Raw genomic sequence first — 144,179 nt, 5'->3', positions numbered from 1 at the left:
TTCCAACTACATAAAGCCGATTAATGATCATTTGAGTGTGATACGAGTTTCATCAACACTTCACTATCCAGTCATGAACCTTATTAGAAAGGAATAAGGTCGAAGAACGGTTAGTTGAGTGGGTTCATTCTGGACGTCACCCGTCCGCCGCGCGATTATAAATGAACCGGGGATTCCGATGCGAGACTCGGGGGCCCGGAGAGGAATAGACGTTATTTTAGTACTTGGTGATGGACGGATTGATTCAGAAGAGCTGGCGCTTGATATCTATAAAGTATATATAGATTAGGATTAGGACGTAGTTTGTATTAAAATTGATAAAATATGTGTTTATTAGACCAAATACGCTATCTATTTAATATTTTTGAGACACGATTAATTTGTTTTCTAACTAAACTTCAGTGGCCATTGCAGTCCTTAGATGGGAAAAGGTGATTTAATTTTTTGATATTTTTAATGGGTGATGTAAAATAAGCCTGGGTCTTTCAATTATGGCAGCTGAAAGATAGCATCATAACGAATCATTGTCAAATACAATTGCAACAAGTGTTCAAATAAATAAATACCTATTAATAACCTACATATGTAACTACCTATATAAATCGACCAAGTACCACACCCACAGTATGCTTAATAAGGCTTAAGTATGTTTCGTGTGCTACAAAATGAATGTCATCGTCATCTCTTAAAACTGACCTTACGCGTTTTCCCAATCCAAATATGAATTAATAAGTCCCTGATAACAATACTAAGTGACGTGACAATGAATTGTCATTGTCGCATTGATGAATATGTGGCCTCACTCGACAAGTCGTGGCCTCACTTTACTAATTACTAACTATATAAGAATTGTGAATCAAGATTAAAAGTACCTACACTAAATCAAAATTTGGACACGAATGATGTCATTATAAAGGACCGTGAGGTTGATTACGCTTTAACAAATACTTTTCATTTTATTTTAATACGACCTTGAGGTTTGCGCGCGGGAATATTTACACGTGCGGGAATTATACTAGCCAAAAAATAAGTATAAAACTGTAAAAAACCGAAACAATTCGAACATTTCCGAGAAAATACGATGGAAAACTATTATGCACTACATCTGTACCAGTCAAGGTCGTATCAGAATAAGATGAAAACCGTATCAAATTATTAAAACAGAATCAAGTTCTGACACGCCTGATTCCATTAAAGGACAGTAAATCAATAAATCGTGACGCGGACACGTCATTCTCATCTGTCGACAACCACAAACGATTGCGACATGAAATGAATCATTTGGAAATTTTCAATGAGAAATGTACAAAAATACTCTTAATATGCTTTTAAACAAGGCAGTCCAACAATGGTGTTTGATAGCGTACCATCATCATCATCATCATCTGAGGCATTACAGCCGCGGTTAGGCCTAAGCATAGTCACGAAAATCCAGTCTAATCTATTCGTGGCTCTCCTTCTCCAACTTGTCACCTAGGTGTCGACGTCGTCTAACCAAGTGAGCTTGGGCCTGCCTCTACCTCTGCGGCCCTGCGGTCGGCCTTCAAGGCGTGTGGGTACTCCGGCCTCCGGCCTCGTTCATTCGCAACACGTGCCCTGCCCATCGCGGCCCGTTCCACCACCTACCACGAATAATTATCCACATTTACATACTATTAGCTAAAAGCTTTCATTTAATGGATTCATTGAAATACCAATGAGTCACAATTTGCAGTAAACTTTCCTGTTGTGAATTTAAGGTTCTATTTAATTTATGTAGATTTAAAACTTTAAAGGTGGTTCTTATGACAAACGAAATGAACTACCAGTTTTACGTATTGGTGTTGACGCATTTTTTACGCAATATAATACATTTATGATGACAAAAACACGAGTAACACGACACATTATTATCTAAAGTTCCATTATGGTCATTATTCCTTTATTTTATTTCCGAAAATCATTCAAGCATTTAAATAAAAGGATTTTCAATATACATTGAACTTTTTCGATTTTCAGAACTAATTGTTGTCATCATCTGTAATTATCCAATTCAATTTATCACCACATCTATATTATGATAATTGAAAAATATATCCACAAAATAATTATCTGAAACCAAACACGCATTGCAGATGACATAAATGAAATCAAATTACCACAAACATGAAAGATTTTAATATTTCGACACGATTGCTACACATTTATATTTATACATAGTTAACATTTTGTCATAAATAACTGACATTAGGATCTGTCAACTACCGTTGAATGGAAAGGTACAAAAATGAGTAAAATCTCCAATTATAACTAAACGATTGACACAGATTCTACATAATGTGGAGAATTGATGAATGATTCATATTGTTTCGCCATATTTTCTTCCGTAGGCGATACAGGAATGGTAATGACATTTGATCGTGAACTATACGGAGCGACATTCAACTTTAAAAATAATAGTTCTGATATCGATTTGACATTACTCGTAATGCACGCTTCGCTCAATGGCGCGAGAAGTACTGCAAGTAATGTCAAATCTATATCGAATCAAGTACATGTATTTTTCAGATTAGGAAAGTCACTAAAATATATCTAAATAGACAAACTTTTTATTAGAAAATATCGCAAATTTATGTCACAAATGTCACAAAATAGATCTAAATATTTTGAGAAAAATGCAAAGTATAAAACTATATCCAATATTCTTCTGCATTCCTGGGGCCCGTTTCTCAAAAGCTTGTAACTTGTAATACAAGTGGAAGTCCCTTTCTAACAAAAGCTGTCAAAAGTGACATCCGCTTGTATTACAAGTTACAAGCTTTTGAGAAACGGGCCCCTGATCTAAGCATTAATAAACTCTGAAGCAATATTTCAAACAAAGCCCTATCTTAAGATCAAAAGCATGTCCATACCGTTCGATAACTCCACCGTCTCATTACCAGCTCAAGGTAATAAAGTCGTGACTTTGTAGGCACCCTTATATAAAAAAAATAACCATGGCACTGGCTGTCACATTCTGCCGACTACTTCTAGGCTCCGATGCTGCCCGAAACGACCTTACACTCGACTTTAAAACGACTTAAACACCAATAACCTCCAAGCAAATTTAAACTTAATCTGCGGAGTTTAAAGTTGAGAATTGTTTGAGGTTATATAGGTAGTTAGAATGTTAAATAGGGTAATGCGGCCGCCATCGCGACATTAAATTGTAATCGAACACTTTACACTGACGGTCTCTGGGAAATATCGCGTACGGATAGTATAAATATGCAGTTATCTTTCTTTTTAGTTAACGTACGTTTGCATTATGCGGCAGGCACGTGTGAATAAAATTTTAGTGCCGGCCTGTTTTGGCGAGAGTTAGCAGCGGTTCGGATTGGATTTTTCCGGTTTGCGGCTGTTTTGGTTTTAGTTCGTGTTGTGTTTTAGGGTGTTTAGAATGTTTAGGATTTTGTTGAACTGGTATTTAGTATTTGACATGATTTATGAGTTTTATTGACTGAGCGAAAGCGATGCTCTCCGTTTAAGGTAGGGTTAACATTTCGTCTTATGTCCGTATGTTCTCTTCATTCTAATTAATTCTTGTGTGTTTTTTCAATTAGTATTTATAAATTGCAAATGGGTTCACAGAGCCGCTATTACCTAGTTAACGTTGTTTTGAAATATTTTCTCCGATGTATGTTTAGCTAAAATGTACTTAATGCAGTTGCAGTTGACATCCGAACGAACGTCACCTCAACTGTTGAACTGTAACAGCTTGTCATATGATGATAAATATGTATCGAAGCTTGTAATTTGCATTTAGCAGATAAGTCTATCAACCTATGTATATTAGGCAGTAAGCTCCCGAATAAAAATAAAAAAAAATATACAAAAATGAACATAATATGTAAGCAGTGGGATCATTTAAATATCCTATTTGACATTAGTTTGTTAACGAATCGCTAAATATAAAACTGTTATCTGCTCCATCACACATCCGTCCGAATTCTTAATGACATAACCTAAATAAATAAAGTAATAAAATAGCCATATCACGCGTAAATTTCGGACCTCCATGGCAGTAGCGGTCACATTGGGGCTCTATTTCACTCATCAATATTAAAATTGAAATATTTTGTAAATTTATTTCGCTTTTTTTGCTCTAAAATGTCACTCTCGGCGAATTAAGGTCATATCTTGTTTTATTTACGTTCTTATTCGAATATTGTATTAACATAAACAGAGAGAGAGTAATTAATTCTACCATAATTTTAGTGATTATGAATTGATGTAAGTATGGATATTAACATTTTGTTTTAATATGCTATTTTAGAAATTCTACTTAGTTTTCCGTGGGAATGGTAGCAATATTTTTACTTAGATCGTGTTATAAGTATGATGCATTTCACTGATTTTGTTTGAGAATTAGTAAATTATATAGGTAACGTAAATTGTATCTTTTTCTGGTTATATATTTACATACACATACCGGTTTCTAACCAAACTTTTGTTGTTTTACAGGTAAGGCGCCGAAGGCTAACCTCTTCCAAATAAGTCAATGAAGTCCTCGACGTCTGTACTGATCAAATTAACGCTCGTCAATAAATAATGACAGTATGATTGACAGCTTTTACGATTAATTGACGTGCGGATTATTTTTGATTGCGGGTGACCATGTAAGTTTCTAGTATTGAGTTTTGTTTCTATATTGTATATAAAAAGATTTAATATACATATGTAGAACAATTGATGTTTACAAAAACAACATAACTGACTACACTGGTTGACACCTGAAACGATTAACAATGTTCTTAAAAAAGTGTCAAACGCTCTAAGCAATGTCCTTAAAAAAGTGTCAACCGCTCTAAGCAGTTATGTTGTTTTTGTAAACATCCCTTCAATTAGACTGTGACAAATACTTTAGGTGGCGAACTGTAGATGTATGTACATATCAATTAGATAATTTGTAGATTCTTTGAGAGCGTTATTTCGTCCGCTCATATTGATGCTGACTATACAACCCCGAAAACAATCCTTCCCTGACCTCATGACCTAAAGGTTCGCGCGATCTGTTCCAACGTGCCCCCGATTTGCCAGTGATTGAGTCTAACCACCCCTAAACCAAATGTGTCACTTTGCGAGAAAATTGGGACATCTAGTATGCACTGAACGTGTATTGTCGGGTGAAGGACCAAATATTTACGACTAGGTTCTGCATGCGGCTTCGTCTGGGAATGATGATGATCGATAAAAAATTCTGTTTTTCCCCGGGCCTCAAATTATCTCCATACCAAATTTCGTTGAAATCGGTTCAGAAGAGGACTTCACGCTTAAACCAAAAACTGTCTCGCTTTTCTGTTACCTGGTAACGCGTACATATTTGCACGCACCCTTATAATAATAATAATTCAGCCTTTATACGTCCCACTGCTGGGCACAGGCCTCCTCTCATGCGCGAGAGGGCTCGGGCTATAGTCCCCACGCTAGCCCAATGCGGATTGGGGACTTCACATACACCCTTGAAATTCTTCGCAGATATATGCAGGTTTCCTCACGATGTTTTCCTTCACCGAAAAGCTAGCACGCTCCCTTATACAAAGTATTAATAATTGTATTTGTGTAGGTATTAACATTTTTACCTAGTGCTAAAATATTAAGGGGTCTGATTACCAATCCGCCGAACGATATCGGCCTGTCAGTTGATCGGAGCTGCCACCTTTTGCGTTTAAAGGGGCCTACTGACTACCAGTCCGCCGGCCGACACCGGCCTGTCAGTTGTTCGGAACTGTCAACTTTTTGTTTTAACTGACAGGCTGATATCGTCAGGCGGACTGATAATCAGTGGGCCCCTTAAACTAAAAACAATTACTATCACAAAACACACAGTCACATTCAGTCAGTCAGTTTTAAGTCACATTTATAGACACTTACTGCCGTATTCGAACTTCAAGATAATTATTCACAAGAGACGAGACGTACGAGATCCATTCTAGATACGTTATAGTTTAGATTTCAACTAGTTCCCTTTTGCAGCGCAATTCGGGCAACCAATGTCACTTTTACTATAGATCGTGTTAGATATCTATTAGATGTGAATTAGATCTCTAAGTAATATCTTGTGGAAATCGTTCAAGAGTATCTCCAGAATCGCGGAAATGTCAAATTTGACAGGTTAGATCTTAAACATATCGTTATCGTATCTTGGCGATGTCTAAAAGATATCTAATAGATGTCTATTACAAAATCCGAATCGGGCCCTTAGACAGGTCAGTCGCGATCAATTTGGCGATAGACCCGTATATTATAAACGTGAGTTAATATAAATATGTTCAAAACGCAAAATTTTTAAACATTAAATTACTGTTATTCTGGAACATCAAAACACGCTCAAGACGGCGCTACAAAAAAATATTAAAATTCAAACAATCTAAAGACCGACATAATCCTTCAAAAGAATGCCCAATAACAGGTCCAGGTCATCCCTAATCCTCCACAAACAAAACCCCCCATCCGTCAGCCGTCAGCTGTAAAGTAAATACGCGACAGGTCAAGGGGGGAGGGGGGAGGGGGGTTCGGACTTGATTGATTTCACATTGACGTCTACACGTATTTGCGAGATGGACGGATGAAGATGTCTTGATACTCTTGATCGTTGTTTTTTGAAAAAATTTAACAGTTTTTAAGTATAAACTGAAAAATATGTGATAATATGAAAGAAAAAGTGACAAAGACCCCAGTGCATAGGAATAGTAGAGATATTCATACAAAATCATTTAATTATTAAATAGCAACTGCTAAGAAGAAATAAATTCTTATCAACTATTTTTTAAGATAACATACTCGTCATCTTCCACCTATATTGCGTTTCATGTAATTTTTAAACGATAAAATTACATTTAGATATTTCATTTATGTGTCAAGACAAAGTCACAGCTTACGCAAGTTAATATTGATTTTTTTTCACTTACCTACTTTATTTATTAAAAGTTATACAACACATGTCAATAATATTATACACGCCTTGTATATTATAGAAAATACTTGTATTGGATAGGTATCTATTTTAACACATAGTTATAAGTAGTTGTAGTTAATTATGATTTGTATATTTCTAGATAGATATTTCAACCAAATCTTAACCTTAGAGATAATCAGTGATATTAACAATTTAAATTCTAGATAACATTGCAATTCTCATTACGTATTGTGAAAAAAATATCTACATTATATTTAAAAACGTCCCAAATAACATCTAAAACCAACTGCCAAGACCGCCCAAGCAGCGTACACCTCCTTGAAATATTATTCTCATCATATCCCCGGTGATTGACGGGTGTCTACAGAGAATATATCCGTCACGGGCCCGGTAAACACCCCCACCGCCCCCCACCTACACTTGCCCCCCCTGTCTGCCCCCCGAGTGAAATATCTCAATCTTTAGCGCGACTTATTGATTGATAGATTGATGTTGAATGTGGATTGGTTGGATTATTGTTAATTTCTGCTGGATTTTTATGATTGATTGGTTGAATGATTGATTCTTGTTTAAGCTGGAGAATTAAGTCAAGTGGTGGACTGTCTTGTTTTTTATACTTTTAGCAAGTGGTCACATTTTACGGGGTTAAAAATTGTGAAGATGGCAATACAAATTGTAATAAGTAAGTAGTAAAATTTTCTTGACAAATACAACTGTAACTGCTATATTTGTAAAAAAAAACTAATATAACTTAGTTAAATAAAAAATAAAAGACATGTTTGAAATTGATAGATGTTTCAGATTAAATTCCTGGGTAAATCTACTAAGAATTTTTTCTTATTGGACTATTACAAGTAAGTAGGTACCTTAGAATTGAAACTGCCGTGAGTCAAATTTTACGGTTTAGTGCCAGTGATTAAATTTGAAAACTTATTCTTTAAAGATCTTGTTCAAAACCAATCAGTTACCAGTTAGGCTGATCAGTAAAAAGACAACCATACATCACCAAACTTAACCGGTCTAATTCGAAACTCCAAATCTCTTCCACGAATCGTCAACGAGGCGCGAACGTGAAAAAAGACCTCCCACCATAGAGGCGACATCTGTTCGCTATTTGTCAAACTTCGTTTACTATTTTGGTACGGAACTCACTTTGTCCACCGGGTTGGGTTCGGACATGGAGGATGAAAGAGCGGACGAAGAACTATGTTGTATTTCTCTAGGTATAAAGGAACGGGCCGAGTGTCAAGAAATCGGAGTGATTTTGGTCCAAACGGACATCAAAAACGATTGCTGCAGTAGACAATTTTGATATCTTCTGAGATTCTCACTCTACAAAACATGCAAATTATGTCATTTTTTAGGGTTCCATACCTCAAAAGGAAAAACCGGAACCCTTATAGGATCGCTCGTGCGTCTGTATGTCTGTCTGTCCGATCATTCCCCCGCCCCTTTATCTCCGAAACTACTGGGTCTAAAGTTTTGAAAAAAATACACAAAATAGTTCTTTACCTACAGATGACAGGAAAACCTGTGCAGTCAAGCGTGAGTCGCACTTTATGTACAGAATCCTTGGAGCAATGATCATCATCAAATTCATGAATGTAAATTCAGATTCATATTAAAATTAAATGTTAATTGACAGTTGATCCGTATTACAGCTGACAACACGTTGGGTGGTAAATTCGAATTCTTTTCAATATTCTCCAAAGCTATCTGAAGGGCTAAAATATCCAATTACATCTTAAACACCTTCATCCCTAATCTGCCGTCACCTTATCCGCGGCCTTATGAAATTTTTCTTCGCCTTCCATCGACGCTCCGTCTCCGCGACAAGGACGCCTTCAGTTTGGCAGCCCTCAGTGACATGTGACGTTTAAACTTGACATCTTCAACAACTTTCTACGACTCGTTCCATATCCCCTTCGGTATTAAGATCATTATTGCCTGTCACAGCAGCAAATGTACTTTGTCAGCAGAGCGAATTATCTGTGAAAATTTCTCATGTGAATTCTTAATTTCTTACTGCTTTAAGAATAGCGTTAAATTTGCTTTGGCTGGGACGTAGTTTGTAAGTATGTTGTGGACTTCAAGATTGTTTTGATGGAGTAGCTCGTCAATTAAATAGGAGAGGGTTCAGTACGTCTTGTGTGTGATTGAGTGCAGTGATGCAGATTTACTTTGAAGATATGGTTTGCGTTCGTTTTTCTTTTCAGTTGATGAATTGTTATTTCTTTGGACGTCTAGTTTCTGGGAAAATCTATGTTTGTTGTTTTGTTCTGAATGCATCCGTCTTCGTGTCTGATGGGAAGAAAAAGTTTATAGTGAAAGGAATTGTGAATTGCCAGAAATAAAAAAATATTATGAGCTTCAAAAGGAAATAAACTTAAGCGCGTTGTCAAAGTCACACCCATTGAAATAGGTAAAAGACAAGTTCATCAGAATTTTCTGTTTAAATTTGTAATGACAACAAAGCAACCAAATATAAGAGCCGGCAGGCATTGACTACAGCACTTACATACTTATTAGAACGTGACAGGCAAAATAAAAATCCGATCATCTTAGCCCTACAGTACTAGACAGACCGCAATGTCTATTATTTTATATTATTATCCTTGGTAATATCGCAAATTGTGTCACCGACCATTTTTTCAATCTAAACTAAATGTATTTATCTACATTAAGTCCAGTCCGTCTGCTATTCTAAACAACGATTCAGTTTGCGTCGGAAAAATCAATGACCGACGACCGACCCACATCGACTTTGGGCTGTCAAGTTTGATTGAGTCAGACACAGAGCTAAGCGGGGATAGACATTTGGAGGACATTTTGGATTATAAAGATAATGCAAATCTTGTATTGAATATGATTGATAATGATAGGTTTGTAAAGATCTAGTCAACAAATTAAAGAAAGTTAAACACATTAAACAAAAATTGAGAAGAACATAATAGTTTTTGAAAAAGAAATAATGAAATAGCAATTAAGAACAAAACGTTGTTTGAATAACAATTATTTAATAGGGAACTTTAGATTAACGGTAAAGCGAATATTACATATTGCGATCTTTAATACAAATGTGCTTAAAAATCAGAAAAATCTTGATCCTTGAAAATGATAGTAGTGGACATGATATTAATTTAATAAATCACAGCATAAAACTTGTCATTTAAACACGATCTATACGTACTAAACATAACGTTAGCATCGCAACAGAACACTTCAAAAACAAAAAGGCCAAAACAAAACCGCGTAACCACAAAGAATTGAAAACGCCGCTTCTAGCGTCGCCTTGCAAACCAAATAAAGCGACGGTCGACAAAGACGTCTGGCCGCGACATCTGAGCGACACGCGTCGCCCCGCCCGTCCGATAATGATGTTAACTCACCGTTTGAGCGTGCTTCGCGTTTTTGAGTATTCGTATGCTTTTGTGAATTTGATATATGCAATTTTTGTGCACTTTCCCTTTTTGCCCTTCCGATATTGAATAATTTTGAACGTGCTTTGTTATTTTAGTTTTGTTTCTTCGTTTAGTTTTGGAGAAGCTTTTGGGCATTTGATATGTTACTATACTTGCTTGTTTTTAGATAATTTAGATACTAGCTCGTGTAGTTTTTACTGTCTTTGACAGGTTTTTGTCTGAATTTTTCGCTTTATGGGGTGCTTACCACTTGAAAATATTTCGTCTGGGAATTTAAGACATCTGTTGGGAATAGTACCTCCAAAATCATAAGCTTTTATATTCTAAACATGTAGGACTTTGTTTTCTGCTCCACTTCGCAACTTGTCACAGTGACAATCAATATGTAAACCGCTAGGGATCTCATATTTTTATCACTGAAAAAATTTTTCTTTAACAAATCTCGTGGCTTAAATTCAACAATACATGTCATTATTTGAAATTCTTCTTATACCTGCAAGCATGTACTCTAAAAGGGTGAAAAAACCCCCCACATCCACCCACCTCCATAAAACGCGGCATACTGCAACTTCCATCAAATAAATTTCAACGGGAATCCCAGTCGAGTCGACTTGTTCAGTAAATTGTCTTCAAGAGCTGACCAGTCCCTCGCCCCCACAGGGGGATGGGGGGAGGAGGCTTCCTCGTCCCCCCGTTCGTCTTGCTTATGACTGACGTCTGGACAGACTGAGTGATTGAGAGTGACTCGAGACTTAATGCGCCCGGGCGATATGACTTGTACAAAACAGACAGTCATATCTACTGTTTTGATGGTTCTTCAAAACTATATCTTGTACAATTGAAGATATAGTTGATTTTACTTTGGGGTGGTGCAATGCAAGTGTGTTATGAATTAAAATACGTTTTTGCAGTTGCAATTAGCGATCTTGGAGGTTGATGGATTTGTGTCGTGTTATAAACGTTAATTATAAATTCTGTCTGAAGTTTCCTTTGTAAAGAAATGTGGCTAAATCCGACTTGAAAGGTGCAATAATAAGAAGTAAACTGTGTTGTTTCATCGTATAGCCACCACTCTGGAAGGTGTTAAGATTTGCTATACATAGAAGCAACCGCGAAATTTATTAGTACATACATATAAAATATCGACATCTGATTTTGCAGTTGTTCAATATGACCTACATATTCCGCTCGATAAACATTGACAAAACGTCTTATATTCCTCGATGACAAGTGATATTGACAGATCCTTGAATCGATAATGTACTAGTTGTCAACTGTCACTTGTCAATAAAATAACCATGTCGTGGAAATTCGTAGAATCGATGAAAATGTCGCCAGTTTGCCACGGGGGGACATCTTGTGTCGGGAGTCGTATTGGAATTGTCAGTCTATCTAATCTTGCCTTGGTCTCCGCGGACTTACATGTAGCGTTTCATTTTGAGTCAAATGCGTGACAATTTGACTGAGATTTCCTTAAAGTCCACAGACTTGTCATTTTCGCGCTCGAAAGTCCGTAAATTTAAAAAAATGTTTAGTTCATCACTGGTGGTTAATCATTTCCGTTCTAATATTGATGTTCACACTTCACATCCTCGATAGCATAAAATAACTGAGGATTTTTCTGTAGTAAAAATAAATATCATACCTACTTACATGTATACCTATAGGTATTAAATGTAGACTTATGGACTTATTCCTATCTTATTAGTCTTTCTTTCAATATTTTTTTAAGTTCTACCTAAATTACCGTGAAACTATATTTTTTGTATTCCATTAATGTACAAACATTTTCCAATAAATCAAATTCTAAGATTGACGAATGATGTATGAATAATCATCATCATCATACTCAACAAAGTCTACCTACTGTTACGCCATAGAATGTCAACACTTCAAATCAACGCGACTTAGACACTTCTTTTCAAATACAAACAAGTATTGTCTCCACAGTCCACTATCCATTTTATAATCTACGGTTTCCCTTACATTTCCATAAATAATTCGCATTTCGCTTGATATTACGCTAACATAGGACAACAAAAGATATCCCGACACGGACGGACAGACGGATGGACAGGCAATCAACGCTCGTCATACGAAAGCGGTAATTTTTGCCGGAGATTATGGTCTTTATAAGCAGGATTGTTTATAAATCTACCTTAGATTATTTCAAAAAATATAGGTTATTTACCAAGACATACAATAGATTTGGAAGAATCTGGGAAGCCTTGATAAAAAGAGCTTTAACTTTATTAAAAAAGCGGCCAAGTGCGAGTCGGACTCGCCCATGAAGGGTTCCGTATTTAGGCGATTTATGACGTATTAAAAAAAAACTACTTACTAGATCTCGTTCAAACCAATTTTCGGTGGAAGTTTACATGGTAATGTACATCATATATTTTTTTTAGTTTTATTATTCTGTTATTTTAGAAGTTACAGGGGGGGGACACACGTTTTACCACTTTGGAAGTGTCTCTCGCGCAAACTATTCAGTTTAGAAAAAAATGATATTAGAAACCTCAATATCATTTTTAAAGACCTATCCATAGATACCCCACACGTATGGGTCTGATGAAAAAAAAATTTTTGAGTTTCAGTTCTAAGTATGGGGAACCCCAAAAATTTATTGTTTTTTTTTTCTATTTTTGTGTGAAAATCTTAATGCGGTTCACAGAATACATCTACTTACCAAGTTTCAACAGTATAGTTCTTATAGTTTCGGAGAAAAGTGACTGTGACATACGGCGGACAGACGGACAGACAGACAGACAGACAGACAGACATGACGAATCTATAAGGGTTCCGTTTTTTGCCATTTGGCTACGGAACCCTAAAAACGAAAAATGGTGACTGTCATCTCAAATTATATCCGACAATGATGTTTGGAACGGTTTTTCTTATTTATTTATTTTCTCCTTTTTAGGGTTCCGTAGCCAAATGGCAAAAAACGGAACCCTTATATATTATAGATTCGTCATGTCTGTCTGTCTGTCTGTATGTCTGTCTGTCCGTCTGTCCGTCTGTCTGTCCGTCCGTATGTCACAGCCACTTTTCTCCGAAACTGTAAGAACTATACTGTTGAAACTTGGTAAGTAGATGTATTATGTGAACCGCATTAAGATTTTCACACAAAAATAGAAAAAAAAACAATAATTTTTTGGGGTTCCCCATACTTTGAACTGAAACTCAAACATTTTTTTTCATCAAACCCATACGTGTGGGGTATCTATGGATAGGTCTTCAAAAATGATATTGAGATTTCTAATATCATTTTTTTATAAACTGAATAGTTTGCGCGAGAGACACTTCCAAAGGTGTAAAATGTGTGTCCCTCCCCTGTAACTTCTAAAATAAGAGAATGATAAAACTAAAAAAAATATACGATGTACATTACCATGTAAACTTCCACCGAAAATTGGTTTGAACGAGATCTAGTAAGTCGTTTTTTTTAATACGTCATAAATCGCCTAACGGAACCCTTCATGGGCGAGTCCGACTCGCACTTGGCCGCTTTTTTTCTTTTTCTTTAGGTATATATTTTTCTTGTTTTAGTATTATTAAATTTAGTTTGTTTCTGCAGTAATAGGTATACGTATGCGAGTATATGATGTACCCGAAATTACTGGTACTAACCGAGAAAATAACCCATATCTTCTGCTAACTGTACAGTACAATACCCTTTACAATACAATATCCTTTGTCACCTTCTTGAAGTTACTGCAACAGTCGGCCATGTTCGTCACTCAACCCCCCAACTCCAAAACGTCACAAACGCCCTACTTTACCAACCAACTTACACCATTTCACCTAACGATCCCTCGCAACCACCCAATTCCAAAACAACATAAGTGCCTCCGTTTTCATACTATCTTACGCCGTTTCTAAGGTTGGGTTGCTAAGGGAACTGCAATTACCCCGAGTCAACGCAAATCTCTTTGGTACAAAGACGTGTCTTGGGATGACCGATTATGTACAAAGTAAGCTGTCAACGTCTGCTAGGGTTAAACTACTGTACTTTAGTAATTTAATAAGGGGAGCATTGAAGTTAGTTAAGTATTCGTATTTTATAAATAGATTTAGACCAAGACAAGTCTACAACAATTTTGATAGCACCCGCAGCGCAAATATTATTTATACTAGAAGTTTGACGTTTAAAATAACACTTGCACTGCGTGTGCTATCAAAATCGTTTCAGACTTATCTTGGTCTAATTCTAGCTTTATTTTATAAGAGTAAGGGCCAGTTGCACCAACCACATTTGACATACTGATCAACATCACTCGGCAGAGAACTATGAAAATTCCCATACAATAAAATTTAGCGAACACTTTAACGGTGACAGACGACGGTTTGGTGCAACCGACCCTAATTCTTAAAGAAAGGAAGTCATGTTGTCATGATTAGTAAGTGTTGTCTTCATAAAGCTCTCTACTATTTGTCTGTCACCTTATATATGAAAATTTTAAACTTGAAGTGACTAGTCTTCATCATGCATAGTCCGACACGCAATCGGCCTGTCTCTTTTAAAGCTAGCAAGAGTAGCGTAAATCTAACACTCAAGTATCTTTTCACAATTAATTGACCGTACGTAAACCTTATTGCAAAGTGTTAAGGTCTATTATTGGTTAGTGAAGTGTATAGCTGTACCGTTGCCTGTAATCAAACTCGCGCGCATCAAGGATTATAACCGCCAGGGAATAAGGGTTAGGACATAGTGTAAAACAAAAGTACGTAGTATTTTCGATATCTGTTATAAGTACAAGTACCTACATTTTGTATGGAACATGCCGATTTAAGAGGGTGCTAACGCGAAATTGTAGTCCTTATAATACATTTTTAGACGTTTATATATAATCATGGCAAATGGCCATGAAAAATTTTACACGAAAACTTGACTATTTTTGTAAGGACAGGACAAAAGTGACGTTTTTGTTTGAAAAAAAACGACACTTTTGACACTTGTTTGACTTATTCGATCCATATCGTTTCTGGGCGTTTTCTAAAATAAATATTGAAAGCCCGATTCTCACAGATCCTGGTGTTTTTGGGTTCTTTCAACTCAGAATCACTAGCATATTCAATCCTGATGATAAAAAAACTTGTCCCAAAAATTTGTATGAAAATTGTATATTCCACTACGTCACGTCCATACAAGTGAAAATTTTTCTCATGATAAAATGTGACGTAATGGAATGGACATTTTGGGATATCTTTTTTTTATGGAAGGGTGGAGAATGCTGTCGATTCTGAGTAGAATGAGCCCAACAATGTCTAGATTTGAAAGAATCAGGTTTTGATATTTAACGCCCTTCTATATCTTTTATTTGACGTATCTTAAAGTCCGAATATGGCTGTGAGGGTACTGACAAGTATCATGTCTAGCCATAGTAGTTGTTACCGTGCGCCGCTAAGGAACGGACGCCTGCTCGCGCTCCTAGCGGTCATATCGGTCGTAATAGACGCGTTTTGTTAGAGAGTGAATCTTCTGTACCTAGTACTATTATTTATTCTGTGACAGAAGAATATAGAGGCAAAGTAATTCTACTTAATAATCCGCTCCCACACGCTACTAAGCCATTCCCTCACCTGCTGAGGTTATCGGGAAATGTTCTCCTGTCACAACTGGAAGACTGACGGGATTAAGGCTAGCCGGAGACTAACCCACCTGTATGTGTGTCTTGCTTCAAGACGTGATTGGATAAGGGGCGACTAAGACATCTTGAGATTGTGCTACTGACCAAATTGATGTAGAAATTGGAATAAGTATATATAAGCTAGTAGCAGCTTTTTAGAACAAGTGAAAGAAAAAGTAGGGGTTGTTTCGTATCAAAAATTCAAAGAGCTGGCGCAAGATAGAGAATGCTGGAAGATATTCCACCGACAAGAGAATAACTCTTAATTAAGTTAATGATGATGATAAGTTGAAAACTTGACACTCTTCATATTTCAAAATAACGATAGGTGCAGGTAAAATCAGAATGGCGTGCACGATATGACATGATATATCATAACGCTCGTCTCTTACTAACTCGCTGTGTCAGAAAATGACATATGCTGCATCATGCCATGTCATGCTTTGCGCATATATACAGCTGACGTGTCCTACCTTTGTCACAAATGGTAAAATGTGAACATTTCTACTAATATTGTGAGGTTATTGCTTTTCCCGATATAAATAAAAAGCGTTAAGAAAAAAACAATAAACGCTTGTGACTTCTGAACCTCACAATTAGCGTAAAAATTATGTAGCGGTGTCGTGTTTAAGTTTATTTGACATCATAAAATTGCTTTCGTGCTTAAATAGGGCTTATTTAGTTCAAAAAGCATGAAGTCTGATAAATTTGGCACTGTAATTATTGACCTGTTTTATTTTATAGATAATTGTATTTTGAGTTGAATTTTTTCCTCTAAATTACATCTAATTGGGAAACGTAAAATTGCGCGTGGGCTCCAAATCCATTAGATTTGTTGTCGTATCATACGCCCTTTCAGAAGTGACGTATCGTAAACAGACCGTAGAGACAACTAACTGGACTGTCACCCGTCGATCATTGCGACGGCTCAATGCCATTTCGTTTAATGTCAGAATAGATATATTCGATGACAGATAGGGCAGTCTTGTGGATATAAATATTGATGTACAGTGTGATGTAGAAGGACCTAAGTAGGAAATATTATTGAAAAAGTTTCATAAATCTTAAGTAGGTACCTACAAACCCCTTTAATATACGAAACAAGAATAGATACTAGCAGATTTACATTTGTAAGTAAAAAAGTGAACATATCCTTATAAGGGATCTGTTCTTCCAGCTAATCTCTAAAAGTTAAGTATTTTTTTGCCACCGACTGGGCATTAGAAGAACATGAAACACCATCTGGTGTAAATAAAACCCAGTAAGTTTTGGCTATCATGGCTGATAAGATTCGCAAGGACCCACATTGAAAAGGTAACTATAAAAATAACCCATATAAGGCATAAATACGAGTATGTATATTCAAACTTGTTCGCAACCACTCTACAGAGTACAGATTATTGATTCGCAGACGTGACCTACCTCAACAGCGATTGAGTGAGTAAGTCAAGAGCGCGGTTGACCTTGAAGTATTAAACAACTTTAAGGATCAAAAATCAAGTTATGATACCTTAGATATTGTCACTGGTGATTTGTCAAAAAATATGCAATTTAAAAAGAGACTAAGGCCCACTTGCACCACCCACTAACCCGAGATTAAGCGGTTAAAGCATTAACCCAGTCTCAAATTGTACTGGTAACCATGGTAACTCCAGGTTCCACCGGTTAACCCTGATGGGTTAATGGAATGGTGCAAGTGGCGCTAACAAAGTTAAAATAAGTTACTGTCGATATCTTTTTGGTACACGTTTTTATTTTTGTTCCTCATGTTCTTTGCACGTCTATCGATTTCACATTTCTTTCTAATGAGCCTAAACTCAAAGTGGTTGCATTATTCCTAGACTAGTTCCTCTGATCAGCTATATGTTAACATACTATTCGTCACTAAAATCACGGTAGTATGTATTTTAGTTAAATCAGACATCGGGAAATGTTTCAAACCTTTACAAGATTTTAGTCAAATAAACATAATTATTTATTTGAGTTTTCTACACAGAGTGAAGCTAAGTAAAAACTAAAAATAAATATCATTCAGTGACGAATCGCCTTCATGCACTCATTCAGTTCAAATAACTCAATTGAAAACATTCATAAATCATTTGATTTGATCAATATACACCAATTAGCTGCCGGCGTGATCCAGCGGCAATGACCCCTGACACTCGTCAAATGCGATGTCATTGTCACTAGAGGGGGACATTTACGTATTTTTTAATGTCGCCTTTCTTACGTATTTAATAAAAACGTGGACAAAAACATTTCACGTTTGGATTCGACACATATATTATTTTCCAATTAAGATTAAAATCTGCCGATCAAGATGCCAAGATACAACTAAGATGTATTATGTTGAAGTCGTTTTAGCTTCAAATGCGGCGTCATTGTCACTAGAGAGGGACATTTACGTCCATATTTTTTGAGCCATTTTCCTTACGTATTTAATAACAACGTTGACAAAAAACATTTGGCATTTTGAACTCATGATAAATTACAGCTCATTCAATTGCTGATTTTTAATTTGGTGTATCATTTTCCATAAGTAAATTAACTTATATATATGTTAACCTTAATCTTCAAACGGTACCACTGTTTATATCATTTTCATACTGTTATTCATGTAGGCCGAGACAAATGAACGTCAACCCTTATAGAACGATTTTATCATCACATCAATAACATAAACAACAACATTTAAGTCAAATAAAACTCAATATCGATATATCCGGCTCGAAGGACCGTTTGGTCCTTTGCAGCATTTTATTGCGGCCACACACTTGGTTCAATTCCCTCTCAAAAAGTCGTATAACACTATGAAGTTCCTAAAGAGATACGCCCTTTTTGGTTTTGTGTTTGAATAGGACTTTCGCGATTCGAACCTGCATCCACCTACACTTGTTTACCGCTGACCAGGCCGATATATTCCGAATCAAATTGTGGACTGATCATCGTGTCACACCTACGTAGTACACCGAAAGAAAGCCACCCGATTACGGACCTTATCGGTTCGTGATAAAGATGACGTATCGATGTGGGGGTGTAGAATAATTTGCGACCTTTTAATGTCTGGTATTTTCAACGCGGAGTAAAATAAATACGTTCACAAGAACGCCGTAACTGTGTATACGTCCTTTAGTTACTTATGTCGTTGTTCTTTTAGATGTGTTAGTTGTCTTATTTTATGTTCAAGATTTCCGTATTGAACCTCGCTGTTGTGGATGTCGTCTAGTTGAGTGAGCTATAAAATACATATTTACTTAAAGGGGCTGATGTTAATCCTTGCAATAGTCATATGATTTTATTGGTAATTATTTCCTGAGGTGTAAAGGTGGAAATTTATTGTATTTCCTATTATATTATCAATAAGTTATCATAAATACGCTGCTATTATACCGTTATACAATAAGATTTAAAGGAATTGAGATAAACCATATTAGTGCGAAATATGCTGCGGTTTATACTGGCTTATTTAGATATACTTATAATGACGATTTAGATATACGTAATTTGGTTTGGAGATAATGAGAAGCCTGAGATCATCATCATCATTAGCATCGAGGGCAGAAGCTAGCATATATGTGCGTAATAAAATTCTATGATCTTACCATGACATACGGGTCTCTATATTGTTTTCCAAAAAGTTTTAAGTCATAATGTATTGTTTACCCACATTTTCGTCACTCATCATTTATTTGGTTCAGAAACGCGTCACATTTCAGGATTGCCATAAAACGAACCTAACTTAAGTTAAGGATGGTAATATGACAAACAATACATTATGACTTAAAACTTTATGGGAATCAAAGGGACCCCATGACACATATATAATATATATACTGCTTTTACTGCATTTAAGGACTTTAAGCGCTGGTGGCCTAGCGGTAAGAGCGTACGACTTACAATCCGGAGGTCGCGGGTTCAAATTACGGCTCGTACCAATGAGTTTTTCGGAACTTATGTACGAAATATCATTGATATGTACCACTAGCTTTTCGGTGAAGGAAAACATCGTGAGGAAACCTGCATACATCTGCGAAGAAATTCAAAGGTGTATGTGAAGTCCCCAATCCGCTTTGGGCTAGCGTGGGGACTATAGCCCTTGGGCCCTTATGCCCTCTCGCGCATGAGAGGAGGCCTGTGCCCAGCAGTGGGGTGTATATTAGGCTCAGATTATTATTATAAGGACTTTACGAATGTTGACGAATGTAATTGGGTCTCACAACATCTCCAACATAGTTTACCTGTTCCCCTGCATATTTATGAGCGAGTAGTTCTTCTAAACGTACGTATAATATTAGGTTTCCTTTGTCAGTCTTTGTTTCATAAAGTTAATAATAAACTGTATTCAACCGTCAAGCCGTGAATAAGCGTGCAGCGGTACTATTGGATTTCAAGTCACTCAATTGACACGCAACATAACTTTATTGTCTAGGAAATTAAACGGTTATAAGTTATAACAATATTCTTTAAATATTTTATCTGTTCAAGTGTTTAAAATGTTTTTAAGTCTTTGAGTTGAGAGTTGTCAAGATTCATTCTAATTAATGATATATTGAAGATAGACAGTTAAAAATTTCACAGATGATGTATTTCTGTTGCCGTTATAATAGACCGCGAGCCACGAACAGATTTCCATGACCAATCGCCTCCCGGGCGATAACTCGTATAATGGTTAACGTCTATGTATGATAATCCCTCATGGACGTCAGCTGCCGCTCCGTTGGTGGGTTGAGGAATGGTAGCCACCGAAACATGTAAAAAAATTAAATAAATTTTGTCATCACCTCCCGTTTGATACTTTGTCAGAAGGTAGTTTAGATGTTATTATAAATAAAAAAAACCGGTAGCCGGTTGTATAGCGGTGGAAAGACTATCCCATCAAAAACATTACATGTAAAAAGGTGCAAGTCTCGCAACGCTTTTACTACAAAAAAGTTTTGAGATGTACTTAATGTGAAACCAAGTCGGTAATTTTAATCAGTGCCAGGGGGTGTTAAAACCGTATCAATAAGATATCTTTAATTTGTAATACGTATAATGACTTGGCCATCGCACGGCTGCATCATCACCTATTAAAAATAACAAAAGGATCATCGTCACCTAGTAAAAATTATTCTAATTGAACATAACGCTAGCGCTAATTGCAGTTTGAGCATTACACATATTTACGAGTACGGTACGAGTAAAGCATTACGTGATGACTGACGATATTTTCTCCTGGCCCGCGGTCTATAAACAAATATTAAAAATATAATAAAATAAATATTTAAGTGGAGCTCACATACAAAAAACGTCATTTTTAGGGTTCCGTACCCAAAGGGTAAAAACGGGACCCTATTACTAAGACTCCGCTGTCCGTCCGTCCGTCCGTCCGTCCGTCTGTCACCAGGCTGTATCTCACGAACCGTGATAGCTAGACAGTTGAAATTTTCACAGACGATGTATTTCTGTTGCCGCTATAATAACAAATACTAAAAACAGAATAAAATAAAGATTTAAGTGGGGCTCCCATACAACAAACGTGATTTTTGACCGAAGTTAAGCAACGACGGGCGGGGTCAGTACTTGGATGGGTGACCGTTTCTTTGCTTGTTTTTTTTTGCTTGTATTGCTCTATTTTTTGTTGATGGTGCGGAACCCTCTGTGCGCGAGTCCGACTCGCACTTGGCCGGTTTTTTTGCTGTTTTTTACGTAATGGTACGGACGGAACCCTTCGTGCGCGAGTCCAACTCGCATTTGGCCGGTTTTTTTTTTGTTCTAGTCAAATTTCTATAGTAATTCTATATTCTGCGCTAAAACCTTAGTATCCCTGCGCGCACGCATCAATCACCCGCCGCCCGCGGCCGCGGCGATGCTTTGCAGATAGCATGATGCGATTAACCGTGCACTTTTTGTTGCGATTTATACAGGAATTATACAGTGCACCTGGGCAATGTTTATGGCAAAAGATATTCGAATTGCTATTGAACTGTATCTTTAAATCATAAAAGTACCTATACTATAGGTACTTATATCTATTTAAGTTTTGAAATTATGATTTGCTGTTTTTTAGTAAATTGAGATACTTGCAAATAATTATTGGATTTCATATGTCTATGAGTTATATGACTAATCAGCACTTTTATATAAACAGATGCGTGGTTAGATCAGTCCCAGATTCAGGTTGCCTATCTAGTTGTTTTAAAAATTAAATTTGATTTATAATTGTCACTCCGAATCCGACACAAGAGCATCCGATTCAACGGAGCCACGCCGTTTTGCCGCTATAGTGTTTAGTTTTTAAGTTTATAAAAAACATAAAATATAGTCCGTCAACCAAATCTTGTCAGTAGCAATGTACTGCAAATTAAAGTAGGGTAACACCATGTAACACTCAAAGAGCAGAATTGCGCTAAGAAAAGCAGCAATGTACATCGAACCAAAACGTGTTTATTTTTCTGCCCTTCATACGTCAGTTCGAGTGAATTATCATAACCTCAAATTTTAGTAATGTTTACCGTCAACGAGCATGATTGTACATTGTAGGCACCTTAGCTTTGCTTGAGGTCATGCATAATCTTGGTATTTAATGGTGATAGCAGAAATTTCTCTTGAAATAGAAACGATTCAGAATGTAAACAATAAGATGATGGCTGTCATTCACGATCCACATTCCACAGATAACACACAGATGACACGCGATTTTGGAATTATTCGAACACGGTGTTGCTAACCCGCGATTTTTCAAATTTGCCGCCTTTTACTACTGACAAGATTTGGTTGATCCAGTATATGTATGTTAGTCTGTAAGGTATTTGTAATAATTATGGGCCCTGTTGCCTGATTTAAATTTTAAATAGATAAATAAATATCACTTGATCAGCATGCGACCGCAAACAAATTTCACGTACATTTCAACATCAAGTCCAATATTTATCAGCATTTTAACATAACCGTACGAAGGATTAATCAACTCGACGTTATTTTCATTTAGCGCATTCCTAACACATCAAAGAGTGCATTTAACCAACCGATTGGCCGACCGATCGCTCGACTGATCGCTTGGTCGGTCAGCTCCTTGCCAAGTTTTCGTATTGCTTACCACATGGTCTGTTTTGTCATGAGGCAACCAGTATAATAAACGAACAAATAAACGATTTATCTATCTATCTATCTATAACGAGATATACGTTTAAGCTGTATACAGAAATCATTTTCTGTCGAGCTATTAGGAGACGATTGAGAGCCTTGTGCTACAAAGTCTGGAGAAAAAGGCATGCCAAAATGAGCTTCGGCTAGCACTAAATAACATAAGAGTGTCGTGTGCCTGTATGTGTAGACAGTGCGTCCAACATAAGTTCGACACATGTCTATACAGTACTTAAAAGCGCGCAAATTCTGAACGAAGAACGAATTTAAACGCAAAGCACGACGAGGTAAAAGCAATATCATTGTATATTATATTTTGCTTATACCTAGGAGGGAAACGAGCAGACAAATCGCCTCATGGTAAGCAATTCCATCGCCAAATGACGCTTGCAAGTCTTGCAACATCAGAGTGTTTGCATGCGTTGCCAGGAGTTCAGATGGGAGAATAATCTTTTCTTAAAGGTTTGAAGGTCGTATCGGTCCGGGAATACCACAGGCGACAGTTCATATACACAATTTATCTGTGCGCAGCAAAAAGTTTCTGGAGAAAGGCACAGTTGATGACTGCCAATACAAATCTAAGTGGTTAAGATAGAAATGTAACTAATGTTATGTACTGATGTAGCGGCGACTTGCGGCGAGTATGGTACTTTTATTTATTTATTTAACCTTAATTACACAAACAAAACTTTACAGAATAGGAAAACAGTTGTTGTACCCAAATATAGAGCTTACTGGTTCACTTTAACGTAGCCTGACGTTAGATAAGCATTTGCTATAACATCCCTTGGCTGTCGTTTATTCCAATGCCTTTCACACTTGACAGTCCAAGGCACAAACCAGTATCCACCAATTCTCCAATACCACATACTTACTACGGATCTATAGATCAGGTTACTCTGGTTCTTTGACGTTTCTTTCACACTTAACAGTCCAAGACGAAGACCAGTATCCACCCTTTCTCCGATACCTCATACTTACTACAGATCTATAGACCAGCTTATGCTGGTTCCTGAACGTTTTTGCAAAAGCCTTCGACAAGTCTTGCACTTTTTGCGTCGCGGCCGATCAATATGTCTGTCAATGTTGTTTGTTTTGTGAAGGCTCAGTGTAAGATGTGACACGTTTGTGTTGCAGTTCAATATTGCTTGGTGTTTTTAAAAATGTTGTTTTAATTAGGGTATGGCATGTACCAAAACTGCAGTTTGGAGGATTACCTGGTGGTAGCCAACTGTGATTTTGATTTTTATCTTTTGTGAAAACTAAGCAGCTCATCGAAGAAAAACCACTACTGAATAGTCCTCCTTATATGATATCTTCATTTTTGTTTGGACTTTTAAAAACTATGTTTTATTAACTCGAAGCACTTAAAGGGCTATAGGCATAGACCTATCTGAAGGTGGAAAATAGGTATTATATCAATACGTATGTCAGTGCTAATGTTGTTGGGTGAAGACTCTATGTAAAATATGACACGTTGGTAAATAAAAACAGTGCAACCAATATATTTTAACGAATAAGAATATAATTTCAAGACATTGAAAACATCACTAACATCACAACTAACTAGACAAACATCATAACTAGAAAAAAGTTTTACGATGGCTTAAAGACATCTCCTACATGTATTAATGTAGCACGACGATTCATGCAAAAATATCTGACACTTATTAGAGCCAGTTCCTCTCATTTAAAAATATTTGAGTTTAAAAGAGTCTTTAGACGCGGACATGGCAAAAGATATACAGAAAGATAAAGCATCATCCACACCTGCGTTACTGAGCGCCCTTAAGGTCGTTATTAAGAGCTCCGTCGAGCCTCGAGAGCGTATGCAAATGAGTTGAGTGCAGTTCCTTAATGATTTGCTGTTCAGGCTTTACTTTGAGTCCCATTGCTGGGCACTGGGCTGTAGCATCAACGTTGGCGAAGTATGGACATAATAAAATGTCTTTTTATTAGACGTTTAAATCACGATCATTATCAAATCTCGGTACATTTGTGTTTGCTTGCGTAATGACAGGTAGGCTTCTTAGAAATCATGACTTATCAATATCATGGCTAAGTTCAGATACATCGTCACTTGTTTTTGTCCTCGAACATTTCTCTTTCATTTTTATTCGAGATTTGACCACCTACCTTGTAAATTTTTATACTCTGCGAGCGATTTTGGATGAATTTTTGATTTTCTATCGAAAAGAGACGTGTTAATTCAAAATATAATAGTAAAACTTACATAGATACTTGCGTACATTGAAATTCATTCATAAAGTGTCCATGCACTTTTGCAGCTCGCTGTAGATTTATTAAAGTGTAATGCAGATATTTTTTGCTTGATGACGAAACCTGCGTTATGGATTACGCCTCTGTCTTGATATTAAATTAATACATTGATTTATATTATTTACTGTATGATGTTGCTGATTCACAACCTGCAAGGCTTACTTTTATCTTGCGGTTTATCGTTTATTACCATAATATATAAAATATTAAAATTAATGAAACTCTCAATCAATATTGATCAAAACCGCCGCAAACTAACATAATTTATATACTTAATATTAAACAGTCTCAACAGTAGCCACTTGCAAAATTCAATTATAACATTTATAACAGTCATTAAAAATAATGAAAACGCCAATACAAACCAACCAGATCAAAAGAGATCAGATCCAAAAGGAGCTAAAGTGGGAATTAAAATATAAATCGTTGAGGGATCGTTGGAAATTTCGTGACGCGTCGGGTCGAGGATGATTGACGGAGGAGCCGTGTCGGAATTAATAACGCCTGGCATAGATAACAACTGATGGTACAATCCCGAAAAAAATATATCAAGTATTGGGTATTTGACTACTATTCAAATTAGTTTCTGTTTTCGAACTGTCAAAAAGATTTTGCTATTATGGAATTTATATGAAACACTACCATGTGACGTCACAATCAAATTACCTACTCTTTCTAGTTTTATACGGATCTTAAAATAGAAATTGTGTCTAAAAATAACTGCTGTCTACGTTTCTCTATTAATCTTCTAGTGCTTTATTTCATGCATGGTGTAAAATAATTTATTTTAAATACAGTCAAATGCCCTATTACTTGCGGAGAAAATACCTTAATGACCCTAACCCTGTTTAGGGCACAATACGATTGACAACCTTATAACGTCATCTTTTCGTATATTTTCCTTAAGCAGATTTTTTCACACTATAAGATGTCATGGCTTGAATTGAGGATTTCTTATAATCTGGTCTGTTAAACAGTTACCTTGCTGAACATTGCCTTTAACCCCAAATATTGCTTTAAAGGCAATATTTAAAAAGGTGATGGTACCGACTTAGAAAATAAATGCTGTGAATTGTTTTAATGCAATCCTTATTGTCGACCTTACTTTTCATAGATAAAACTTGTAAAACCGGTATTATAAATAGTGAAATTTTGGATTTCTCTATCCGGATTCCTATAAAATTGCATCACTATTTTTCCCTGTTTGTACATCAAACAATGTAGATTATAGAGTCCATCTTAGCTAACTTTGCTCCGACTTGAATGGAACAAAGTGAGGAAGGATCATTATAATCGTCATCACTACATAGTATAAAACAAAGTCGCTTTCCGCTGTCTGTCTGTCCCTATGTATGCTTAGATCTTTAAAACTACGCAACGGATATTGATGCGGTTGTTTTAAATAGATAGAGTGATTCAAGGTGAAGGTCTATGTATAATTTAACCTGTGCGAAGCCGGGGCGGGTCGTATTTTTATAAAAAAACTTACAATAATGATGACATTAAAAAAAAAAGCGCTGGTGGCCTAGCGGTAAGAGCGTGCGACTTGCAATCCGGAGGTCGCGGGTTCGAACCCCGGCTCGTACCAATGAGTTTTTCGGAACTTATGTACGATATATCATTTGATATTTACCAGTCGCTTTTCGGTGAAGGAAAACATCGTGAGGATACCGGACTAATCCCAATACGGGCCTAGTTTACCCTCTGGGTTGAAAGGTCAGATGGCAGTCGCTTTCGTAAAAACTAGTGCCCACGCCAATTACTGGGATTAGTTGCCAAGCGGACCCTAGGCTCCCATGCGCCGTGGCAAAATGCCGGGACAACGCGAGGAAGAAGAAGGAAGAAGAAGAATGATGACATTCAAAATTTGCATGCTGCCCTTGGCTAAACATGTGATGCTGCCTGCTTATACTGATCATGTCAAATTAATGTACCATGTTTAAGCAAATAAATTTATAAATCATTCATTCATTGCCACACTTTGTCATGCGGAGCTATCTTGGTCCGTCCATATGCAACCACTGTATTGCCTTACCTGTGGCCAAAGATGATGAATAATATTATAATTACGTGCACGTCTTAATATCAATAAAGACCCAATAACTATCAGGTGGACGCTGAGCAAACATCCATCAATCTCACTAAAACGTTGGCTGATGAGGATACACCCTTTTTTATATGCGTAATGTGGGGATACCCTTTTTTATAGGTCTTGAGAAATCTATTTAAAAAGTCATATTTTATAAAACTTGTGTTGATAAACTGTGATCAAGGTGAGTTTTTATTGTAAGAGGTCAATAAGGAGATTATCTATCAGGTATAGGTACATACAAGCTAATTAAAAACTGTAACAAGAAGATTTTTTTATAGTCAATGAAAGATATTTTTTGAACAATAACATAAGTATAAACAAACAATCATAAATACATGAATATTTTTTAGTTCATTTTTCAATATTCTTCTAGATTTAAAAATAAATTTTGCAAAATAACAAATCACTGCCAATTCAGTTAGACGTAGACTAAACATCAGATGGACAATGAATCTGTCAGCTTCGTTTCAGACACAATAACGATTTCACTGTAGGTAAATAAATATTATGTAGTTAAAAAAATTGCTTTAGATTTATCTATGTAAATTTTCCAATTTATTGTACTGTTGTTACTTAATTACTTTTTCGTTAAATATTTCCAATGATTCGCATTTAGATTTAGATATTTATTCTCATAATATGAAATTACATTAGGAAAACAATACAAAAAGGGGGTCGAATGTGGTAACATTACAGACACATTAAAGACTTACGATTAACATCATTACGACATTAAAGATTAACATTAAAGACTTACGTTTTTTATTTAACTCTTTATTTAGCAGTGTGAGGTATCACACTGCTAAATAAATAAAGAGTTAAATAAAAAACGTAAGTCTTTTTCAATTTAATAAATTACATACACTTGCACTTAAAAGGGGCCAACCCCCAAATTAATTTTTAAAAGACGAAAGATTTTTTACGCTTTGTAAATGTAGTTATACCTGTGTATAATATTCTTGACCCTACTCATGACCTTGATTTTACAGTCGTATCCATATAAATCCAACGTCAACTAATACTAATACTGACAATGATCCGCCGAAACTGGACTGTTTGTCTGTTTGCCTTCGCGCTCTAGCTCCGAAACTGGTCAGGTGTTTGTCCTCGACTCTGGGGGTCCATAAAAAGTTATATAAACATTACGTGACTTGAGATTGAATCGTAACACAAATATTTAGGTGAGCATAAATATGTATACGATAAATGCAGCTAATGTGATTGATTTATTTCGACGTAAACTATTGTTTAATATTTATCAATATATGGAGGAGACAGTAGGAGTTACATAAAAAATATAGATATATTATATATTTGATTGATGTTTAGTAAAATTATATTGTATTTATTGTTATATTTGTCTGAGTAACGAGTTATTTATAAAAGTTAAGTTATTTTACGGTTTAACCCTCACATTTTTAGTCACTCGCGCGACATGTTTCGGAGAGCCTTGGTCTCCATTTTCAAGCACTAACAGGTCGTAAATCGTGATAGCAGTGACTAAAAATATGTCGCTCAAATAGTAAAATTAGCTAAATGTGGCCGAAGCCGGAATCGAACCGGCGTCTTCAGCCTACGCGGCTGACGTCCTGACTACTAGATCACCCGGCCACGGCGGTAGGTACCTACATTATTTTTAGGGTTCCGTAGCCAAATGGCAAAAAACGGAACCCTTATAGATTCATCATGTCTGTCTGTCTGTCTGTCTGTCTGTCCGTCTGTCCGTCTGTCTGTCCGTCCGTATGTCACAGCCACTTTTCTCCGAAACTATAAGAACTATACTGTTGAAACTTGGTAAGTAGATGTATTCTGTGAACCGCATCAAGATTTTCACACAAAAATAGAAAAAAAACATTAAATTTTTGGGGTTCCCCATACTTCGAACAGAAACTCAAAAATTTTTTTTTTCATCAAACCCATACGTGTGGGGTATCTATGGATAGGTCTTCAAAAATGATATTGAGGTTTCTAATATCATTTTTTTCTAAACTGAATAGTTTGCGCGAGAGACACTTCCAAAGTGGTAAAATGTGTGTCCCCCCCCCTGTAACTTCTAAAATAAGAGAATGATAAAACTAAAAAAAATATATGATGTACATTACTATGTAAACTTCCACCGAAAATTGGTTTGAACGAGATCTAGTAAGTAGTTTTTTTTTATAGGTCATAAATCGCCTAAATACGGAACCCTTCATGGGCGAGTCCGACTCGCACTTGGCCGCTTTTAAGCATAGGGAATCTACAGACCAGCTTTTTAGTATATGACATCTATTTCGTATGTATTCTAAACAAACCAAATGAAAAAACAATATTTTAAACTTCCCTAATCCGGCGTTTCAACAAAAGCTTGATCGCCTCCGCCGTCAACGTCACTCCGTCAGTCAAAACTGACAGTATTAATCTTTATTGACGGACCATTTACCGGTCTTAACAGTCTGGTGTGAATTTTAATAGATAATTGACTGTTTGGGGAGACGGTTTTAGTTTTACTCCGTTTTTTTAGCATTAGAAAAAAAAAGCGGCCAAGTGCGAGTCGGACTCGCCCATGAAGGGTTCCGTATTTAGGCGATTTATGACGTATAAAAAAAACTACTTACTAGATCTCGTTCAAACCAATTTTCGGTGGAAGTTTACATGGTAATGTACATCATATATTTTTTTAGTTTTATCATTCTCTTATTTTAGAAGTTACAGGGGAGGGGGGGGGGGACACATTTCACCACTTTCGAAGTGTCTCTCGCGCAAACTATTCAGTTTAGAAAAAAATGATATTAGAAACCTCAATATCATTTTTGAAGACCTATCCCCCACACGTATGGGTTTGATGAAAAAATTTTTTTTGAGTTTCAGTTCGAAGTATGGGGAACCCCAAAAATTTATTGTTTTTTTTTTCTATTTTTGTGTGAAAATCTTAATGCGGTTCACAGAATACATCTACTTACCAAGTTTCAACAGTATAGTTCTTATAGTTTCGGAGAAAAGTGGCTCCGTTTTTTGCCATTTGGCTACGGAACCCTAAAAAGGTATAACAATCTTGACATGTCTTTTTATTGAAAAACACTTTTGAAAAATAAGTCACAGCAAATAAAATAAAACTATTAAAACGGATTGTATCGCGTATATTGAATTTATACTCATATCGACGTTTCAAAACCCTACAGCGTTCGTGGTCAACGGGTGACTGAGGAAAAACTACACTGTGCAAAACTACCCACATACATAATAATGAATACATCATAAACTAGATTTTAAATCTAGTTATACATGGAAAATTGGTTCGTTTTAATAGTTTTATTTCATGAGTAACTATTGCGGTAACCGAAGACAGTATTATGTTCACAGCAAGTATGTAACAATTATGAAGCATATATGTAACGTTATCTATGAAAAGGGACCTTATTGTCGATGGCGCTTACGCCATTATTGACGATGCTCCGATATAAATACAATGCCGCGCGACGCTGAGCGGCGTAAGCGCCATCGACAATAAGATCCCTTTTCATAGATAATGCCCCATATGATCGAACATTCGTTAATATGACTGGTGGGGATGGAATGACCCATTATCAAACTCCGCAATAGAGCAATCCTACAAAACGACGTCCGTCACTCGCGACACAGCTTGTTTACATAGTTTCGGACCACCGAGAGCGTGTCACTCACGCTCAGATGTCCTTATTGCACTTGGTCTTTGTATTACACGCAGAGTCGAGCGGCCAAACTGACCAGCGGGCTCAGCACGGTTCCATTTTTATCGACTATCACTATGCCCGTCACTTTCGCACTTACATACTTGTTAGAACGTGACAGGCATGGTGATAAACGATAAAAATGCGACTGTGCTACTAGGGCAGCACGTGCTTTCTAATGAGACTGGCATTCATCGATATTTTCATTAATAAGTGATTCCCGGGATCACTTATTGGAAGCTCTTCGTACGACTCGCTCTATACATAACAATGAGAATACGTCTAGCATCCAACGATCAAAGTGACGCAATGGTAAGAGCGCTAGCCGGTGCGAGTGAAAATATAATTTTCGTCAGATTAGAATCCCAGTATTGGAATCCCAGTGTTGCTAACTACACTAGATGAACTTTAAATGTAATTTTCGTCGGATTAGAATTCCAGTATTGGAATCCCAGTGTTGCTAACTACACTAGATGAACTGAAAATGTATTTTTTGTCAGATCAGATCAATTTCGTTACAAAGAGTATTGTAAGCCAGTTGTGACTTGCTCTGAGCAATATATTCCTATGGGAACATGTCTGGCACTCAACGCTTCAAGTCTTCTTCATGGAAAAATGCAATTTTCATCAGATTAAATATGTATTTCGTCAGAGAGATAGTATAAATAGTCAGTCACATACCAATAGGAATGTATCCAGCACTCAACGCTCAAAGTCACTCAATTCTGAGAGCGCTAGACGATGTAAAAATGTAATTTTCGTCAGATTAAATATCGTTTTCGTCAGAGAGTATTGATAGCCAGTCATGCGACTCGCATTGCAATAGGAATGTATCCAGCACTCAACGCTCAAAGTCACTCAATGCTGAGAGCGCTAGACGGTGCGAGTGAAAATGTAATTTTCGACAGTTTGCGCTCGAACGTTTTTGTAACTGTTTTCTCTTTGTTTTCAGGTGAGTTTGGTGTTACACTGATTACAGGTGGTAAGTTTTTAATTGTATGACTGTAGATTCGCACAACGTTAAATTTTCACGTTAAATGATACGTCAAGTATGGCGCTCCTATGGGATAGGTATGCATTGTCACATTCAAGTAGGCAGGTGCAAAGTTAGCGTAGTCACAGTCAATAAGGATTTCTAGCTACCAATTTGATGTAAAGAAAAATGTCTTCCTAAAATAAACTTAGGAAGTAATCTTTTGAGACAAGTTCCTAGTTGTATTTGCTTGCCATTTTTCTCTTTGTCGTACAACCAAAACATTACGATAATACCAAGATCCTTACTTTATCAGTATAATTATTAAATCATAGTCATGCCAGGATTTGAAAATACATAATAAAAATATTCGTAAAGTAATATTGAAGCAACAAGTCCTAAAAATAAGACATTAATCTCACTAGGGCTACGTGCGGTATGATCGGAAAAACTGTCTCCGCAACAGACAAGAGAAATTGACTTAAAAAAAACAAACAAGAACGAATAACGCCTCAGGATTATAAAAGGACGATTGACAATTGGAATAAGGCAGTTTTCGAAAATAGAACGCAATCATGTTCTTAATTTGAATTTGAATTAGTGATGTGACAAAAATATTCAACACCGGTTATTTAATTAATGAGCTTGGTGTAGCGATTGTGAATCCATTATATTTATACTACCATTTATGAGTAAGTACCTAGTAATATTTATTGTTAACTATCTCTGACGTTTCTTTTTTCTATCATTGGTTTTAAAAATCCCGTTAACTTGGTGGAAGAGTACCGTGACAAAAATTAATAATCGGGTCACAAAATTTCTCGAAAACCTCGCGATCATAGATTATAACCACAATTAGAGTTAAAGTGAACCGCCACAAAAAACAGCTATCGCACCAAATCCGCCGTCATCTAATAAAAGACTTCGATAATAAGCCGAACAATGAGATACAGATCAAATTAACGGTCAAACGAACACAAAGCCGGGGCAATCAGTAGAACGATTCTTTCCAAGCGTTTCACGTATTTACGTCACATTTCTTCGATTCCGCGGCACGTCCAAGACGTAATAAGCGTCCGTCGGACGTCCTCCGTCCGTCGCGTCCGTCACCGTGGGAGGGGGCTAAAAGGGGGGGTGAGGAGTTAATGAAGTTTTCTCGTGCGATTCCCGCAGGTCGGCACATGCGGAGCGAGTTTGCGCCACATATTGCGCACGTCGCCGGCCATCGCCGGGATATTGCTCGAAATGTTTTAATAAGCGCATCCCTGGACGCTCGGCCATTTTCGCTTCTTATTAATGTCTATTGTTCTTTGTTTGACGGAATCAGGGAACTTCTGATGGCCATCATAATTGTCGTCCGTTTCAGTTACGTATTCGGCGCAAGTCTCGGCTATTATTTTCGGTTTGTGTCCTGAATAACGAACTTCCAAGTGGACGTCAGGCGGTAACTCTAGCGTCACCCTGATTGATTTACGCTGGACGATAAGCAAGCGAGTTTCCTAACTTCTGTTGCCCATAAAAGTTTCTATCGATTTTTTTCCTTTTAGCTGCATTACCGTATGTATGTTTATAAAATGTTATATTATAATATTTCATGGAAAACTGTGTAATTTTATTTTATAATTTTGAGAAACAAAATTGTTGAGAGGAAGATAGTAGATCGAATGAAGCTACAGTTTAACTTATGGAAAGTATTTAACGCTAAGAGCTTCATCAAAATATATTTTTATGATTGTTTTATTCGTGTTATAAGTAGCTCTCTGGTTATTTAAGCTTTTTAATCTCACCGCTGGTTTAAAAAGCACGCGTAGGTTTAACTTTATAATGACAAGCTCTATATTTATTAAGAACATGTTTTACGAGCGATTTTACGATCAGCTAATAGACGATCAAGGTTTACGACCTAGCTGAGCACATATAGCAGCGAAATAATTACATTTCGATTATAAAAATAACGATTCGAATCGGTAATAAAATCTAAAAATCGATGCGGCGCATCACTAAAGCATTCTTATTTTGAAAACTAATGATATTTGTAAACAAATTTTAAATAAAGAATCAAAACTATTATCTAATGTAATTACATATACATTCGTAATAAAAATTGTAAAATAATTATATTATAATATATCTGACGAACGCATAAGTTTCGTCACAAAATTGTAACTTAAGTTAGGTTTACAACAGTGCAACATGAAACAAAATTCTTAATTCAAAAATTGAAGCGAAATCCAATGTAAAAAGTAGCTTTATTCTAAACTGCATGCAATTCGAAGTTGTGCATGTCGGGCCGCTGAATTAACAAACTTGCTGCCAGTTGCACTTTTATTTGGTTCGTTACTTTTAATTCTGTAATCTGTGTCTTGGCAGGTTATGAATGTATGTAATCTACTTTGTCTGTGGTTTTGGGAAGAAATTAGTTCTGTTTTAATGTGTTTTTTTTTATCTGCTATTCTCTGTAAAGAAATGCAGCCACCTAGATGTGTTAGTTATGATGGGTGATTGACAAATAATGCTTTCAAATGCAACTTTCTGCTTTAGATAGGTATTTAATTCATAGTAAAATTATAAATAAACATAATAACAACACTTGTCTTTGGTTCTTACTTAAACCTTAACCCTTAATCAAACGGAACACTTTTTATGAGATTTTTGAAAACTAAGAATGCTTTTTAGGTAATTTTGGTGCGTAGATTACGCAAAAATATATTAAACAAATTAAGTGGGGGAAGGGGGGTTTTGCGGTGGGAAATAATTTCCCGTTATCCGTTATGGAATAGCAAAATTTTGAATAAATGGGAAATAGTTTCCCATTGTCCCATACGGTTACGAACTTTTTACTAGTTAGTAGCTCCCCCCGGCTTTGCTTGGAATTCAAGTATGATTTTTTAACGTTATCTTCAAAAAACAAAGAAATAAATAAAAGAAAAAGATTGTGTTTTGTGTAACAGACAAACGGGCATATATTGTTATATATGGAAACAAATTAAAATTTATGTGTAGAACAAACACTGGGAAATAAATTACCACTTGATAAAACCTACCAATTTTTTTGTAAATCGTAAGTTCAGGAACAAACAATGGGAAATAATTTCCCACTTACTAAAACCTTAAAATCTTGGCTAATTCATATCGTTATAACATTTATTTTCAAGCAAAACATAGGAAAAATAAGTTTAGTTTATGATAGTATTCAGTGTATGCACTTACCAGATTTTTTTACGCACTTAAGCTCAAAACACCAAAAATATTGATGTTACCTATTGCAAAAAAATCACGACAACTGACATTGACTTTGACATATGGTCACAAATGGCGGCCATTAGAAAAGTGTTGCCATTTTTCAAATTCAAAATGTTACTAAGATTTTAAATCTGTATGGTTGGTATCGCTGAGTGCTGCCATTAAAAAGATAAAAATATTTCATAAATTAGAACGAAGTGGGAAATAATTTCGCGTTATTTGATTAGGAGGGGTTAAGTTATTTATCGTACTTTTTTGTCCAACATTCTACATAAGTTTAATACATTTCCTGGATATAATAATAACAGCAAACACGACTAAAAAGGATATATTCTCATTTCATTGCAAACAAAACGCGTCAAAACACGAGCATTGACCTCTCGATAAACCCGTCGATTCTCCCCAGGAGTGCATTAATGACATTTTTCACATGTTTCTTACTCAGATCACAGGTTACCCCACCGGGCGGCGGCGGGTGCCCCCCTGTGCGGGGGGCAGGGGGCAGGGGGCAGGCGCGGACGTCTCGCGTCAATCAGTTCGGGCAGACGTGACCGGTTTCCAGAAAAGTTGAAGTTGGGTTTTTTATGATCGCCGCTCGCGATTATTCGGCGTAATCTGGACGCTTTATATGTTACGATCTGTTGGATTGCGTTTTATTCGGCTTGAGTTTGGAACGCGATAGATAACTGGTTTTTTTTGGTAATTTCGCAGAAGGGTTGTGTTAAATACCGATTTTCGATTTTTGGGTGATTTTCTTTTGTTACTTGTGTGATCTTAATTTGGATTACATCCCTTTCACTGAATTGTCTCGAGACCCCTTATTATTTAAAGAAGGTTTTATGAGAAATCTTTTATTAAAGCTACATGTTTAAAAACACTGAAACATATAAACGGCAACTATATATTTTTAAGAAAAGAAGATAAATGCGGTTTTTATATTTTGTAAATCACATTTCCTCACTAAAAAGCGTTAAGTACGATACAGTATATCAATAGCATATGCACGCTGCTTTGCTGGCCAGCAATTCAATGTCACAAATCAATCCACAGCACTCACGAAACTAACCCACACTCCGCGTCTCCCTCGCACGTCGCTTCCGAAAATTATTCGAATTTGAAATCAGAAATCTGCCGTTGGGCACCCTCTATTTAACTCAAAATTTTACATTTCAGGAAACATAAACCGAAATACTTACACTAATTTTATTATAGACAGTTTACCATTCAATACTCATTAGTATTACCAACTATTACAGTCTTTCTTAGAATTCTATTCTGCACTCTTTGGCGGGCAGTAGGGCGCGCGTTGACAGCTCTCAACTGCAGAGCAACTGACAAGCGCGCGATGACAGGCGCACCTGTCATTGCTAATGACTTTTTTTAATTTTTGTTGACTAGGGAAGTACTGATTCTGATTTAAATTTATTTGGATAAAGATGTGTAAGATGGTGATATTATTAGAACGGATTAGGTAGGAGTGTGTATTTTAAGCTTTTTCCTTGTAAGGGTAAAAGTCACATCTTACAAAGTTTAGATGCGATAAGCTTTTGTATGTGAGATTGATGGTGAATATATTTATGGACTATATGGAGAAAGGTTTTCGTGTAAGTATGTGTGGGTCTGTGGGTGTCCCTACCTACAAAGTACAAAGATTATACTAGGTACTTATCTTACAAAGATATCTTACTTATGATAGTTTTTTTCTTGTATATTGTATACCTACAGAAATATAATATAACGCTAATGTTATGAATTAAGTAGTGTTTGCATAATACGTGTACTAAAAAATGAACCAAGTAGTTAAATTTAAAAATGAAGCTTCACCATCCCCAATTTAATTCAATGAAAAAACAAAAACTACCAACTTCAGTTTAAAAAACAATACTTCGTAAATTAATCTGTTCCTTTTTCAGATTCGTAAAAAAAAGAAACGCCGGCGAAAGGTGATCAGATCACTCGAACCGGCGCTGAGCGAATGAATGAGTGAGTGAGTGAACGGCGGTCGGGGCGGTCGCGGGACACCAACGCGGCCATCCTGACTGCTTACCGACCCTGAGTGATTATTCAGTTCTGGCTAACCAGTATAAGTGCTCTCTTAGTCTTTGTATGAGTGCTATGGGTCGGACGTTAAACTGGTTAGACAAAAAACTAAGAGAGCTTAGCTTGTGTAGCGACAGGAATGCATGGCCTGTTGATCAGTGATGCGCTGCGTCCGTCAAAGTCATTCGGCCAGATAAGAGCGGAGTCGGTCTTATCTTTGCTTTTTGGACGGTGAATTAATTACTTGGATGGTTTTAGTTTTTATTTCGGAAATTGAATTGGAGCTCGAAATTTAAAATGACCGTTTCTTTTAATAAGATAAAGCTTGGGTTGCTTGAATGTATTTTTATTTTATTTTATTAAAAAGTTGACAATTGTCTTTGAAATCACAAAGCTACCAGAGCCATATTTAATAATTGATAATTTTTTTATTAAATTAATACCGGCATCGTTTTATGACCTTACTACTGCTTATTACTTTTTATTTTGATATTTAAGAACATTTCTTAATATCGAAAAAGTACTATTTTGAGGTTTTTTATTCACAAGATACGTTTCACAATTTCATGTGTAATTAGGCACTTGAACTCACCCATATTTTTTAATGTCCAATAATTAACTGTAATAACTACAAAAACAGTCCCATTTGTAATATTTACGTTAACAATTGCCGAAACGTCATCATTCTGGGGCCATGTTGAAATTTATGTTCAGACCCATATTACTATAATTTATGGCTTAAAATGCCAGCCCAGGAAATGAAGTACAGACATGTGTCGTTGTAAATATGGATTAATTTTGTAATTAAAGGAGTAACGCAAATGTCAAAGTCGTAATAGGACATATGTTCATTATTTATGCGTTCGGTTTTTAATTGATAACATTTGGGATATGTTTAATACTAATTGTTATTATATTTTATGTTAAATAAAGTTTTACTTAAGCAGTTCGACTTAGTAGTAAAAGTTAAGTGATCTATTATATCGGAGGTTTTACCTACTTCAGAATCTTTAAGATACAGTTTATTGCGATATGCGATAAAAATCACGGAATATTTTTTTTGTCCTTATAACAAATAATAAATTTGCATAATTTGCTCAAAGACATCAAAACATAATCTGATTATAATGCTATATTTGACCACACACGAAGAGACTGACGGAGAAAATAAAATATTTATGCGGTTTTAGAGCAAGACACTGATAGCAACGAATTTTATGTATCAAGGCAAAAGGCCTTGAGAAAATTATGTAAGAAATTACGCATTTAAAAAATAATTGGCAAAAAATTGTAATCCCAATTCTCAGGCAGCACTACCCATTCATTCAATCATTCACTACTTCCCAACATCAGCACAACACGGCCGTGTAAATCAAAAAGCCACAACCGGAGCCTACTCCACGCTAGCTACCCTTGATTTACCGCGCGCACGAACCTGTGACGTCACCATTTTTTTCTTTTTTTATTGATGCCGGATAAAGTGGCCAGTGCTAAGCGGAGTGGAGTGGCATCAGAATTTGTGAATGATTTTTCGTCCCACGCTTTATACCCATTTGTCAGTCGCGAAAAAGATGCATGTACCGTGTTTTGGAGCCGTTTTTTCAACGGTTTTTTTCGTTTTTCGGGCTTTTACGTAGCATTGACACGTGAAAGTGTGTTAGCGGCTGCAGTTTGTGGATCCACTCGGGTTTTGTCGTGTTTTTAATTTCGATTTACGCGTTTTTTGCGTTGATGATAGTTTTTTGTTTTTTGTTTTAATTGGGGTTTTTTATTCGGGCGATAAAAGTGTCGGGTTGAGATTAGTGAGAATATATTGAGGCAATAGTGTCAGTGATATATTTTAATGCAACAAAATCTGCATACATGGTTTCTGCTTTAGGGAAAACTTGATAGCATTTATATAAAGTGATTTTTACTATTCAAAATTTATTTACCAATCACTCATTAAAATTTTTTGCATAAAAGGAAACTTTATGTACAAAAGGCGAACTTAAAGCCACGAAGCATGACAAATACCTACATATGATGTGTTATAATATATTAAATAATTGTTCCTTACGGTAACGAGTTTTGTAAAACTTATTTTATGCATAACGACGTCATTTTTATGTAAAATGTCGAGCCTTGACTATAACTAAGTCTAACCTTATCTTATCTTACCAAAAATAACCTTTTATCAATAAAACGTAAACACCACTTGCAAAACAACCGTTACTTTATTTTTAATCTGACCTAAAAACTAAGCCACTCAAAATAAAAAGATTTACATCAAGTACACCCCTGGTACAGTCGGCTATAGTAAAATGTAAACAAGCCCTCGGCGTGATTGACGCGCCCCGACAACCGGACAGACCGACAGAGGAACATTATATTGTATATATATATATGTATATTCACTGGGTTGCGGGCAAAAAGATGATATATCGCAAAGAAGGATAAAGTAGAGGAGCCTTAAATTTGCAAGTTATTGTCTACAAATCCTATTTAATTTAGGACGTTTATTTTACTAAAGCAAGTAAGTATCTACAGATAATAAGTATATATGTATAAAATGTCTACTAAAACGAACTACATGCACAGGAGAAAAAAAAAACTTTGTGAACCTACCTTTTAATCTCAGTTCACTATTCTAGCATAAAAGGCAAAGAACCGATATAGCAGTCTTCCATAAAGTTATAGTTTCAAGAGACAATTTTTGTAATGTCATCACAATAAGTATACCTACGTACATTATGTTAAATAGGGAAGAGCGGTGTTACCCAACACGGGCATAGTTTTGCTTACAGAGTAGCTCCATCCCTTGCATCATATTTTATGTGTATTTTTTGAAATAAATAATGTTGAATTTGTATTTATATTTGAATCTATAGGATTTTCAAGGTCGCCAAAGCAAATTACGTTGCTAGAATTGCATGCATTGACAAGGTGACGGTTAACAATCAGGTTGGCCGCTACTGTTGTTCTAAAAAAGGGTAGCGCCACCTATCCAACAACTTAACTGAAGACATAAAACGAGTGATGGAAGCATCCCGCAAAAATGCCGGCCAACGCGGCCCGCCAAACCGCCAACCGATTTATATTTCACTATGGCGCCCGATTTACGATTTCATTATGCAGCCTGTGAGGCTTGTACATTTTTAAAAATGGAATTGTTTTCGGCGGAACGGAACGGTTTTTTGTATTTTTTTTTTGGTTTATATAGTTGATTGAATGAACTGTTATCTATGGTATTGTGGCAGTTAAAAATATTTCTTTAAAGAAATTACCTACTTACACTGTTAACGTTTTGATCGATTGTTTTATTACTAGGATAAAAAAACTGGTAGTGTTGGTTTAAGATTTTAAATGTTTGTACTAATTTAAAATTGTGTTTTTGAGCTGGACGGTGGTTTTCAAAGCATTCGTGTTATTTTTTGAATTCCCAGTTCATTCAATCCGCTAATGAACTGAACGAATTAATGAACGAACTGTTACAATTTAAATTAATGTTCAATTATAACCCTTTCTTTTGATAAATGAGAATTTTTTTTTAATGTCAAAATATCTACTACACCGTCTTTTTTAACAAATAATATTCCTCAGACAAAGCTTATCTTTAAAGCAATGAAGCCTCAACGTCTAACTCCAAAGTTCGAGATAACTCTCACAGAGATGGAAACAATAAAAAATAATTCCCTCGTTTGCTGCAAATTATGATAATGGCCGCAAATACAATTACATGTAGGGGAGTTACGGATCATAACCTCCTGTTTGCGAAGGCGGGTAAATGAGTATTACAGTTAAAGGTTACATTCGAATCGTGACATCACTAGTGTACAGTCCGCAGCAGAAGTTGCTAAGCGGGCTAGGTGATCAAAATGATCTTGACGCGACTTTATTGTTAAGAGAATAAGAGCGTGTCAAGGTTATTTTGAACACCTCGCCCGCTTAGCAACTTCTGCTGCTGACTGTACCCAATGGGTAAAAACAGGACCCTATTACTAAGCCTCCACTGTCCGTCTGACTGTCACCAGGTATCTCATGAACTAGACAGTTGAAATTTTCACAGATGATGTATTTCTGTTGCCGTTATAACAACAAGTACTAAAAACAAAATTAATATAGGCCTTAAAAAACCTAAATTTAACTGTTCAACAGTGGTAAAGCTAACATTTACCCACTTTACCAAAAGAAGGGTTCTGTCTAAATAGCAGTGAAACAAAGGGTGTTAGCAGATGCCGTTATTTTTAAGCACCTGACTCAGGCTCCCAAAGTTTGCTATGCAAAACAGGGTTTGTGAATTTTGTAGTTTATGGGGGATTTTAGGGTTTAGATTTAATTATGGTTTAAGTGTCTGTTTTGGGATATTTTAAGGTTGTATTTAAATAATAAAGTGCAAAATGAAAAGAGTTATATTTGATGTCTTACAGTTTTTGTGGCGTCATAGATTAATGTTATTTTGTTAAAACATATTAAGTTTGTATTTCAATTAAGTACCTGGATGTTTACATTTTTTACAGGTCTTAACGAAAACATAGTACTTAATTTTAAATGGAGTGGATGTACTGGTAGTTTTTACTTTTTCTATACGTTTTTTTTTGTATTTTTTTATACAATTTTTGAAAAGCAAAATGGCTGTTTACTTCAATTTCTGACATATGATGATCAAAGATGAATCTTATTTTACGGACTACACCATATTCTATGTAAAAACCTTCTGTAAAAACACTTTGTCACGTTTTGTAGTTATTCAAACATTGTACTCTTTGAGCAATGTTTGAGCACCTCCGTGTCACGGCAATGGGGGTGTAAATTATAATGTTTTATGGTTTAATACGCAGATAAGACGGGGTTACCCCCCCTACCACATTATCATCCTAACTATGTTTATAAATACCAGATATTAAGCAATGCAGAAACGTTCGACTTAAGAAATTTTAGAATGTGTTGTGGAGGGATGAAAGACATACATTCAAGTAACATCTAATCTAAATATGTCTGATAAATACCTACTACTTTTCGTTGCTAGGAATCGTAATATGTACAAAGAAAATTGGGCGAGTAGAAGACTCATTTTACAAAAATTTTGCTCGTTAGCTATCTTCTTTGTACTTAGGTATAAGATTTTTTTGCATATATGTACATATTATGACGCAAATATTCATGCCTAGTTTCATTTAATTTAATATACTACTATGTACTTAAAGCTACATGACTACTGGCCATACATACATTTTGAAAAATTGATCAATAGACACTAAAGGCAAAATATTCTTCCTATAAGCTTATATAGTGCAAGATAGTTTTTGCAATTTTTCGTTTTTCTTTTCCATTAAGAATAAGAATAAGAATAAATTCGTTTATTCGTGGCAAACTAAAACTACATTTCATACTAAACGTATTACAAAAAGTATATAGGTTACTATTATAATCTATTCTGTTCTATTCTATTCTATAAGTTATTCCTACTAGTCTTGGCCGCATGATGCGTCTAGCGATCGGTAATCTTGTTTAATTTTCATGACGTGGGGTACTATACAAGCAATTAGAAGGAGGCTGGTCAACTATGGACATTTTGGTGCATGTAAACGTTATTAGTCCTAATTAATCAGTTTAGCTGAAAATGCCTTTACCTTAACTATGCTGTGGGCTCAGCACGGTTCCATTTTTATCGACTATCACTATGCCCGTCACTTTCGCACTTACATACTTGTTAGAACGTGACAGGCATGGTGACGAACGATAAAAGTGCGACCGTGCTACTAGGGCAGCTATGATAATTTAACGAAGTTACTGATAGCTTACATACAATATAACTTTTTCTACTCCAGCACTTAAATGTGTCAATTAAATGACTGACAGTGATATCTAAAGCAATGTCATTTGAATGATTTGTCTATAGGCTCATAAGATGACTGCTAGCAGTCATCTTATGAGTATAATACAACTGCTTTATTTTTTTTAAAGATACAAGTTCCGATCATCTTGATTGAAAGAGGTATGTTTTCATTTACAATAATAACTCTTTTTTTTTTAAATAATAACTCAATTTTTTTTAAATAATAACTCTTTTTTTTTAATAATAACTCTTTTTTTTTGCTGCAGCTGTCATAGAAAAAGTAATGTATGCAACAGCTCATAATTGGTTCTTAAAATTCTCGGGTCTTTTTTTACAAAACTCGACTACGTCTCGTTTTGTAACTTCGACCCTTGAATTTTAAGAACCCTTATTATATCACTGTTGCATAAACTACTATTATAGTATAGGCTTCGGTAATGTTTTGGGTTTAAGAGACACATAGGTAATTAGAAGTTTACCATTTTTAGGGTTCCGTTGCCAAATGGCAAAAAACGGAACCCTTATGGATTCATCATGTCTGTCTGTCTGTCTCTCCGTCTGTCCGTCCGTATGTCACAGCCACTTTTTTCCGAAACTATAAGAACTATACTGTTGAAACTTGGTAAGTAGATGTATTCTGTGAACAGCATTAAGACTTTCACACATAAATAGAAAAAAAAAACAATAAATTTTGGGGGTTCCCCATACTTAGAACTGAAACTCAAAAATTTTTTTTTCATCAAACCCATACATACGTGTAGGGTATCTATGGATAGGTCTTCAAAAATGATATTGAGATTTCTAATATATTTTTTTCTAAACTGAACTTCCAAAGTGATAAAATGTGTGTCCCCCCCCCCTGTAACTTCTAAAATAAGAGAATGATAAAACTAAAAAAAATATATGATGTACATTACCATGCAAACTTCCACCGAAAATTGGTTTGAACGAGATCTAGTAAGTAGTTTTTTTTTAATACGTCATAAATCCCCTAAATACGGAACCCTTCATGGGCGAGTCCGACCCGCACTTGGCCGCTTTTTTACTAAACTCAAATCTCATTTTATGTATCCACTACATAGTATAAAACAAAGTCGCTTCCCGCCGTCTGTCTGTCTGTCTGTCTGTATGTATGCTTAGATCTTTAAAACTACGCAACGGATTTTGATGCTGTTTTTTTTAATAGATAGAGTGGTTCAAGAGGAAGGTTTATGTATAATTTGTTAACCCGTGCGAAGCCGGGGCGGGTCACTAGTTTGTGATATTAAAAAAAGTACATCTAAAAAAAATTAAAAGCTACTTACAATCAACAGTGTTTCGTTTTAAAACAAGAATACGAGTTTTAACAACAGAATATTGCTTCTTCACTCATAGTGAAATTTATTATAAAAATGTCAATAGATTTAGATAAGGTGTGTTCGGGTAATTACAAGACTAAAAAATGACGGCTAGTTCCGAAAATCACCGATATTTCCATGATATTAGAGTACCTACCAACATCACAATTTATTTGTATGATAAACAAACAAATAGGCAAACGAGCAGACGGATCGCCTTATACGGACACCCACAACACTAGAGGGGTTGTAAGTGCGTTGCTGACCTTTAAGATGGGAGTACGCTCTTTTCTTGAAGATTTCTGAACAATTTTGAATTTTTCGAAATTACCCGAATACATCTTACTCAGATTAATTTATTCATGGCTCTGAAACCAGTAGACTGTCAAAAAACTATTCTCAAAAACTTCACTTCGTACTAGCAATACCTAAACACTGTTCATTAAATTTTCGAACGCAACATTCTTTTTAAAATCAATTAAAATCAAGAGCATCACCAAATCACTTCACAACACAGACTTGCGACTCAGGTAACCACCCTCAGGGAGGAAAGGGGAAGGGGGGGCAATTTAATTCTGTCCACGTACTAATAATGACCGTCATAATTCGTTCAAAGTGTCCGGTCGCCCCTCGGCTATTCCTTTGCATTTGCCCCCCCCCCCCCCCATTCCATTTTGCACACATTTGCGTTAGCGTTAATGTTTTGTTGTGAAGATTTGGGTCTTGAGTTCGGATGGTTTTTCTCCGATTGCGGTAGTAATGATAAGAGATGTTATTTTTCGCAGACATTCAAATGAATATCTGCCTTGTCTGGCGTCAAGCAAAGGCTTTGTAACAAATAAATAATACTTACATTAATAATTAAAAACTTTTTAGTAGGTATGACCTGAGGTCATGCGTCTTTCCTGTAGACGACATAAAAAAAACACGTTACACATGTTATTACGTCATTTAGACATGTTAGTACTTTTAGTTCATTTCGTTGTATGATGAAAGTCATAGAAAAAAACCTTTCTGTTAAAGTATGACATTAAAAATAATTTAGGAAACATAATTATACCTAATTAAAACTTACATTAGGCATGTCTAAGATCAAAACCAAAATAGCAAAACCATATTTCATCTTCTAACATCCAAATTCTCACACTTGGCTAGCCATCTTTGCCCCCCCTCCCCTTTGCGCGTGTGTGCGGATATTATCAACACATGTAGCCATATTAATGTTGATTTATAACTCTTTATATCGTAAACGGATTAGGGCAGTCCCCAAGGATGTAGGGTTGCCAGAGAGGTGTTATTGTCTTTTGGAACATATAAATTTATACGAGTAAGGTCGACCGGGTTAAATGCAACTATGGGATAATTGTGTCTATTTAACTTATTTTTTACAACAACGTGAATTACAAAAACTCCCATCGTTTAGTAAAGCCTAAAGCCTGAGCTACTTGGAAATGAAACGTTGCATAGTAGAGGGCGTTTCGACCAATCGTATTCGAGAAAGAACGGAGAGACGCAATAACCCCATAGTTGCATTTACCTCGCTTGACCTTAATAGGTAAATTTGGGCATTACCTATAACTTTATTTACCTATATTTACACAAAAAGCAAATGTATTTTTTAATTACTTGTTTTATTTTTGCTTGTATTAATAAATAAAAAACGGTGAACATTATTTTACGTACCTACACTACTAACATATAGGTACGAGAAGGTAAAGATATGGATATTATATTGTAGGTAGGCATATAAATCAAAATTTCTTGTTTTTCAGGACTTTTGTCCAATATTTCGTATTAATGACTTTCGAAGCAAACACTAGCGAGTTCTGGTTTTCGCTAAGGCTTGATGTCGATGACGTCATCATATTGAAATATTCCCAAAAATTGCCAAAATCCCGAAAAAAAAGTTTAAACATGAGAAATTATAAGTCGAATCATCATTTTATTGATCAGAAAAAGTAGTCTTAATAAACCCAACACCCAACACTAAAATCCCCATCCCTGTTTATAGGAATTCATAATTGCCAAACGTTGGGACTGTAAATCTCTCGACGTAATTACTCGGGCCTGATACGTGTCTTTTTGTTTGCAGGTAAGGGTTTGCGACTCCTGGACGGCGGAGGGTGTGTATGATGTTCATGTGTTTGAGATAACCATTGGCTATAAATGCAGGGGTCGGGAACATTTGGATGTTTCGATATTGTTGTATGTAAGAGATTTGTTTAAGACGTTTCGTAAGTTTAAGAGATTTTTGAATTTTGAGATTTCAAACTTTATGAAATTATGACGTTTAAATAACACTTGCACAGTCTAGGCTGTCAAATTCACTGCCAGCTTAGCTTGGTCTAACTACTCTACTAAGTTACACGTGAAAAATATCAGATATTCATCCAAAAACATTATTATACTTTAAAAACAATACCCTCTTTGGACCCGTCGGGCAAAGCTAACAAGTCCTTTTCTTAAGCACCCAAACCTTCTTTACGCCACCTCCGTAACTGGCATTAAAAACGCCATTGCCCTTATTTACACCCTTAAAAAAAGAAAAAAAAAACACGAACAACAATTAGCTTTAATTATTTCGCGATTACGAATCAAGAGTGAAAAAAACAACTTTTTATTTGCACTCCGCTCCTCCTTATTTCCTAAGTAATAAGGTCAAAAATGGTTTGACTGGTGGTAAAAGTAAATATTTTCAGATTCTTATAAGGCCGGCTACACACAGTATTGTCAGATATTGCTTTACATTAATTATGCAAACGGCTGTCTTTTAAATGGCGATTTTTTTGCCACGGCGCGTAATGCGACATGGTACGTGTTATTGGGCCGAGTTAGAACTGTTTAGGGATTAATTAAATGTGTTATTGATTTGCTTGGATCTTATTGTGCATAATGAAATTGTTTAAAAATGCAAATATAATGCCTGTTAGGTGTAGATTTACTTTTGCATTTTAAAACGCTATATAATTGACCGAAGCGTAGCGAAGGTCTACGTTTTGACTCGGGCAATTTGCTTTTGTATGTCCGGATGTTCTCCTCTACAAGTCGCAATTCTTAACCGATTTTCGTGAAATTTTGTGACCGAATTCTATGACTAAATAAAATTTTTTTGTCGATCCGGTTTTTTGAAATTTTTCAAAATGCCGGAGTCGTAATAGCTCCCGCCTAAACAAATAGTCGTGTCGGTATCATAAGAGTTTTTTCGTTTGGAGATATGTTTATAGATTAAATGGCCAAAAATTCAGAAATTTTGTATCGCTGATTTTGGCGGTATTTAGATATTTAGTTTTTACTTGAGAATGAGTAGCTAAATTTCATCAGCTTTAGTAAGAACTATAATGGCGTATTTTGCAAACGTTCGCTTTTTAGGGTTCCGTAGCCAAATGGCAAAAAACGGAACCCTTATAGATTCGTCATGTCTGTCTGTCTGTCCGTCTGTCTGTCCGTCCGTATGTCACAGCCACTTTTCTCCGAAACTATAAGAACTATACTGTTGAAACTTGGTAAGTAGATGTATTCTGTGAACCGCATTAAGATTTTCACACAAAAATAGAAAAAAAAAACAATAAATTTTTGGGGTTCCCCATACTTCGAACTGAAACTCAAAAAATTTTTTTTCATCAAACCCATACGTGTGGGGTATCTATGGATAGGTCTTCAAAAATGATATTGAGGTTTCTAATATCATTTTTTTCTAAACTGAATAGTTTGCGCGAGAGACACTTCCAAAGTGGTAAAATGTGTCCCCCCCCCCCCTGTAACTTCTAAAATAAGGGAATGATAAAACTAAAAAAAATATATGATGTACATTACCATGTAAACTTCCACCGAAAATTGGTTTGAACGAGATCTAGTAAGTAGTTTTTTTTTATACGTCATAAATCGCCTAAATACGGAACCCTTCATGGGCGAGTCCGACTCGCACTTGGCCGCTTTTTTTGTTTGCATCGGCAGGTCCCTGGTTCCATCCCCAGTAATTGTATACTGCTACATAACTTTTTGTATTTTTTTTATGCTTAAATTTCGTATAGGTAGTTGTTTTTTATTTTATTTTTTATTTTCAAAAAATGAAAAATTTCGTATTTTTTATCTATCAAGCGCGGGTTAAGCGTATTCGTTTAATTTTTGTTTGTAGCTTTATGTAGTTTTTAATTTTTTGTTTATATTACATGTACTATACCTATATTTTAATAAATATTTTTGCCATACATTTATTCAGTTTTAAACTCTGCTCGCGAGGTCTACAGCTCACAGAGCCACTAGTTAGGTACCTACTAATTTTTTACACAAGGGTATTTACTTATTATGCGATGGTATGAGTTTCCGAGTTATGAGTGTTTTATACTTACCTACTATTTATTTATTTATTTAGCAGAAGCGTACAATTTGCCTAAAATATAATACTGAAGTAGTACCTAATTTTATCAAACAGAAGACCAAATTTGCACGCATATTCATAAATACTTGATAAATACTTTCGGGCGTATTTTAACCCTACAATGCATACAGTTCCACATATGGCAGAACCGATATATGTGCGAGCTGTGTCAAAAATCAGATAGGCAGCGACATCTATCATACTTCTAAGGTTACTTGACATACAAGGCTACTACAATAATTCGGCGTGTTGCCGCTAGGCAGTAGTACATGTCCAAGGTATCGACCGATCGATAAAATTTCGGTAGTCGGTGGTGAAATCTGTTTTGACAACTATCAAAGTGTCATAAAAAAATCATTTTAAAGTTAAATAGCAAGAAGAAAATATATATGGTAACTGTTAAACTGTGCATTATTGACAGGTAAGTTTAATTTTGCGGTATTGAGAGGTTTAGATAATGTCGAGAAATATTTTTCAAACGTTCCCGATATGGTACACCATACATTGAGGTTCATATTGCTTATACAAAAGTGAAGAACGCTTGCACTTGTCAGAGTCTGTATGACGTTGGCATAAAGTTTAGTTTGGCGTAATCTGTAGGAACAGTCATTTATGGTTTACGACACTCACGTCAAAATATGTATACATTTGAGACCTTCCGTCCAAGGCATAAGGCTCAAAATCTTTAACATTTTTTTAGAGCTGTCAACAGATGATTATATTAATAATTATGTATAGTTTTTAGATGATACGAAAGTAATCCCTACGAAATGAGGATAATGAACATTATTTATCAATCTTCTGGGAGTAAAGATGATCGGGATCTGGATGATGGGATCTTCAGGTGCCGATAGTGAATTCGACTTTAAAATATTGTGGGCAACAATAAATCGGGCCTGTGAAGAATTTAGCGATTCAGAAAATAGTCGATCGTGAAGTCCTGAGTTAATTAAGCTGACGCCAGTTACATATGACTTATTTTTAACTAATTTACAATTCCATACATCGGGATCACCTGTCAGAATTTTGGAGTTGGCATCAAGTTCAATAATAGGTCACCAATGTGTTCAATGATCACCTGCACGTCCTACACACTAATTCTGTAAAATCCATCTACATTACCTGAAGTTTTGGTAATTTCTGGTGATGCTGATACATCACCACAAGAGCCTCAAGCTGGCCTCAAGAAGACTAAGTAAACATACAGAAATCTCATCGAAAACATCATACAAGGCCGCTAAATCCATAAAAGTCACTACATAGCAATGCACAACCACGAAAACTGTTGATAGCATTATAAAAAGAAACGGAACATGTAAAAACAAAAATGTGCCATATATTTTTGTATGTATATACTCTGAACCTTAATGCATGGAGTTCCACATATGGAACACAGAAAAAAACCTTTAAGTTTCCAAAATATACGTTGTATATTTTTTTTATTATTTTTCCCTAGAAGTAAACACATATATTTATCACATATAATTTTATTTCTCAAAACAAAAAAGTCATGCATTGTAGGGTTAATGGAGATTTCGCATATAGGTATATTTTTTAATTTTCAATTTACGTCATTAATAATTTCACGAAACACGCAAAAAAAAGAACTAAAATCCTAAGATCTAAAAAACTCGTATTGTTTTAATTCTTACTATCTTAACATTCCTAAATACCTAACTTACTACTTAAATACCTAACACCCCTAACAAAACTACTTACCCTTACAATCCTTGTATACTTAATTAAGCTACCCCCCCTTTACCCGCCCTCCCCTCCCCCTCCCCCCCACAATCACTACAAGACAAAATCAAGTTCGTCAAAAGAAATCCAAACACAGCCACTGTCAGAGAATACAAAGCGGATGAAAAAGACGGAAATATAAATTAGCTGGAGAGAGAAAGAGACGGCCGTTTCGAGTAACGACGAATTGTACGTAATTGATTTCGAGTCGACTGCAAATGAGGTTTTTTAAGTTTTGTCTGTGACTTGTGTTGGCTAGCTTTTTAGGGATGTTTTTTAAGATGGCAAATAAGGGGAAAGCGGATATCGCTGCCTATGGACGCTTACGCTTGCAACTCTATAGGTGTCACGAGCGCGTTGACGACAATTTACAAAGTGATTAAGTACGGCATGTTTTTGAAGTTGTGCGGTTGATCAAGGTTCGAATCCGTGTCGGTCAATTTGGTCATAGGAAAACAACAAAAAGTGCAATTAAAAACTTACTTTTTAGAACATTTATTATGTTTAAAATTTCAAGGTCCTACCTTCAACGGTTTATTTTATGTTGTGCGTTTGGTATATGCTGTTACAAAAGATTTTGAGACCAAAATCTACTACATATATATATGAACCAAATTTTAATGTTCGAATGATTATCTTATCAATTTAAAAGTGGAAAAATTACTGTCTTGGGTGTGACTTGAACTCACGGCCTCTGGATTTAATATAGCATAGTTCGCAGACGTTTCATAATATAAATTATCTTATCAAGCCAAACTTTGATGATTTCTTCGAGAAAGTACAGTCAGCTGCAGAGAGAAGTGACCCCCTCTGCTTAGAAATTTGTTTGCGGGGGAAGGGGGGGGGGGTCACTTTTCTCTGCAGCTGATTGTACTTTCACATTATGTACAAGGATAAAAACATCAAATTTGGGACTCCTGTCTAAGAGCAAAACTCAAAAGGGTTACAGCACTAGCAACTATCAAATTCATTAAAAAACCCCCGCCTTCCCTAATTGATAATTAGTATTCTGCCCTGGTCTGGTCCGGCCTACGTGTCTTGCCCCCCTCTACCCTAAGGGGGCAAGTCCACTGCTATTGACAGAGCTTCAGACGTGGTTGCAGATTGATTTTGGGGGAAGTGAAGCGGTGTTGTCAAATGTGGTGTTTTGTTTACGTGCGAGAAAAGTTTTAAAGTTTTAAAGTCCTTTTAGACGGCGCGTGAACTCGTATACAATTTCAGTTACATTGCAGACCATTTAAGTGACATCCATTCAGCCCTCCGATCAAATAACGCAATGTAATGAAACTCGTATGCGAGTTCTCGCACCGTCTAAATGAGCCCTGACATATAAGTTTTCGTGGCAAAATAAAGTGATTGACAAAATGAAATATCGACATGTCTGTTATCGATATTACCTTAACGTTATGGATATTTAATACATTTTATAAGAAGATAGCTACAGCGAAATATACAACACGCTCGAAATCTTCTTCTCTTTTGATAATTCAGCGTTTCAGCTATCTTTCTTCTGTGCGGTGTGCGGAGAAACTTCTCCTTGCTCCACCATCTTCTTCATCAAAATTTTATATAAACTCTTTTACTTTTCGTGCTGTTCGGTTGTGGAATGCTTTGCCATTAGACATTAGACGTGCTAAATCCCTTCCCATTTTCAAATTTCTTTTAAAATCACATTACCTTTCGCTGCCTTAATTTTGCCTTTATTTATGCCTGTATAATATTTTATGTATGTATGTATATATGTATTTATTATATTTGTATTTATGTATTATATTAAAGTATGTAATGGTTTTCGTCTTGTTTTATTTTAATTCTATTTTTTATTAAATGTATATCGGCACTACCCGTTCAATGTTGTTAGTCCTTAGTTTCCTGCTACTGAAAGGTTGTCTGGAAGAGATCGCTTCTTAGCGATAAGACCGCCTGTTGTTACCTAGCTTTTAATCTGTATTTAATTTCTGTGTATTTTTAATTGTATGGTGCACAATAAAGAATATTATTATTATTATTATAAATTGGTAGTTTTCTATTATTTTGGCACTGTATACCACAGTTTACCTTTTGATTTTTAAGTACTAAATATATTATTATGTAATAAAGAAATGATGTACCGATTTGTAAGGGCCACCCCACATTTGGCATCTTTCGGGCGTCGGCGTCTGGTCAGCGCCACTGCTGACAATCCAACCTCTAGACTGAGCTTAGGCCAATTCTTTCATGAAACCGGTGCTGCCAAAAATACGGGGGTGCGGGGGGACGAGGTGAGCGAATCCCGTGCCGTGATTGGTCCGTTCAAAGACACGGTGCAATGCAGTTTTTTTATAGATAGAGTGATTCAGGAGGAAGGCTTATGTATAATTTAACCCGCTAGTATAAATACAAAAAAAAACCAGTCCCCTTATAAAAAGGCTGACCTACCCCAATCAGTTGAACCCAGTATCCATCGGAATAACAAATTGGCTATCTGCTTCATGCATCTGAATATTTAGAATCGTGCGGCCCTTATTTAGAGGCTCTATCAATTGTTTGAGCCTTCTATTTACATTTTATTATCTTTGGCTACTGCGCTTTGTTTGCGGTGAAGTTTAAAGTGTATTTTTATGCAGTGTGATATGTTTTTAATTTAAATAAAACTGGCGACCCGCCCCGGTTTCACGCGGGTTAACAAATTATACTTACTTAAACCTTCCTTTTGAATCACTCTATCTATTTAAAAAAAGCGGCCAAGTGCGAGTCGGACTCGCCCATGAAGGGATCCGTATTTAGGCGATTATAAAAAAAAACTACTTACTAGATCTCGTTCAAACCAATTTTCGGTGGAAGTTTACATGGTAATGTACATCATATATTTTTTTTAGTATTATCATTCTCTTATTTTAGAAGTTACAGGGGGGGGGGACACACATTTTACCACTTTGGAAGTGTCTCTCGCGCAAACTATTCAGTTTAGAAAAAAATTATATTAGAAACCTCAATATCATTTTTGAAGTCCTATCCATAGATACCCGTGGACGTATGGGTTTGATGAAAAAAAAATTTTTGAGTTTCAGTTCGAATTATGGGGAACCCCAAAAATTTATTGTTTTTTTTCTATTTTTGTGTGAAAATATTAATGCGGTTCACATAATACATCTACTTACCAAGTTTCAACAGTATAGTTCTTATAGTTTCGGAGAAAAGTGGCTGTGACATACGGACGGACAGACGAATCTATAAGGGTTCCGTTTTTTGCCATTTGGCAACGGAACCCTAAAAACCGCATCAAAATCCGTTGCGTAGTTTTAAAGATCTAAGCATACACAGGGACACACAGCGGGAAGCGACTTTGTTTTATACTAAAGTGTTATTGAATAGAACTTGCTAACTATGTAAACAAACCGCCATACTAAAATTGACACTGAATGTCAGTTTACTAGTAACGTTTGTTTACATAGTTAGCAAGTTCTATTGAATGGCACTTTATGTAGTGATATCATTTAAATGAGGTTTCTTAATGTTTTACTTACTGGCTGCACCGACTAGTGTAAATTTCATTCGATAGCGTGACGTGACGTACGCGTTGGCGTTGTGTCATTTTATGTGGGAATTTGAATAGTGCGCCAAGCGGGACGTTTTAGAAACTCAAAATCCCGTTATATTAGACTAAACGCAAACGTGACGTCACGCTATCGAATGAAATTTACACTTATCATCCTAGGGGCACAGGCGGCCTAGCCAAGGTGACAATCGCTTGCGCTCCGCCATCGAATCGCTTTGTGTCTCTCTACCACTCTTCCATATTAGTATGACAGTGACAGTTGCGTTTCGTTCGCTACGTAGCATTAGCGATTGGTATGGTGGCTACGAAGCCAGATCTCCATAGACAAATTAAGTTAAAACCTTGAACCAAACTATTATTATTTCACGCTGACATCTTTATGCGTTCAATTACTTCGGAGATAAACTAAAAAGCGTTGTGACATATTTATTGGCCACATTTTTGTCTAACGACCATTTGTATCCGGTACGTCTGTCAACGGTTTACAATGCGACATATTAATATCGGGCGGATACGGGGTATATAGTTGTATAAACTTGTTTTGAAGTGTCGATATAAAAATGTTTGTTGGTCGGTATTTATAGGGTCGTTTTGACGTTTTGGATTCCAATGGCTAGTAACCATTGAATCATGGTACTCTTATAGGTATCTAGTTAATAGTAGCAATAAGTTAGATGTATCTTAAAGTACTAAGTCTGCTTTAAATATCCAGTTTTAATTACCAACTAACCAATGATCACTTCACTCTTGCTTTGAAGATAGACCGAAATTATTAGTATTATACAGACGACGTGAGTGAATTCTAATATATTATATATCCATTAGATTTCATCGTATTTGTAGAAGTTAAACAACCTTTATTAAATATTGTCTCTTTTTAACAACAATATGAATATCAACAATTAGACAACCATGAATAACGCTGCAAAGTGTCATTCTATGGAACTTGCTAACTATGTAAACAAACCGCCATATTGAAATTGTCTCTGAATGTCAATACTAGTGACTTTTGTTCACATAGTTAGCAAGTTCCATAGAATGGCACTGGAACAAATCCATTGTCGAGTTAAAGTTAAACGTTTTTCTGGTATCCTCGGGCTATGTTACTGAAATGAGATATAGGTCTTTCCATTTCCTCTCCTGCGCTTATAATGAATCAACATCGACTCTCGCGCATACAATATTTAAATCAAGTAGCCTCTACGACATGTGGTCTTGTATGCCCACTGATTAGGAACGCGATTCTTTGGGAAAACCACCACTGCTTCTAATACAATGTGCCCGGGAACTCAAAAGATTTTTATGTTTTGTGTTTGACCTTATTTAGGGAAGAAAATGATTTCATATCTGATTTCAGTCTAATTTTTGGTATATTTTCTTGAAAGAAGTTTCAATTGCGCTGTTTGTTTAGACTAGTTAAGACATAACTGACGGAAATTACTACTGGCAAGAATCCCATTCTTTCGTTTCATTTAAATAACTAACTGACAATAATTGTGTACGTATAGGTAACTTTTCCGCTAGTACATTATCGTATTCGTTATACCTACGCTTGCTAAAAATACAAAATCAAAAACAAAATCGGCACAAAATCATATTTTTGGGCAATCATACTAAATATTTTTGTTAATTATTTTCGAATCATGAATACATTATCAAAATCTTCCAGTCCCTCTGAAGCATCCTAGTTTCTTACAATATTCTCTCACATTTCCTTATAACTCCACTTGCTAATGAACTAGGATCGGCGCTTGCGCAGTAATATTTAAATCAGGCTACAAGCCGCTGATTATGCTGACCTTACTGCCCTGGTGGGAATGGAAGCTGGATTACTGGTGCCTGCTGTTAGAAGGGAGTAAGTCAGGCTTGATAATAAATTGTCAGGAAAATACTTAATCCTTTGAACGCCACGTGTATCGTGGGCGGCGTGTCATCGTGAATATTGTCGGAATGCACGAATGTTGATATATCCTCCTAAGGCCCAAGGTCCTACCTAAAGTACTTCTTCAGTTCGATGAAATTTTATTAACCGCCTTCAAAAAAAAAGGAGGTTCTCAGTTTGACCCGTATGTATGTATGTATGTATGTATGTATGTATGTATGTATGTATGTATGTATGTATGTATGTATGTATATTTGTTCGCGATTATCTTGCGTTTGGCTGAACCGATTTTGATGCGGTTTTCAGAAAAGTGTTTCTTACATTCTGGAGAAGGTTTTAGTATACATAGATCTGAGCTGATGCTGAACCCTGGCTGTAGCTAGTGGAACTCAGGTTTGGTGCAACATAGGCTCACGCTGTTTTGGTCATCCGACACGCCTTGATGAGCACTTGGGAGAGCAGTACCCAAGATAGAGCTGATGCTGAACCCTGGATGTACCTAGTGGAACTCGAGATGTACCTAGTGGAACTCAGGTTTGGTGCAACATAGGCCCACGCTGTTTTGGTCATCCGTCTCATCTTGATGAGCACTTGGGAGAGCAGTGCCCAAGATAGAGCTGATGCTGAACCCTGGCTGTACCTAGTGGAACTCAGGTTTGGTGCAACATAGGCCAACGCTATTTTGGCCATCCGTCACTTCTTGATGAGCACTTGGGAGAGCAGTACCCAAGATAGAGCTGATGCACCAAACCACCCTGGCTGGCAGGGTTCACCCTGGCTGTACCTAGTGGAACTCAAGTTTGGTGCAACATAGGCCCACGCTATTTTGGTCATCCGTCACATCTTGATGAGCACTTGGGAGAGCAGTACCCAAGATAGAGCTGATGCTGAACCCTGGCTGTACCTAGTGGAACTCAGGTTTGGTGCAACATAGGCCCACGCTATTTTAGTCATCCATCACATCATGATCAGCACTTGGGAGAGCAGTACCCAAGATAGAGCTGATGCTGAACCCTGGCTGTACCTAGTGGAACTTAGGTTTGGTGCAACATAGGCACACTTTGTTTTGGTTAACCGACTTGTCATCGTGTGCCAATGTTGCGGAGTTCCACTAGGTGGGTCGATGAACTTTTTTCTAACTGCCTTTAAAAAAAGGACGTTCTCAGTTTGACCCGTATGTATGTACGTATGTATGTGTGTATGTTTCTTCGTGATTATCTCGCGTTTGGCTGAACCGATTTTGATGCGGTTTTCAGAAAAGTGTTTGTTACATTCTGGAGAAGGGTTTAGTGTACAGTTCATGGATGGTTTGAAAAACCAATTGGACCCGGTAGGTGGCCATGCCTTCGGTATACCTACCAACAAATTTATGTTGCTAAAACCGATTTAGATAAAATAGTGGGAGTGGGAGTCGGAGTCGGACTGGGACTGGGAATGGGAGTGGAAGTGGGAGCAATATACATACAAATCGTTTAGCACCAAAACGTCATATTATGTTGTGTCGCGATTATCATCGAGTTAGGCCATCACCAACATTAGTAGACTAAATGGAGAGCCTAACAAACTAGTATTTTAGCCCAAAACCTAAAATAAATAAAGTATCTACCTATCACTAAAAAGTAAAAAATAAAATAAAATTAATAAAAAATAATTAAAAAATTATAATAAACAAAAATAAAACCAAAATAAAATAACTTAATATAATATCTTTTTTAAAAAAAGGGAACCGCCTTCAAAAAACCAACCCACTGAAAAGTACAAAATAATTTTTATATGGCACCCCTTTACGTGTCCAGTCCCTATCCCAAGGCGTAAAGCAATTTTTTGCCAAAAAGTAATTAATACGTAATAATAAGAAAATTAATAATCATCCGGGTAATTACTTAGTTTTTGAAGGCGGTGCCAAACCAACAAAAACAGTCTTTATTACCAATCAGAAAAACAATACGAGTACGTAGTACCTACAATAACTAAATTAATGGGTAAACTAAGTATGTCTTTATAATGCAAGTAAGTACAGCGTTCTTCGTTGTCTAAAATATCGGTTCTCAAAAATTTTGGTTTGGCACCGACTTCAAAAACTAAGTAATTATCCGGATGATTATTAATTTTCTTATTATTACGTATTAATTACTTTTTGGCAAAAAATTGCTTTACGCCTTGGGATAGGGACTGGACACGTAAAGGGGTGCCATATAAAAATTATTTTGTACTTTTCAGTGGGTTGGTTTTTTGAAGGCGGTTCCCTTTTTTTAAAAAATATATTATATTAAGTTATTTTATTTTGGTTTTTTTTTGTTTTTTATTTAAACCATATTTAATTGGAACAGAGTAGCTTTTGCTTTGTTTCGTTCAATTTTCAAACAACGCAAAATCAACTCTATTTCCTGCTACTACAGGTCCAAATTTCAGTGGCAAATTTTAGATTTTTTATTTGTATGGCTGGGCCTTAGGAGGTAATTATTGGTCTGGAGCCGTTAACGTGCTCACTAGCGCCACTGCTAAATAATTGTGATTATTTTAATTTAAAGATAGATATTGCCGCTATGTACTGTATTTTGTATTTACCTAAGTTGGACCTTTTGAATACACCAAACTAGTTTTTATGTTGCTGGATTCGTCGATCTATGAACTCAAAAGAAAAACGGCCTTTTTAAATGTGGACGCATAGATTGAACCCAGCAACGTAAAAACTATTGTATAGGTACTAATTTTAACAAGAAATAGCCATTTCAGAATGAGTCGTAATCGTTTGGTATTTTTAAAATACACATGCGACTCAAAAAGATGTCTTAAATCATACGTAGGAAGTAATTTATGATTCCCTCTATATTTAAAAACTAAATGTCACACACCGCTTCGTGATATCCTAAACCACATTTGTTGATTGATATACTGACATTTCCACCTTTGATCCTTTACCATCGCCACAAATACACCCACAAATCTATCATTTCAACATGAAAGAGGCGCCATGTTAATTCGACCGGCCATTTTGATTTCCCGATTTCAAAATGGCGGATTATTAATTTTGTCTTTTGTATATTTGACCGCTTTCCTCGCTTGTAAAGTGATAAATATAAATAGTTGTAGGTTATAAATATAAATAAGGATTACATCTGTCTGTGAAAAAGTCTCGTCTATGATTTATATTTGGAAGACATTTTTGCTTTTGACAAGTACGGGATTAGGGTTAATTTAGTATATATGGTGATGGATTAAAATATGACACTAAAATATGTATCCTTAGTAAATACTACATAGTATATATTAGTGGTATACAAGGGGGATTTTATGGCCCCTAATTAACATTGTAGATATATTTTACTAAGCAAACAAAATATATGCATTATTTAAGAACATGGTAAGGTAGTTTAGCAAACTCACGGCACATTTTAATTTTCTCTCAACTTTCTTATATAACTTTTTTTTCTAGTTTAAGTATCAGTCGATTACCAAACGTAAAATTGCTAGTAAAGTGAAAAATCCTTTATTATTTTTTTAAATATTTTTATAGAAACGTTCTTTTAATATATATAGAATACTCTCACATAAAAAATTGTAGAAAATCAATAAAAATGGCTTTGTGTTTCTTTCAGTGTTACCGTATATCTGATCACAGCAGCGCCATCAAAGTTAGTCATTAGTCATTGTTATGTCGTCGTGAATGACAAATTTGATGTGATCTCGTCACTTGTCAGCATGAATCAGTTTCCGAGTCAATCGTTAAAAAAACATTAAGAGTCCAACAAAGCTTTACTGCTGTTTTACGATCAGAAATTGGATATAGCTCAACCAAATCGTTTTGGGGTTCCTTAACTAAATTATTGAAGCGAGACTCCAAATATTAACTTGTATTGGTCAAAAGTTAAACAAACACAAAATTGCTTCTGTCTTTTTTTTATCACAGGCAATAGCCCCAAGGTCTCTAAATCGGATTCGGCATTATTATGTGATATTACAATTGTGATGGTTCAAACAATTCATAACAGGAAAGTGTTCAAACGGCATTATTATGTGTAGGGTTTGCAATCCGGATCCGGAATGTATGAAATTATACGGATTTAGATCCGGATCCGCAGATCTTCCCATACATTTCGGATCCGTCGTGCAAACCCTAATTATGTGATTCTACAATTATAAATATTATAATGGTTCAACTCCAACCAATTCATAAAACAGGAAAGTGTTCAAAAGCAATTTCAAGTTTTTTGCATTTTTTTCTGTATTTTTTTTTACTATCTAACGCATACAAATGTTATAACTTGTAACTAAATATTGTAACTTATAGATAAACAGCTGGATCTTTGACCACTGTTTCACGATTAGGTGTGAGGACTGAGAATAGTTAGAGAGGTCTATAACTACATATACTAAATGCATTTATACAATTTACTCTTTGAAAAAGTATGATCTCAAGCAACTGATCTCAAATATATCTACATACTACCTATTCTAGGTAACATGGACCTACGGAACTTCTCAACAAAAAAATACGATTCACCATTGACCACTTTTTTACTTTAATTTCATCGTCCTTAGATCAGTGAATTAATTTTTATTCTCAATAAATATTTAACGTGGTCCAACATGCCTTCGTGTTACACACACTACACGCTCTGGTTTCAGTTTTTATTGTCATTCCGTAACAATCTTTATGGTCAATAATTCTGTATTCATTCAGTTTTATTGATGTTTTACTTGTTTTGATTGTTTGATTTCGACATAGTTTTTGACAACATAATCAAGTACTTAGCCCGTACCATGAGTCACTGACAGTGTCTAAACTGACATTTACGCTATCGAGAACGTAATTTACTTTCTATACATCTCGTTTGCACTAATATGCGAGTACGAGCGAGATGTATAGAAAATAAATTACGTTCTCGACGGCGTTTATGTCAGTGCCAAACTGATGGTAGCCGTACTTATCATTACAAACATACAGTTGATCCCGTTATTTTCAAGTTAGGATCTCATAGAATGATGAAATATTGATTTTTCCCTTCAATTTTAGTGTTATTGAGGGCGTTTCGAGAAATTGTTCGGATTAATCCCTGCCGCTTTTTTCTGTCATCTCTATACGCGACATTTCCATCGTCATCACTTAGATGGTTGGCAGTCCTCAACTGTGCATTTCTCCAGAAACTTCCTGCCTCGCGCAGAAACTGTGGAATGAACTGTCACCCGCAGTATTTCCGGACCGATACGTCCTTCAAACCTTTAAGAAAAGAGCGCGATCCCGTTTTAAAGGCCGGCATCGCACTTGCAAACCATGATGATGCCAGTGTCCATAGACGACGGTGATTGCTTACCATCAGGCGATTCGTCTGATCGTTTGCCTCCTATTTCAAAAATAAATAAATATTATAGGACATCCTTATACAGATTGACTAAGTCTCATCTCAAGGCTTGTGTGAAATACATAAATACATAGAAAACGTCCAAGACTCAGGAACAAACATCTGTGCTCATAAAACACAAATAAATGCCGTGTAAGGGTACCGGGATTCGAACCCAGGGCTATAACCGCGAAAATCGAAGTTCGCAAATTGCGGGCATTTTTCTCTGTCACTCTATTTACGCCTTCATTGGAGTAAAAGAGAAAAAATCCCGCAATTTGCGAAACACGGTTTTCGTGGTAGCCCCTCAGGACCGCGGCTTCACAGGCAGGGTCACTACCCACTAGGACATCATGAAATGTAAAATGAACAGTGTCAATTCGAAACTATACTTGGTCAACCAGATCTTGACAGTAGAAAAAGGCGGCAAATTTGAAAAATGTAGGCGCGAAGGGATATCGTCCCATAGAAAATTTGAATTTCGCGTCTTTTTTACTGGCAAGATTTGGTTGACCAGCTATACTAAAGCTATATCCCCATTAGTGTCGCAGTTATCTAAACGCCGTCCATCAATAAGGTCCCGGTCCGTTCTGTCCGACCGTTGGCCTTATTTATTTCTTATCCGATTTTATAGATTATTTTTATTGTTTTTTCTGTTGCAGTCGCCTTAATAAACAAGGCCACTTAACCCGTGGAGCGCCCTAACAAGACACGTGTGCTAGTAACTAGTATAGGAGTTCCATACTACGGTAATTCTGGGGCGATGACTGTTAAATGTTTGTGTGTAAGATGACTGTTTGACCGAAGCGAAGCGAAGGTCTCCGTTTCAGCTTTGGCAAAAATTCTTTCGTATGTTCGGATGTTCTCTACAGCGGGCGCAGCATGGTTCCATTTTTATCGCCTGTCACTATACCCGTCACTTTTCAACCGATCGCATGCATCGCGTTTTTCAACCGATTCTCGTGAAATTTTGTGAGCACATTCTATATAAGTATTTAAAAAGATATTTTTATCGATTCAGTTTTTGGAAATTATTCAAAATAGCGGAGCTATGGGGTTTCCCGAGGTCTACAGGTTACAGAGCCACTAGTGTTTAGTTTCATAGTTGCACATATCACACTAGATGTCGCTGTTCTATCGGCCTCTTCGCGCGATATGCAGATTTTTCTACAGCCTTCTTATCAGGTTGCTTTGCAATTAATTAGGTACTTTACAATAAATGCAACTTTTTCTCTCAAAGTTACCTTATACCTTAAGGTAAATATTAAAGCAAACTTAACTTACTTATCACTAATAAAGTTTTGTTACAAAACGCCATTCATAAAACGAAAGGACGCATAAAAATGTTTTTCGGGACATATTTATTAGACTTATGGGTAGTCACTTTAAATCTACTTAAGCGTATACATTTAAAGCGTCTTAAAACTTCCAAAAACACGCATCTATAAATAAGCGTTAATGATTAATAAATCAAAGTCAATCAAAAAGAAACAAGGTTGGGAACATCTTCATACAGAAAAAGTCAAATATTCTGACGATAAAAGTTTTTATGTCGCCTCACTGAGTCAGAATAAGCAGCCGGCCTAGCCAAGGTTACAATCGCTATCGCTTCGACAACGAAACACTTTGTGTCTCTCTATCACTCTTTCATATTAGTGCGACAGTGACAGTTGCGTTTCGATCGCTACGAAGCGTAAGCGATTGGCATGTTGGCTACGCGGCCTGGTGGCGATATGAAAGCGATGCTATCGTAAAGCTAGCAAACGAAAAGTCAACAATCTATTATTTCATGTAGATGTGCATTTTATTGTGTAAGTTAACATAGCTTGTAAGTAAAGTTACTACGGACTAAAATTGACAGAAAATAAATATTTCTTTACGTCCCAATACGCATGGCAGACGTAACATCGGTTTGGGATCATCCATTAATTACGTCACACGAATTTCTAGGTTTTTTTACCCCTCCCCCTCGCCTTGTCACACTTGGTCACAATTTGCAAACCCCTCCCCCCTGGTGTGACGTCACATTTTAGGCAATTTTGTTTTCAACGAAATCGACAATATTAACTCGGCTTTATTTTTTTATAAAAAAATATTTTTGATATATAAATATTAGTAATTTTATAACACAACGAAAGTTACATCCAAAATCTCATTATTTAACTGTACAGCGAATAAAAAAATATAAATTAATTTTCGGTTACTGATGAAGTTAAAGTGACATCACAATGTTTGTGACTCCCCCCTCCCCCATGTCACAACATGTCACATTTTCTTGACCCCCTCCCTCCCCCTAAACGTGTGACGTAATTAATGGATGACCCCTTTGTTTGTTTTTTAATTCTTCTTAAAATCATATAAAATAGAGTCTGTCTTATCCTACTCTGCCCCAACTTTGACAGAACAAAGTTTGGAAGTAAGTACTTACCTGTAATCAAAGAGAATAGAGTGTAGTATCAAGGTAATTTATGTAGCCACAGAGTACCTACTTACATTTACTGCCATCTTTCGACAGAATATTAAAACTGTTTGAACGCCATTTGACTTTGATCCTTATTCGTTCATTATATGTGTCAATTTGTTAAATGTCAAAACTTAACGCCATCTACTCGACAATAGGTCAAAGGTATGGCGCCATCGCTCGAAAAGATTGCACGATACCTTTGGGCTAGTCTCTCCGCCTCTATTTCAAATTCTCTTTGCTATAATTATAGATGTCATACTCATATTTTGAGTTCCTCATGTTAAGTATGGGACAACTCCATACCTACTTTCGTTTTGATTATATGTTCTGCCGTATAGTCATTTCGATTTCTAGCTCTGTTATAGCTTCGCTCACGCATCACACAAGCTCACACCCAGGCCGTAAACGTCAAATACGATCTGTTAAACGCTCTCGTAAATGCGTTGCCGACTGTACTGTTTGTGTTCACCGGACGCTGTGGATGATCAGGGCTCGGTGTTAATCTTATGACGGTTAAAATATAAGTTTTCAATTAATATGTTCAGTATATTGGAGAAGAAGCTTGGTTATCCGACTGCTGATTAATTAAGAATAAAAAGGCTACTGGAAGACATCCCTCAAAGGGATAAGTTCGGCTATGTACTTCTTTTCCTAATTGTAAGTTAATTTTATTATGTGTTTTTGTACAATAACGAGTTTACTACTACTTGATTATACTTTCTGCCGTAGGCCGTAGTATACTTACTACTTAGTAGGTATTATAGTATAGGGAGTTATTATATTATAATATTTTGGTAACTTATAACTTTCTTAAATAAGTATTAAATTGATGTTTTTATTTTATTTGTTACAGGTAAGCGACGTCTACTGCGGTTGGGATAAAATTCGCATTAATTTTCTTTTAAGTGACTGTATTTAAGGTAATTTAAATCCAGGCTCCATAATTAATAGGCTTTTTTCATAAATAATATTTTTCTAGACAATGTTAAGTTCAACCGACTTCTTAAAGTCACCGTTTAATTTCCTTAACATTGCACGAAGAAAAACCCTCTAAACTTTTTTACCCGCCGCTAGGGTGACAAAGCCTCGCATGTCCCGTCCCGATCAGATTGCGACCATTAACCAACTACTGGTAGCCTAATTATAGACTGATCTGATAAGCTAGTCCTTTGTAAGGATTCCGTTTAGACTTGTAGAGTGACCATGCGTTGTAATAAAAAGAAGACTTGTTTTTTGTCATATAAACAAGCGAAGATTAATACAGGGCATTTAGACGCTTGTATGTCAGATGAGCATTGCTGAACTGATATGTTTTAATTGACTCCAGCTTGGAAAATTCTTCGTATGTCCGACTGTTTTCTACAGGTCACATTGCTTAACCAATTTTCATTCAATTCAGTCGATTCAGTTTTTTTTTCTGGTAGTATCATTGGGATTCGCCTTATCTACAACTCACAGAGTCACTAGTTGTAATGTGTTTAATATTGTATTTAATTCTAGATATCGCAAGGTAAAGATTAACCTACCTTCTTCTATCTATTCTCAGTCTAATTCTTACTAATAAATAGGTGTATAATATATCATATAATAAGTCATATACGTACTACTTATTCATGCAGAGAATACCCTATGAAAAGTATGTTTCCCCAGTCATCATTGACAATAATTACAAAAGTTACTGCAAAACGTGACAAGGACCTAGACATGAAAGTTACTACAGCCTAGCTTTTGCGTTGACTTAGCCGTATTTAATGCCTACAGCCGACTGATTCCAAGCAGAATTTACGATCCAGTCAATAGTTTATAGTGTTGAGTAATCAAAAACACATAAACAATCTTTGATTTCATTCACATTACGCATGTTTAAACAAAAATAGTACAGTGATGTCAGAATATATAGTCGGTTAGGCTTTTCTGTCAACAAATGACAATATTATCGTAAACTTTCTTCAAAGGTAGACGTTTACATTTCAAGCATTTTATGCATCATCATAAACACTTCAACCTAAGGACCTAAGATAACCGAGCATGCAAAAGTAAACTTTAAACGTAATGACATAAAATCTGTCACTTGGTAAGTAAACGATTGAATAAATTTCTAACAAATAAAAAACGAACCAAATCACGATATTAATTTATCGATTTAATACTGATCCGTATAACGAAATCTGCCTTAGTGACATTTTATTCAAATTTATACTCGCCGGCGCATGGAAGGGTGTCGTAAAGTTGAAGACGTTATGACCGGTGATAAGTGCAATGTCGGATCGGACTGTCCGCGACACGACAGGTTTATCGTGGACACCCTAACGGGCAGTCATTGCAAGAATGTTATGGTTCCAATGACATTAAGCCTTCGTGGACACCCTATCGGGTGCTATCATGTTTGGGTGTTAGTGTGGGGTGTAAATATTGAAATGTATGTTAGAAATCATGGAATTCACACATTTCATGTTTTCTTACAGATAGTTTAAAAAGGTATAAGTAGGTAAGGTAGGGTAGGTTTAAGTGTTTAAGTGTAATGTGCATGTGAAAGGTCATATAGTTTGTCAAAGGATTGTCTCATTTCAAACATAGACAGAGAGTATCATACTATCTTTGTCTTACACTAAGTACTTACACTTTTGGGTGCCCAAAAGAAAAGGATGAGTATAGTTTTCCTGGCTCTTACTGACTGACAAATTGGTTTGACTATATGTATGTTGGAAGTATTGGAATCATCCGTATATACAGGTATTTAGTAGGTTTCTTTAGTATTCAAATGTTCTTAGTCCATAGCTTAGCTTTAACTGATTTGCAAGACCGAAGTGATCCCATAAGTGTTCCGTGAACAAAGTTTTGTACGGAACAATAAAAATGGAGAATCTAGTATTATACATATACTATAGACAGATACAGATTTCAAACCTACAAGACAAGAGCGTACTCCCGTCTTAAATACCGGCAACGCACTAAACCCCTCTGGTATTGCAGGGATTCATTAGGCGAATCGTCTGCTCGTTTGCTATAGGAATATCACACATACAAAAAATTAAAAGAAACGCAATACTATAGGTAGATTTTATGATTAAGTAAAACGATAAAAAGCAGTCATTTTTATCCACTCCAAATTTGTCACCTTTTTCGGTGTCAGTTAATGTAAGATGGCTATCGTTACGAAAGCGATAAAATTTCTCGTCGAGATGTCAGTTCGGTAGTGCAGTTGCAGTTACGGGTCGACGCACCAGGTGATAAAAAAGGCAATATTCATCAGTTAATAAGAAATCTGGAATTCGGACATAAACATAACTTAGTCCTTGAGTGCTTTTAATTTTATTAAATTGGCGGTGTATGAAAAAGTCCATTTTTTATCCTGTATTGAGTAGTGAATGGGGTAAAATAATTCTGAAAAGAAGTAAAGCCTCAAGATAATCTTAGAAACTTATTTTTGTACTTATTAGAAATTGATTCATGCAACGATAAGAAAAAGGTACTAAAATGCGGTCACTTTTGAAAAATATACGTACTTGATGGCAAGGTAACCTGAATAATTTTGATTTTTTCATTGGTTACCTAATTAATCATCCTCAAAACTATTCATTGTAACCAAAATGACCGAAAAAAATATCAATCTCATTTGTCCCAGACCTTTTAGCACAAAAAACCTTCCTTATAGATAAGATAACATTGACATTTAATGACAGCTTCCTTCTAAACTGGCGCCTCATCATCCATCTCTTTCTGACACATTTAAAAAGAAATATGATATATATTACTAATTATATTTTCGATGACGAGACTATACGCGACTATACCCTGTTGTCAAGTTAAAGTGAGTTTTATACGGTTGTGATAAGGTTGACATTTGGTTGTAAATATTATAACAATTGCGTACATTAATTAAGAGAATGATGGATTTGTCGTGGCCACTTGTGATTGATGGTAAGTCAATATGTCAGGATAGTGATGGGACACGTTCAGTTGTAAATGGAATGATTAATGAATAAATATTTATTTATTATTTCTGGAAGAATGTATAATTCATTTGGTTTCAATATTTTTTTTATTACCGTTACTTAGTGATTAAAAATAGCTTATAGACAACTGCCAATATGCTACGTTTCCGAGAATCGTTACAATTACTAAATTTTGCATCATAAATCGAAATAAATGACAATTTTCAAGGGTACCTGTTTTAGAATTAAAGTTATTTAATTATTTCTATCATCACTAACATTTACTTATCTGGTTCTAGTTATAAATTCTCAAGAACCGTTTTTTTCTTTGCAGCAGGAAAAATATTCGATTTAAAACTTATTCCCTTACAAATGTCGATATTTACCCGATCTAAACAAAGTCTGTACTATTTGCGCAAATGCACAAAAAAAACAAAAGTAAAATGAATAAACGATTAACATTTAGTTATTGTACCTAAAGTGGACAAAAAAGTAAAATGAATAAAGGGTCTACGGTATGGGGTTCTTCAAAAAAGGAGTGTACAGGTTTTAAAAAAAGGTCGGCAACGCGCATGTAACACCTCTGGAGTTGCAGGCGTCCATAGGCTACGATGACTGCTTACCATCAGGCGGCCCGTATGCTTGTTTGCCACCTATGTAGTATTAAAAAAAAACAATTAATGAATAATGAATAAACTGACCGCCCAGCCCTATCGGCAATGTCAACAGATAAAACAAATACAGATACGATGTATCGACCGCGTGGGCGTGACCTAAAGTATTGGTCACGGGAAAAAATACATCTAGACTTGTACTTGGGGTGGCGACATATTGTTAGCTAAGGACAGTGACATTCGAACGAATATTGGTAGGTACAGTCAATAGCTTAACAAAAGAAGATGTTTTGGACGCGAACTGTAGCGATTTATCTCTAGGCGGAAAAAAATCTAGGGTAATACTGAGATACTTTTGGCGCGTTGTTCCATCAGCTACTATTATTGCTAACTGTACATGTACGTACCGGTGTACTCGTAGGATACATAGGTACCATTATAAATGTGTACCTACCTTCGTACCTTAGCTGCTATTGTTTTTAGGGTTGCCTACCTCAGAAGGAAAAAACGGAACCCTTATACTATAAGTGATCCTAGTAGTGATCCTATAAGGCTTATAGGATCACTCGTGCATCTGTCTGTCTGTCTGTCTGTCTGTCTGTCTGTCCGACCATTCCCCCCCCCCTTTATCTCCGACCCCTTTAACTACTGGGTCTAAAATTTTGAGAAAAATTCTTTACCTATAAGTAGATGACAGGAAAACCTAATAGAAATGTGCAGTCGCTTAGCGTGAGTCAGACTTAATGTACGGAATCCTTGGAACGTGAGTCCGATTCGCATTTGACCGGTTTTTTTGTTTCATGTCTAAATATTCTGCAAAAAAGCCCTATTTCACTCACAAATTACAAATTAGGTAGGTACTTAAAGAGATTTGTTTAAAAAAGCCTTATAATAGTTACACATTCAATGAAATTATATGCCAGTTATTAATTCAAACGTAAAAATATTAATAAGGTCACCACGGAGCAGCCTTCACGCGACGTCCATAGGTGTTATTCAGACACAAATGCTCCGTAACAATATAATACTCGTACCGGTACAATGTAAATCAATTCGTTTGAATCCAATGCAATCCTGCAATATCCTTAAATTGATGTCACATCAATTCACATCAAAGACAAATCTAGATGTCCTAGATATTTTTCCTCTTAGGTGTTGTAACCCGTGTAACCACACCAAGGTAAGTAAACACAAATTTTTCATGCATTTGCAGAAAATAGCTAACATTTTTTTGTTCAAAGATTGTTTGGAAGAGATCAGCCTGTACCGACAAAACCGGATGTTATTAATTCACTTGTGAATTGCAATTAATGTAGATACCTACATGTCTACATTTTTTTGTGTAAGTAATCTAAAGCTGGGTGATCAAAGAAAACAACCAGTCGCTTTCAAATAAATTAGGGTAGGGTAGACCTCTGCGTCTTATTTTAAAATTGCACTTTTTTTTAACAAACAGATATGTCATAAGGAGATGCTTGAGGCTTACAAGCGTAGCCAACCTAATCCAAATATAATTACAGCACGTCAAATTCTCATTTCCGAATTCAGCCTCAGTTACTCGCTCCGCAGCCCTTCTAAAGGGTGTATATCGATCAACGGTGACGTAACGACGACGTGCCGCCGACGGATGATTGATTTGGTCGCCAACGAATCGTGACGTCTCCGGAACGTCTTAACTGCACGTAATTAACACGGCGTTTAACACCTTATGGAATTTGGAGGTTATGATTAATATTAACAGTTATAAAAGGTCGTAAAACAATGGTGGGTGATAAAGAGTTAGGTTGTTGTTGAAATGGTTGTTTTGTGATGGCGTCACTGCTTTACTGAGTATTTTCAAATGAAAGGATTTTTGAAATTAATAAAGGACATTACTTTTCATTTTTTCAGTAATGCTGTTTTGTGTCTGTGTAATGATTTTCCCAAATAAAGTCAAAAAACTTTCCCAGATTTTTTACACCGAGAAACGTGATTTACGTGATGCCTTCGGTCTTGCAGTAGTCATGTAAAAAACAATGTTGATGTCTTGTAAGATGACAACAACCACTGGTTGCCTAGCCAAGAAACAATAATTTAATTAAAACGTCTCAATTTTAATAATACTTATATGATTTTCGTTCGTATCTAGAGCCTGTGCGGAATGAGAAGAGTCGTGAAATGTATGGGGTCCAATACATTCCACAACTCTTATCTTTCCGTACAGGCTCTACATCCGTCTGACAATTTTACTTCTCGGTTTCGGATTTGTCGTTAACCCATTATCATCTTGGCTATGGCTTGGTTTTCTTTAGCCTGTCCTTAGACACTAATAAATATTACTCGTACCTTTCACCTAAACTACGAAAGTTCACCCCATATATCACATAACCGCAATCTCATTACATACCCACGCACCAATTACTGGGACTTACTATTTGTCAGCATGGCCATATCGCGGCGTCGGCCATCTTGGCCGTCAACGCACCCGACCAATTACAAGCCTGTTCAGGCTGCGCAAGCGCTGCTTTCTTACTTACTGCGCAAGCGAGTTCAACGTTCAAAAAAACCAGCGTAATGTGAACTTAGGTCCAGTTAAGCTTATAGAAAGCGCCAATTTAGGGAAATCTCTATTATTCGCATCTGTCATCCCTATACATTTTTACTTTTTATTTGGCGTTTATCGATATAGGGTTGTCTTAACTATATGGCTTCTTGAGATTTATATCTCTTCTCGTTTAACCTCTTTTTGACCCACTATCATCAATTTTTGTTTCGGTCTTGGAAGCTTAGTGGGTTACTATTACTTTGGCAATGTCTTTGGCTTTGCTCATTAGGCCTGAAATCCATTGTTATGCCTAGGTCAAGCGTTCTAAAATGTTCGAGAAGCACCTTTCCCTCCAAACATATGAAACTTTTACCAGGAGACTTATCAGACTGTCAATCAGGACATATTTAGGATGCATCCATGTAGGCTGACAACCCTCACTGTCTCTTTAGCTTCATAGCTATCTATAATCCATTTGGTTTTATCGTATTCCTATAACATCTACTCACAACATCCACCGCATTCTTATTGCGTAATTTTACAAACAATATCCGTCCTCAAAAATTTGTCATTCAAATGACATGTTCTTTTTGATAGAACTGTCAAATTCTTGTAGAATAAATCCTTTTCCACATTTAAACTGGTTTCCCAACCGTTCGGCTGCGCACGCGTTCGTAACCCATACCCGTCGATACCATAAACCTCGCCATTTATAGAAGCCGATGCGTTCCAATTAATGGCGCGCGGACATCTGATACGGGACGAGTATAAATCCTGGCTAGCTTAGGATTCTTTCGCGTGGAGATACGGTTTTCGAGACAACATGGAAAAGGGTCGATGACTTCGTGTCGATGTCGATACGTTTTTGATTCTGCGCGTTGTTGATAATGATGACTGGGAGTCTTGCGTGATGTATAGACATTTTTTTTTAATACATGGAATCTGTAAATTCTTGGAATGGGCCACTCGTAAACGAACTGGTTACAGAAAGCGCTTGATTACTAAGCGTAGAAAATGAAAAATACTCATCCTTCTTTTATTATTTCGATTTGATTCGAGTCTGATAAATAGTTCTGTTTTACTAAACGCTATCGCTATATCTGTTTGTAATTAAAACCAAAAATTTGCCACTTAAGTACAATACTGAAGTTTGGTTGTAAAAAAAAATACTGACTTTCCATAGAATAACATTTTAGAAAACGTAAAAAAGTAGCGTTAGTTGAAAGTGGCCCTAAGTAGGAAAAAAGTGAATTAACTCAAGGCAAGTTTTGCGTAAACTTTTCAGTTCAATATTTGAATAAGAATTTGAAGCATCATTGTAATAATCCCTTGGAATGGCAAAGCAGATAAGCGTTCAGAAGCGGTCACATAGTGTTTGATCTCGTGCTAAATCCATAGCAAATTGTATGTTCAGCGCAAAACAATGGTGATAACTTTAACAATCCACACAGTTAAGATAATGAGCGCAAACGTGTTTAGTTTAAAGCCTGTGTTTGATTTTAAGATCCTCAGCTCAATGGAATTAAAAAGAGGTTGCATCGTAATTCATGAAAATCTTTTTAAGAGAAGTTTGTTGACATAAAAAAAAGATATTCGATGTTTGGATGGCCCTTGGTGCTATTTAACTTAATGTAAAGTAGTACTTTTGAGAAAAGCTTTACAATTTGAGCATGAGTATGATTAAAGATGACAGTAACTAGTTAGTGATTAGGTCAATCTTGCAAAATATTGTCATTTAGATTTGGTCGAAAACTGTAAGGTGCATATTGAGGTAGTTTCGAAAGCGGAATAATTTTGAAAATGACAAATGTCTACTAAACTAGAAGCATTTTGTCAGTGTTGCTGACGTATGAACTGCTTCTATAGATATTTGCTAAAATTTCCCCGCTTTCAAAGTTATCCCTTACTGTTTCATTTGGTTAACATAACTAGTCTGACGGACTTCAGCGGAGATCAGACGATAGCACAGTTGCAGTCAATGTTTATGGTGAACAAGATGGAAGCCAGGATAAACTTTCTTGGCCTCTACGTGGACAATCCGTGCAATACACACAATGTATTAGTACAAAAGGTAAACTAAAGATAATGAAAGCAAACTCAGTCTTGAATCAACATTCTACGATGTTTGTGTAGATTTCGTCTAGCCCTTTATAGATATTAAAAGGAAAAAAAATCCTATCATCTTTTTGTATATTTTTCTTTTTTTACTTTAAGGTAGCATTGAAGCCTGAATGAAGGTTTTTTATAACCGCTAAAAGTCATAAAACAAATCATTAGTTTAAGCCTTAAATTGTTTGAACGCTGGATGACGGGCTGTTAGGGTTACACCAAAAATAAACTTCTACCAGATCGGAACTTTTTGTGGTACCCATTGTTTTCTAGTGTAACTACGGGACTAGTATCTTTAACTAAAGCCAATCGATCCGTGATCGATAAAGCAAACACAAATACCCGCTTTCTAAATCCACGTTACACCTCAGGACATAATCCTACCCCACAATTTGTACCAACGCCTGCAGCCCACAAAGTAAAGGACACTCACGACTCCCGTCACAGAGCATCCCATGTAGAGCCCTAACTTAATATGTGCATCACGAACCATCGTATATGGACCGCAGCACCGCCCAGCTGCACTGGCCAATCGCGGTGAATTTAAATTCTCATTGTATGTATATCGCGGGGACTGAGTATAAACTGTAGACGTTGACGCGACAGTTTGCTTTTTGTTTTTGTCAGGTGATCGGGATTCCTTCGCTTGTTTATTGTTTATTTACTTAGCTTCTGCACGCGACTTTGTCTGGGTAATGATGGCGATGAATATTGATAAAAACTATCCTATGTCCTTTCTCAGGCCTCAAACTATATCCATACCAAATTTAATCTTAATCGGTTCAGCGGTTAAAGCGTGAAGAGACTGAAGACATAACAGACAGACACACTTAGACGAAGTAACTCACACTTTTGCATTTATAATATTAGGTCCAAATATATATTCTTTAAAGTCATCAAAATGTATGTAATATTAACGACGCATGGACACTTAAATGGTGTGACACATCACATAAGTTCTATAAATGTTGTTTACAAAACGTTGCACGGTAAATAAGGCGAAGTTTTGAAACGATTCACTAAAAGATAGCCTTGTTAGCTCATCAAGTATAGCACGGAATGTAAGGGCTAGTTAGGTTGTAAATAAAGCATGGAAACAGCATCAATCGCACCCGTCACGTTGGCATCCGATCGCTGATAGCACTCGGCAGGCCGGTACATCACGCAGTCCAACCGATAATCCTCTGAAACGTGGCGGATTTAAAAGTGCTTATCCCGACACTCTTTCCGAAGAATCCCCTCCTAAACCTACAAATCAATCCTCCACCCGCACTCCATAAATTAAGAGGCGAAACAATGACCCTAAATTATTGGGGCCTTCTTTTATCGCGTATTGTTCCTTTTTTCCGTCCGTCTTACACAAATGAGAGTCCGGTGGACTTATTAGGTTTCGGAATTTCGCCGGGCGATCGACAGCAGCGATAGCGACAGTATGCGACGGACTCGGGCGCTTCCCGATCTTACAATAGCGTTAGCCCCTAATTGAGCTCGTTGGCCGAATCCATCGATGTTAATGGGCTGATGCGGTTAATGATTGCTGTATCTGGTATTCCATCAGGTTGTATTTTTGCTAGCCGTTTATGCGGGGCATTAACATAAAACAAGGGGGTATGCGCGGGAGCCATATTTCTGGTTGCGTCGTGACGCGGCCGCGGTATTGTGCGAGCGATACAGATCGGACGCATGCGGTTGGATATTTAGAAGCTGTCCCGTCGCCGAGTCGACTTAACGAGTTGCGTGCGCCGACATGCCCCGATCGCCTTTTGTCCGCCTTTATTTAGAAATCCGATATGGCCGAGATCGCAGTAAAGACTGGCTGCGATGGTGCATCTTTTATTTCCATAAGGTGTGCTAATTTAGCAATAATTCAGCCGGAGTCCTGACCTGTCCTTGTTAAAGTCTGGGAAAGCTGGAAATGGAAGAAAATAATCATACTACAAACTAAAAGCTTCGGCAATAATTGTATTTACTACTAGTATTCGCATTCAAGCTCAAATTGTCTAAACTAGAATAAGGATTTACTCTCAAACATTATAAACTCATGCCCTATTTTTTTGATTTGAAATATTTTTTGGAATTTATTGTAATGGCATACATTTCCAAAATATATTTTAAATTATTCCAAATTGACTATTGTCATATATTCGGCCTCTATCGATATACTATGCACACTCGTTCAGAAAAGATAAAAATAAAGAATGTTCTCCTGATATTTTTTGATACCCATATTTTTGTTCTCAAATTATGTATATTTTTACGTTCTCACACTGCAGTAATTACCCGCAAAAATCCCGAGCACATGATGATGTGATGGTCAATTCGACCTGACCCGGCCGCAATATCCACGGCAAGTGCATTACATTCTAATAAAATTCATCCAATATCGGCTTAATACGCGGAGACTGCGCGGCGGGGCCCATTAGAGACTTTCATAAATATTTTATTGGTGCGGTCACCTTCTCATTACGAGGCGTCATTACCGAGGGTGAGGTTGGATCTGGAAAATGCGGAGCATTTTGTCTAAGTGCATTTAATGCGTGGTGAGGACGCGATCGATTGATGAGGAGTGAGGATACCGTTGGGGCTGAAGAACGCAACTTCGTTATTAAATTAGTTAATGGGGTCATTTTTGACCCCGACTTCACTTCTGTCAAGTATTGATCACATTCTACAGAAGGTAGTCTTAGGGAATTACTCGTATTGCTTGAGATAACGAATGGTTAGTTAGGTCATAAGTAGGTAATGGTAAATTATCTTTTTTTCTTGGCAAGTTCCTAACATCTAAGGACAGACAAGTCTTGTTGAGCATTCTGAAATCCCTTTTTGCATGGTTGCTCCTTGTATTCGGTCCGTAAACTACAGTAACTTACTTATTATTTTCTTACTAATTTACTTCTAAGTTTCTCACAAATTCCTTGACTAAAATTCGTTGCATTTAAAACTGAGACTTAAAAAACAATCGCTTATTAAAATCTCCCCGTCAGCGAATCTCAATACAAAATCTTCGCATGGTAATGAATTCTATCTAGACCCCTTAATCGCAGGCGCATATCGCATATGCTAGCTATATGCTAGCATAGCATATGCCGGGCATGCAGAGAGTCGACAAGGGATATGGTAATGTAACTCGATCGGTGCATTCTCGGAGTTAAAGATGACTCTTAATGTGCATCTAAATACTATAAAGTCTGGTGGGGACATACGGGCGTGGAGTTCGGCAAGCGGACGTGAGAGAATTATGGGTTTGAAATTTGATTAGCATCTGAATTGAATATAAACTGACATATTATACTTTATAGATCACCCTTAACAATGTGTACACAATACTTTTTTTTACATTTACAAACATAAAAAATATAAAAACTTAAATAATACCTACTAAATTAAGTTAACTAAAAATATCTACATATACACATATAAGCTGTTCAGTATAACATATATGTACTGTAACTACGCAGAGGTGATTAAAATTTCAACCTATATTAATATTTCATACTAGCGAACCGCCCCCGGCTTTGCACGGGTTAACAAATCAAACTTTCCTCTTGAATCACTCTATTTATAAAAAAACCGCATCAATATCTGTTGATGCGTAGTTTTAAAGATCTAAGCATACATAGGGACAAACAGACAGCGGGAAGCGACTTTGTTTTATATAGGTACTATGTAGTGATGTTCAAACAAATTAATTTCCCAACAAGCTCGCCCCTCCATCCACCCGTGTAACCCGTTATGGTAATCCGATTGAATACGAAATTGGCTGGTGACCGCCGCGTTCGACGCTGCGCTGAATTTGAGTGGTCTGCCGGACACGACTGTATGGGAAGTTTTATTAGGTCCAGTGTGTTGAAGCCCTTGAACTTACTGAAATAATTTGTGTTGTCGGAAGAAACTGCTAATACAGAAATATAATTTTGAACATTGTAAATTTCTCCGACTTAATTTTAAGGTGAATAGATGAGTATATTATAAGGCAAACCTAAAGTGTCATTCTATGGACCTTGCTAACGATGTAAAAGAAACAATTTTAATATGGCAGTTCGTATGTTAAGTTAAGTTATTAAGTGAAAAAATTATCCATTGAAATCACAATAGAAGAAAATAACACAGAAAGTAAACAATAACACAAGTACTTAGAGGTAACCAAGCGGTCTTTTCGGTAAAGAGCCAGACAAAAAAAGACACTATATAAAATGACGCCTCATGGTAAGCAGTCACCGTAGCCTATAGAGTATAGACGCCTGCCCGTCTGTATAAAAGAAATTAAGTAACGACACAAAAATGTATGTGACGAGAAATATCTAACAATGTATACATATATTTTGACTTATAAATAGGTATATTCCATAGCATTTTATTGTCATGGTCAGAAATGTATTTCCTTTATGATGTTTCTCTCCGTGACGGAACCCTCAAACCATAAAAACTCCAAAACAAATTACGCGGACCACTTAAGTAAATAAAAGGTGGTCGTCACATTCAAAGACTTGTTAAAATATCAATAAGCCACTAAAGTCAGGGAGGGAATGTGGTCCAATTCAAACACTTAAACGTATTTAAATACATACATGTTGATTTGGTTATACATATTTCGAGGAACTTAACTAATACAATATAGTCAATCTGAATAGGTCATTCAGCAGCAGAAGTTTCTAAGCGGGCCAGGTGTTCAAAATGATCTTGACGCGACTTTATTGTTAAGAGAATAAGAGCGTGTCAATGTAATTTTGAACACCTCGCCTGATGACTATGTATGTACGTGATTTAAAAAGAGATCGATGATCCAAAGCCATTTTATATGTATCTTTGTGTTGTTATTTGGAAGCATTGTCCCGCATAACATTTCTAGGTACTTAATAGTTATTTTTACTTCATACAGGTACTTGGTTGTAAATAAATTTATCGATCTGTATCAGCGGAGAAAAAGCGCTGGTGGCCTAGCGGTAAGAGCGTGCGACTTGCAATCCGGAGGTCGCGGGTTCAAACCCCGGCTCGTACCAATGAGGTCGCTTTTGGTGAAGGAAAACATCGTGAGGAAACCGGACTAATCCCAATAAGGGCCTAGTTTACCCTCTGGGTTGGAAGGTCAGATGGCAGTCGCTTTCGTAAAAACTAGTGCCCACGGCAATTCCTGGGATTAGTTGCCAAGCCGACCCCAGGCTCCCATGAGCCGTGGCAAAAATGCCGGGACAACGCGAGGAAGATGATGATCATAAGAAAATACTTTGTGATGGTAGCATTTTTGCAACTGACTTTTAAAACTCCTAATATAATGATGTACAACGCACAACATGCCAGCAACATTAAAACCCGGAAGTCATAAATCTATAATCCAGCCATAAATTATAGTAATAAATATGATTAAAGCCAGAATCCGCTTCCGCGCCACTCTTGCGCAGGCAGCTTGTAAATCATTACTCAGAATCATGGCTGGCGATCAATCATGTGTCATCGCCGGAAGCCACCTTGCCTATTCCGTGTTTTGGAACAGGGTTCCATACATATGGAACCCTCTAGTGACCCGTGTAAGAAGTTAAGTAGCATTAAACTTAGACGTCTGTTACACCTGGAGTTACCATGGTTACCATCAGTACAATTTGACACTTGGTTAACGGTTTAATCGCTTAACCCCAGGGTTCCATACACATGGAACCCTCTAGTGACCTGTGTAAAAAGTCAAAGTTAAATGGCATTAAACATAGACGTCTGTTAATCCTAATAATGATTCGGTCAAGTTATGTTCTAATGTATGGGGAAGACAAACAAATTATAGCCGGCCTTTTATGAATGTAGTATGATACCTTTAGGTATGGTGCTTTACGCACGCTAGCGTCCCAACCCCTCCCCCTGCCGCAACCCCCCCCCCCTTTTAGTATGAAATATGTCCCGGTTGACAGTTTAAGCCGTTCAGAATCTTAAGTCCGCCATTTTTTTGTGAGACTGTAAGGCCCACTTGCAACATTTGATTCCACTAACCCGAGGGTAACCGGTTAAACCTGGAGTTACCATGGTTACCAGTACAATTTTACACTAGGTTAACGCTTTAACCGCTTAACCCCTGGTTAAGTGGGACTAAATCACTCATAATCATGGCTGGCAATCAATCATGCGTCGTCGCCGGGAGCCACCTTGCCTATCCCGAGTTTTGGAACAGGGTTCCATACACATGGAACCCTCTAGTGACCTGTGTAAAAAGTTAAAGTTAAATGGCATTAAACATAGACGTCTGTTAATCCTAATAATGATTCGGTCAAATTATGTTCTAATGTATGGGGAAGACAAACAAATTATAGCCGGCCTTTTATGAATGTAGTATGATACCTTTAGGTATGGTGCTTTACGCACGCTAGCGTCCCAACCCCTCCCCCTGCCGCAACCCCCCCCCCCCCTTTTAGTATGAAATATGTCCCGGTTGACAGTTTAAGCCGTTGAGAATCTTAAGTCCGCCATTTTTTTGTCCGGGAGCCCGGGATTAACCGGTTAAACCTGGAGTTACCTTGGTTACCAGTACAATTTGACACTTGGTTAACGGTTTAACCGCTTAACCCCTGGTTAAGTGGGACTAAATCACTCATAGTAATCATGGCTGGCGATCAATCATAGGTCGTCGCCGGCCACCTTGCCTATTCCGTGTTTTGGAACAGTGTTACACATGGAACCTTTGTAGTTTGTACTTATCCGCCATTTTGATATTTGTGTTTGTTTAAAATTTACAGAACTGAAAAGGTTTGCTAAGTTTTAAGAATAAGGAGAAGTAGATTTTATTTTTACGTGACCATTCGTGTCAAAACTACTATAAGTTGAAATAAGATTTAATTTGTGTCTATGTGTGTGTTTTTCAGTTTTCTTTTGTATGGTTTTCTTTTATTAAGGTGTACAATAACTATAGTTGTTTTGTATTTTCTGTCACGTGAACTTTGGGGTTTGTTACCAGAAATCTTCTCTCAGGACCCATAGGCTTACATACATTACGGGTTATTTACTTATAGGTAAAAAAAATTGTTACTAATATTTCCAGGTTTCTTATTTATCTAAGTATTCGATATTCGTTGTCTAGTATAACGAATTAAGCTTACTACGACATGATTCTTAACAAAACCTTATCCACTTCACCCCAACTCACCCTAAACCCATGTTTACTTTTGACTGATAGCCCCTCTTGCCCCACTTGCCCCACTTGCTTATCACACGCAACTTATGACAGCAGATAACCATCGCAAGGAATTCTAGTTTTTAAGATCGCGTGTGTTGAGTCATATTTTCTTTAGTAATATTCCGATTGCTTAAGTCAGTTTAGTGTAACTGTGATCCATTTTTTTGGGTAGGTGGTAAACAAGCACATGGCTCGTCTGATAGTAAGCAACCATCGCAACTCCAATGATGTTGTGGATATTAACATGAATGAATATAGTTTAGTATTACTTATTTGTAAATAGTCACCGTTAATTAGTTAAGATTATTGCCATGCCCTAACAGGGTACCATGTACCGACTTTGTAATGTTTTAATACCATCCTATTATGTAAACATGAACGTGGACGCAATAAAGATATAATTATTATGAATTATGCCCGTTACGTTGATTTTTCTCGAATATTGAATTATTATAAGAGTCAGGAGCATTTAAAAATTTGTATGAAATCTGTTTTGCTCTCCTAATTTTTACAATAATTAGAAAATCGAAAAAAGTCAAACATTCCAGCATGGCTATGGTCACCTATGGTTAATATACATCAAACTAGGTATGTAAAAATATTTTACATAATGTCAATATCCAGAGAGGAAAATGGGGACTATTTGGAAAAACGGCCGTCCCCTTTCCTTTTAAGGTTCCGTCACACAGGCGCGTTTTCCAGGCGGGGCGTGAGCGTTTTATATGTAAAAACGGGACGCCCCGCTCACGCCCCGCCCGGAAAACGCGCCTGTGTGACGAAGCCTTTAACTCGCTCGTAGTAAGTGATTGTTATAACACCCCTCAGGATATTTTATAGGCCATGTTTCGTATGTTTTGACTGCCCTAATTGGTGTCCTGCTGCTGGGATTATTTTTCATTTTCTTCCATTTCTCTTTATTAATGAGCCTATTTTGAAAAATGGTCCTTCGAGCCGGATATTACTGTAAATCACTCTAGCTTGACGTTTATTATGTTAAGTTTATTTAGTTACTCAAAGATTGTCTAAAGGAGATCGCCCCATAGCGATAAGACCGCGTGTTGTGTTACCTCTACTTTTACGGTTCGCTTTCTGTTTATTATTTTAAAGTAGGTATATAATAAAATATATAAACAAAAAGTATTCATTTTATGTTATGTTACATGTTAATTATGATATGAATGATTCTAATCCCTATTTTTTTCATCTTATCTTATTTCTAATCTAATTTCGTAAATCATTTGTGATAGTTATGACGTCGCGTCAGTAAATGGTATTTATAAGGATAAATATATGTATATGTGTATATAGGTTTATATATAAGTATGTTTATAGTTTATGCGTATTTATTAGTAGGTAGTACTGGTCTTCCTTTATGTGTATCCAAAATTCTCATATTGCTATTTGTCCATGTTAAATTGTCTTTCACCTGTTAGTGTTTGATCCTTTCGCATTTTCTCAAAGGTTAGCTGGAAGAGATCCCTTTTAGGGATAAGTTCGCCTTTGTACATAACATTCTTATTTTATGTTTTGTTTTTGTCCGTTTTATGTAAACCTGTTTATGTGCAATAAAGTGACATACATATATACATACATACATACATACATAAATACAAGTTGTACACATTTTTAATACATGTGAAAGTGTGTTCATTTGGGCCTAAACTAATTATCGTAACATTATGCATCGTATCAAAACAACACGCTGTATTTCAGTTTTTAAATACCTACTCTAGAACCTATAAATTGTTTTTCTACTCCAGCACTTAAATGTGTCAATTAAATGACTGACAGTGATATCTAAAGCAATGTCATTTGAATGATTTGTCTATAGGCTCATAAGATGACTGCTAGCAGTCATCTTATGAGTATAATACAACTGCTTTATTTTTTTTTAAAGATACAAGTTCCGATCATCTTGATTGAAAGAGGTATGTTTTCATTTACAATAATAACTCTTTTTTTTTTAAATAATAACTCAATTTTTTTTAAATAATAACTCTTTTTTTTTAATAATAACTCTTTTTTTTTTTTTTTTTTTTTTTTTTTTTTTTTTTTTTTTTTTTTTTTTTTTTTTTTTTTTTGCAGCTGTCAGAAAAAGTAATTTAATAAGTAGAAAAAGTAAGTTCGACCCTTGAATTTTAAGAACCCTTATTATATCACTGTTGCATAAACTACCTACTATAATAGTGCTAACTTATTTTCCACGAGGCATTATATGTAGTATTTTATGCAACTGTTGTATAAGATTATGAGGAATATACAATATAGATTTTTCCTCCAACCATGTGTCCATAAATGTACAGATAAAAGTAGAGAAGTAGGAAAAAAAAGCGGCCAAGTGCGAGTCGGACTCGCCCATGAAGGGTTCCGTCATTTATGACGTATTAAAAAAACTACTTACCTTTTACTTAGATCTCGTTCAAACCAATTTTCGGTGAAAAGTTTACATGGTAATGTACATCATATATTTTTTTTTAGTTTTATCATTCTCTTATTTTAGAAGTTACAGGGGGGGACACATTTTACCACTTTGGGAGTGTCTCTCGCGCAAACTAGGTATTCAGTTTAGAAAAAAATGATATTAGAAACCTCAATATCATTTTTGAAGACCTTTCCATACATATAAAAAATATTTTTAGTTACAGTTCTAAGTATGGGGAACCCCCAAAATTTATTGTTTTTTTTTTCTATTTTTGTGTGAAAATCTTAATGCGGTTCACAGAATACATCTACTTACCAAGTTTCAACAGTATAGTTCTTATAGTTTCGGAAAAAGTGGCTATGACATACGGACGGACAGACAGACAGACATTACGAATCCATAAGGGTTCCGTTTTTTGCCTCTTGCTACGGAACCCTAAAAACATTTATTTCATTCCTAGACTTACATGCGCATAATGATGTGCAAAAAACAAAACACTGAGGTGTCAAACCCTTTCTGTATAAGGAATAATGTTCTTATTGTTAAAGGGCTTATTTTAATAGAATATAGGCGTCGCTTACGCCGTTTCGTTTATTGACCGAAGCGTAGCGAAGGTCTACGTTTTGACTCGGGAATTTTGCTTTTGTATGTCCGGATGTTCTCCTCTACAGGTCACAATTCTCAACCGATTCTTGTGAAATTTTGTGACCAGATTCTATGAGTAAATAATTTTTTTTTGTCGATCCCGTTTTTGGAAATTTTCAAAAATGGAGGAGTTGTGATACCTCGCGCTTAAACAAATAGTCGTATCGATATCATAAGAGTATTTTCTTTTTGAGACATATTTACATAGTAAATGGCAAAAAATGCAGAAAAATTGTATTGCTGGTTTAGGCGGTATTTAGATATTTAGTTTGTACTCGAGAATGAATAGCCGAATTTCGTCAGCTTAGATAAGAACTATCATGGCGCATTTTGTAAACAATCGCTTTTTTTGTTTGCACATGGAAAGTCTGGGTTCGATCCCCAGTAAGACATAACTTTTTGTATTTTTTTTTTCACTTAAACTTCGTATTTTTTTTTTATAAATTTAAATCTTTGTATTGTTGATTGATCAAACCGCTGTGTGGCGCTGTCATCGTGCACGGTCCCAATAAGTTATGCTCGCGAGGTCTACAGCTCACAGAGCCACTAGTGTAGGTTGGTCGGCGCCGGCGCGGGTTTTTAACCCAAAATGGTATAAAGGTGAATGAAGAGAAAAATAGTGTGAAATGTAAATGTGTTTCGTGTGTTAATTATTGTGGGTAAGGATGTACGGTGTAAGAGTGAAAATTTAGATTAAAATTGAGAAAATGACATGGAATTGTTTTAAAATTCAGACTTTTTATTTTATTACACGACTGCCCCAAAAAAAGAGTGTATTGTTTTCAGGGTTCATGTTTGTATGTGGGTATGTAAGTTTCTTTGTTACACCGTAACAGCTAAGTGCCTGAACCGATTTAGGTGTTTGAGATATCATTGGAATCCTTACGTCATCCCGAGTAACATAGGCTATGTGACGTCATCACAAAACCAATATGGCGGATTAGGCACTGCAAATTGTGCAACCGAAACAAAAATAAAACTTATAAACCTATCGAGTTGGGTATTAAAATAAAGGATTTTGGAAGACAATTCTAAAACTGTACACAAAATATGGTTTAAACTATTCATTTGGTAGGACAAGATTTTACAAAATATAAGTATAACGCAAAGATAAATGAATTGTCTAAATCTATTGAATGGGGTATTAAAAGAAAGGATTTTTTAAGGCGATCATACGAATATATATAAGTTATATGTTTAATTGTATCGTTGGAGAGAAAATACGAAATGTTCTACATCGCGCTAATGACATTTCTCTTTGCAGCTATATACGACAACGTCATACGTGGCGCTTACGTTATTTTCAATTGCGAAAGTGTCAAATACGAAAGGAACGGTTTGAACGATTGACTAGGTAAGCATTTCTCAAAAATGTTGTACATTTCGATCACATCTTAGATTTCTATAAAATTGGTATGCTGGTAAAGTACATGAAGCTGCACAATTTCCACCATATTTCCCAAAATGTCCAAGAAAGTTTGTATGAAACATCCTTTTTTGTTACCAGATTTCCTTACACATTTGGTAACAAAAAAGGAATGTTTCATACAAACTTTCTTGGACATTTTGGGAAATATGATGGTGGAAATTATTCAGCTTCATGTACTTTACCAGCATACCAATTTTTATAAAAATCTAAGATGTGATCGAAATGTACAAATTATTTGAGAAATGCTCAGGTACTCTGAATAAACATTTTGTGCTGTTTATTATAAGATTTAACTTGAGACTTTGAATAGAAGACACTATTATCATGACTGTAGAAGGCAGGTCTTTGATGATGATTTTAATTTTGCACGACAAATTTTGCAAATCCCGGAGTACACGTGCTACTGTTGTCAAACAATATTTTACGAGAAGCAATAGTCATAGTCATAGTCATTTATTCATAGAACAATATACATTGCGTTTGAATTTTACATTATTATAACAATTACAATTTCATAAATAACAATTAAAAATTATGTATTACAATTATTTAACATAGTAACAAATTTAACTACAGTTGGCTTATAATAAAATATAATAAATAATAATTCCTAAATCTACGTCATTCATCTATTTTAGTAAATTAATTAATAATGAGCAAAGACTGGGAGCTTAAGATAGATGGGCTCTTCCTGCAACTTCCACGAGTATTTTAATAACGAAAGCCGAAGGCCGAACTCCGCATAGGGTCGAGGCTCCGAAGCGTAAGGCAGGTGCGTGCTTCCTGTAAATTCCCCAAGTATCTTAATTGCGAAGGCCGAAGGCCGAGCTCCGCGTAGGGCCGAAGGCCCGAAGCGTAAGAAAGGTGCACGCTTTTTGCAGTTTCCCCAAGTTTCTTAATTGTAAATACCGAAGGCCGAGCTTCGCGTAGGGCCGAAGGCTCGGAGCGTAAGAGAGGTGCATGCTTTCTGCAGCTTCCCCAAGTATCTTAATTGCGAAGGCCGAAGGTTCGCGTAGGGCCGAAGGCCCGGAGCGTAAGAAAGGTGCACGTTTTTTGCAGCTTCCCCAAGAATCTTAATTGCGAAGGCCGAATGCCGAGCTTCGCATAGGGCCGAAGGCCCGGAGCGTAAGAAAGGTGCACGCTTTCTGCAGCTCGAAGTATCTTAATTGGGAAGGCCGAAGGCTGAGCTTCGCGTAGGGCCGAAGGCCCGGAGCGTAAGAAAGGTGCACGCTTTCTGCAGCTTTTCCAAGTTTCTTAATTGCGAAGGCCGAAGGCCGACCTTCGCGTAGGGCCGAAGGCCCAGAGCGTAAGAAAGGTGCACGCTTTCTGTAGCTTCCCCAAGAATCTTAATTGCGAAGGCCGAAGGCCGAGCTTCGCGTAGGGCCGAAGGCCCGGAGCGTAAGAAAGGTGCACGCTTTCTGCAGCTCGAAGTATCTTAATTGCGAAGGCCGAAGGCCGAGCTTCGCGTAGGGCCGAAGGCCCGGAGCATAAGAAAGGTGCACGCTTTCTGCAGCTTTTCCAAGTTTCTTAATTGCGAAGGCCGAAGGCCGACCTTCGCGTAGGGCAGACGGCCCAGAGCGTAAGAAAGGTGCACGTTTTCTGTAGCTTCCTCAAGATTCTTAATTACAAAGGCCGGAGGCCGAGCATCGCGTAGGGCCGAAGACCCGGAACGTAAGAAAGGTGCATGCTTTCTGCAGATTCCCTAAGTATCTTAATTGCGAAGGCCAAAAGCCAATTTAAAATTATGTAGTTGCAGAGATATTAAGCCATAGCACTTTTCAATACGTCTGGTTTTTGGGTCCGACCTATTTAGGTTTTTAAGCACGTTTTATGCTAACAAATATCAACATGATGAAAGCTCCTTGAAGTAACTTAAGTGCCTTAAATCATATAAAAAATGTGGTTGGTTTGTATGGTCACTAAAATGTATAAAATAAAATAAATTAATTAAAAATTAAAAAACACGACTGCAATTTAAAAGCGAACTGAAAAGCTAAAAATAATTTTTAGTTATGTTAGGTACTCAACTTAATGAATGTAAAATATAATATATAGGTAAGTGTTCTGTCAGGGTCGTAAACAGCAAACGGAAAAGTTTAGGCTCATTTAGGATCGTGACTGTACCTGTATATTTTATTTCGATGCAGTCGGGGACCTGTGAATAGGAAAAATTCAATATATCAAGGTCCCCGACTGCAATCGAAATAAAATATACAGGTACAGTCACGATCCTAGATGAGCCTAAACTTTTCCGTTTGCTGTTTACGACCCTGACAGAACACTTACCTATATATTATATTTTACATTCATTAAGTTGAGTACCTAACATAACTAAAAATTATTTTTAGCTTTTCAGTTCGCTTTTAAATTGCAGTCGTGTTTTTTAATTTTTAATTAATTTATTTTATTTTATTAATTACTTCGAATCGATGATCGAGTGTTTAATATTTTCTCACTCCTAATTCATTCTCAAAAATCACTAATATTTTCTTATAAATTAATTCAATCTTTTTATTTAGGTATTAGACTATTAGAGGTACATACTTAAAATAGTAATAAAACAGTTAGTTTGTAACACTCAATTGAGCATAATAATTATGCAAAAACACATAACTAATAACTGTTCTACACATAAAATAGGTACACTCTATGATATTATGTTACTTGAAACATTATTTAATATTATATTATTTAACATTATTGAATTAACAATTCTATGGATAAATTATTATCTGAAATAAAGAATTAATAATAATAATTATTATTATTTAACTACAGGTTAAAACCCGATCAAATCGCTTAAACTGCATTTAAACCCTTAACCAAAACCCACTATAAATCTCCATGGCCCCATAAATATCCCGCACAGCCTTCGAATTCCATACTAAGAAAATATCGCACCCGAATTCCGCACTGACGGGCAAAAAGCGCAAAAGAAAAACAAAAAAGTGCGGGAAAATGCGCGCGCGCCGGCCCCGCCCCTTGCGTTTGCGCAGACAGGTGAATGTAGCTGCCGACGCGACGATTTGCTGCTCTGTTTTTGCTCTGAATATATTTAAAAACAATGGGAGTGACAGAGGTAATGACAGTGTGGTTGTTAAGCTATTGATGGTTTAATTTTTATTGAGTTTTAATTCTTTTCTTAGATTTGATGAGCTTAATCTTAATTTTGGTATCAGTCAAAATTTTGTAAGAATATGTTTGTGTTGTTGTATGTTTAATCATTTAAAAAACGACGCCATTTCTTTTACTTTTTGGGAAAGGAGGGATTTTCTTGTCACATTATACATATTATGCAACTGTTACATAATGAGTGTTCTGTTATGGTTATGCATTTGAAAATCATATTATTCAACCTTCAATTCAAGGTGTTATTTCGTAGTTTATCAAATTGTGTATTACTAAAAGTATCTTTCAAAGGCGTTTTTTCATAGTTCACCGAAAGATCCATGAATGAAAGCTTCTTTTTTACACATTCCGTAATAACAATAATCATAGACACCCCACAATTAAGTTCACTCCAAAACCATAAATCGGAATCCCATGTACACCAATCATTACTAAAAAAACTAAGCCCAGCAAATATGGGCATGTAAGAAAGATATACAACAATGGACAATGGGGCATAAATCAGTATAATTAGTTCTGGCCTGAGCGGGAGTCATTGGTCAAAAGTGGCTCCGCCTACCGGCATCTGGGATCAAATGCGTCGACAGTACTGCAAGGAATGTGAAGAATGCTGAATTGACAAGTCGATCTGTTTAAAGCTCCAGTTTTCGCACTTAGGAAAACACTTGGACTGATCAACGTCTCTCAGCAGTAAACTATATGATAGTTCCTATGCAAGAAAGTTTAGGGAACGTTTTGATTGTGATAGACGTAGTTGTGGTGTAATATAGAGAAATATAGTAAGAATAGAGTGCTCACTCCATACATGCGTTTTGGTACCAAAAATACTATTATTTTCGTAGTCGACATCTAGCATCGAATAGCGGAATTATCAGTACCGCTTCTTGATACTAGATGTCTAGTGAGTCGCGACTCGCGAAAATTGTACTGAAAAACAATTTACAACTAATATTAAAACAGAAGGAGTTGAAAATAGAGTTCCGTCTAATGCGGTTATATTATTAGCTGAAAATTGTTGAGCGTTAGACTTTTGGGTCGGTGCAACATCTATTGTCAAGTAGCAGTACTGATAATTTCGGTACTCGATGCTAGATTTCGACTATGAAAATAATAGTCTTTATGGTACCAAAACTGATGTATAGAGTGAGCAGAGCACTCTATGTATTTTTTCTCTATGGTGTAACTTACCTTCAAAAGCCATTATTGTTGATGTCATAATGCAAGCTTACGCCTTACCACCTCTTCAGCAATACTTATATCCTCGCTCTAGTTCATTTCAACTGCACACTTGACTTCAACGGACACACCTTATGTACGTAATTCCTTTTCCTCGTAAGACCCAAGCCAATTACTTCGCTTTTAAATTTAGAACTTTCTTTTATATCTATAAGTTTCAAACTCGAATGGAATTTGTACTTGTACAAGTACGCGGGGACTTACCAGGTTAACACTTATATCTAACCATAGACAAAGACCTGTTACTTTCAAACGTATCGTCTACAATTTCTATTTTAAATCATAATTCTTTACAGTACATTACGTAAAGAACTACGTCGAAGATGTAATGGGCCACATGTACCTACTGTAAAACGTACCTACGATACACGTGCGAATTCTTATTATTTCGCACTTGTTTCGTAAATAACGATTACGGCATCATTGTCTCATCCTTCCCAACTGAACATCTTAGTAAAACAAAACTTTTTAACTATATGTTTTTCAATAATAATTAAGTGTCAAGCGTACATTTCTAAGAAACCTTTGATATCGAATGATGTTTTAAATATCATTGTGACTTCACTATACTGAGATTGACGTAAGAAACGATACGTATGTCAATATGACATGAAAGGATGTGATATGTTGTTACGTTTTGCATTTCAAGTGTTCCTATTGTTAGCCTAGGCTTTCTTGCTGAGAGTTGACAGTAGGGTTGCCAACCGTACTATATTATATAGTATTGTGCTATATTTTGGCTCTCTGTACTATATGTATACTTTTGGAAAAATATATCGTACGCTAAAATACTATATTTCCGATTAAACGTATATTACACTTATGTTTAGAATTTTATCTAAAAGTACTATATTTTTTTGAAATGTACCTACTATATTTTTGATGCCTTATTCTGGAAAATACTATATTCCACCAAAAAATAGTTGGCAACCCTAGTTGACAGTAGTGTCATGTCATATCATTTTATTATATTGAGAATTATATCTAGTTTTTGCGAAATCGTTAGAAAATTTGCAGACGTTCGCATATTTGAACTGGGAATGAACTAAAATGCAATTTTCTCGGATTAAAATTGTGTTTTATGAAGCATTTACATAATAAGCGTATTTGATCTGGATACGAATTATTTCATATTGCATATGTAGGTACTAGCTAGCTAGGTACCTAGCTACTTTCTACGTCGGTAATATCACTCGTTATTATTTAAAAATATCGTGCCAAAATATGGATGGACTTGCTTCTCAGAGTTAATTTTTAGGGTTCCGTACCCAAAGGGTAAAAAAAGGGACCCTATTACTAAGACTTCGCTGTCCGTCCGTCCGTCCGTCCGTCTGTCACCAGGCTGTATCTCATGAACCGCGATAGCTAGATAGTTGAAATTTTCACAAATGATGTATCTCTGTTGCCGCTATAACAACAAATACTAAAAATAAAATAAAATAAATATTTAAGGGGGACTCCCATACAACAAACACGATTTTTTTGCTCTATTTTATGTTGATGGTGCGGAACCCTCCGTGCGCGAGTCCGACTCGCACTTGGCCGGTTTTTTCGTTCAGTTCTGTAAGAACACAGTTACGTAATATTGTATTATGAAACTACTATTAATAAAACCATTAAGTATCTTTACAAATATGAATTCATCATTCAACAACAGATTGCAGTGCTGGAACAGAAAGCTACCTATGTTTGTTTTGTGTTTTTGAATTGAAAATTTAATTACAGAAAAACTAGTTCCATGCATGTATAATTGATTCATTATGTAATTAGGATATTTTGTATGAGTTTTACATGCAAATGGAACTTTTATACAGGGTGCTTCCTGTAACAGGAGCAATAAATTAAACTAAAGGCTGTACTCCTCAAACTGACCAACATTTGTTCAGCAACTTTTAAAAATTATGAATCCTTTAGACTTCCTCTTTTTCATACAAAATAAATATTGCCTTCAATGTACGCTGACATCAGTGTGTTTGACGTTGCTTGTCACGCTTTAAACATAACAAAATTTGCTATACATTGCGTCTTAGAATAAACTTGTAATAAAAATCAAAACACGAGTTATTTTTAAAAGTTGCTGAACTAATGTTGGTCAGTTTGGGGAGTACAGCCTACAGTTTAATTTATTGCTCCTGTTACAGGAAGCACCCTGTATATCTTGACCTATGTCAATAAAATTGATGACATCTTTAATTTAAACTCTTAAGCACGTAATACTTTACAATAAAATTAACATGATTTGTTTAAAATTTAACATGACATGGAAAAATAGCGGTCATAAAAAAAAACAAAATGGGCTGTCATTGCGTATCCATAACTTAAAAAAAAGATTTATTGGTAACAAGGTGAATCCTTGATTTGGGCGCGAGTTAATTAATATGTCAAGTTTTTACCAAAAAAGAGTCACGAACACATTTTTTGTCATTCTTGATGTCATAAATCTGTCGAAAAAATGAGTTGTATCATTTCCGGTTTTTGATACCGGTTTGGTTGTAATTCAAAATGATATAAGTACTTTAAATGAATTCATAATGTATTAGCCAACCGAGGAAGGGGGGTGATGCTTTGAATATTTCATTTCTTTTGTATAATTCTGGGTTCAGAGAAAATTATAAGAGTGATTGTAAGGGAAATATGTTTTAAAATCATGTTTTTAACTTTTTATTTACATCCTATTCACTGTCATATATGTACAAAGAAATTAAGTGAAAAATTGTTTAATTTAGTTTTATCTATTTCTCATGTTCTCTGTCTGTACTGACAATTTTTTTTAGATCTCCAACTTAACAATTTACTTTCAACTGAATAAAAAACTTCCTTGGCGTTTTACATAGGTAGGTACTTTGACTATTGTCGATTACGTTTTTGTGATTATGTCACAAAATCCGCATTTTAAACAACAGTAACGTAAAAGTTATATGATACCTTCATATTACCTTATTGCACCGATTTTCTGTATTTTATATAACCGTAGGTGTATAACCGTTTATGCAAATTAAAATATTTTGAAATCGCCCATTGATACAAAATCTGATTAGGAACTAATGTAGTAAGTCAACACATTATTAAAATATTATTATAGTCAATAATCCTATCAAAATCGGTTCAGTAGATCTTTAAGCACAATTTGACAATCTATTGGCATACCTTGAGCAAAGTATTTATTTTACTACTTTGTTTATATTGAAATAAAGTTGTTATTTGAATGGGGATTGTAAGTTTTATTCTATATACTAATGAATAGAAAGTGTCTATTCTTATGTAAATGTTTATATTATTTAAATTCCTGATAACCGTTGTCCTTGTTAATGGTTTAATGTTTCCGTCGACCGTATTCCAAAGCGATAAAGTCCATTTTTGTGTCGTTTTTATGGTTTAAATACAAATTGAGTATTGGCATTAATAATTGAATAATTTATTGAGCATTTTGTAAGTTTACGTCTTCTTTTTAGGGTTCCGTACCCAAAGGGTAAAAACGGGACCCTATTACTACGACTCCGCTGTCCGTATGTCTGTCTGTCTATCTGTCCGTCTGCCTGTCTGTCACCAGGCTGTATCTCATGAACTGTGATAGTTACACAGTTACAATTTTCACACATGATGTATTGCTGTTGCCGCTATAATAAACTACAAATACTATATATAAAATAAAATAAATATTTAAGTCCCATACCAACCAACGTGATTTTTAGGGTTCCGTAGCCAAATGGCAAAAAACGGAACCCTTATAGATTCGTCATGTCTGTCTGTCTGTCTGTCTGTCTGTCCGTCTGTCCGTCTGTCCGTCTGTCCGTCTGTCTGTCCGTCCGTATGTCACAGCCACTTTTCTCCGAAACTATAAGAACTATACTGTTGAAACTTGGTAAGTAGATGTATTCTGTGAACCGCATTAAGATTTTCACACAAAAATAGAAAAAAAACAATAAATTTTTGGGGTTCCCCATACTTCGAACCGAAACTCAAAAAATTTTTTTTCATCAAACCCATACGTGTGGGGTATCTATGGATAGGTCTTCAAAAATGATATTGAGGTTTCTAATATCATTTTTTTCTAAACTGAATAGTTTGCGCGAGAGACACTTCCAAAGTGGTAAAATGTGTGTCCCCCCCCCCTGTAACTTCTAAAATAAGAGAATGATAAAACTAAAAAAAATATATGATGTACATTACCATGTAAACTTCCACCAAAAATTGGTTTGAACGAGATCTAGTAAGTAGTTTTTTTTTTATACGTCTTAAATCGCCTAAATACGGAACCCTTCATGGGCGAGTCCGACTCGCACTTGGCCGCTTTTTTGTCGCATTTTGCGTAATGGTACGGAACCTTTCGGGCGCGAGTCCGACTCGTACTTGGCCGGTTTTTTAAATTCCGTTAGTCCGAGGTACGAATACCTATTTGCATGATTTACAGAAGTCAACTGGTTTAATTGTAACATTAAGTAGGTATATTTTATTTAAAGATAAGCTTAAGTAATTCCTTAAATCATAATTTAACTAAAGAGATACACGGACCCGCCACCAAAACACCGCTGTCATACAATCGAAATTACACTCTAATTTTAGAGCGAGTTTTTTAAATATGTACAAAACTTTGTGGTTCTATTTTCTTTGTACAACAATTTTTAGCAGCGATAACTAGTACCAGACAGAAATATTTTATATAAATGTCCATGCCAAGTTTCATGTAATTTAAGCATGATGTTTTAAAATGAGAGCATTAAATTGTATGAAGGCGGCTAGGTTAGGTTAGGTCTGGGTTCTAGCAGAATTATCAGTGCTTCACCCGAAAGAGTGGAGCGTATTACTGAGCCAGAACCCTTTTGTTTTGCTGCAACGCACACAGCACATTTATTGATACATCTTGTTCCTGATTTTAGTTTTAGTTTGATATTGTTATATATTGTTTCTGTTTTTTCTGTCAATGTGTGTATTGTGGCAAGCTAATAAATGGTTTATCTATCTATCTATCTATCTATCTATCTAGGTGGAAAAAATAAACATTGCAAAAATTTTAACACAGCCCCCATCCCCTACTTGCATCTTTTATTTTAAAACCACAAAATCCTTAAATATCTCCTACATTGATACAAATATCCCAAACTAGACGGGTGTTACATTGGTACAAATGTCCCGAACTAGACGAGTGTCAGTCCGAGCCCCGCCGGGATCAAACGCATCACCTCCTAATCCGGGGTCGGAACCAGGCGATTACTTTTAACTAGTGGAAGGACTTGGGATAAAAAGTTATCTGTCTTTGGTAAGTATCTAGAGAGTAGTCAACATACTAACTGAAAACCAGCGCCATGGCTAAGGACGATAGTCATCGGTATATGCTGAGTGGCATCCATTTTGGTGTCTTGTAAGTATAAAGTAGAATAAGATATTTGTATTATAATACCTATAGGTTAAGCTTGTACACCAAATAAATCATTTCTATTTCTAACTGTCTACTTGTCAATATACATTTTTATATATAACAGAAAATTTATTTATAGGTAAGGTACATACAACATACAAAAACATGACAAAAGCAATAAATAAAAAAAACTTAAAATTACAATTAACCTGAATACAAACTATTCTAAAATAAACTAATTCTAAAAAGCGGCCAAGTGCGAGTCGGACTCGCCCATGAAGGGTTCCGTATTTAGGCGATTTATGACGTATAAAAAAAAACTACTTACTAGATCTCGTTCAAACCAATTTTCGGTGGAAGTTTACATGGTAATGTACATCATATATTTTTTTTAGTTTTATCATTCTCTTATTTTAGAAGTTACAGGGGGGGGGACACACATTTACCACTTTGGAAGTGTCTCTCGCGCAAACTATTCAGTTTAGAAAAAAATGATATTAGAAACCTCAATATCATTTTTGAAGACCTATCTATAGATACCCCACACGTATGGGTTTGATGAAAAAAAAAATTTCGAGTTTCAGTTCAAAGTATGGGGAACCCCAAAAATTTATTGTTTTTTTTCTATTTTTGTGTGAAAATCTTAATGCGGTTCACAGAATACATCTACTTATCAAGTTTCAACAGTATAGTTCTTATAGTTTCGGAGAAAAGTGGCTGTGACATACGGACGGACAGACAGACGGACAGACGGACAGACGGACAGACGGACAGACAGACAGACAGACAGACATGACGAATCTATAAGGGTTCCGTTTTTTGCTATTTAGCTACGGAACCCTAAAAAGGCCCCTGCGCCATTCTTTTTTATATTACAAAATAACAATGTACTTAATTAAGTGGTTAGAGGAGGGAAGCTGAAAAACGTTTACTCTAATTAATTTAGGTACTTCTAATTTATAACCAAACACTTAACGACAATAACACTTAATTTTATTTTATTAATATTTATAACAAAAGACTAGCAAGGTTATTCCACTCTGGGCTGCTCGTGTCAATTCGTCGCCATAAAAATAAACAGAAAAACAAAAAAGACGTATATATAACTATGAAACTCATACCGATATACAACCTTTTTGCCTTAACATAACACCATACTGACTAGTGATTAAAATGACGTAACGAAATATAGAACTCGAACAAAAATACATCCTTTTAATAAGTTGCCATGATGAATAGTTTTCAAAATGTCGCATGACAAATATGAAAACCGTACATCGATACGACCTTTTTGTTCTATTTTTTCTGATGTTGACAACGCCGTCAAAAAGTCGTAAGTTACTATAGAATTGGTATGCAGATACGACATTTTTGAATAAACGGTCGGCCATGATGTTGACGGCGCGACGCATCAGAAAGTCGTAAGTTACTATAGAATTTTTATGCTGATACGACGTTTTGGAATAAACGGTCGGCTATGATGGATGGCAGCGCGACGCATCAATCAGGCGTGATCGACAAGACGCGATTCATAAAGGTATTAATTCAACCGACGACGTTGATTGATTTTTACGATATTAACGCGATATATAATTACGTGACGGTTATCTGTCGGGTTCCACTTGCGTTCGGTTTTTTGTTTTATGCATTTTTGTTTATTATTTAACTTTTAGTAAGACGCAGTAGCCACTGACCAAAAAAATGGTTTTATATATCTGGATTTAACGCTCCAGGGCGACGAAAAAGTGTGACATAAGTTCTTTTTTTATCCCAGATATTAAAAATGGGAGTTTGATTGCCCCAATTTATAATTATTAGTAGTTCAAAATTTGTAAAAAAGCACTGACTAATTAGTAAATTGGTTAATTGCCTAAATATTCTACAAAAATGTTTAGAAAACTCTGTGTGTTATTTAGATTCTTATTTTTTTTAAATACGAGAGATATTACTTCTTTTTATGCTTATTTTATTATTTTATAAATTATGCAATCGCCATTTTCTTTAAAAAAAAAGTAAAGCAAATAAAAACACTTGTTCAAAAGCAAAATATTTTTGAAAATTGCATGTATCATCGCCTTATTACAAAAGGCAATACGAGTAGGTCCACCGATGGACAGTAAAAAGTGTTGCTGTGTGTAAGTATTTTAACGGATTAACGTATTAAGCCAGCCCCAATAGGAGTAAACCCGGCGTCGTGTCCATTATCGATTGATTTATTAGTATAAATTGGGCTGTCACCGGGTTTTTTCGGATCTGAGGGTCAGACAAACAGACATACATTATCATCGGATAATATAACATATATACTTGTATACGTGATTGTGGGACAAATACACGAAACGCACGGGATGGGAAATATAATTGGCAGATCTAGAAACCTTCTGAATAAAGACTTCGTCTATTAATACAAATCTTCAGGATTTTCACAAGCAATTTAGTCTATATCATGGACAACGATTCACAGTTTCGAGACCAACGTACTGAAATGTCTGGAGGAGCATACATTTCATTATTTTCGGTCTCAAAGTGATGTTAAGACTTCTTACTATTTATAGCAACTTTAGCTTTGGAAGCATATCACTTAAATTAAGCCTTTCACGTAAAGCACAATATTTTTTATAATTAAACTTAAAAAATAGTAGTAGTAGTAGTAGTAATTACTTTATTGTACACAACACAGATTTACATAAAAATTACAGAAATAAAGGTACAAAGGCGAACTTATCCCTATAGGGATCTCTTCCAGCTAACCTCAAATAATAATAAAAAATCATACTAGTATACGTTTTTAATTTAATATGCAATATTAAATTATTATTTTTGAGTTGATAGAATTTTTAAAGCCCTCAATTATCCAGTCGTCATGGGGCAATTTGCACGAGCGTCGAAAATCAATGGGGCACTCCGCGCCGTGACAGCTACAAATGATACTTGTTGCGCCTAGAGAGAACAATATCATCTGCTTCGCAACTTGCTTGAAAATGTTGTAATAGGGTTCTGTATTTAAAAGGGTTCCATAGCTGAAGGGCGACAAGCGGAACCTCGTGTCTCTGCTGTGCGTCTATCTGTATTTCCGTCTGTCTGTCTGTCTGTTACAAATCAATGGGGCACTCCGCGCCGTGACAACTACAAATGATGTACTACCTACCTACTTGTTGTGCCTAGAGAGAACAATATCATCTGCTTCGCAACTTGAAAATGTTTTTAATAGAGCTTCGTAGCCGAATCCCTCTCTCTGCCTCCGCTGTGCGTCTATCTGTCTGTCTATCTGTCTGTCTGTGTCCGTTCGTCTGTCTGTCCGTCTGTCAGTTTATCTATCTGCCTGTATGTCTGTCTATCTGACTGTCTGTCTACAAACGATACTTGTTGCGCCTAGAGAGAACAATATCATCTGCTTCGCAACTTGCTTGCAACGTTGTTTTTTAATGGGGTTCCTTAGCTGAAGGGTAATAAGCCTTTGCTGTGCGTCTATCTATCTATCTGTCTGTCTGTTACAAATCAATGGGGCATTCCGCGCTGTGACAGCTACAAATGATACTTGTTGCGCTTAGAGAGAACAATATCATCTGCTTCGCATCTTGCTTGAAAATCTTTTTAATATGGTCCCTTAGCTGGTAACAAACGGAATCCCTAAGCTTCTGCTGTGCTTTTAGTTACTGTTAAAAATACATTTGTTAAAGATACAAATAATAGTCCTTGCTGGGATTCGAGCCCATGACCTCCTGTATTGTAAGCACCCACCGACTAGGCTGTCCGTTAATCCAACACAACAACGGAACGGGATAAAACTCGACGTTCTTATGCAAGTTCGAAGTCAGCTAGGATAATGCTTTTGCAACAGGCAGCAGCTGATAACTCCCGTCCCTATGGCAACCTATCTCCCACCTCACGATATCGGCACAGAGGCGCCGCACAACGCGGTATCTGACGTTTTACGAGCGAACCATGCGGTCAATTAAGCAGATACATGGTTATTGATGTGGGTAGGCGATATATGATTTATGTTTGAAATTAGAATTTGCTTGGAGGTGATGAATTCTGAAATTTAATTTGAAGTGAATGGTCTAATAGTAAAGAAATATGGACTAAGTCAGGTCGTTCAGATAGGTGCTGAACTTGTTTCAAAACCTTCAATCGTAAAGAGAGATTTGATTCCATTTCTATATAATTATGAAGGTCAAAATATCAAAAACATTGAAAAGTTTGTAAGGAAGTTTTCAAAAAGAACTTAATATGTATGTTTGTTTTTAGTTTTGTAAATTGTTTCGCAACAACATCTCAACTCTATTTCCTTTTGTTGCTTCGAAAAATAATAGGACTGGTAAAAGATTTTGGCCTATTATTAAGGTACGTTTGGATTCAGAATATACCAGCATCACTGCTGCAAAATTGCAGCGTGATATTACTGCCGACTGCATTTCTGCCGTAAATGTCAAAAATCTGGGCAGCAACAACGATTTTGATGACAACGATGACATTTTGACTGCTGCAGTGATGCTAGTAGCTAGTATAGTCTGAATCCAAACGGTACCTTTAATCTGACTAAGTCTACTCAAAGAAAAATATTGGAAACTCCCACATAGAGTCGCCATCAGATATACCGGAACGGCCAAAGTGCTCACAAATATCTGAACACGCACTCTAACGTCGTGACAATAAAGGCGTGTTCAGATATTTAACACACATACTGTAATTAACACAGGACATTACCTACAGTACCCAAATTTATATACCCAGCAAAACAAATTCGACATCCCGTCAGCCAATTAGTCTTCAACGATTTATGCTCCTGCGTCGTCGCGTGCGCCGACCCGATATATCCAGCGACCGATTGAGATCGATCCGCGACTTGTCCCAATTACATTATTTAATTACACTTCGATTTTCACTGATAACGTTTCGGCAATTAATTTTGGTGATATTTTTCTAGTGGGATTCTGTGAGGTTTGAGGATTTTTTTTTATCATACCATCGTATTCTGATTGTGATGACAACGTCGACTGAACTTGATTTGTTATGGATATGACCTGTCCGTGTCAAAAGTAATGATTCTGATTGAATAAATGTATATAACTTTTGATACGGATAGATCATATCTATAACATAAGATTAAATCCATATATGCTGTTATTACAGTCATGATACGCCTCCAGATATTTGTCATAAGTCTAATAATAACATTAAAGATTATCAGTCTATTAAGTATAATTATTAGAAATTTAGTGTGGATATTCCCAAAGTAGAGAAGACAATATGTCAAAAGAAGGTTAAAAAAATTAAGATCCAATAGTTATAGGCAAAGCTGCACAGTAAAATAAAAACAAAACAGATATAGAAACCAAGCTGAATCAAATTATAGACAGTACCCTCATACGTTCAGACACGCCCCCTTCATAAAATATAGTTATGACCACTACAATGATATACATACTAATATCTCATGCATGGAAACAAAAAACAAAGTTACAATGCCTCAAGCAAATTACACGTGTAGTTCTGCACAACAAGGGGAGGATGTTTAGCGTTTAGTTTTTATATCTTTTAACCGTAAAAAAAATAACAATACACTTCTTAAAGGGATTACTCGTGTGTTGGCCTGTCTGTCTGTCCATCTGTCACAGCCAATTTGCTCCGAAACTACTGGACCAAATGAGATCTTCCTAAAATTCAGACATCTTTAAAAATCGAACTATAACTGTAAACAACGTTATTACTTCTATCAAAATAGTGGCTAAAATTATTTGAAATTATTTACGCGTTTTCATAATTACTTTATGTATGACCTGTCTAGGTAGTTATAGGTCCGGAGTTTGATCATTTGACAAAGAAATAAGAAATAATCGTTTAGCTTGCATACAGTCCGATTTTCTCCAATTACAAATCGTCCTACAAATCGCCATCTACCATAACTTTACTATCCATGAAATTATGAAGATTATCTCCAAAAAAGTACATCGCGTTTTCATCCGGTGTCAATTTAAACTGTTAATTTAAAAGATTCTCATTTATTAGCATTTCTTTAGTGACTTAAGATGTTTCCAAAATGATCGTATTGCTTTCTTATCGTGACGATTTCACGGCAATTCCGACTTTCGTCATTGTTCTGATTGTGCTCCGTCATTCTATGGGTGATTGTGGCAAATCAGTTACCTTTCTAAAGAAATCTGGGTTTAATGGTACTGGAACGATCTTAATTAGAGTATTAAGGTTAGTTGTCAATAGAAATAACGTTAGTTTATGGTCATTACATTACGTTTAGGTTTTAGAATCTAAAAAGATTTTAAGATTAGCTTCAAAATGTTGATTTGGATTGAAAGTTTGGAAAGTCGTACGTAGGGGCACGTTTTCAGACTAAATGGCATGTAATTACAATTTATTAGAGACATTATACACGTCAAAACATTTTAAAGCTAAGATTAACAACAATTTTTATAAGAAAAACATATGTATCTGATTTTTCTGTTGTATTGTATAACAAAAGCAATAAGGATAGATCTACATTAATATCAATCATTAAATCCTTAAATGAATTTAATAACATGACATGTACTTATAATTTATTTTTTCTACACATTAGACGCAACCTTGACACATTTTGTGAAGAGTGGCAGAAGTGTGCATCGGATAGGACCAAATGGCGGGAAAGAAGAGATTTGTCCAGTAGTGGGACACTCTTATAGGCAAATAAAAAACATGCAACTGCATAAATCGGCGCAGTTTTTAAACCTACAGTCATCCCTTGAAACTCGAGACCCAAAAACCTCTGGCCGGTGTGGTCCGCTTATTTCACTGCCCACTGGGCCGGCTCGGCTAATTGATTAAAACGCACCGTGTCAATCCTCGGCCGCAGGCGATGCGGTGATCAAAGGACGCTGCAACTGACTCAGTTGCAGGGAAACAAAGAGATGTCATGTCTGGCAATTATGCGTTTTGAGAGTTTAGATTTGGACAGTGATATCTAGTGGTTAGGAAGGGGGTGATATCAATATTAATAGGGTATTCGACATTTTTTTTTATTAATGGTATCAGTCGATCAGGTTTGTTTTGAAGATCAAATATCTATATGGGATCCATATGGGATCCATTGTCTTAAAGCAATACAAAAGTCATAAATGACGGCCAAAGTCTGGCACCCGCACTTTACAGACGAAACGCTTCTAACACAAAATGGCAATGCATCGTGACGTCACCATGTAACGTTAGAAGCCGTTGCGATGTGTATCCCCATAAGGGCATTTATTTACGTGTGTTCATCAAGAATATTTTTTTCTGAGTTATGGATATTACGTATTTATCTTTACGTTAATTTCTTATTTATAATGTTAAGCGTGCATTTTATTGATGTTATTTTAAGTATAGTTATTAGTTACACTACAACATTTTATTACTACTTGGAAACTTAGTAAGTTAATAGTTAAAAAAAATTATAAATAAAACAGGAGAAGAAGTAGAACATATTAGAAATTAACAAATCTATGTCCAATTATAATTGTATTAAAAAGGCAAAAGCTATTAAAATCAACCAATCATTTGTATCAAATCAAATATTTACGGGCCGCCATCACTGTTCGTAAACAAGTGTCGATTAAGCATCACCTGTAATAACTCTTTAGGCGCCAAGGGCACAAAAACTTGCAAAAGCTCAACCTTATCACCTCGATACCGGCCATCTGCCTCTGATTGATACCCTGATAACGACAGCCATCAACAAGATCATTGATCAAGCAAAAAACATCTCTATGGCAACGGGGGAACTGCCAAACAACAATCACTCATTGATGATCGTGACAGTTTTGTTTATTCGATTTATACACTTTCTATACTTTTTAGTTTTTTGATAATGAAACTTTAAGTCCGATGACGGGACAATACTTTTTTGTGAATGATGAACAGGGTTTTGAGTCGATAACGATGACACCTTTTTACACTTACAAAAAAAAATACGAGGTTCGTTAAAATTATAGGTTACTTTTTAAGCAGATTTTCCAGAATCCATTACATCTTTCCCATTTAATTTATAATGTTTTTATAGTTGCCTATTACCTAGGTTAAACTCCCGATAATGGCAGTTATTCATGTCATAAGTCCGGATATTTGTTCCTGACTTATGAATGTTTTATGGCTTTGAGTAATATTTATATAAATGGCGGATTTGGACTCTCAAGAATAACTAGCATATGTACATGTCAATGCGCTGCACTTTCTAACTATTAACATAAACCGTCAGCTACAAATGTATGGATCCACGTATCAGACGCAGACGTGAGAGTCATTGTGCTGTCGGTGCGCAAGCGCACAATGTGACAGCGTTATCGCTACTTTGACGGTTGTCCCGTGGAAATTATTAAGGGCCTGGGGTGAGAAGTCTGGTGCATGTACATATATTTTTTTAATGGTGACATACAAGAACATGGTGTAAATAAAATATGTATAAAGAATACTGCAGAATATATATTCGAAAATTATGTTTTTTTTATCAAGCAGATACGACTGCGAGCGATGCAACAAATTTTGAGATTAAAGGAAAAATTGGGGAGGCGTCCCCAAGACGTGTTAACAAAAGGAATGGACAGATTTGCGCTTCTGGTAAGATTCGGTAGCTGAGTTGGTTTAGCGCGATTGGACTGAAGTTTCAAAAAGGTCGCAAGTTGGAATCTTGCTCGAAGCGGTTAATTTTTCCATTTTTTTTTTATTAGCCTATATGAGTATCCCACTGCTGGGCAAGGGCCTCTCCCCTTGATTTCCACGACTCCCGGTTTGATGTTTCCTCCGGCCAGTTGTTCAGGAAGTTGTCCAGGTCGTCCCGCCATCTCCGTTTGGGTCTGCCCCGTCCACGTCCCTCTACCGGCATCCACTTGGTGGCTAAGCTAGCCCACCTCTCCGGATGCATGCGGTAGACGTGTAGTTTAAAAATTTACATGAAACATGTAGTCCAGTGGGATATTACTCAGAAATTTTAACTTTCTTAATAAACGAATTTTGTTGTGAGTATTTACAACCCATACCTTATGGAGCTTACTGTGAGACTGGGCCCGTTTCTCAAAAGCTTGTAACTTGTAATACAAGCGGATGTCACTTTTTGACAGCATTTGTTAGAAAGGGATTTGTATTACAAGTTACAAGCTTTTGAGAAACGGGCCCTAGGTCAATCTGTGTAAAATTGTCCTATAATATTTATATTTACGTATAGGTATTCGTTCATATCAGTACTTATCGAATCGATTGTCATAAACCAGGAAAATTTATACTATCCGTGTAGAAGAGCCTATCGATCGATTTATCTTCGGAATTATGTCAGTCAGATAAGGAATAATTGATATGCGATGAGTAACGATCAATCAATCATTAATCATGTTTGCGCAACACTTAGTCGCTGTTGATTGCGATTTAGGGATCCTTAGTAACCATTGTTACTTGACTTACTGCAAAAGGGGCGAGAATTAATTGAGAATGTATAATTTTAAATTACTTACAAATGAAAAGTTCGTTGCAGAGACAAACTAGTAGGGCCATAGAGAAATATAGTAAGAATAGAGTGCTCACTCCATACATCAGTTTTGGTACCAATAAATATATTATTTTCGTAGTCGACATCTAGCATCGAGTAGCGGAATTATCAGTACAGCTACTTGATACTAGATGTCTAATATTGAGTCCCGACTCACGAAAATTGTGTTGAACAACAATTTACAACTTCATATATACCTATTAATATTAAAGCAGAAGGAGTTGAAAATAGAGTTCCGGCTAATACGGTTATATTATTAGCTGAAAATTGATGAGCATTAGACTTTAGGGTCGGTGCAACATCTATTGTCAAGTAGCAGTCCTGATAATTCCGCTACTCGATGCTAGATGTCGACTATGAAAATAATAGTTTTTTTGGTACCAAAACTGATGTATGGACTATGGAGTGAGCACTCTAATAAGTATTTTTTTCTGAGGAAATTAGAATTTTAGATCAGTCTAAAATATGTCCGCCTTAGATATGACCACACATTATATTAATACTTATTCTAAAGTACCTAGTTATATTAGGATGTTTTTTTAATGGAGTATTTAGGGCAGGTACATGATCCAGTGCTGCTACGCCAAAATGGTCTTAATACACCATTCCTAACTTTTTAATTAAGGGCAATTTCCATATTAAAAAAAAAAATTACAGTCTGCCGACAAAGATTAAGTAGATATATTATATTAAATATATTAATAACGAGTACCTCACATATCTAATTATTTGAGAATAATTAAGTAGATAGGTACTTACCTAGATGTCAAATTTCCTGAACTGTCGCCTTTCCTAGGATGGTTCATAGGCTAGATTGAAACCCGTAAAATAAATGCAATAAATTTAAAGTGTCGGCGACACGCATGTGACACTTTTGTAGTCACATTGCCATCATCTACCAGCTTTGCATCAGGCACGAAAAACAATTTTCTGCCCTTCTATGAACGGAACTCTAATCCTTATTTTATCGCCACATCACACCTTTTTATAAGTACAATAACAAAAACCCTCAACTGACCAGTATTGAATCTTAAGTCTTTGCTTTAAAGTTCAAAATCGGTTCACAGTGCGGATGGTACATTAGTTTAGCAATAGATATATATTTTAATTTAGCCTAAATATGGTTTGAAGTGTCTCCTTTATCGTGATGTATTACTTTGTTAATAAGGAATGTAAGGCTAGTGTTTTCTGTTACGGGATTATGATTATTTATTAATAATAAAGGTATAAAGATAAAAGCGATATAAGTCACGTTTAAGTGCTTAATGATGGAAAATATAGCAACTATAGGTAGTGATAAATTGTATTTTCTGTACTTCCCGTTTAAATCTCTATAGTACTTATCATCAGCTATTTCTATCTATATTCGATTATAATCTTATTACCTATTATATTACGCGTTTGCGTTATGTCTATTTTTGGATGGGATTTAAAACAGCGCGCCATGCGGAACGTATTGGAAACTCAAAATCCCATACAAAATTACACTTAACGGAAACACCGTCACGTCACGCTATCGAATGAAATGTACACTAGGGGTACTTAACTGGGGCCTTACCATGATGTCCTTATTGCGATTCTGTTTAGGACCTAAACTGAATTGCTAAAGACAAGACAAGACAACACACAACAACACAAGAAAGACACAACACAAGACAAGAGCAGCCGATGCAACGGAGCCACGCCGTTTTGTCGACTAAATAACTAGTGTTTAGTTTTAAGTTTATAAAATACATATGTATGTTAGTCTGTAAGGTATTTGTAATATGGGCCTTGTTGCGTGATTTAAATTTCTAAATAAATAAATAAATAAAGGACGGAGCTATATGTATAAGTCGCATATAGCTCCGTCCCATAGCAATTCAGTTTAGGTCCTCAACAGAATCGCAATAAGGACATCATTGTAAGGCCCCTGAACTACTGAATCATTAGGTGTCATTAGGACAATCGAGCGTCGCGAAGGCTGGAACTCATTACTTCGGCAATTTTTTGCGATTGAAAAGGCCTAACAATGTTTTCTCTTGTTCCAGAAGAAGCGACCAGCCCGGACGGCGTGAAAGAACGCGGGGAGGGGGACGCTTCCCCCGCGTCCCCCGCGTCGCGCTCCCCCGCGCCCGACGCAGACATCGAGCACAGCATACCCGCCACGTTGATTCAGGACCCTCATGCTGAGAGGTAACATAAGATAACATAAGATAAGATATTATAACATAAGATAAGATACTGCCATATTCGAACTTTAAGATACGTCAAAAATAAGATATTTGAAACGATATGGATCGGATATGTCAGTGTCATACAAGTTTCAAAAGTGACGTAGGTATTTGTTTGAAGAAACGTCACTTTTGACACTGACATTATCCGATCCATATCATTTCAATATATTATATTTGACGTATCTTAAAGTTCGAATATGGCTGATAGACTACGATTGTCACTAGCTAGCTAGCTATATACATACGCCCCCGGCCGCGTAGCCAAAATACCAATCGCTTACGCTTCGTAGCATTCGGAACGCAACTGTCACTGTCGCACTAATATGGAAGAGTGACAAAGCTTTTCATTGTTGTAGCGATAGCGATTGTCACCTTGGCTAGGCCGGCAGGTCTACAAATTCATTAGTTTATACGAAAATTCTAATCTACCTGACCCATAAAACAATAATAAAAATTGAGCTACCTACAACAAGTGGGTCAATGACCGTATACGCCAGCGAAACAACGTTAGGGTTGGCTATGAAATGTTATGAAAATTACACGTAAGTCGTAACATTAATATACGGTTTTATCAAAATTTTGAAATATAAGCCAAGGAAAGGTAAATAAAACCCCATATTCAAAGAACAATACTAAGCCTTCAAAACTATTATCGATCGTATATTTATCATTAAGATTGATTGATGAATAAATATCAATAGAACAGTACACGTCAATTCATTTTACATTGATCAAAAGTATTCCTTATTCTTTTGTATCAAGGTTGACGAGACTACAGTTAACGATGTCAACATTAACACATTTAATTGACCAATAATATACCTTATTTAGGTGACCATACGGTTTAAGATAAGTAACTGTGTCGGTGGTACTCCCGGGTGTCCATATTCGTGTCCGATAGGTGGTCCCAAGATCACTCAGCACTGCTTAGTGGTCACTCTAGTGATGTACCGTTCATGAAAATATTTCCAAGGGAATTAATGGATATATAGTAAATATAATTACCATCGACTAAATCGTGATTTTCTGTAACAATCTGATAGTTCTGAAACGCATAACGAATACTTTCGCATAGTGAATAAAAAGAATCAGTACAAAAATTCAGTTAATAATAGGTAATATAAGAAAATCCATTAAACTATCACAAACATGATTTTACTAGGTATCAGTACAGTAGACACCGTACTCTTGAAAAATTACGATCGTTGCAATATGTTGAAACAGATTTTGTACTTATCTAAGACATAACACTGAAATTTGTGCCAATGCAGCTATCACAATCATTATTGCTTCGCTTTGGGAATCCCGGGAGGGAAATAACCCATTATTCCTAGAAATATTCCCATTGCACATCACTACAACTGACCAGTAACGATCCCATTGTTTTCTAAGATCAGTTGTCACTAGGCCTACACGTCCATTCGCCTTTCCCATTACCATTTCATCTATTCCACTACCTTCATCTTTACCTAAGTATACTTTAGGTTCATTATCATCTATTCTAACGTTAAATTTAAATTTGGTAGTATTTGAAATGAATGGAAGAAAGATAGTGACAGTTATTGTGTTCTTCAGTAAAAATGATCTGGATTCACAATTTGACACTTCATCAATTCTTGTAGACGGAATATTCAATTCTACTAATAATATTATTATAAATGTAAGTATGCATGCTGGTACGTGTGGATGCTTTTTAGTTTTTATTCAGTTATGCAAAAATAGACGAACATATTTGAGTAAAAATTGGCATATAGATATCTTAAAATGAGTTACATTTTTTTTTATTAGTTAAGTTCATCGAAACGTTTCTTTATACCAGAAACAATCAACTCGAGAGAGTGAACAGGGCGAAACGATTTATACACAAGCAAAGACACAGACAAGGCCTGTATCACTACATAGTATTTTAAAACAAAGTCGTTTCTCGCTGTCTGTCTGTCCCTATGTATGCTTAGATCTATAAAACTACGCAACGGATATTGATGCGGTTTTTTTAATAGAGTGATTCAAGAGGAAGGTTTATGTATAATATGTTAAGCCGGGCCGGGTCACTAGTAGGTATATTACGAGTATAATGTTGGTAAGCAAAACGTATGGCATTGATGAATGCGATTAAGTCTGATCGATTGATGTCTCCGAGTTGATAAGTTGATTATTAATTGTCTACCGCTTTGTTTTTACGATGTTTGGTCAGTCAACTTTGAGATCCAAGTATAGCTACTAATTGATATATTTCATATATTTTTCCTTTTTTTCTAATTACACATGAGTTAAATTAAATGGTAGTCTATAAAGAAAACGAACTAGATTGATTTTTGACACATATTGTCATGTAGTCAGACTATATATATTATATATATTTTTTAGTTTTTTGTTGTTAGTAACAAACTATGGACACTTAAGTCTGAAATAAATGCATTTTATTTTATTTTATTTTATTTTATTTTATTTATTTTTTTATATCATTTATTTTTGCAAATTCATCTCAGGGGGAGAGAAGAATGACACAGACAGAATGGCGGAGACAAAACCGCAGGCACTGCCAGTAAAATATTATTTATTCGATGAAATTACTGAATGTCATTGTCATTTTACCGTTTTTACAAAAAGAAGAAACACCTAAATCAAAAAGTAACCCAGGATATCTAAATTAGAATAAAGATCATTGACATTTAACTGTCTCCACATAATATGTCTCTTGTGTCTATTTTCCCATTTGATCTTAACATTTTTACTCACAATGTCGCTGTCAACCGCGTGGTTAATATAATGTATGTCCACACGTCGCATTCCTTTACAAACCAACATTGTTTTTCCTAGAACCATTTATTTAGTTTAATCAAATACATTTGAAGCTCCGTATCAAATTGCACGTCAGGTGCCATTGTCTCTTCACACTTTTATTGGAACAGATGTTGAAACTTAACCAATTCTTCATGATCTTTTAGAACAACATTATCGTCTTTAATTTTAGGATCATTTTTTAATGTCTTGAGGGGGGTTGTAACTGGTAATTTTTAAATTGATCAGAGAAAAACACACATACTGACAAATATACATACTAATGATGTATTTTGTGTTAGTTGTCTGTATTTAATTATGCTTTCTTGACATATTTCTCGATGTTTGCGTTTTGTCGTCAAATAAAGGATCAATTGAATTAAATTTCATATAATATAACAAAGATACTAATTTAATGTGGTTAATGAATTTAACGGGTTAAAAAGAGTTCAACATGGTATCTTAATTTATTATGGCTCCTCTACACGATGGGCCAGCGCCGGCCACTCCAAGGGACGCATTTATGCGTTAGAGGGAGCAAGTGATATTGCTGTCTCATTCTACCGCATGGCTGCGTCCCTTGGAGTGGCCGGCGCTGGCCCATCGTGTAGAGGAGCCATTATATTATATATCCAATATTAGAATAATAATCAGATTTTTATACTTACTGTATTAAATCTTATTACCTTTATACAGTATGTCTACAAACCTAATATCTATCAGTCTGAAAGTTCAAACTAAAAAAAAACTGGATTGGATATTGAAAAAAAAAATATGTTTAAGAAGTTGGTTTGTTATTTGTGTCAAATCAATCACAATAAAACAAACAATTAACACAACACATGCATCTGCCTGTTTTGTTTTCAACATATGTTTATGAATTCCAATATCACTAACAAATCTTATTTTAATCACATCACAATCGTCGCTATTATAATTAAGCAAAACATTAAAAAAAACCTTATCTGTATCCGGTGAAACAGCAGGTACGACACCAAAATGACAAATGCAGTTTACAAAAGATGCATTTATAGAAAATCTGCTCTAGTCCCTTGAGATAAGGAATATGCCTGGTGATTTTATAGTTTTCAAAATGCAAGCGTAGCTTTGTCTAGGTTGTTCCGCTTTTCCATCAATGTCAATTAAGTGCAGTGAAGACGCTTCATCAATCATGCATTCTGTTCTAATTCAACCCCGAGGGTCTATTGTTTAGAAATGTCCGATTATTTAGTTTGGAATATCATTTTTAGTTCAGTTTAGAAAGAAAAAACTACGTCCGAATGTTAATCGGGTTCGCGCTGTTACCATCTATATACCATCGCCCACACTGTTAACTGGACCTGCCTTTTGTAATAAGGTCCATCGATGTTGCTGTTTGTACCTACAGTTTTTTTTTTTAAGTTTTTGCTCACCAAAATTTCTTATATATAATAAATAATAAATAAATAATAAATAAATATTATAGGACTTTCTTACACAAATTGACTAAGCCCCACAGTAAGCTCAAGAAGGCTTGTGTTGTGGGTACTCAGACAACGATATATATAATATACAAATACTTAAATACATAGAAAACAACCATGACTCAGGAACAGATATCTGTGCTCATCACACAAATAAATGCCCTTACTGGGATTCGAACCCAGGACCGCGGCTTCACAGGCAGGGTCACTACCCACTAGGCCAGACCGGTCGTCAAATATATAAGGTGTGATATTTGATTGGTATCTCACTATAATTTAAAAGACGGCTTTTTGACAGGAAGAATAACAAAGCGATTTTTTGCTATGAACACCTAAAGGAAAACAATCAGGAAAACCTACATGTAATTAGGTTTATTCATAAGAAAACATTTTCCTATATTAATATATAGAAATATATAATAAACCAGCCGGCATAAATTTTAATACATAATAAACCAGCTGAAAAAACAAACGTTTGATTAAATTTTTAATATGAAAAAGAAATCGAGTAAGATCCATTAAACAGACAGACATACATAATTCTTCCACACAATACAATGGTGATGAAGTTAATTTATGTCACGGTGTTAAAGGAAAATTAACATCTGAGTAAATAAAAGTACATATTGTACAGTTTAATGTTTACCGAGAAATAGTTTGTAATGTTTAAAAACGAATTTTAATATCGTCGGAAAAATTATCATTGATTCTATTCACTATCATGTGATTAAATTAGAGCCCGTACCATGAGTCACTGACAGAGTCAAAACTGACTTATACGCTATCAAGAACGTAATTTACTTTCTATACATCTCGTTCGAACTAATATGCGAGTACGAGCGAGATGTATAGAAAGTAAATTACGTTCTCGATAGCGTTTATGTCAGTGCCAAACTGATGGTAGCCGTATAGATAGGGTTAATTGTTATATTTGGTATAGTTTGAATTTATTAAACTTAAAAAAAATCAACGATATAAGAAATACGTACAGGTATCCACAACGTTTAATAAGTCAGACCGGAATGTAAAACTAAAATGAGCTTACCACCTATTTAATTTTTAATTTACGAATTTCCCTGGTAAATCAATACATTCCAGTGTAGGTATCTAATACAATTTTAATTTACATTACATTACATTTACATTTTTATTATTTTTTAATATTTTAGAAATTAATCACATATGGAATATTTCTGGAATAAATTAATTTCATTCATTCATTCATTCATTACTTTTTTATATGTAGGTAGATATGTAAGTTCGCCATAATTTTATTATTGTTGGATTGTAGACATTTTTCTTTACTTCAAATGTTACGGTGAATATTTTAATTAGCAGTTCTGTCGATTAATTTGCTAGTTTTATTCGCTCATAATACTAGCTTGCTATTTATTATTTACAAAATAAACTAATATTAGGTACCTACCTTCTTATTACGTATTGATACTAATTGAAAGTTGTGACTCTATATGCTGTATTTGTCATTCGTATGACCATGATAATTATTAATTACTAGTTAGCCGATATTAAGACTTGTTTTCATCAATTAAATGATTAATCACACTGATAATTGAACACGTCCTCGCGTGCCTTTATCTTTACTATGTCCATAATCAAGCCATATTCATCCAATCCATCAAAGGTAGGTATTATATTATCTGTTAATCTGGTTAAAGGTGACAGAGACTTCAAAAAAAGAGCAAAATAAAATGAAAATTATTTACTTCGCAGGTTTCATAGCTAAGATCTTCTATTAGAGTCTGTTAGAAAAGAGAAGAGTCGTGGAATGTATCGGGTTTCATACAATCCACGACTCTTTTCTTTCCGCACAGACTCTGTAGCCAAGCCTAATATCAGCCTAAGTAATTCTCTGTTGTCGCTCCTTATTGTAAGATTGTCTCTTGTAGTCGTGTGATCTTATTGACTTCTTTTTGGATGGTATGACTTACTTCCAATAGTTGTCAAATAAACTTATCTAAAATAATAATTAAACAACTCCCCTAAAGTATCCACCATACTCCTAAATTGTTTTCCAAATAGAGGTATGTAAAACTATAATTTAAGTATTTCTAAAAACTTTTTTTTTATTTGCCTACTTTGGTGTCCCAACTTCTGGGCAAAGGCCTCGTTTTCTCCACTCAACCCTGTTATCGACATTTTTCCACCATTTGGGGTAGAATGCCTCCAAATCGGTAACGAGATATTTTTGACGTGTAAACCCCAACACAGAATTACATTTCTACTGTTTGACCTGCTGAATTAGATGCTTCTGAAATTTGCCACGTTTTCTACTGTCTTCCACATTCCCTACTATAACCATTTTAAAATTCTTATTAGATTCTTCTTAACAGTAGTATTCTTCTACGAGTATGTAATTTTATTCAAACGGAAATAGATAAAAAATTGGTCTACTAGACTTGTTGCTGAATAATTTTTTTACTTAATTTCAACAAATAAATTTAGTTTCACCATTAGCATTATCAGCATTAATATTGTCCAGAATTTCTAAATGGGTATCGTTTGGTGCGGTAATGCAATATTTCATGATGAGTTATTACTGTATTTGGGACCCTAAATAATGATGTTGATGATAATAAGCGGGGGCCGCTGCCCTGTGGACTATTACCGTGAATTAGGGTAAGGTGAAACTGTCATGTTGATAATTTTTAAATTCCCACAATAATTTTGGTTGCTTGAAAAATTTACTGTTGTAAATAATGTAAATATGACAGTTGTATAGGATAGTCGCTGGGTGAGAATACGTTTGTGCCATGCGCCACTTACATTGGTTTACAGGAGAGCGAAAAGAAGCAAAAAAAAATATTTCTCGAAAAGTTTTACATTTAGGAAATATTGAACTTATTTATCATTTAGGCACATATATTTACTATTTATAGTACTATACAAATATTGTGAATATAGTGGTAATCATGAAATAAAAGCACTTTTATTATTGCCATATCCGTTTTTGATGACTAAATGTTAAGCGTACAATGTATGATATGACACAAAAGTTTTGGACATGTCACACTTTTGTGATAATTTTCTGTTAACAGAGTGCAATTATCCTATAGTAAAATGCGGATATGGCACAACATTTTTAAAAATATGTTTTTCCAAAAACCGATTAGTGTCAATTATAGCATATTTTTTGTTATTTTAGAAATCATTAAAAAACGATTTTGCTCAAAAATGGATATGGCACAAACGTATTCTCAGCCTGCGTAGTATGACTGGCGAAATTAAGTTTGTGCTAATGTTAAGTAATACAATACAAATCTTTATTGCACACCTTTATAATAGAAATAAAAACATACAGCAATTTAAGCAGAAGCAAGCAACATATGTGGTCTTAATAATGTCTTATCGCTAAAAAGCAATAGCTGATATTAATAAATATATGCATGTCAGTAGATAAAAGCAATACCTAACTAAAATAAAACCATAACAAACTAATATATTCCGCTAACACAACTAAAATGACACAACGAAGTTCTTGATATTAATTTTATCAAAAACAATAAAGTTTGAGGAAAAGGTAAGGTATCTTTAATTTATGCACCTAAAACCAAATTTCCTGTTACAAATGCACTAATTCCCCATCAGCCAGCTGTCATGCAGGCAAAACAATGTTAAATAGATTGGCATTCTCGGTTTTATTGCTCAAAGACATCTGTGTCGTTTTAAAATTCAGTATGTTACTGCAAAATTATTCATGCCCGTGTCAGGTGTCCCCCATATAAAACCGAATGTTTAAAACGTCATAACTGCCACTACAGTTTTTGGAGTTATGACGTTTAGTTTTGAACGAGAGCCCGCACGATGGCGAACTAAAGTTTACCTTCGGCACCAATTTCGACATGCATCCATTGAATGCATGATTACATTTTTGACTCAACAGATGGGGTGATTTGGAGGTGTCTTGGTAAATTCTAATTTGGATCTGTATCTGTTTAAACGTCAATTTTGTAAATGTGCATGTTATTGTTCCATAATCGATGCGTTTCAAATATTAACATTCACAATTATTCCTGTTTTTTTTTTCATTTATTTTGAGAGTCTAACGCGATATAATTTCATATTTTGCTATTCGTTTCAGCTGGATTAGATCCTTTATAATTACTAATGTGTGTATACAAAACGGGAGAGTTTAATATGTTTTCATCTGTTAGCATATCCTCTTTTTTTACGTAAAAACCTAACAGAACATTGAAGGCTGAAATGTTGTCAGCCAATTAATTCAAAGCTTTTCCCTTCCAACCGTCTTTACGACTTCATCTAATTATGACTCACATTTCGAAGAACAATGTAATGAACATAAATCAGCCACCCACATATATTTACATGTAACTTTTAGGCTAGTCATGAAAACTATTGCCAAAACTGTTTCTTTCGTCTCGTTCTTTCTCAGCTTGTTGGAAAAGGACGGTTGTGTCACATAAAGACGGTTGATTGATTGACCCGCACCGACTAACGATTATAGGAAGCTATAACGATAAACAGCTGGCGATTTCGTTCCGTGAGTCGATTTTAATTCGTTTTCGTGATGGTTGCGAAGTTGGCTGATTTAGTGTTGATATTCGCCTTAATGGTTCCGTTTTATTACAGTTCTACTTTGATTTATGTTTCAAGGTAAACAATAGTTGTAGGAATTTATTCTGCAGAATTTTCATAACTATTTGTAGCATTTTTTAATCAAATAATTTACATTTAGCGCAGTATTTGTTTTTCCTTGTACAAATATAGTTGTTATCGTGATGAATAAGTATCTTATATATTTAATTCACAAACTTAATTTTTCTTATTTGTTAGTATACCTACCTAGAGTACCTGTCTTTTATAGATTTGTTAAAATTTGCTATCCAAACAAGACATGACATTCCTATTAGGTAAACATGATATTCATTGTATTGCATAGTGTCATGAGATAAATTCTAATAAACATCTAATCAGTATCTTAGAAGCTTACTTTGCACACATCACATTTATCTCGTATCAAAATAAATCCCGTCTTTATTTTCCTTTGTCAAGCCGGAAATCTGTTCATGATACACGTAAATCCTTCGTCCCCTGTCAGTTAAACCGCTGTGAGTGACGTTTCCTTGTCAACGCCATCTAGTCCTGTAAAGATAAGCAGTCATTAAAAATCGTCTATTGGTCAAGTTTCTAGTCTATTGGTGAGTCAGTGTCTATCATTCAGTGCAGCTCGCGCAGCGCACGCTTGCATTACGCAGTACCACCCCTCGAGAGACGTATAACTGTCTCTGTTTCGCCCACGACTTTATTGGCTGGTGTGTTGGTTGGTCTCGCTCTCGCGGGGCGGAGGGGGGGAATGCAGGCGGGTCGTAAATCACGCTTGTCTCATTCCACGCGGGACCGCCGCCGCCGCCGCAGGCGCCCGCATTCCCCTCGCGACTGCCGTGAGCGACGCGTCTTTCGTGTTTACTTTGAATTTGGAAGTGTTTCTTGTGAATGGATCCAAGGGTGTCGATTCGGATAGATTGAAAGATTGCGTCCGAAATGATTGTGGAAGCTGACCATGTGAGGTAAGCTTTTGTGATGTTGTGTTTTAAATTTATTACTTCGTTTTCGACATGTACGGTTACGCTGTCTCTAGGATTACAGAAATTTTCATTTTTTTGATGTGTTTCTTAAATTTTCTAAACTGGTTTTACTACCAGAGTGTTAGAAATGTGACATTTTAACTTTTCCGAATCTTATAGCTCCTGCAGACTAAGTCATAGTTTGAATTCGTGCTTCTATGTTGCGAATATAATTTCAAAATCAGTTTTTTTTTTCATGTGGATTTTTTTAATTGTATATTTCGTAAAACCTTTGTAATTTACGTAATTTATGAAAAATTTGAACATAGGAATTTCGTCTCAAAGTTTAAGTTCTGAGTTTTCTGTATTTTATCCTCCATTCAACTTGCCTATTTAACGTGTTGTTAATCGTAAAATAACAATAACATTTTCCTGTTATCTCAAAAGTATTAGCAAGATATAGTCCAACAAGAAATATAAAAAGTTTTCCTTCTTTTTGTTTTATTTCCGAAGATTCGCCAAAGCTGTGAATGTTGAAATATTGGAGGTTTATTTTCAATCTTTTTTTGTGTTTCATAAGTCGGAGTTAGCAGAAAATTTATGATCTTGTTCTACTCGTTATGGAGTTTTTATCTGATGATTTGTTGTTTAAGTTTTTCCGTCTGATACTAAGCTACTATTATGATAGTCAATATTGCTCCATTAGGTACAGATAATATCGCTTATCAATGATAAATTATCGTATTATCATAATTTGTGTTCTGAGTATTGCTATCCTTTCCCCTTATCATCGAAGCTATCTCTTAATTGACACCAATGTGAAGTATTTATGACTCATTAGGACGTTTAAGAAAACCATAAGAAATAATATTGTGTGGTGCAAATTTGATTCATCAAAGAAAACAAGAACGAAAACAGCGATTGTAACGAATATTTTGTTTTTTTATCGATTTATGAGTTGATGAATATTGATGAATCAAATTTGCACCACACAATATTATTTCTTATGGTTTTCTATGGTTATGTAAATATAAATAGGTATACTTTCTCGACATTTGTGAAGATTGCATTCTAACCTGAATTAAGATAAGTATGGCTGATTTTCCAGCGTCTATCAACTACATACTTAATTGTCATTTATAGGTATTTTTATATCTTAAAATTTAGTTTTGTTATTTGTTTTATCATAATGTTATTGAATCCTCAAACATAATGTTATTGTCGTTATCTTGTCCTCAAAATTTCAAATTATATTCTTTTATTTAATATTGTTGCGAGAAAAAAAATGGACAAGTGTCGCACCGCCTACAATTGATTGCTAGAGAATGCTTTATGGCATTAAGTCCGCCTTTTGTACTGTAAAGTTTATTAATTGGTACCTACTACCTACGATGTCCATACAAAAAATATGCAACATCATTGTAACTTCCTTATCTAGTTATAAGGAAGCTGAAAAAACGCAAACAATAATAAAGCACGCTTCTAAACTTCATTTGTTTGTCCGCAGGGAGAGCCCGCGATGTCTGTCGCGGGAGTCGTCCGGCGCGCCGCGCTGCCCCTCCAACGACTCTGTGTACCGCGCGCCGCTGCCCCTCCCCGCGGCGCTGACGGCCGCCCTCCCCGCGGCCCTGCTGCCCCCCCACTCCGCCGCCGTCGCCGCGTATCTCGGCGCTGCCGCCGCCGCGGCCCAACAACGCCTGCTCATGTCATGCCAAGAAGACATGACGGATTCGGAGCGCGCCGACGCTCTAGATTTTAGCACGAAACGCAGCGACTCCCCCGTTGAAGACGACGATGATGCAGTTAATCTTAGTAAAACACCTGAAAATGGACCGTTAGATTTATCTGTTGGGACGCGTAAAAGAGGACCGGAGGATTCACCTTCGCCGGTACCGACGAGAAAAAGTTCTAGAACAGAGCTTAAGCCTAGTCCAGTACCTTGGAGCACGCCGGTAGGTCCGCATTTGCCATATTTCGCGGCCGCAGCGGCTGTGGCTGCGGCTAGTATGTCTCCGAAAGGTGGGATACCGGCAGAATGGAATGGAAGAATGAAGCACGGCCCGACACCGAGCGATGCAACGAAAGCGCTCGAGAAAATGAGCGAGCTCAGCAGACTGGGTGGCGAAGAGTTATTCCGATCTGTACAGAGCGCCGCTTTAGGTGCTGGCTTAGCTCCTAACTCGGCCGCTAGACACTCCGCCTGGCAGTCACACTGGCTCAACAAAGGCGCTGACCAAACTAAAGACGTCCTTAAATGCGTCTGGTGCAAGAAAAGCTTCAACTCTCTCGCCGATCTAACGGTACATATGAAAGAAGCGAAACATTGCGGCGTAAACGTCCCGGTTCCACCGTCGTCTGGCGCTCCTATGCCGCCATCTTTGCACCCACCTTCGAGCTCGCCATCCACACCTTCGCACAACTCGTCTTCTTCGAGCAGTTCGTCGAAACCCAGTCAGAGCGATCTGAATTTACTCATAAAAGAAAACATGCCGATTCCAAGAAAGCTAGTCCGAGGCCAAGACGTCTGGCTTGGTAAAGGCGCGGAGCAGACGAGACAGATTTTAAAATGCATGTGGTGCGCTGAGAGCTTCCGTTCGCTAGCGGAAATGACGAGCCACATGCAGAGGACTCAACACTACACCAACATCATATCGCAAGAGCAGATTATCTCGTGGAAGTCCTCCGACGAAGCTAAAGGATCGAGCGCGAGCAACGCGCCCAATAATCCTGCTCCGCCGACAACTGGCACCAGCAGCCATGTCAGCGCCGTTTTAACGTGTAAGGTTTGCGACCAAGCATTTAGTTCCTTGAAAGAGTTAAGTAATCATATGGTTAAAAATTCACATTACAAAGAGCATATTATGAGATCTATCACAGAGAGCGGGGGTAGGCGACGACAGACGCGTGAAAAACGAAAGAAGTCACTTCCAGTTAGAAAGCTGCTCGAGCTAGAGCGGGCGCAGCATGAGTTTAAAAACGGGGACGGCAACGGCGTACCTATGGGGAAACCGATTAGGGACTTCGGCGCGGGCAGCCGAATTTCTTGCGAAAAATGCGGCGATAAAATTGAGACTGCCGTGTTTGTTGAGCATATACGACAGTGCATAGGCGCGCCGATGTCTAATAGCCAAAGGAATTTTCTGAAGAGCGCGCTGCTCACAAATAGCATCATCCCCCCTGACGTGCCCGGGCATGTCACTCCCACCAGCCGCGACGGGCGTAAGAGCATCAACGATGAACTTCCCTCCCCTGGCTCAGCCCACCACCGCTCCCCCTCCTCCGTGAACGATTCCTCCCCGAGTTCCAAAGACCCTAATGCGAGCAACGACAAGAGCTCGTCGCCTTCGGTCCTCAACGCCATAGAACAATTGATAGAAAAGAGTTTCGACACACGATCGCGTCACACTGTCCCCGGGATGCCGGGCGGAGCTTCCCACGCTCCAATCGGTTCTAGCATTCTTAAAAGATTAGGCATAGATGAGAGCGTAGACTACACTAAACCGCTGGTAGACCCTCAAACGATGAGCATGCTTAGGAGCTATCACCATCAGCAGGGGTACGGGCGCCGCGAGCGTAGCGGGAGCGAGTCAAGCTCGATGTCCGAGCGAGGGGGCAGTCGGGTCGAATCCCTCACCCCTGACAGAAAACTAGACGCTTACCACATGACCCCGCGCACCACCCCAGACACTCGCGGTTCCCAAACACCCGCCTCCGAAGATCGCCCCGCCGAAGTTAGGATAAAAAAAGAAGTTACTGAAGACGATGATCGCGAAAACGGGGTAGATTTGAGCAGCCAGCCGGTACGCGTCAAAACTGAGGTTGATGATGACGAGGAGGCTCCTAGGCCGAGTAGTTCGCATGAGGATGGGAAAGTTGTCCCTAAACGTGAGAGCGAAGGTTCCAGCCCAGCGGCTAGCCCTCGCAGCCCGGCTAGCGACCGCTCGGGACATACTCCGGGGGTAGATAGGAAGCCGGCTTCCAGTTTAGGCGCGTTGTCTTCTATGTTCGATAATCTCGCTAGCGGAGGGTCCTCTAATGAGCCTAGCTCCTCGCGCCGCGGCGGCAGTCACCCTTTAGCTGCACTCCAAAAGCTTTGCGATAAAACTGAAACTAGTACATCCCGCGCGCCCGCCCCGGCTCCATCCCCCGCCGGTCCTCCAAGTATCCTCACATTCAGCTGGGCTTGCAACGATGCCGTCGTGACTGATTCCATCATGAAATGCGCTCTATGCGACACGCCATTCGTCTCCAAAGGGGCGTATCGGCATCACCTGTCCAAGATGCATTTCGTGAAGGACAGCGCTATGCCGGAACCGGTTCCGATGAAAGCCACGCCACCGGCCGGGTCTCCGGGGGCTCACAAAAGTGGGGGGTCGACTGCAGCCTCCCCGCAGGACCCTCGAAGCCCCTCGCAAGCCTTCGACGAGAGCCCACATTCAAAGTTCCTCAAGTACACGGAACTCGCGAAGCAGCTCTCCAGCAAATACGTGTAGACGCGTTTGTGATCATACCATATCCCGCATAACCCGCTAAGGTTAGGTTCGCTCCGGCGACGATAAGTATTTCGAAACTCTTTGCCAATTTAATTATTTAGGTAATTGTTAGTCACCGCATAGTTCGGTTAGTGTAATTAACGATTAGCGACTTAAGTATACGCCAAACGTCTTACGTTCATGTAGAGTAAGGAGATATTTTCAAATAATGCCTTTAGGTGACGATCGGGAGCTATCTTCCCTACTTAATTCCATTCGCGAACTGTACATATAAGTCACGTTAAGTCATAAAGTTATTCGATCTCTTGTAAATGTATTTTTGCTATCGGGGCGGCGCGATGCGGCTCAGTATTTTCGGAATTCGTTGCAATATAATTTGTGTTACTTAATTTACTTCAGAGTTAGGGTTAACTTTTAGTTTATTCTATGTATATTTTGAATTATCTCTAGGTAATCTCGGAGATGCAATCTCTTCTGTTCTCGTTACAGGACAATCTCCCTCTAGTGTAAATTTTGGCCTAGTTCGCTCCCCTGGGAATGCTATTTATTGTTTAGTATAAGTACTTTAGACCGCGTCTGTGACTCATGTATACCATATACCAGCGCATAATCGGTTGTCCAAACCACTAAGCTATTTAAAACAAGTGATAATACGATACGAGTTATACAGTTTTTTCTTTATAAAGGAACAACTACAATCGTATACGTTTAGACCTTCAGTAAAGATAATATCTTCCATTGTAACAGTTATACGAGTGTATATACGGACCTAGTGAGTGAAGACTCTGTTATATTTAAATAAAAATATTGTAAACTGTCTAAGTGTAAGTTTCAGACGATATCAGAATAAGTAAACGGTTGAATATTCGTCGCATAATTTTAGAATATTATCAGTAACTCCAGTATACGAAATGTTTTCTGTCTTTTGGAACTTATTTGATGTTTTTTTGTTTTCGTTTCCTCTAAATTTATGCGGCGGATGTGCAATTTTTGAATTCAAAAATTAAATCTATAAATTTATCATTTTAACGATAATACATAATGAACCTACGAACTTTATGTAATGTATACGCTAGCTCTGATGAGGAATTTTTGCTCATTCTTAAAATGGTGTTGAAATATTGATTTTACCAAATTTAATAATCTTATTTAATATTTTTATGTTGTATTTCAAAATGCAATTAAAAGCTCAAAGAAATATATATGTTACATACTTAAAATGATTATTTTATTTAGTGTTCCCTATCTACTATTCACCTTACACACTTACTAGACACGTGACAACGCATATCAAACTATTATTTGAAAATTAAATAATCATACAATTAAAGTACCTACCTAACACAATCTCAGAAAATAGAAATTTTTGATACCTATGCGTCGACACTCATGCCAAGAAAAATTTAAATATACTTACAACACAAATAAAATAAATATGTGTTGTCCATCTGTTCTTAATTGATATAGACCAAGCTCACTTCACATCAGGGTTCACTTGTTTTGTGTCACTCATATGCTGACAACAAATATATTATGTCGCATGTACAGTCACCACACGGGATTGCTATGCCTTTTAGGGTTCTTGCTAATTGTAAATCCTATAGCGTAAGTATTGAACAACCAATTTAGCTAGGACCCTAAATGGCGCAACAATCGCGGAGCGTGATGGTACGGTCACAATCAGATACATCGGAGCGGCTGAGGCGCTCACAAATATCTGAGCACGCCTCTATTGTCAGGCGCTAAAGTGCGTGCTCAGATATTGTTGAGCATCTAGGCAGCGCTGATATATCTTGGCGTCACCTTGGCTGGCTAGGCCCCCTTGTTATACAATCTAGCGGAACCGAGAAACTCTGAAATTTGATTTTAAGCCAGCGACGAGAAAAATGGTAAGTCGGTAAGCAAATAATATTTCACCTCAGTTCAAGAAAAATCAATGTGAGTTTGACAAATATAGAACCTAAGATCAATGCACAGTATAAACGCAAATGGTACAGTCAAAGAATTTAATTTCCTACCCAATTTGGACTTTGTCACAGTGACAATAGTATGAGGTCTCTAGCGACTTTCATATTGAGTGTCAGTGTCACAATGTACGAAATGGGTCTGAAAAATTCATTTACACTACCTAAATGACTTACTTACTGAAATCATTACGAAGACATTGTTCGAGTGTAGTCGATTTTCCACATGTGTGTGTGTGTGGTGGTAGAAAATCCTGGGTTCAACTTCAAACCTCAATAGTGCATAGAGCAGAAAAAGTAATTCTCGAAAAAAGTTCTATAAATTCGGTGAAGATCCTTATCAAGGTATCGCCACAGACGAGAGGGTAAATGAGATACTGCTATTGATGGCCAGTGTCATCATATTCATCATCATCTTCCTGGCGTTGTCCCGGCATTTTGCTACGGCTCATGGGCGCCTGGGGTCCGCTTGGCAACTAATCCCAGTAATTGGCGTGGACACTAGTTTTTACGAAAGCGACTGCCATCTGACCTTCCAACCCAGAGGGTGAACTAGGCCCGTATTGGGATTAGTCCGGTTTCCTCACGATGTTTTCCTTCACCGAAAAGCGACTGGTAAATATCAAAAGATATTTCGTACATGTTCCGAAAAACTCATTGGTACGAGCCGGGGTTCGAACCCGCGACCTCCGGATTGCAAGTCGCACGCTCTTACGGCTAGGCCACCAGCGCTCAGTATGTCATCATATTCTAAGATAAAAATTAGTTTATGTAGATACACAAGACGAAATTAACAAGTTACACTATTTGACACTGCATGTTTGTCAAAAGTCAACACATCCAACTTCCACCTGCACTTTCTTAGCCGCAGATAACCCCCAACCCCCTCACATCCCGAATCACTCAACATCACCCGCCTTAATCACGATAATGACATCATTCATCGCCGTTTACTCGCTTTCACCAATTTGACACAACACTTCTCTACACTTCCTCACATTAACCATCCATTGCTGTTTACCTATGGAACGTAAAGCGAGGCATGTGGTATTGGAGCGGTAATGGATGGGTGGAATAGCGATGAGTTAGGGTAGTGGGGTGATGGGTGACCCGTCAGTCAAACCGGAGAGCTACTAGCTACAGGTAGAAGGAACGTACGGGTTGGCGTTGTGTTTGAAAACGACTAAAAGTAGATATTGTAAATAAGTTGCTGACTAACTAATATAATGACAAAATGTGTGAAGGAAACTGATAACAAAGAAAATTTAATATAGGTACGTATATTTTCTTTACAAGCATTCTGATAGTAAATAAAAATCCTAAAATGGCTTGGGTCTTGCATAGCCAGGGCTTCCTGCATCTACAGACTATGCGCTGTGATTTTACTAGTATATAAGTAGATATTAGTAGTTATTAGCTTTTTTTCTCAATAGTGTCAGTGTGAGATTCTAAGTTATAGGTATACTAACACAGAAATTGAGTCAAACAAATGACATTGTTGCTCCTAGGATAATTTCATACATTTCGGATCCGGATTGCAAACCAATTCTCTACAGGTCAACTTTTCAACGGATTCTCGACAAATTTTGTGAGCTGATAACTATAACTAATAACTCGATTATTACATACATATTATTATATAGATTTTTATGCGGATTTTCTTTATTTTCAAAATGGCGGACTCATAGTTACTAAAGAGTTAAGAGACATGACTAAAGAGTTCGTTTTAAGCTAGGTATGTAAAATACACTCACCGAGCCTACGTCTGTTTACGCATTATTCCCCCGTATGTTTCCATACTGGCTGAACAAGACAAACGCGTATCACTTCGCCGTCAGCGACAGCGAGTGAAACAATCCACGTTCGACTGTACTTGACAGTTGACACTGACATTTGACACTGACATTGAGGGTTTGAGTCAAATGACTTTATACTCGTATAGTAAATACCTATTGAAGAATGTTAAATCAATTGCAAGTACATATGAGATATTCTTCATAATTAACCTAAGAATGGAATTTTGGGAAAAATATAGATTAAAGGGGCCCACTGATTACTTACCAGTCCGCGGGACGATATCTGCCTGTCAGTTGTTCGGAGCTGTCAACTTTTTGTTCTAACACTTCTAACTGACAGGCCGATATCGTCCGGCGGATTGTTAATCAGTGGCCACCTTTATTTTGTCATTTCTTCTGTTTTTGATATTAAGTACCTAAATTGGTAAGTCTTTTTTATTACAGAATAGAATGATTTAAACTACTGTTTTCGGTCGTTATATTATAAAAAAAAGAAATACCTACTTAACTAAAAGCAACCAACAAACGGATAAAAAAATCAAACTTCAAAATAGCAACACCGATTTTTTTTAGATATCAATTTAGCGCCTTATATGAAATTATATGTAAGTACGTAAGTACGTCGTGTCGTATAAACGTTCAAGTTTTAATCATCGCAAAAACTGAAAATGATTTCCTCTATATTGTGATCCTGTTATTTGGGGAACTTAGTGCCATTCCTCAAAATTGACATTTTAAACTAAAACCCCCAGAAAGAACAAAAAAAACATCCCTTTCGGTCGGTGGCGTAAAATGGATTTTACGATTGATTGTGCTTTTCGGCTGCATCAAAATCAAACCTTAGCGATGCTTTTGGTTTCAATTATTTAGTAGTATCGATGTTATGTTATTTGTTTTGATTAAATCTGATTTTGAGTGAACAATGACAACAAACGCGGTAGGTGTGCCATGTAATAGAAATTAAGTATTAAAGGTAAGGTCATTAATATCAAAACTCAAATAGAGGATCGTCACTTCTTAAACTTGATACGTATAAGTACGTAAAATACGAATTTAGACATATGGTAAATCCAAGTCGAATAGCGCCCCTCCATGTCAAACACTTGTTCAAAGGCCTGACTGATGCCGTCTTCAAGTAAATAGCAGTTCGCCAAATAAATGATTCAGCCGACAATCATCTTAACTTTCCAAATCTCTTGTCATACACGTCTTCTTTGCTAAACGCTACTCTATTTATAAAGAGATTGGGTCCAAATTTAAATATAAAGCGCTCGGAGATAGGAGGCTTGGAAAGTAACATGTCTCTAAAGGGCTACTCTCGCATTTAGACAAGTGTGGTATTAGAAATGTAAACTTTATGAGTATGATATAAGGTTTAATTCCGTATGCAGTAGTGAACGAAGATAGGAGGTTTGGAAAATAACTAGGTGGTAATAGGCGGATAGATGGAGACCCATGCCCTGACATTTGTCGAGTTGGCTTTTTGCTTTTCTTTGCGACTATTTCTAATAATAGCAGTGAATGCTGTGCTATTTTTATATTTTGACTTAGGATAATATAAATAAAATGCACAACTTACAATATTTAACAAAAAAAATACTTACTACCTACTACCATTGAGTTATTATTACTATGTATACAGAAGCTATAATACCAAACAATAAAATTGTCGCAACCTGTATCACGCGACCAAAATGTCGTAAGCGCCGTAAAATTTATGGCGCTTACGCGTTTAGGTCGCGAGACTCACGCGCCGCTTCTATAGTTTGTTGTCAAAACAACATCAACTCATGTCATGGCGCAAAATACTGGTTCTCTGTGCCGGTTCTAACAATAAGTAAATATATTAAGTATGTAGTAATAGTATTTATGTTATAGTTCAATGCGTACTACTCGTGTAAACCGCTGAAGCTATTTAGATGAAATTTAATGAGACAATTAAATACATAATTTGGGTCCCGATTCCGAGGAAGGACACAGGGTAAGTAGGTAGGTACCTACTTTTGTTCGCGGAAATAATCATTTTAGGTATATTTACGCAGACAAATCGCGGGCATTTATAAAAGCCAAAATCCTCATTCATTAGGTAGGTATTACGTAGTTATTGATTTTAGTTCCAAAAACCAGCGACTAAAACTCGACGGCAAAATGGCGGGCGGAGTGATATTGACAGCTGTCAACTGTCAATCTCGTGTCGGGTGATATCAGTCTCATGGTCTCGTGAACAGTGAAGTTTTATTTTAAATGTATACTATTATTTGAGAATAAACGTTTGTAGGGTTGTATTTTATAGTAATGTGTAATACTTTTTAGTAGTAGAAAAACACTTTATATACTATTGAAGATATTACAGCCCGTACCATGAGTCACTCTGACAGTGTCAAAACTGACATAATACGCGAACGTCTAAGTAATTTACTTTCTGTACATCTCGCTCTCACTAATATGCGAGTACGAGCGAGATGCATAGAAATAAATAAATAAATAAATATTGGAGGACATCTACCTACATAAAGGTGTTTGTATTTTTTTTAAATACAGTAATAACTTGTAAAATGCCAATTAAACAAAGTGGAGTATAGAACTTTCAATAATTTTATATATGTACAAGTATGCATATTGTTCTTTAGTGATCATATTATGTTAGTCATTGTTTTGATTCTTGTTAGTCAACCTGTCCCGACCACAATAATGACTAAAATAACCCACACGCGTTAGATTAGATAAAACTGACAATATCCAGTCTCGATGCACTTTGAGTCATAAATAAGTATACAAGTATGGACCTTATTCGTTTGTAATAAACAAGTGTAATAGATATTAAAGTTATAAACGTGACGGTGAGACGTGGGTGTCAGTTGTGACATCGTACAGAATAGTTATTTACGATACAAGTGCGGAAAAAAGTAAATTCCAAACGGGTGGCGATAAATTAAAACACGACCGAAGGGAGTGTTTTAAATCGACACGAGTTGCGAATTACCTATTCGCACGTGAATCGTACAACGTTTTACAGTACATATGCCCCTTTAAATATTTGACATAGCAACGAAAAGTGCTTATTTACGCACTGGGAAAGTAGCACCATAATATGTACTGTATAAATTATTTTTTCTACTCCAGCACTTAAATGTGTCAATTAAATGACTGACAGTGATATCTAAAGCAATGTCATTTGAATGCTTTGTCTATAGGCTCATAAGATGACTGCTAGCAGTCATCTTATGAGTATAATACAACTGCTTTATTTTTTTTAAAGATACAAGTTCCGATCATCTTGATTGAAAGAGGTATGTTTTCATTTACAATAATAACTCTTTTTTTTTTAAATAATAACTGCAGCTGTCATAGAAAAAGTAATGTATGCAACAGCTCATAATTATTATATCACTGTTGCATAAACTACTATAATAGCACACGCAGTGCAAGTGTTATTTTAAACGTCAAACTTCTACGACATTATGACGTATGACGCGTAAATAACACTTGCACTGCGTGTGCTATCAAAATCGTTGCAGACTTATCTTGGTCCAACTGTACATGGCGGTTAAATATCTTCCTAAGTCTGACACAATGCACAAAGTGCAAGTGCATCTCGACAGCTGTCAGCGTGATGGATGGGACATGTGTTTATTATCGCAGTGCGCTGCATGTCGGTGGGTGGGAAACAAATAATGTACTTTTTGTACGAATTTGAAGAGTCATACTAGTGATATTTTATTATTTCGACTTATTTATTTATTAAAATCACAGAAATTTGGTGTAGAAGCGCTGGTGGCCTAGTGGTAAGAGCGCGTGCGCCTTTCAATCCGGAGGTCGCGAGTTTGAACCCCGGCTCGTACCAATGAGTTCATCGGAACTTATGTACGAAATATCATTTGATATTTACTAGTCGCTTTTCGGTGAAGGAAAACATCGTAAAGAAAGCGAACTAATCCCAATAAGGCCTACGGATGGAACGTTAGATGGCAGTCGCTTTCGTAAAAACTAGTGCCTACGCCACGCCTATTCTGTTTAGTTGCCAAGCGGACACCAGGCTCCCATGAGCCGTGGCAAAAGCCGGGATAACGCGAGGAAGAAGAAGATTTATTTACGTAAAACACAGAATTTCGTTGTAGGTTATTTTCATGAGGTTAATAGGGATGATGACACATGTTGAATTTTATAACAAAATCTAGTAAAATAGATAGCAAACGAGCAATTTATCACAATAATGTGGATATTAAAATAAAATATTGAAAAATTACAAAAATACAGGACCTGAAAGTTTCAAAATTTAAGTTTTTTTATAACTTCCAAAAACGATCAAAGTAAGGGTACTTACATTTCATCCATAAAAATATTGTATAGCAACTATATACATAAACGCAATATTTCACCGACAAAAACGCAATTTTCTTGTTTTGTCCATACTACAAGGTGGGCTCCCAGAGACCTTGACGTCACGGCCTATGGCCGTTTTGTATAGGGCGTTTCGCGAGTGAAGTGCGACTGTCGGACTTTGACTATCATTTCTGACTTTTGTATTGCTCTAATGCAATGGGTCCCATATAGACATTTGATCCTAAAAACAAACCTGATAAATTGATACCATAAATGAAAATGTATCATCTAGCCTATTAGCTAATCCTGTACACCAGCCATTCTCAAAGTGTGCTCCGCGGACCCCTAGGGCTCCGCAAAGCCTCTGTTGGAGCTCCATGACAATATCTGGTCCACACTCCACAGTAACCAACGAATTTTTTTAATTTAGGGCTCCGTCAAATATTTCGGGTTTCAAAAAGGGTTCCGTTACCAAAAAAGTTTGATAACCGCTGCGTTCCAAGTTTGGGATAGAATGGCACCAGTGTTGGACATATCTCACCAGTGATGGTCACTTCTTTTCATTAATTAACCTCTATGTATATATATCTCTGTTATCTCTCTTATAAAGAGTGAGAGAGAGAGGATCTTGACAGCTGTCATCGTGATGGATGGGACATGTGTTTATTATCGCTGCACGTCAGTGGGTGGGAGACAAAGACAGACGGTTCGCAGTTTGGGATGTTTTTATTCTAAGTTTCGTGTCATACTTACGTTTTTAAGTATTTATTAAATTCCAAAATAAGTATATGTAGTTCCATTAAAGTAAATAATGAGTTCGCCTTTGGTATTAACTGATGTTAAAAAAAAATTAAATGAACCTAATGGATGAATCCATTACGATAAAACATGTCTAACAACAAATGTAAAAAAGAAATTCCCAATCGGTTATTCGGTTTAAGAGCTACAGTGTCACACACAGACAACATAGCGCAGTCAAATTTAGCGTATGGGATTAAAAAGACGCTAAATCTAAAAATGGTAAAACGTTTATAGATAAGTTTCTTGCAATAAGTCGTACGTACCTACTGTTTCTTCTAGTATTAATATCTGTCTTGATATGACGTTGCATTATCTATATATCTATGGCACATTGCTTCGTTAACAATGAATATAGTATTTCAGCTTTGTAATTTTTAAAAACTTTATTTAATTTCCACCTGTCATCGCTCACTTGAGCTGCGCTAACCAGATTTCCAGCAAAAAACATTAAAAAAGTAAATATGTAGATGTACAAAATAAAATGGGAAAATGGAGGGTGGCTGTCACCCGTCCATCCGACGCCGACTGAGTTTTATCAATCAATTGGGACATCATGGCGACCCCTACTAATGGTACATCCGTACAGTCAGCAGCAGGAGTTGCTAAGCGGGCGAGGTGTTTAAAATTCCCTTGATACGCTCTTATTCTCTTAACAATAACTCTTAAGTCGCGTCAAGATCATTTTGAACACCTCGCCCGCTTAGCAACTTCTGCTGCTGACTGTACAATGTGTTTCACAAGCCAAACTTTTAAGAAAACTTTAACCTGACTAAGAGCTAAGGTTTTCTGGTAGACATTTTAGGGTGCCGTACCTTAAAAGGAAAAAACGGAACCCTAATAGGATCACTCGTGCGTCTGTCTGACTGTTCTACCATTCCCCCCTTTATGTCCGAAACTACTGAAGGTCTAAAATTTTGAAAAAAATACACAAAATAGTTATTTACCTATAGATGACAGGAAACCCTATTATAAATGTGCAGTCAAGCGTGAGTCGGACTTAATGTACGGAACCCTTGGGACCCTTGGAACCCTTGTGAGTTAATAATCGGGATATAATCAGAAATAGATATTTTTATCGACTCACTCCCGTTCGAGATCCAATGGTTGCCTGATTTGGGAGCTGACAACGTCCTTTATTATATTTTTAGGGTTCCGTAGCCAAATGGCAAAAAACGGAACCCTTATAGATTCGTCATGTCTGTCTGTCTGTCCGTCTGTCCGTCTGTCCGTCTGTCCGTCTGTCTGTCCGTCCGTATGTCACAGCCACTTTTCTCCGAAACTATAAGAACTATACTGTTGAAACTTGGTAAGTAGATGTATTCTGTGAACCGCATTAAGATTTTCACACAAAAATAGAAAAAAAACAATAAATTTTTGGGGTTCCCCATACTTCGAACTGAAACTCAAATTTTTTTTTTTCATCAAACCCATACGTGTGGGGTATCTATGGATAGGTCTTCAAAAATGATATTGAGGTTTCTAATATCATTTTTTTCTAAACTGAATAGTTTGCGCGAGAGACACTTCCAAAGTGGTAAAATGTGTGTCCCCCCCCCTGTAACTTCTAAAATAAGAGAATGATAAAACTAAAAAAAATATATGATGTACATTACCATGTAAACTTCCACCGAAAATTGGTTTGAACGAGATCTAGTAAGTAGTTTTTTTTATACGTCATAAATCGCCTAAATACGGAACCCTTCATGAGCGAGTCCGACTCGCACTTGGCCGCTTTTTTATTAAATCTCCCAATCAGGTGCACACGTCGATATCGTGACGATTTAACGTCACTCACGTTGCTGGTTTTTCATTTATGAGGATAACAGATTTAAACAGGTATTAAAACTGGTTTAAAAATTGCTTCTACTAAAATGAAATCAAGCTCTTACTTTGAGGACTTTTTTTTTACAGGTACTTACTCTTTTTCTGACTCTGTAAATGATCCACATTATCATATGATTTTATGATAGTATTAGATTAAAATATATATTAGTTTAACATTTTTCTTAATTTTCAAGTAAAAATGAATTTTGTAATAAATAATCATGGTCACCCTATGACTTTTGACACGACGCTGTATGGAAAGCGACAAGACGTCACATTGAGTAGAGTGATCAAAGATTTATGCGTCGTTGGACTAAAAGTAAATATGGCGATGTATAAAAATGTCTAGATATAAAATAAAAATTGGTCCGAGTATTAGAAAGCCAATACTTCAAAATGTTTAAGTCTTATCAAGTCGGAATATAAAAATGACTACTTTCAAAGTATACAAATGTCTAAGTCTTATCAAGTCGGAATATAAAAATGACTACTTTCAAAGTATACAAATGTCTAAGTCTTATCAAGTCGGAATATTAAAATGACTACTTTCTTTACATAGGTCCAGGATTATAATAATACATATACGGAACAAATTCATCCCCTCGTAACATCTAGTTCTTAAATTAAAACGAATAATATTCAATAAATATGAACAAGCTAATAGATAAGCGATCAACAAACAAGCTGAATTCTAAACAGACAAACTTTTATCTATAAATTATAAAAAAAAACTGAGAACATTTTATTTATTAATATTTATATATGCCATATTTACTTTTAGTGTCGCAACATATTTATATTTGGTCTAATATACAGATGCACATTTTTATACTTCGTCGAAATTATATACGCACGAACTTATGCAAGTAGACATTTTTATACATCGCCATATTTACTTTTAGTCTAGTGCCGCAACATATTTGTATTTGGTCTAATATACAGATGCACATTTTTATACTTCGTCGAAATTATATACGCACGAATTATGTATGCAAGTAGACATTTTTATACATCGCCATATTTACTTTTAGTCCAACGACGCATAAACCTGATCAAATTGTATGCATATACGTCCTTTTCTACTTGTCATCTGAAAAATAATCATCATTATTCTAATCAAGTCTAAACACCTCTGTATCATGCGACATTTCTGGTTTTTTAAACAGTATACGACTCTAAAATGACACGTAAGTGAAACAGCCGAATGTTAGATGTTGGTAATAAATTTCAACGTTCGCTACTAATCCGTCTCGTGGAAATATTCGCGCCCCGACCCTGACTGATGTTTTGTCCAAGTGCCTAATAATTTACCTTCGACTAGTGACGTGCCAATGTTAGTTTATTGACCGAGCAAGCGCAAAGAGCGAGCGAAGCGTCACTGTTTAAGCTTGGTTAAAAATGCCTTTCAGTTAATCAATCAATCAATGTATATTTATTTCAGACCAAAATTAGAGTCCATATTTGTTAGTTATATACCTATAGTAAAATCTACTTAAGTATATCTATGTTAGTTTATCCTTATCCTATCCTAATAATAACTTTTTTTACAATTCTGGTACTTTGGTTCCAATTTTGGTACTGTGGTTTTGTATGTCTGTCTGGCTTTCTCAGTTTTCAACTGATTCTCGTATAAGCAGGTTTGATACTTAAATTATATACATACCTATATTACTTATATTTTATTCAATTTTACAACTGTCATAGTCCCACTACTACCACTAGTTACTCTATTAAGTATAAATAGTAAATTGTCATTTGTAAAAAATCCATAACTTCAATACTTTATTGTGTACAAATTTTTTGAAAAACTAATATATATTACCGATAATCGCTAAGCATTATTTTAGGGTTATATAATAATCAAGCATGTAATAGTCCTGGAATTGTAAGCGTTCATAAGCTACGGCGGTAAACGCTGTCCATTATGCATGCTGAATATTTTCCAAAGTATAAAAATATAATACCTATAGCAACGTTGCTATATATTCCAACATCTTATTATAAATACCGTACACATTATGCAGCAGATATATGCATATATATAATACTCTACTGTATTCACGTCACTCGTCAGCGGCGGATTGATGGACAGACATACATCGCGGAAGTGCCACCCATCCGTCACGAACACAAAGGGGTAGTTTCACGTATTCCCTTCGCTTGTAGATGGTTTGCCTCAGCTCCTCCACCATGTGACCTATAAAACTATAATTATGAAGGGTACACAGAAAGAACATACTTATCTACTCACTCTGACAACATTTTTTGTTATCGCGGTTTGAAGGGAACGATGTACATAATTAACATATAATTTTCGGGTGTGGGTGTTTTTAGACTGAGAAAAAAGGAGTTATATTTATATAATTACAGAGGTAACTGAAGCTGTAACAAATAGCTCATTGAGAGCTTAAAATCATTTTAAGAGCATTTTGATATTAAAATCTCATTTTTGAAAAAAATTACTACACATGTATGTTCTTTCCGTATACCCTTCGTATGTTCTTTAGCTACGGATATTACGGATATATATCTGTCAAAGTCTAGTAGATGTATGAGTCAATGAATGGCGGGAATTAGGGCACAGGTGTGTCCATCAAATACATCGACCAGCAATCTGATGGACACGTACGTATACGTATATATGTAGATATATTATATACTTTATATAACTCCACAGTGTTAACGTCACTCGTCAGCGGCGGATTGATGGACAGACATACGTGGAAGTGGCACCCATCCGTCACGAGCACAAAGGGGTAGTTTGGCTTGCCTGTATAAGCGCACCAAACAAGGGATTTGGCTCGATCCCCGCACCTCCACCATGTGACCTTGGAAACTACTTGTTTGCATATTACTTACTAGCGACCCGTCCCAGCTTCGCACGGGTTAACAAATTATACATAAACCTCCCTCTTGAATCACTCTATTAAAAAAAACCACACCAAAATCCGTTGCGTAGTTTTAAAGATCTAAGAATACATAGGGACAGACAGCGGGAAGTGACTTTGTTTTGTACTATCTAGTGATACTAAAATGACAGTTCGACTGACCCACTCTAGGAACTCCATCAGCTATTATTATATACAATTGATTAATTCAACTTCCAATTACACACCACTTATACCTATTCATCCAAGATGTATGCAACTCATATATTTTTTCGAGATTGCGGCGTTGTTTTGTATTAAGTCGTTTTTAACCAGCACCTCGCAGAGTATGGATTGAGGGTTAAAACCCCAAACTATACCTATGTATGAAGGTATATTATAAAACTCCACCGGCCATCAGCGGCGGACTGATGGACAGACATACACGGAAGTAGCACCCATCAGTCACAAGCACAAAGGGTTAGTTTCAAGGTTACCATTGCTTACCGAAACTTACAAAAACCAGTGTAAACTGTAACTTGGAGACTGGAGACTGAAGTTACAAGTGGCCTGGAGGTCTTAATACACTGGGCACGGTAAGTATTAACAGCCAGGGGTTGAGGATGTGATTATGGGACATCAGGTATGGGGTAAAAAGTAATTAGCTTATAGTAAAAAGCATAACGTTTCGAAAATCGAAGATGCAAATTCTTTTTATGATATGATCAGCCGTACTTAGCTAGAAATGTGAGGCTAGACAGACTGTTAGTGCCTTTTCAATGTCCACTAAATAACGGAAGTTGAAAAAAAAAACTGTCTAATATGATACACTAAAAACCAATTATAATGGGTTTTCATTAATTTAATTGCCCTAAATGTATTAACATTAACAATTTTAAGGTGTTATTATCATGGTTTTTGTAGTATTCTAGGATATCAGCAGGAATATACATAAAGATGAACAGCATCCAGGACATTAACCATTTATTCATTGACGTAACATTCGAACTGACGTATAGTCATAAACCTTATTCCAAGTAGTGCTGCGGCCGGAGGTCGCATACACTACAGTTCCTCCAACATAGATTATCAACATAATAGATATTTCCATATAGCCTAGCTAATGGATACTACAACAAATTAGATAACTACAACTGAACTAACTACTCCTTATAACAAACAACCTTATCAAGTCGACATTTACGAACTGGGCGAGGTTCGGGCGGTACGGGGGTGTCAGACACGGAATAGGTCTGTGGCACGTTGGCCGATGTGGCGACAGCGGATGAAGTTGACGGCGACGGCACAGCTGGCGATGGTGTGATTGCCGTCGGTGTGGTGTACGTGTACGCGGCTGGTGCCGGACTAAGCGGAACCGTTTCATCTGTCGGCGTAGACGTAAACGGGATTTCGGACTGAACCGACCCCGTGCGAGTACCGTCAGGCAAGGGCATAGTTAGCGACCTACTCGTCTAGGATATCAGCAGGAATATACATACGTAAAGATGAACAGCATCCAGGACATTAACCATTTATTCATTGACGTAACATTCGAACTGACGTATAGTCATAAACCTTATTCCAAGTAGTTCTGCGGCCGGAAGTCGCATACACTACAGTTTTACTGAAACTTAAACAACATGCCAATTCGAACGTCCACTGTCATCAGAATGATAATTGAACTATGTAATTTAGTTACCTATAGTGCGTCTCGCCCGCGCCAATACATGTACGGAAAAGTGCGAGCGAAATGCACGGTAACTGACTGAAATCAGTTAAATGTCATTCCGATATCAGTTTACGTTTGAATTAGCCTGTAAGTTTTTGATGGTGAAAGAATAAGCCAGGTACATTTTGGGGGTGAAATGGAACACCTTGAACTGAAATTAATGAGTACTTATTAAAGTAAATAACTACAGCCAGCTACTAATTATATATTACTTCATTTCAATACCTATATGGTTACACTTAGCGGAACTTCAACTAAAACACCACGCATCATTCCCAACGAATTATACATTTAGTTTCCCCTGTCCAAAACTTTGACCAAACTCCACGACATCTGCCAGTCTGATGGATGGCCGACATGTGTCCATTACTAGGGCTTTACCTCCAAAACGATGTATCACCATTACTGGGACCTACATAAAGGACCTTTTGAAGTAAGTGACTGTACAAAGGGTCTGAGTCGTCATTAATCAAATCGTGCGATTTTGTGCACTCGTCAATTTATTATTGCACTTTTGTGTAGGTGTTGCTGGCTATATTTCAGTTTTTAGCCGTTTTTAGGGTTCCGTACCCAAAGGGTAAAAACGGGACCCTATTACTAAGACTCCGCTGTCCGTCCGTCCGTCCGTCGGTCCGTCTGTCTCACGAACCGTGATAGCTAGACAGTTGAAATTTTCACAGATGATGTATTTCTGTTGCCGCTATAACAACAAATACGAAAAACAGAATAAAATAAAGATTTAAGTGGGGCTCCCATATAACAAACGTGATTTTTGACCGAAGTTAAACAACGTCGGGCGGGGTCAGTACTTGGATGGGTGACCCGTTTTTTTGTTTGTTCTTGCTCTATTTTTTGTTGATGGTGCGGAACCCACCGTGCGCGAGTCCGACTCGCACTTGGCCGGTTTTTAAATGATGTATGACTCACACGGACCAAGTCTGGTTGTTTTTCAGTTTCATATCTGACATTACGTCTCCATTCCATTAAGTGACTGAAACATTGGTGGACACACAACGAAGTATTATACTGGTTTGGAACGGAACACAGTTTAATCAAGTTTAATACAATGAATAAAATCTAAGTTTGCAGTCTAGTTACCTGGAACATTTTAGTTCAAAAATGTTTTCTTTTGTTTATTGGCCCTAGGAAACTTATTTAGTGATTGAGCTATGTTATATAGTTAGTAAAAACAAACTCCTCGTTATGGAGCAAAACGTGTCGAAAAATTGTTATTAAAAAACGTGAGTGAATCGTTTTAATGTATGTAATTGACATTCAAGGGGTTTTTAAACTGATTTGTAATTTAATAACATTAAAACCAGCCACAATCGATTACGTAACCTTTTCCATGAACCCTCACCACAGATTTAAAAACAAACAAAACTACCCTCATTTCAGAAATCACCCAAATTTAAAACAAAAGCACGTTCATTACAAAAATACTTAATCGATTCCCCACTTCCTGCCTATATGACTCACCAAGCGCAAGCGAGTCTTAAGCTTACAACAACCAGTATAAGGATGGTATTTAACGCCACATTTTTCTAGGTTAGGGTCTTTTACAATATGCATATAAAAATTAAATACAACAACACAAAATACTTACATATAATTCAATTCAATTCAATTATTTATTTACTAAACTACATAAAATACTTAAATAAACAATACAAAATACTTACATATAAACACATGTGCTTAACCATAGCAAAAGCCTCACCTAGGGTGCCACCAGCAGACCCTTGATCCAGCCACCCAGCGAGAGTCTCTCTAGGTGTTGGTCGAGACTCGAGACTCTTCGCCATAGCGAACACATACTCATAAGTATGAGACCGTTCGCTGACTATCGGGACAATGATCGTCGAATCGACATCCCACATGGCGGTTATCACGTGAGCCAAGTCTAGGTACAGTTAGCAGCAAAAGTTGCTAAGCGGGCGAGGTGTTAAAAATGTGTTTGAGACGACTTTTTATTGTTAAGAGAATAAGAGCGCGACATGGAATTTTGAGCACCTCGTCCGCTTAGCAACTTCTGCTGCTGACTGTACTTACTGGATTTGTCCTTCTCGTAATTCCTTACAAATTTTAGTCACAAGTTACTGGCTTACCTTTACACGCGTTTGGAATAGCGCCTTTATTTTTTCAGGTGTCGTTGTAAAATGGTGCTTATTTGTATAGGCATAAGGGTAGTGGATGAAATATGAGTGGCATGGTCACGGCGAACAGTGATTGATGGGCGCTGACTGACGTGTGCACGAAAGCGGGTGTGGTGAGGGCGGTGCAAGTTAGACGCTGCTGCGGTTTGATAATTATTGGGTTAGGATTGTTAGGAATACGTAAACTACTTTGAAAATCTTCAAACATTTATCAGTAACAGGTTTTAAATATTATAAACCTTTAAAAAAACATCACTTATTCGATTGTGTATATTGAGTGTGCCAAGTCTTTTGAAAAGTGAATTAAGTACTTATGTATCGTGTAATATAAAGATTGAAAAACGATTACTTCTTGCATACAAATGGGGAATTATTTAACGCTATTATAAACTAAACAATTGCATACGAATTTTAACTAATCATGATTCAAGTCTTTACCTACTTTTATTATACACTGAAATATATGTCATATGGTACTAAAGAAAACGTGACCAAGCCTTCCAACACCACCACTGGTCACCGTAGGGTTTGGTCACTTTTCCTTTCATTTGTATATGACATTTATTTTTATTAGGTACTATTAGAATTATTAGATTCAGGTATTTCAGTTAATATTTTATTATTATTATTAAGTATATGGCACTTATCAACCACGGACTGAGGTAAGTATCATTTTATTGTACGTCGCCTTACTCTCTATAATCGCTCGACGCTCATGCCTCGCGCCGGCTAGGGGTTCGCTCACGTAACAAGTAAACACGTTGACATCAAGCTTTAATTACACCCGTGATGGACTATTATTACATTAATTTTATAATTTACGACCGACTATGAACGACTATTAATATCGCCGCTACTACGTTAAAGTTTATGTTAAGTGATTTATTCATGTAATTCCCCAGGCACTGGGTCAGCATGAAAGTTTCCCGTTCGATTTTTATACATTTACTTTGATCTATGTATACTGTTAATTCGTGGTTTTCTTTGACGTGATTTTTAATCTTCGCAAACAAGTTACTTCACTTATTTTCACTTGATATACATATATTCACTTACTTTTACAAAAGGTTCACTGTTTTTATTTCTATTTAACTAGGTACGTTTAACCAGAAAAAGCAAGCCAGCGGTGATCGTGTTATAAATATATAATCGCCTTATCAAACCTTGCTAAGGTAAAAATTTGGTAGATAGGAGAATTATAAACCATAACGTAAACTGATTTTACAATTTTCTAGACCAACGTTATAGATATTTTGATATATATTTCGTTTCATGCTGTACTCGTTTTTATGACTCACTCCACTAAAATGAAAGTATTTGAAGTCCAAAGTCGATTCGTTCCTGTCAACAGAAAAATATTTCATAATTTCTAATCATCCGCACAGACTTTCTCATTGTCATCTTACACTTTTAGACAGCCGATTCTTGCCAAAATCTTAATCTTTGTCAAAAAAAATTTACAAGAAAAGTGACAGAGTCATTGACAATGTCAAATGGCTAATTCTAATGACATTGGAGCTATGTCGGCATCAAAAATGTGGCAATGTCACGAATCACTATTAGTTATGAGTATGACTTACGAATAGGTAATACAAGTCGTTGAAAGATGAATCTCGTGGTTTGCCGGTCATATGCTCGCAAACGCGAGCAGGCATCCGTTCCGTAGCGGTGCGCGGCAACTACTGTAGCTAGACACCAAAACTGGTGTGGGCCGCGTACTTATTTGCACTTGTAGCGACGCGACGAAAATCGCAGAGTGAGTCACGCCTGCCCAAACATAGGTTACATTGCAAGTTAAACAAAAGTTTGTAACAAAAACCCGGCAATATGATGATGTATTTTCCAAACACATGGAATACAACCCAATACAAGACGTCGAAGTGCAGATGTCGGCAGTCGATCTCGGCCATCTGATGACAATTAGAAGGCAAAAAGTGATGTCTAATAAATCGTGATCTTTTTTTCGCTAAATCCTCTCCTGCAGACAGAGAACTATTTTAGTTTGATGATAAATAGGTGGCTCTTCGGGCAGTTTGGCCATAGAGTAATTTAAAAGAGATGGGATTTACTACTGGCAAAGTTATAATGCAAAATTTGCTAGACAATATATTGTTTTTTATTCAAAAAGAATTGTAATTACAGCGTTCGCCAATACATTACAATCTTAATATGTACTATTAAATATTACTTAATCTATATCGTAAATTCACTACACTACACTAGACTACTTCTAACAACAGTAGACATCTAGCTAGATAATGTAAATACCCACTTAATTACCCATAAATTATTTATTTTAATCTCTCATTTTGAATTATATGTTAGAAAGGAATTAAGTTTTCTAAAGTTTTATGATTAAGGGGGAAAGTAGGTAGTTAAGTACATAGTAAGTAACAGTGTTACGACTGTTACGAGTATATCGGTACCTACTTGTTTTGTACAATTACATTTTGGATTTATTAGTAAACGAAATTTGCAGATTATATTAAACTTACAGCACACTAAATTTGTTTGCGGCGGCCATATTTGTCGCGTCTGCGCACCGTTCTTTGCGCAGTGTTGCGCACGCGGTGACGGTGACGGACATAAATCAATTGTCAAACGTCGCGGTAATCTCTTGTAATGGCGCTTGCGCAGTGTGGACGTTCCGAGTCTTTTGACGTGAGCTCGTGGCTAATTTAACTTTTATATTTATGAAACTTTGTATGTTTGGATTGGATGCTTGTTCCTCCATAACGCAAAAACCGCGACGCCATTTAGCACAATGATAGTAAAAATAATAGGTACCTAAAGCAATTAAAAAAAAAGTTAGAATAGGTACTATTTATCCCAGAATAAAGAATTTGAAACAAGGACTAAAATCCGTCAAACTCTTTAACGTTTAAGGTGGCATACCAAAGAAATGACATATTTTTATTTGACTGTAGAGTCTGTGCGGAAAGATACTTACATTCCACGACTCTTCTCTTTCCGCACAGACTCTACTTGTGTGTACATGTCCGAGTCTCATGAGCTTTCTTTTTAACATGTATTTATAAGTCAGTGATTGGGCATATTCATAAACTTTATTATTCTATCGACATCGATGTTTTTGATCCGCAGAAGCGATGACACACCGCCATTCACTACGTTGATGGCTTCAAAACAGATTTATTTTTGACGACGTGACTTTGGGACATCGTTGACTATTTTTATTGCCTGTTGTTGCGAGCTATTTTCATTATTTAATGTTTATAATGACATTAAATTTAATGGGATTTGTGAACTTTAGTTTTGAGCTGAAAACAGCTCTAAGAGTATTATGATACGGCCTGATTCTGATTTTAATAAACGTCAAAAAATTTTTCTCTGTACAATATGGATCGGACCTGATCTGTCTGTGTCAAAAGTAAAGATTTGTTGTCACTTTTGACACTGAGATATCAGATTCATATCGTATCTTAGCAAATTTTTGACCCACCTATCTTAAATTTCAAACCAGGGCGATACTCGTAGTAGAGATCGATTCTAATTCAACAATTTGTGCTGATTTTGATAACATCTTGATTATTGTCTCGTTGATTGGCGCATAGCTCACGTTGTACATCCACTTCGTTGCTTCGTTGCGCATGCACCAACCAGCATGAGCGATCGTCGTATCAAAATGAGTCTATTGGGTTAGTAGGTATCTCCAGAAACTTGATATATCTAGACATTCTCCATTTTTTTCTACCTCTTTTAACTTTGAATTAAATGATTGACAGTATAGAGTTAAACAATTGTTTGATGTTTCATTATAACATATTAAAGAACTGTTTTAATATGAAAGGCAGAAACGCCCGTATTCTGTCATAATACTCATAATTTATTATAGTCGGCATCTAGGTACGTATTTTTAGTTATGTTAGTTATATAATTACAATAAACAAACAGTCTTAATAATGATAAAGTTGGTATGTATATAAATAGGCGCTAATGCATTTAGATTCAGCAGATCTAACCAATTAATCGAATTTCGGAAGTTTTTAGAAAAAGGTACTTACCAAAGGTTTAGGACTAACCTATTTAATTTAAACATAGGTATTTTACACATACTGTTGATACTGTGGGTGGCTCGTTGGGTGTATGACGTTCGAAGTATCGCGGGGCACTTTTGGATAAAACTAGCACAGGGCCGGGACAAGTGGCGTACAAGAAGAGAGGCCTATGCTCAGCAGTGGGCGACCGAAGGCTAAAATGATGATTTTAAACAATAAAAATCGGTCGCACGCAGGATTTGATAGACGAAAAGCCTGTTGGACGAATACCGTGTTGGACGAAAAGCGTGGAGCAATTCCATTTGGACGAATCGCATGTTGGACCAACAGCTATCAAATCAAACTTTAGACCTGTGGGCCTTATCCATATTAACCTAATCAAGTATCCTTGCTTATTAAGCCCAAGTGGCGGCAGCAAAAACTTTAAAACATTGTAACACTCCCATTTCACAAAGTCCCATATCCATACAAAACTTCACTCACTTACGACCTTTTCTCTCCAGAGTGTATAATGTATAAATTGATCTAAATTTGTGAACCTTATTGTGAAGGGTTAAGGTTGATAATAGATTGTGTTTTGGATGCGTGGGAGTCGATCGATTAGCTCTACGCAATTAATGTTTTGAAGAGCTCACATGAGTTTGACATGTGGTATTGAGATATCTTAGGTTATAAAATACGTAAACGTATGATGGTCGCACTTGTCTATATAAGAACGTGATAATAATTGTCTGTCTCTCTCAATCATGTGGTGTTAAAAAGTGATGTTTCATTATCCCGTGGATAATGGCATCCATTATAGTTGTTGTATTATGGTATTTTTAATGTGATGGTAGTTAATTTTTGTCTCAGGGTTGTGGTATTTTAAGTGGTTGTTTTCGGGTATGAAAATATAGTATTTCAATCTATTAGGACTGGATAAGACAAATATGAACATTGATTGTTTTTTTATCCATTTAAGACTGCCATCGAGAGGGGTTTTAGGGTTTCGTACCAAAAAGGTACAAAAGGAACCCATTCGGTGTTTCATAAGTGCAAAACTTCGTCGTTTGTTGTTTTCCACAAGCACTTAGATATAGAGGCTGAAAGTTAAATAATTTTTTTATTAATAAGAACATGAATTAAAAAGGCAGAGTATAGTCATGAGCGTTGCGAGGGTTTTCAGGGAGGAAAATTATTATTTGACATAGGTAACAAAACAATGCTTTCCTGTTACTAATGCAAGAAAAATGTAGATAAAAAATTGTCTTTATTTACAGTTTCTACGAAACTATCACACTTTCGTGACACAATCAACAACACCATTGACCCATTTTCCCCTTCTTAACTCTTGCGTCGACGGTCATAATTCTTACTAAAACTAGACGAATAATGAAGTTTAAACTATCTCAACCCAATTCTAATTTAGTCCTAGTAATAAAACATTTTATGACACAAAACTAATAGAGTTAGACCAAGAAAACTCTGCAACGATTTAGATAGCACATCACGCAGTGCTATGTTATTTATACGTCATAATCTCATAGAAGTTTGACTTTTAAATAACACTTGCACTGCGTGTGCTATCAAAATCTTGCAAACTTTTCTTGGTCTAACTCTAGGTACCTACATGACAAACCGAAACACAACTATTACTACGATACTACAGAATAAGTATTATATACGAAACAGTTATTACAAATTAACAGAATGTTCTTAAGTCTACAACTCTACATCATCTAATTTTATTGATTAGCTACTAAATAATCGCATAAACTAAGTAAAACTTTAAATAAATTACTTTTTTTAATAAATTACTTAGTCAATCTGTGTAAGAATGTCTTATAATATTTATTTATTTATTATTTATTTATTTATTTTTTACCAGAAGACATACTTTCATAAAAAAAAATATGTAGGTACATACCTACTACCTTAACAGATAACAAGTTGACAGATTGCACTTAAGGGGCCCACTGATTAACAGTCCGCCGGACGGTATCGGCCCGTCAGTTGTTCGGAACTGTCAAATTTTTGTTCTAACTGACAGGCCGATACCGTCCGGTGGACTGTTAATCAGGGGGCCCCTTTACGGCCTGACTCGAACTTTAAGATACGTCAAAAATTTGCTAAAGATACGATATGGATCGGATCACGATATATCCGATCCATATCGTACCTATCTTTAGCAAATTTTTGACGTACCTATCTTAAAGTTCGAATCAGGCCGATACT

General features: G+C 36.3%; 1 protein-coding gene across 2 annotated transcripts; it reads left to right on the top strand.

Annotated features, from left to right (window-relative positions):
* The first annotated feature begins 32,001 nt into the window (after positions 1-32,001).
* On the top strand, positions 32,002-121,709 carry LOC134648608 (protein tiptop-like). Of its 2 annotated transcripts, XM_063503091.1 has the most exons (3): positions 32,002-32,160; positions 106,024-106,168; positions 117,504-121,709. In XM_063503091.1, the coding sequence occupies exons 1-3, from the start codon at positions 32,007-32,009 to the stop codon at positions 120,487-120,489; spliced, it is 3,285 nt and encodes a 1,094-aa protein (XP_063359161.1). In that variant the 5' UTR covers positions 32,002-32,006; the 3' UTR covers positions 120,490-121,709. The 2 variants fall into 2 exon arrangements, with proteins under 2 accessions (XP_063359161.1, XP_063359162.1); XM_063503092.1 differs by lacking the exons at positions 32,002-32,160; positions 106,024-106,168 and adding an exon at positions 115,742-115,999.
* Positions 121,710-144,179: the final 22,470 nt, after the last annotated feature.

This window comes from Cydia amplana, chromosome 6, assembly GCF_948474715.1.
Source record: "Cydia amplana chromosome 6, ilCydAmpl1.1, whole genome shotgun sequence".
In the NCBI taxonomy this organism is placed as follows: domain Eukaryota; kingdom Metazoa; phylum Arthropoda; class Insecta; order Lepidoptera; family Tortricidae; genus Cydia; species Cydia amplana.
Note: the sequence above shows the minus strand (reverse complement) of the source record. Positions and strands in the feature narration are given on the sequence as shown.

Bases quoted from the DNA above. Each gene is read 5' to 3' on its own strand.
- LOC134648608 (XM_063503091.1), top strand. From the start codon at position 32,007: ATGTATCCAGCACTCAACGCTCAAAGTCACTCAATGCTGAGAGCGCTA. The intron at 32,161-106,023 runs GTAAGTTTTTAA...CTCTTGTTCCAG, and splicing joins TGTTACACTGATTACAGGTG to AAGAAGCGACCAGCCCGGAC. The intron at 106,169-117,503 runs GTAACATAAGAT...GTTTGTCCGCAG, and splicing joins CAGGACCCTCATGCTGAGAG to GGAGAGCCCGCGATGTCTGT.